This window comes from Onychomys torridus, unplaced genomic scaffold (genome assembly GCF_903995425.1).
Source record: "Onychomys torridus unplaced genomic scaffold, mOncTor1.1, whole genome shotgun sequence".
NCBI lineage: Eukaryota > Metazoa > Chordata > Mammalia > Rodentia > Cricetidae > Onychomys > Onychomys torridus.
In genome coordinates this window covers 208060-352238 of record NW_023411418.1, presented here as the reverse complement: position 1 = coordinate 352238, position 144179 = coordinate 208060, and the positions used below count along the sequence as shown (strand labels likewise).

General features: G+C 39.0%; 2 protein-coding genes and 2 pseudogenes across 2 annotated transcripts; 1 reads left to right on the top strand and 3 right to left on the bottom strand.

The window, feature by feature from the left end:
• Positions 1–29194: 29194 nt before the first annotated feature.
• On the bottom strand, positions 29195–125555 carry LOC118575139 (annotated as a pseudogene).
• Positions 65704–67567, bottom strand: LOC118575134 (annotated as a pseudogene).
• Positions 84787–91453, top strand: LOC118575141 (PRAME family member 8-like). The gene is made up of 3 exons (XM_036175798.1): positions 84787–85073; positions 88763–89353; positions 90886–91453. Exons 1-3 carry the CDS (start codon positions 84787–84789, stop codon positions 91451–91453), a joined length of 1446 nt encoding a protein of 481 aa, XP_036031691.1.
• A 4526-nt stretch (positions 125556–130081) lies between the features above and the next one.
• LOC118575137 (PRAME family member 12-like) lies at positions 130082–139431 on the bottom strand. Its single transcript, XM_036175796.1, has 5 exons — positions 139372–139431; positions 134984–135013; positions 133382–133656; positions 132206–132793; positions 130082–130649 (listed from the first exon to the last, which is right to left on the bottom strand). The coding sequence occupies exons 1-5, from the start codon at positions 139429–139431 to the stop codon at positions 130082–130084; spliced, it is 1521 nt and encodes a 506-aa protein (XP_036031689.1).
• Between the last annotated feature and the right edge of the window lie 4748 nt (positions 139432–144179).

Genomic DNA, 144179 nt, shown 5'->3' with positions numbered 1-144179 from the left:
CAAAGAAATAAATAGTACTGTGTGTTTTTATAACCTTCATACCCCATAAACTCTCATAAAGACAGAAGTAGATAAAGTTAATGCCTAACAGTTATTTTCTGCTGGACATAACTTTCTTTCTTTGGATCCAATCACTGATGTATTTGAAAATTCTCCTTTAATAATGAAATGCTTGAACTGCAGATATGAACATTACAGATGTGAATTTACTTGATATGTTTATAGTCTGAGAACTCAAACAGCATTCCAGTGTCAAAGAAGTACTTGTCACCAATATCTTTTGGCAGATGTAATGCAAAGGAATGGAGAGACACACACAGAAAGAAACAAAGAGAGAGCGTGAGAAAGACAGACAGAAAGATGAAAGAAGAAAGAGTAATATTGAGCATAGTGAAATGTTTGCATGTTATTTTCATACATTGGTATATTTTTGTAATGTAAAATATTTTAAATTCAAGAGTACTTCACTCATACTCTTCCCCTCTCACAAGTCCTTCCAGATTTTCTCCTTCTCCCTATGCTCCAAATTCACATTCAGTCTCAAAGAACAAACAAGCTCAGTAAAAGAAAACACCCAAAACTCAATATGTAGACACATTTCTAAATAGTCTTATAAAATAAACAACACAGAGCCAAATATATGGGGTAGGAAAGCCTTAGATTTCAGGAAAGTAGGAATAGCTACCAGCTACCTTACCAGATCAGCTCTGCAACTTCCAAAAGCGATCTACTAACTGTCTATGTATGCTTTTATTACCTTGCTGTTCTGCCCTCTAGTTGATTCTTAGCAGAGCTACTTCACTTCCTTGTCACTGCCTTTCTGTACACACCTCCAAGTCTCTCTGGTTGCTACGTGGATTAACGGCATGAGTCACCATGCTTGGGTGTTCCCTAGTCTGTCTTTGAATACACAGAGACATTGCCTGTCAATTGTTCAGATTATGGGGGTGTACTACCCCTGTCTGAATTGTGTTAATGGTTTGCTATTTATATCTACATTATTGGTCCAATATTTACCTTTACCACACCTGCATAATACAGAAGGCAGGGACATTGTGTTGTCATTGTTCCTTGAATAAAAATCCTTTCTAGGAATGCCCTGCTTATACTCTCCTTTCAAATGGCCTTGTGTACCATAACCAAAACATCTGACATCTTAACTCAAAGCTTTTTAAATTAACTCTCCTACCCCCCATATAATCATAGTCATGGGACTCAATATTAATTGTGTCCTTGATCCAATCCTCCAAGGGTCCTGACCTTGCCTTTAATGGCAAGATTATTCTTTTACATGCTGTAATCACATTCTCAAAAACCAAAGATTCAATTATTACCTGTCTAGCTTCTAAATTTGGTATCATTCCAATTACTGGTAAAGACAGATATGGTGGTATTGTGTTCCCTAAAAATATTGTGCAGGCTAATAAACTTATCTGGGGTCAGAGAACAGGACAGCCACAACATTAAACATGAGGATAAGCAGTGGTAGCACACGACTTTAATCCTAGCATTCCAGAGACAGAAATACCTCTGGATCTCTGAGTTCAAGACTACGTTATAAACAGCCAGGCATGGTGACACATACCTTTAATCCCAGAAATGCAGCCTTTAATCCCAGGGAGTGACAGCAGAAAGCAGAAAGATACATAAGGTGTGAAGACCAGAAACTAGAAGCATTTGGTTGGTTAAGCATTTAGGCTTTGGAGCAACAGTTCAGCTGAGAGCCATTGGGATGAGGACACAGAAGCTTGCAGTCTGAGGAAACAAGTCCAGCTGAGGAACTGGCGAGGTGAGTAAACTATGGCTTGTCCTGCTTCTCTGATCTTCCAGCATTCACTGCAATAACTGGCCTCAGGTTTCATTTTATTAATAAGACTCTTTGATATTCATGTTACAGACAGCCATTGTAAGAAATCCATGAGGGTTTCTCTGGGTTCCTGTATAACTACTGTGAATAATTCGATCTTTTTTCCTACTTCCTCATTTCTGTTCCATGCATTCATTGCTGTCATGGGGCATAGAATTAAGGTTTGGTTATCATATAAATATTGTCTTTGTATTCACCTTCTCCAAGAAACTGATATTGGGGAATTTCCACACCTCTAGTTCTCCCTTGGTGTTCTATTTTCTTAGCCTCCTACTTAAGCCATGTTTGCCACCGTAATTGTAGTCTAGACTCCAGGATGTTACCAAACTTTTCCAATCCTGAGGAAAAATTCTATTATAAGTTGACCACAAGTTTAACATTTGCTTTAAAAATAGAGAATGCATGCCACATGATACTCTAGGTTCCTTAAATCTCCTTAAATCTAACATTTCCACTGGAGTCCAATTTGCAAGTACATGCCGATGAGCAAGAGTTCCTGTAAGCTTATCAGATAAATTAAGTTTGGTTGTTTGAAAATAGACTGTCTGTATCCATATAATTCAACCCTGAAATAATTTCACCTCTAAATTCATTTGTTTGAGTCTAAATTTCTCTATAATTCATTTTAACAGGTGTTTCTAAAGTTTATATCTTGGCACTTACATTGACCAACATTTTTAATACTAAAAAAAGGATGATTTAACAAATACTATTCATAATTGATATTACATACAACCAATCAACATTATCCTCCCATTCAATTGTTCCATTTTCAAACTGCTTAATATGTTTTCACACAAAGACCAATTTTCTCCACTGTAAAAATATTTCTCATTTTTTAATGTTGGAAAAAATTCTCCTTTAACTAGCTTTTCCCTTTAAGTTTACTTAATTGAAGTCCAAGGGAATTTCAAAACAGCTATCCAGTGTGGTAGCAGTCTAAAATGTGGAGGGATAGAGAAAGAGATTGAGAGAGAGAGAGAGAGAGAGAGAGAGAGAGAGAGAGAGAGCCTACTATCCACCAGGAGAAAAAAAAGCTTAAGAAAGTCTAGTTACATGTTCTGTCCTGAGCTGTGGAGGGACTGAGCCAGAGGCTCTGTATTCCCATAAGTGTTTTGGCTGCTTGTAGCTAAGGCTGCTTGCTCCTACCGTTGAGTGCAGCTCTGGCTGCATGTAGCCTGGATTTATTGTAGCTCTGGCCAAGCCTGGGGGCTTGTAAGATCCAACCAAGCAGGGGTCTGTAACACCTGGCCTATAAGGCCACCAATGATTATTTAATGAATATTTGACAACTAAGCACCAATTTTAGACAAACTTCTAAACAGTCTTATAAAAAGTAAAACACAGAGCTGAATATAGGGGTAAAAGCCTCAGAGATCAGGGAAATAGTGATAGCCACCAGCTACCACACCTCACCATCTCTTAAACTTCCTAAAATGAGCTACTTCCTGTCTATCCATGCCTCTGTTGCCTTACTGTTCTGTCCTCTCATTGGCTCTTATCCCAGCTACCTCACTTGCTTGTCACTGCCTGTCTGTATAAACCTCCACATCTCAATGGTTGGTACTAGGATTAAAGGCATGTGTCACTATGTTTGGCTGTTCCCCATTGTAAGCAAATTGGTTGCAACAATTCTGGGTTTATTCCCAGATTTTGGCACCCAAACATGAGTTTTGCAACTTTGGGAAAGGTGTCATTTCTACCTGGGAATCAGGCAACACCTTGAGCTGCTTAAGACAGATCTGATGGCTGAACTGCAGAAACCTTGTGCTGCTCAGAAAAACAGCTCTTCCCTGAAAGTGTCCCAGACACATGGCACTGTTTAGCACAGCTCTGACTGTTGGAACTTCTAGGAGACAGTTTAGCTCTGGAGGGAAGTTTTTCTGACTTCTCAAGAAAGTCAGGTCTGGAACTGCTTCAGCATGGAAGGGTATCCTGACTGTTCAGGAAAGGCAATGCACCCCGACTGTTCAGGAAAGTCAGGCTATACCTGGTGTTATGGGGGATGGTCTCCCCATAGGATATAGCAATTCTGCTCCTCTTCTGAAGAGCCACTACAGCTGAGGTTTTCTCAGCCCCCACTTAAGGGGGCTTCCTAACAGAGCTCTGCTTCTCAGGCCTAAGAAATTGCAAAAATGTAGCTATCTCCTCTACCTCTGGAGAAAAGGATCACTTTTCATCTCTCACTTGCTCTGTCCACTGAGGGATGTGTCAGTACAGATCTTCTGTTCAGCTACCTCTTGCTCAATCCACTATGGGATGTCTCAGGGAGGTTCTTCTGTTCAGCTCTCCTTTGCTCAATCCACTATGGGACATCACAGAAAGGTTCTTCTGTGCACCAGTAAATGAAGATCTTCACACCCAAAACTCTTTTGAGAAAGACATTAATTAGTGAAGGAAGTCCAGGACAGTGACTACCTCTAGCAGTGTAGAGAGAACAGCTTGCAACTGACCAGGCAGGGTTGTTTATATAGGATGTCCTGGCAGCAGAGTCAACCTGTGATTGGTTAGTTATTTTCAACCCAGAGAATGACAAGTTTTGTGGGCTAGGGACAGAGATGGCCCTGATTTCAGGACTGAACTATGTTTCTTTACTGGCCATTCTTGGTTTTCCGACACCATCTCTAAGATCAGGACACATTTCTTTCACTGACTCTGATTCTAGGAACCAAGTGTTTTATTTTGTCACTAGTTTCAGAATCAGGACACATTTCCTTGGTTCTGGGTTTGGGGATAAAGTGTTCATTTCTCTGGCTCATGTCCCAAATGCAGACTATGTTTCTATCCCTGGTCCTGGGCCCTGGGGCCAGGATTCTACTATCCTGCTCTGTGATTGGTTGGTTTCAAAAGTCAGTTGGCAAGGGGCAGAAATGGATCTGATCTGAGCCAAACTGTGTTTCTTTCTCTGGCCTTATCAGAGCCATCTTTCCCTAATTCTTGGCTTCAGGATCAGGGTGGGTTTCTTTAGCCAGCCCCTTTTCCCTACAAGTAGTGTGTCTTTCAACACAGAGAGACCCTGTCTGCCAAGTTATCAGATTAAGGGCATGTGCTACCCCTGCCTGCCCTGTGTTAATGACTTGTTATTTTCTCTGATCTCCAGGCAAACTTTATTTATTAACATACAAATAAAATATCACCACATTTCAGCACAAATAAATTATCATCACACCAAGAGAAGAAAATAGAACACTAATAAAGAGTGAAGCCCCACCAAACTACAACCAAATAAATATCAAATACACAAAGAACTGTGGAGTCTATGATGTTGACCAACAACTCCTGAACATGAGGCCTACCCTACGGTGTTGATATATACACTCTCACTCCATAGAATAAAATTTCATTTCCCTATCACAACAGGTTAATAAAAGAGTTTGAAGTTTAATGTTTATGTTACTGGAAAGGTTTTCATTCATTCATTCATTCATTCATTCATTCATTCACTCATTCCCTCATCCATTCATTTACATAAAAAAGTATAAAATATAATGAGATTAAACAAAACTGTCACATCAAAGTTGAAGAAGACAAACTAAAAAAAAACGTAAAAGTGCCCCAGCGATGGCACAAAAATCAGAGACTCAATAGTTTTGAAACTTAGAAAACTAATAAAAAAACACTGAACTCTAAGATACAACACAAGCAAGGACACCTGGTGCCGACCTGTGCAATCCCTGTGTGTGCTGGTTTAGTAACTGTGCATTCATATGAGCTTTGATCATATATGTTTAGAGATTTAATATTTTCTCCTCAATTCTCGCTAGGTATTACATGCTTTCTTCCCTCTCAAACATGTGGTCACCTGAGCTCTGAGGGGCAGAATTTGATGGAGACAATCCATATAGGGCTGAGTGCTACAATGTATCTCATACTTTGCATAATATAAGGGGGTCATATCCATATTTGTTCCAGTCTGCTGCAGGAGGAATATTCTTTGAGGATAGCTGAATAAGTCCCTATCTATGAGTATAACAGAGTATCACTAAGAGCTATTTTATCACTACATATATATATATATATATATATATATATATATATATATATATATATGTGTGTGTGTGTGTGTGTATGTATACACATATATATTCTTCATATCTATAAATATCTATATATAGAGAGAATGTAAAATGAATTATAAGAGAAAATTTTATATGATTATTTTTATTTTATATAATATTATATACTGTATAATAAAAGACATAAAACATATTTTTTCTTTATTAGACCAATATTATTTGCTTTTACTATAGATCCCTAGGCAATCTAATCTCAGCTTCTTGGTCACCCAGTCAGTGTTGGGTATGGGTTTTATATTGGGGAGTGGGCCTTAAGTCAAATCTCTTAAAAGATGGTGACTCCCAAAAGCATTTTTCTTTCATTACCCTAGCATATCTTGCAGATAGTACACCATCACAGATATAGGGTATGTGGCTAACTTGTTAACATTTCTCTTTTGGCAGCATGCAGAAAAAGTTTCTGTACAAAACAAAGTAAGGGTGAATGTTCTTCATAGGCACCAGTTTGACATCTTAATGCTCCAGGAGTTGTATAGATATTGTCTTCAGCAATGAGACCTTGTTATCAGTGTAAGGAGAAGAAAATTGTCTTGGCCATTGTCTGGATTGTTTGGGGATTCCCAGGGCACCTCTTGAAGCAAGAATCCAATTAGATATAGCCCAATCCTATTATGCAATCTTCATTTGGGACAAGAGGTGGCCAGTTGGGACTCACTCCCCTTTATATGAAAACTTCTTTAGTATATATATATATGACTTTTAGTGTGTTGTTTCCCATACTGATGCTTTCCCTCAAATACCCCTTAATTTTAGTTGTCTCTCCATATATTCTTTCTCACAACTTCCTCTTCCTGCCCACCCTTTACATTGTCCTCCATTCCAGCTCCTATACCAAAAAATATGTACTGTAGAGAAAAAGAATGATAAATTTCATATCTGTTTATCTATGCCAGAAAAGTATAATGCATATCTCTTAAAGATTATATAGTTAAGTAATTAACCAATTATCTTTCTCAAATGATACTTAAGTTTTCATGCCTATTAGTAAGAAAAACTTAGGAATTTTGGTAAATATGAAAATTGGCATGCATTTCCAACTTTAATCTAAATATGTCAACAGTGAAAAGAAGAAACATCAAAAAGTAAAGTGTTTTGTAATCTCCTGTGTAGCATGATTCTTAAAAGGGCTAATTAATAAAATCAAACCTGAAGCCAGGTATTGGGGTGAACACTGGGAGATCAGAGAAGCCAAATAAGCCACAACAACCTCACCTCATCAATTCCTCAGCTGACCGTTTCCTCAGACTGGAAGCCTCTGAGTCCTCATCCACATGGATCTCAGCTGCACTGCTGCTCAAAAGCCTAAAAGCTTAACCAGGCTCTAGTTCCTGGTTTTCATACCTTTTATACCTTTCTGCTTCCTGCCATCACTTCCTGGGATTAAAAGCATGTGTCAATATGTCTGGCTGTTTCCAGTGTGACATTGAACTCATAGAGATCTAGATGGATCTCTGCCTCCAGAATGCTTAGATTAAAGGTGCATGTGCCACCATTCTTTGGCCTCTATGTCTCTCTAATGGCTGTTCTCTTCTCTGACCCAGATAGGTTTATTAGGGTTCAATATATTGGGAAACAGAATATCACCACACACCTGGAGCAAATATTTATGCTATTAATGCATAAAAATGCTTTCTGAAATGTTATATCTATGACATTGTTATAGATATATAGTGGACAAAATGCTACAATTCTAAGTTTCAAGTGTATATTTCTATGATATATGAGGATTTATGATGGTATAATCATAAGATATGGATGTGTATTTGCTGCAATCCACATTAACATAACAAGTAAATCATATTTTCAGTAGTTGTAAGAGAAAAGTACTCTGCTACATACCTACTAGAAGAGATATTTTGATACTTTGCAAAATAGCCACCAGCCATATATTTACCATGTGGGTCACGAAGATTGCAGTCAGTTGAAAATCCTTCTCATGATTTTCACAAACTGAGTTTGATCTCAGCATACAAATTAGGGTAGAAGACAATCTTTTCTTATTGTTATACACTGACCTACACTTGATAGACAGTATATGAATGTGTGGAGAAAATCAAACAAAAAAATGAATGGGATAGAAAAATACTGTACAATGTATCTGATCACAATCCAAACCACTATTACTGTGGAATAATGATTTTGTCACTGGTTTAAAAAAATTTTCATTGGCCAGTAGTCAGGCAGGAAGTACAGGTGGGTACGTAGACAAGGAGAATTCTGGGAAGAGGAAGGCTGAGTAGGGAGATGCCAGCCCACCCTCCAGGAAGAAGCATGTAACAGCACACAGGTAAAGCCACAGAACACGTGGTGACAGAGAGATTAACAGAAATGGTCTGAGTTTAAGAGTAAGAGCTACTCAGTAGTAAGCCTGAGCTAATGGCCAAGCAATATTAATTAATATAAGCCTCTGCATGTTTACTTGGATCTGAGTGGCTGGTGACTAGACAGGACACAGGAAAATTTTCAAATACACACTGTGTGCCTAGAAATTAGTTACCTTAATTAAAAGCCCTATGTTTATTCATGTCCTATATCTATCAAGTTATTATATGTATCATATAAAGAATTGTAACAGCATGAAAATAAGTCCAATTAGAAACTTAAATCATACAAAAGCTAACATAATAGCCCATGGCACTATTCCCCAACTTATGGAATGTGATAGTCATGATAATGATGGATATACTTATGGGTGTAAAAAGTTAACAAAAGCAACTGGAGAGAGAGAAAGGAAGAGAGAGAGGGGAGAAGAGAAAGAGACAGAGAGTGAGATGGGCAGATCCATATATTTGTAAGTGCAGAAGACAAGAAATATGCACAACACAAACATTCAGTACCACTGGAAAAATGCACATGCCATCTGAACAATATGTTGGACTTCTGTGTATTTCAATCAACATACCACAACACCTAGATACATATTTATTTTTGTTTCGGCACTGTTTAAGACACAAAGAATGTCTTAGGTGCCTAATGAGATATTACTGAATAAAGAAAATGCAACTTATAAACATGTATCTGGATACACAGACTAACATGAAGAAGATTTATTCACCTTCAAGGAAGTAAAAAATCATAATAACTGCAGGGAAAAATAGATAGAAAAGGGAACCACAATTTTAACCCAAATGTGTCATAATCTGAGAGTAAAATGCCATACATTTTTTCACATTTATTACCTAGCACATATATTGGGAAGGTACAGTGATAGATACTCCATAATTTAATGGTTAAACTCCATTGCTGAAGATACCACATTCTGAATCACATAATATAGAGAAACCAAGATACTCATCTGAAAGATGCATCTCCTCTGGTTTGATTTTATAGTTCTAGGAAACTATGAATCATCTCCTAGAAGAAATGCAATCCTCACATTCACCTAGCTGTGAAACATGATAGGTACAGTAACAACAGGCCTGTGTGGGGGTAAATGGACAGAAACTTGTGTTTATAACCAACCGTTTTCTGATTGGATCTAATATCCATACCAGGATATGAAACACATGACTAGAAATATAAACTTGACTAAATTTCTGTGGCTAGATAGTTCATCAACTCTAGGGGAGAAAGAAATCCTGGTATTCTGCCCAATGGAAAAATATTAAAACAAGTCCTAGTTAATTATTGATATATCATAGATTACTGAATCTCTTAATCTTCTCCAGAGAAAGTCCTTTTTGAAATAGATGTCAATTCAAATAGAAAACTACAAATGATCAAGTTGCAGACCATAAGAGACTGTGAAGGTCACAGCCATAAATGGGACAAACAATATATTCACCCCCACTAAACGTAGAGATCTTTGGTGAAGGTCTGTAGATAGATTGTAAAAGCCAGAGTGTGTGAACAGACTAAGGGAAACATTGCTTTCCAAACACCACAGGGCAAGTGAACATAGGATGTTACAGTGATTGTGACAGTATTCACAAGACCTGTGATTGCTTAAGTAAGAAAAAAAATCTAGCATGGCACTGAGCAGTAGACACAAAATCCCAAATTTCTTTTATTTTTCTTTTAAAGAAAATAGATTGATTTCTCAAACAATATATACTGCCTTTAATTTCCCCTCCCTCCACTCCCAGTTTCTTCTAACAATTCCTTCTCTCTGGATCCACTCCCTTTTTGTCTTTCATAAAATAAGAATGGGCTTCTAAGAAAAGACAACCAAACATGACAACCTAAAATATAGTTAGATGAAGCAAAAATATAATACCCAAGTTCAAAATAGAGTGAGTTGCCTTGATTTGTTCCTGATTTTCATGGAGTTGTTATGATTTTCTCTCTATTTAAGTTCATGTTGTTGATGAGCTCACTGTAAATTGTCTTTATTATGCTGAAGTATATCTCCTGTATCTCTAATTTCTCCAGTAATTCTATCTTAAAGAGGCAGAGGCATTGATTTTTGTCAAAGGCTATTTCTGCATTCAATAAGATGATCCTGTGGGTTTTTTCTTTCAGTTTGTTTGTACGGTAGATTATATTTACTGATTTTCATCTGTTGAAGCACCCCTACATTTCTAGGATGAAACATATTTAATAATAGTGAATGATCATTTTGATGTGTACTTGGATCCATCTGTAATATATTGAGAAAATATTCATCTATGTTCATGAGGGAAATTGACCTGTAATTCTTTTCATTTTTTATGTGCTTATTTGGTTTTGACAATGAACTAGACAATGTTCCTTTCTTTACGTTTGTGAAATAATTTTAGGAGTATTTATGTCTGGTCTTTTTCGAAATTCTGGTAAAATTCTGCACTGAAACCATCTGATCCTGAGGTGTCTTTTTTTTTCTTTTTGGTTGTGAGAGCTCAAATGATTGCTTCTATTACAGAAGGAGCTATTGGTTTCTTTCAGGTTTTTGTCAGATCTTGATTTAACTTGGTAAGTGGTATGCACTGAGAAAATTATGCATGTCTTTTATATGTCAAAGTTAAGTGGAGTCAAGGTATTTAAAACATGTCTATGAATCTCTGCATTTCCTTGGTGTCTGTTGTTATATCTTCCTTTTCATTTTTAAGTTTGCTAACTTGGGATATTTTTCTCACCAACTTTAATTAATTTTGACAAGGGTATTTCAATCTTATCATTTTTTTAAAAAGAACTAACTCTCGTTTCATTGATTCTAGGATTTATATTTGTTTTTTGTTTCTATTTTATTGATTTAAGCCTTGAGTTCACTTATTTCTTGCTGTCTAATTTTGGTGTGATTTCTTTTGTTTTCTACAGATTTCATGTGCACTGTTATGTTAGTAGTGTGAGATATCTCTTCTTTTTTCATGTAGACATTTAGTGCTATGAAATCTCCTCTCAAAACTGTATTCACCATTTCCTATACCCAATTATTGTATGCTTTGTAATAATTTTCAATCAGTTTTAGAAAGTCTTTACTAATATATACTAGTAAAGGCATGGTTGAAGGAAAAAAACACACTACTTATTTCATAGGATGACCTTAAATATCAATACATAACTGAACTAATCAAATTATTATCATTGACACAAATTTGCAGACTTATTTTTATAACACAGGCTGAGTACACAATCTGACACATTTGTGACATGAAGCTGCAGGCATCCCAAAACAGTTTGACCACACAGCTGCCAGGAAAGGCGTAGAGACCCAGACACAGCTTCTGTGACAGGTTTACTGGCAGGTAACACCCAGATTTAGGAAAAGCCATAAATGACCCCACCCAGGGAGGGCCGACATCTAAGGGGAACTACCTGACATCCCAAACATTCATAACATTAGATAAGGTTAGATAAGATGGCCAGATGTCCCTGAATCTAACATGTACCTCTTTGTGTTTTACTCATAGCTCTAGACAGATACCAGCCAATCAGGGTCCTGAACCCTGGAAACTCCCTCACCCCAACCTCTGCTATGATAAAAAGAACTCTACCCTGCCTGAGCTCTGGGCTCTGCTCTCACTGCTGCTTTGGACAGACAGAGAGACCAAGCTTGGAGCTTAAAAATAAAGGCTCTTTGATTTGAAATATGGGATTCTTTCTCTGTGGTGTTCTTTTGGTACTTCCACATTCCAAAACCTTATTCTGAAAGTGAAATTGATTACTGTATTATCTGTCAAACTTGCTCTTGGAAGACATGACATAATTATTTCTTATTTCTAATAGCTTCATTGAAGCACTGATATGTATCTTGAAAATGCTTTTGTCTACAATTCAGACATTCATTGCAGTGAATTTCTCATATTAAACAAATATCTGCAAGCAGATTCTACATGGAAAAATAATATCTTCAATTTCCCAGATGCCTATGATGCCTGTCCTGTAACTACCAAGTTAGTGGTGACATGTGACTTTTCATAGAACATACTACTGGGACCACTTCAAAATTAAAGTAGAATACATCTACATGAATTCTTTTGTACTTGGAACTTAAAATTCCATGTTACTTTCAGTTTTTCTGTTTTTTTTATGTTTCTTATGGGATTTAACAGGAACAGTCTCAAACAATTTATACATTGTTACACTGATGCACAAATCCAGTTGTTTGCACATGATTTCATGTTTTCTCCCAAGGGATATAGTGGGGGGTGCATGCAAACACCAGGGTTCTCCGAGATAGATGCTCTTGAGGCAAGAAGGAAACTGAGTTCAATGCAACTCAGTAATTGTTTATATTTCAGTCTTCTAGGGTGTGACACTGGGAAGTTTATTTTAGACATATATAAGCACAGCACAACTTTGGGAAAAAATTTCCACATGATAATTTTCTCATTTCTATTTCTACAACAAAGTTTAAGTCACATTAATAGTGAAACTCTTTGCAAAGGGCCTATGATATCTTCCACAATTATGAGTTCTAATAACTGAGAAACAATGTTCAATATAAGGTTTAAGGAGAGTGAATGAGATAAACAAAAAAGTGTATGGGAGTCAGGTGAGGCCTGGCCCTACAGATAGCACAGGGATCACCAAGGCTCGTGTAAAGTCCATGTAAACTTTCTCCAAGCATGGATTCTATTGACAGAGAAACAATGCTTAAAATCTAGGGAATAAATTGAGGTAAAGTGGAATAGCCTGGAGGATGCAGATGTCTCCTGGTCCTACAGATAGCACAGGTCACAGTGCTATTAATTACATCCATTCTCAACATTCCAGGTAGAAAATAAGTTACATATCTCTCCCACTGAAGAGTCAAGCCTGAATGTTTAGCCCTTCTGGCTTCCCATGTGCTTATCTGTGAGCACAAGGACCTGTACCCTCTAGAGTATAATGACCTGAATTTTGGCCTCTGTAATAAGAGCAAAGACTTCAGTAGAAGACATTCTTGGTTAAATTTTATATGTAATAAGGTGGAATGTGGTTCAGTGGGTCAAGAACCTACTGTACAAACATAAGGATTTGTGGTTAGATCCCTAGCATTCATGTGAAACCAAGAATGATGGTGAAGGTCTACAACCTTACCATTGAAGGCCAGAGGCAGGATGATGCTCTGCAATCACTGGAAAGCCTATGTGTAGTACAGCTACTTTTCATTAAGAATATGTTTAACATGTGGAGCACATGATCTGTTGAAGGTCAAATAATTAAACACACAGAAATACTGTGTGAAAAGTAAAGTGACAGACTAAAGAAATAAAGTCTTCAGTAGCCAGTTGTGGTTGCACACTCTGGTAGGATTTGGAGAAGGAGGCAGAGGCATGAGGATAAAAAAGGAAAAAAAGTCTTCAGAAAAGAAAGAAAAACCTTCAAGGAAAATATTAAGAAAACATGAGAAGATAACACAAAACAAAATAAGAAAACAAGATAAAACAAAAACCCAAAACCGACCACTCATTATATTTTCTTTTGTTTTATTAAGAAACAATTTTTATTTTACATACCAATAAAAAGTCCCCCTCTTACTTCCTCCAACCCCTCCTGCCTCCCTCCCAACCTGATCCCCATTCTCAGCTCCAAGAACGTAAGGCCTCCCATGGGGAATCAGCAGAGCCTGGTACATTTCATACAGGCATGTCCAAGCTCTTCCTCTGCATCAAGGCTGTGCAAGGTGTCCCATCCTAAGTAGTGGGCTCCAAAAGCCTGCTTATGTACCAGGGATGGATTCTGATCCTACTGCTAGGGGCCCCATTAAGCAGATCAAGCTATACAAGTGTCTGGATTATGCAGAGGGCCTTGTCAGTCCCACTCAGGCTCCACAGTTGTTGATCTAAATTTGGTGAGTTCCCACTAGTTTGGTTTGGTTGTCTCTGTAGGTTTCTCCATCATGATCTTCAAGCCCTTGCTCATAGAATCCCTCTTCTCTCTCTTCAACTGTGCTCGTGGAGCTCTGCCAGGTATATAACTGTGCATCTCTGTGTCTGCTTCCATCCCTTACAGGAGAAAGACTCTGTGATAACAGTTAGGGTATTCAGTGATCTGATTAATGGGGTAAGCCAGTTCAGGCACCCTTTATACTATTACTAGTAGTCTAAGCTGTGGTCATCCTTGTGGATTCCCAGGAACTTCCCTAGCAGATGGTTTCTCCCTATCACCATGATGTCTAGCTCTATCATGGTATCTCTATCATTGCTCTCCCCCTCCATCCCTGTTCCAGCTTGACCACCTCATTCCCTTATGTTCTCATCTACCATAACCTACATTTCATTGCCCACCCCTCATTCTCACTTAACTCATATTTTAAAGAAGCCTAAAAAAGCAAAGTATCCTACCCAAGGAGACACAACGCTTCTTTTTTTAAAAAAATTTTATAATTAAATTAAATTTTACTTATCAGCCACAGTTTCCCCTGTCTTCCCTCCTCCTGTCCCCCAACTCCCCATTCCCTGGAGGTCTGTATAGACAGGCAGTGATGATGAGGTCATGTGGCTAGGTTTACAACCAATGATAAGGCAGAAAAGAAAGTTTATATAAAAGTCAGGACACAGGAATTAGGCCTCTTGCAGAGAGGAAAGACAGCAGAATTAGTAAAGGGTAAGGTTTTCAGTTCTTAGCTATTGCTCTGACCTCTTGACTTTTAGTTCTGCAATTGGCTCTGGTTTTCTTATTTAACGGTTATATCTACATAAACTAAGAGCTAAAATTAGTAATATATCAGAAAAAGTGAATTAATTTTTCAAACTACAGTCTTAGAAGCAGTTAGATAAACATGTTAGGATCTATAATGTTAGTAAGACCGTATAAGAAAGGGGGGTCTCAGCTTAACTTTCATAAGATATAAAAATACCTGCCTGGCCATTGTTTCCAAAAAGGTGTTATCTTAGTTCAGGAGATCTTTTGGCCTTTAAGCTAAAGCGGGTTGTGAGCCTCCACCTGGGTTCAGGGAATTGAATCAAGATATTATAGAAGAGTAGTCAGTGCTGTTAATTACTGAGCCTTCTCTCCAGCCCTTTGGTTTAGTCCTTTAACTATAATTCTAAATAGTAGCTTTAGAACTGGAGATACAATTTCCTTTCTCCTTCCTTGGTGATTGGAACACTGATTTGGTGGTTTCCCTTTTAAGCATCAATTTACTTAAGTTCTGAGTTTTAATAGGTTTGAGTAACTAATAATTACAAGATTAAATTAAGAAATATTTAGTTTTACATGAAGCAGCAAGTACCTATCATCTTGATCAATACAAATAACCAAATAATCCCATGTATCTAACGACTCATATTATTTTATAATTTTTTTCATCAGAAAGAATATAGAGCACTATTATTCACTGTTTACCATAGTCTTTAGCTTTATAAATTAGAAATGGTTATTTTCTGCATATGTATAGAATGTGGTACTAAGGTGTTTGCTAAATGTGTTTCAGATGAGTAGTGAGACTATAAATAGAAAATTAGGACGTAGAAATATACTAATTTAATTGACTGGTAATTTCTGTGTATTATTCAGTATTATCTAGAGTCACAGCATTTAAGAGATGAATGTCATTTATCTCTTTCTATCTACATATATAATATCCATATCTATATATGGATGTATTTCTATGTGAATTAATAGACTATACTCCAAAAAATGGATAATGGAAAGTCTAAGACTCTAGTAGCTTCTCAGTCACAGGAGGTTGCTGAGTGTCTCACTTTGAATTCTTTTTTGTATATGCTGGAATCACACAGATGTAGGCTTCAATGCCAGTGAAGAAATGGATGTGCTGATAATGTGAGGGAAAGTGGACCAAGAATTAATAAACAACCTTCCTTGTTCTATTGTCCTCAACAGAAAATGTGACCCAAATTAAAGGTGTGCCTTCCAGCCTCAATGTCTAGATTAAAGGTGTGTGTAATCTAGCCTCAAGATCAAGATAAAAGGCATGTTGTCTTTTACCTCAAGGTCCAGATCACAACTCTACTCTCCATTTCTGAATTATAGCTCATTCAAACTGACAATCAAGAATAGCCATCACAATCCACCCCTTTTCAACTTGACACAAAATCATTTTCACCTTATGTCATGATTAATTTCTAAATGAAAAACAATAAACAGGTCATAATCATGTCTAACATGACTATCCCAACATAAAATTGTAAATGCATCATATATTTAGAATAGTGGTAATGTACCTTGGTGAGCATCATTTTTGTATCTCAAACTTACATCTGATAACCACTGATTATTCTCTTAATTAATATTGCAACATATGATAAGTAAATTGAAAGAACATACAAATATCTGTACAAATAGATTATTAACAAAAATCAACAGAAGCACTCATGCAACTTATAATCCTCATTTCTTCCAATGGTCACATGGCCTTAGATGGTGTTTAGAACTACCTTCCTTTATTAATCATTCTGTATTTCTTCCACCCTCTGCAATCACTTTAGCAGGTCTTGGGTCTTTTCTTGGACAAGTGATCCATACCTTCATTTATGATGGGTATGTGCCCTTTGTAATCCTTTCTGGTTAGATTATTGTAGTTTACAATTAACTTTAATCACAAGGCACAGTAGCACCAAGAGATACCTTAAAGATTCTCCTGCATTACAGACATAATCCTTATTACCTACCTTGTGCAGCAGCAATCCAATTTTCCCATGATTATCAAGATATATACCCCTCCTAATGTTGTTATTCCTTTCTTAGTCTGTTTAGTTTAAGAGCATTTAAAACACAAATTAGAAAAGGTGAAGTCTGAGTTTCCAGTTCAATGGAATGTTTGTTGTTGCTCCTGGAAAGAGCACTCCTTCCTCTGAACCACAACTTCTAGGCCCTCATAAAGTTAGAGTTGTAGAAACAGGAAGAAACACATTTCTAGTTGGTCACTAGAGGTGATAGTGAGTGGAACTATTCCTTTTTCCACCCCTTGATTTCTGGATGCATGTATTCTGGCAATTGAAGAAATAATATCAAAATATTGGATGCTAATTCAGCACACAAACACACACACACACACACACACACACACACACACACACACACACACACTGTCTTTTGGAGAATCTGCTGTCCACTTACACAGCCTATAGAATCAACTCATCCTATCCTTTCAGATAATCGAGTATTGGGGCCTCATGTGTACTACATGTCAAAATACTACAGCTTAAGAATTGGAGAGCTAGCTCTACAGTTGAGAGGACTTGTAATTACTTCACAGAAATCAGGATCACATTCCAGCACTCATTTGATGACTTCAAACACTTTTAACACTATTTCCAATGGATCATGCGCCCTCTGTTTTTCTCCTTGGACACCATGTGTATGTCTTGTGTATATGAATGAATGCAGACAAAATATAATCAACATTTGGATGCTTAAGAAATACATTGTATAGTAATGGACAACCAATTGATGTTTTCTTCTCAGTTAAAGCCACCTCCTTTTCCCAGCCTTTCTAAGTTGCCTATATATTTTGTGTTGGTTTGAGGCATCCTGGGGATTTTTTTCCAGGTTCCTATATTTGTTCTGATCATCCTTTTAAAGCTCATCTATTGACAATTACGTTGGTGAGAGTTAATGGATATAGCTTCTGATATTACTATGAGATACAGTCTCATAGCAAAATTCCTGATATTCTTGCTTTTCCAATCTTTCCACCCCTTCTTCAACCTTCCCTTAACACTAACTAAGGGATAGTTTTGTAGATGTATCTGTTTGTATGTGGATCCAGCACTGTAAATTTTGATTGTATGTTGTTTTCTGTAATTGTCTTTCTCTTTTGCAAAAAGAATTTTCATGGATGAGTGATGAAAGAAATGATTTCATATAAAGAAAATGTATATAAGGAAAATGTTTATTGATTATTAAGTATTACATTAGTCTAGCATTTGCTGTATAGATTCTCCTAAATGGTCAGTTCTGTATAAATTCATAAAGGTAGCATTGTATATTATCAACAGGGTACATTTAGGTATATGTACTCATATACATATATGCATTAAATAACAGGGAAAATGAGATAGTGGTTTTGAAAAAGACAAGGAGGTACATATTGCAACATTGAAAGGAAGAAATAGAAGGGTGAAATAATATAATAATTAAATTATAACCTGAAAAAGAAAAGAGATGAAATTTTCTGGACCTAGACAATTTTACCTTGTTAGTAAAAGCAAGAGGCCTTGAGGGTGAAGGCCTTCATATCAGAGTCAGATATACAAAGGAAGGCAGCCTTTCCACAAAAGTTAATATTATGTCTTGAGTTTTAGATCATTCAGTATGCATAACAAATTAAGCAACATGCATGACATGAACTGGCCATCAGTACAAACATTTCCATTTTTTAGAAACACTGGGAAATAATTTTGGGCTCTGATATGTGAAACAAAGATAAGATACTGTCACTGCTGTAATACAGCTTGCAAGCTTAAAGATTGAAGTCAATAGAGGACATAATTTTAGTCTTTATTAAACTAGTAGGTGACCTAGGAATAAATTGAGTCATGTAAATATTGTCAGTAGGCAGATTAAGAAGTTCAAGATTGTGATTTATGACTATAAGTGCAATTTTTAAAAGTAAATGTTGTGGGGAGTCTATTCCCAGAGTGGCCTTACAAAGTTTAAGCTCTCGGGGAATATTCTTAAGTATTACATAAGCCATTAACCCAGGGAAACTGACATCAGTGAATGCACTGTCCACTCCATGTACAAGGTTGAAAATTGACAGCAGAAAAGCTCTTTACAATGTTTTTTTTTGTTTGTTTGTTTGTTTGTTTTGTTTTTTTTTTTCAAAAAATACCTGGGCTTCCAGGAAGGATAAAGATTATTCAAACTTTCTGGGAAAGTGAAAGTATTAGCTTGAAACAAAGAATGATTCCAGTAAAAAAAATCAGTTATATGTTCATTGAAAAGCCAAATTATAATATCCAGCTCCACATCAGTCACGTAAATCACTCTGTGTTTCATTTGACTTATCAAAGTATGGAACATATCCAATTTATCATAATTTCTCAAGTGAAATTTGAAGACAGATGGAGCCATTCAATAGGGCAGTTATGGTTTTGACACAGTAGTCCACTGGGGATGGGATGGGTACCTATTAAACAGGCAATCAGCTCCTTTGTGGAATCCCAACATTATAGTTTTAGTGTATTTAGTGCCACATTAACCTTGTTTAGGGACAATAGAGCATTGTGATCTATGAATCTCATTGAAGATTTTTTGGGATCTCAGAAAGAAGGGGAGCAAATTAATTGTAATGACCTGTAGAGATAGCGTTATCCAGTAAGTATCTCCCAATAGCTCTTTAAGAGCATTTGGTCTAATTTGAATGATAATTTAAATTTGAGGAGTGTTTGCCAATACTATGCATAAATCCCTAAGAGACTCTAGAAAATTAAAAGGTGAAATTTCTTGAATTTTTCAGATTTCAACTTTGATCCCTATATTGTTTAAACTTGTCAGAGCCAGTTGGAAAACATCCTCTAATTTGTTAAAATTATATGAGAAAAATGTCATATATGTAATGTCTAAATATGATAGAGGAGTCATTTAACAAAGGATGAAAGGGATGACATACATACCATTAACACATAAAAGGAATATTTTTCATCCTATGAGGCAACATTTTCCATTGCCATTTTCGAGGATTTTGTTACAAGAACAGAAAGATCAACCATTTCTCTATTCTTTCAGTGTAGTAGGGTAGCTTAGGAACAATCTTTTATACCAAAGAATATATTACAATTATTAATAGGGATGGCAGTGCCTCATGGGAAACCATGCTGTAAGGGCAACATCTTTTTCATCTGTAAATTAATATCTCTTCAGTCATTTAATAATCTTGATTTTCCTTTAGCATTTTTTTCTTAATGACAAAGATAGGTATGTTCTAAACACTATGGCTTGGTTCAATATATCCCAGTTATATTTCTTCTGCAACTCCTTGACATGTCTTCCTCTTCCTTTCCTTAAAGTCCATTGTTCTGCCAATTCATGTTCATCCAATTTCCATGGAATGTTTATGGGCATAGGACATGAATTTATGGACCCTAGTATTGTGGATGAAATTGTAATTCCTCTCTAATTGGTTCAGGTTACAGGCGAAGGCTTTATCATTAGTGATAAGCATGGTTCTTGGCATTGCTAATATATGTCTTCCTCAAAGACTTTTAGATATGCCTTCAAGAATCAAAGACTCAGCTTTTCAAGTGTTCTTGTAAGAGTCCTATCTCTCAAGAAAGGTCACAGGTATTTCTGAATGGACTTGCCCACTGAATCCCTCCACAGTAGCACCTGCAGTTAAAATCCACTCAAATAGTTTACCTCCTTTTTCCTAATAATGGAAACATCTGTCCATGTTTCTATAATTTTGTGGTGATATTTTGTGTGTGCTCCAACAAATAAATGTACCTGAAGAACTGAGGAAAAGATATCCTCTAGACAGCCATAGAGGCCAGGAAGTCATGGCACACACCTTTAATCCCAGATCTTGGGATCTCATGCCTTTAATCCCAGCACTAGGAAGATGGAGGAGGGAAGTGATATGGCTGGGCAGAGAAAGGAATATAAGACAGGAGAAGACAGAAGCTCAGTCCCCTTTCAGGATGAGGATTTTGTAGAGGTAAGAACTAATGGCTGGCTATTCTACCTCTCTGATATTTCAGCTTTCACCCTCATTTCTGACTCTGGGGTTTTTTATATTAATAAGACCAAAAAGGGAGGATACAGAAATGATAAGATAAAAAGTAAAATATGAATCTACTTTTAAATAGCAACTTCTCATTTTAAATATTTTATATTGGATTGGGTTTTGTATATTCTATACAGATTTTGTGTTTTGATACAAATTTTACATTGATTTTGTTAGAACATACTGTATATACATTACTACTATTGTCAAAGTATTCTACCTGTACAACTCATTTCACAATGTAATGTAAATTTCTAGTCTTTGAAAGTTAATATTACCAAGTATTTTGGATAATAAAGAAATGTAAGTTAGATGTTAGCCATTACAATTAAACTTATATTCATATTAGGTATGTTTTCACAGTCAAGTTTAGATAGACAATTTGTGTTTAAACACTTCAGAGACCTACAAAATATGGTATTTAAGATGTTTTAATAACATAGGTCCTTGCTGGGCAGTGGTGGCACACACCTTTGATCCCATCACTTGGGATTTCATGCCTTTACTAACATCACTAGGAAGGAGAGACAGAAAGTGATATGTTTGGGTGGAGAGAGGACTATAAGGAGGTAATAGAAAGGATCTCAACCCCCTTTCAGGCTGATGATTTCTTAGATGTAAGAACTAGTGGCTGGCTTGTCTGCTTCTCTGATCTTTCAGCATTCACACTAATATCTGACTCTGGGTTTTTACTAATAAGGTCAATTAGAAGTCAAGTTACATAATTCCTTTAAGTATTTTTTCTTCCCAATAGATATTAATTTGAGACTCTACTGATTCAATTGATAGAATCCCATAAATTTTGGTTGTCATCTATTCATAGTCATCTTATTTCAGGTAGAACTTTTGATGAAAAACCTTTTGTTGATGGTGCTAAGTGCTACTCTGTGGAGAGATAAAAGAAACCAAGAGACAGTCCTACGCATTACATATAGATTTATCTACCTTTGTACAATGATTGTACTTGTAACATCTAGTATACTTAGTAGGCAATCTTTGTGTGTACTTTTATTCTGCATTGAGTAATCACTCTTAAAATGCCCCATTTGTTAACATGACCAAAGGGGACACTAAACTACAGAGCTGCTGCAAGAGCTCTGCAAAGACATTACCGTATATTCCTGAGTCACTATTTTGTGATATACCCAAATCAAATCATCCATTATTTATTAAACCTAGCACCATCTGCACCTCTACTGTGTTCTTGTCATGAGCAAGTTGGTGCACCAGCATGCCCGAAAACTCAGCATGCTGCACATTCCCTTAAATAAAAGGTTCAGCAAGGTCCCTCTCTTAAATCTTTGAAATGTATTGTGTCCACTCAACAGGGCATAGCCTTCCAGGTTCTGATGGCACACTAACAAACTTGATCATAATACCAAGGTAGTCTAAGAGCCTGCTCAGCAGGCTTTGAGAATGATCCTCCATCCCATGGCATATCCACATTCAATGATATTCCTGAGTTTCACTTGCTCTCACCCAGATATTCTGATGGACCACTGTGATTCCATCTTAGGGTAATAGGAATTTTGTCATAAGGTCAGAATAACTTGTTTCAATATACTACAAAATTAAAATTTGACTTACACATACTCCACTCTAAAAAGTTATGGTGTTCTGTCAAGTAATCTTGAGACACTCTGTTTTTGCAATGGAGCTTTACCCACATATACTCCATCATGATAAGATAAGGTACTCTGACATGAATTCTTGATATAGTCTTCCAAGATGATGTGTCAGTAAAATTTAAAAAGGTGCTCCCTTCTATGACATCTGATGTGTTCTTATCTGGGGCAGAGAGGTACCTGATAAAGTACATGAACCAGAGTGTAAGGTGAAATCAGAATTTCCTCTGTATATCTTTTTTTATATTATTTTAGCCTGGTTTTCTTGGACCATAGTGTCGTGTTCTCTCTCTCTCTCTCTCTCTCTCTCTCTCTCTCTCTCTCTCAACTAGGAAGCTTGAGACTCTTCTAAGCTATGTTTTAAGAAATTTTGACCATCTTTACCTGCCCCAAAGATCACTTCTAATATTTTATTAACTGAAATGGCCTTCATTCATGGTTGAACAGCTTTCAAAGAACAACTTTGTAACTCTGGTAGTCTGGGCCATTTCCAAAACAAACCTTAGTAATACTGGTCACCTGGACCAGATTTTGTATATTATACCCTGAGCAGAAGAAAGACCCAGTCATCTCCCATGAATGAATGATTATATGATCCATGATGGGACTATTCATATTTCTTTCACAATAGATAATGATTCAATTGATAGAATCCAATAAACTTTAATTTGTGATCTATTCATAGATATGTCATTTGTGATGGCTATATTGAGGAAAGACATGGCTTCCATGTGAGGAAATAAAACCAAGGGACAGCCATCTGCCTCACATTTAGATTTACATTCTTTTGCCCAATGATTGCCCTGAGAACATCTGGGATACTTGGTAGGTTTCTTTGTGGATGTCCACTTGTTCTGCATTGAGTAGTATCTTTCATATATAATGCACCATTTGTTGACATGACCAATAGGGGACACTATTATTATTATTACATGGTTTTCCAGAGAGTGTATATTCTACAATGGGCAGAAGAATGATCAAATCCATGCTCATGAATGAAGGTTTATAGGAATATAAATATATACATAATACCAATATATAATATATAATTTATATTGTATACATATAATCTATACATAGAATTTAAATTATGATGTGAAATTTATATTATTAATAAATATGAATATATATATATATATATATATATATGCACACATTCACTCACATGGAAATTCATGTGATAATAACATTGTATGTTGTTATGACCAACTCATGATTTTAAATGAAGAATACATACCAATTCAAGGAAAAGAAGTGAATTGGAAGAAGCATTCAGATGGAAGATGTGTGAATGTCTATGTTTAAAGAGAAGTGGTGGTTGTCAGCTAGACTTAAAATATGTTATCACAGTGTAAATAAGGGATCCATATAGTTAGCCCTAGTTACATGTTCTGATTGACTGACATTTGACATTGAGTAATAAAATAAAATTCTTAATGAGTCTACATTTTAACTTACCTGAATTATTTTATGCAATGATTGATATAATATTATGTTCATAAAAGATTACATTTAAATTTTGAAATCCCTGTGTTCTTCAGCATAATCACAAAAACCCAAAATGAAAGCATGATAATGTAATGAAGGGTCTCGTGGTCTTAAAAAAAACTTATGTTCTTCTACAAATATGGTATAATAAAAGTTCAATATAAAATTATGGTGGGTATTGTGTTCCCTGAAATATTGTGCGTTCCTCGAAATAAACATATCTGGGGTCAGAGAACAGACAGCCACTAGAACAGAGCCAGAAATGGTGGCTAGAAAATGGGAAGAGTAATCCATAACAAGTTGGGCAGTGGTGGTACACACCTTTAATCCCAGCACTTGGGAGGCAGAGCTAGCCAGATCTCTGAGTTCAAGGCCACTTTAGAAACAGCTAAACATGGTGACCACACCTTTAATCCCAGGGAGTGGGGGCAGAAAGAAAAAGAGATATAAGGCCTGAGGACCAGGAACTAAAGAGAAAAAAGCATGTAGTTAGTTAAGCTTTGGAGCACAGTTCAGCTGAAGGCCATTGGGATGAGGATTCAGAAGCTTGCAGTCTGAGGAAACAAGACCACCTGAGGAACTGGTGATGTGAGAAAACTGTGGCTTGTTCTGCTTCTCTGATCTTCCAGCAATCACCCCAATAACTGGCCTCGGGTTTGGTTTCATTAATAAGAACTTTTAAGATTCCTGTTACATAAAATAATTGTAAAATCTATATATTTTACCCCAGTGATTGAATGACCAGCTGAAATTTTACAAGGGTCCACTTTACAAATTCAAGACATGTAATTCATACAAGTGGAAAAGAGAATATACATGACGCATTTGAGAAATGTAAATCAGTAACATGAACATTAAATGTCTATGCTATGGAAGAGTAGAAATGTTCATTATGAACCAGGTATGGGGCTGGCCATCTTTAATCCCAGAAGAGTGGGGACAGATATAGGAAGATCTCAATTAATTCAAAATATTATGGTCTTTGCAGAAGGTCTCAGAGAAGACCCAATACATATTGGAGCCCTGCTCATATCAAAATATAACCTGGATTTTAAGCATGGAAAATTTCAATGGCTCCAGTAAAAGAAGCTCTAATACTATGGGATGAACAAAGAACAGCCTAAAGAATCAGACCCATGTAGCTGAAGTTTTCTCCAGTACTGCCTAGTCCCATAGAATCTACAACTGCTTATAAAATAATCACTCAGAAGCTTGTATTAATTAAACTTCTCAGCCATTAGCTCAGGCCTACACTAGCTCTTACACTTCAACTCAGCCCATTTCTGTTAATCTATATGTCACCACATGTTCCATGGCTTTTCTTGTTGCGTTTACATGCTGCTCCCTGGGTGGCAGGCTGGCATCTCCTCCTCAGCCTTCCTGTTCCCAGAATTCTCTCCTCTTCTTGTCCTGCTTATACTTCCTGCCTGGCTATTGACCAATCAGCATTTTATTTATACAAAGTGATATCCACAGAATTTCCCCTTTTCTTTTTTTTCAAAAAGGAAGTTTTAACTTTAACATAGTAAAATTACATGTAACAGAACAATTGTCAAGCAAGAATTACATTTACAATATCTAGTCTATTTTTAATATCTAGTCTATTTGAATTTGTCAAAATTAAAGAATACATTCGATCTGTCCTATATTTGTGAGTCTAAGGATTAATATTTATCTTATCTTTTATCATGACTAAGGAAATTATAACTATCTAGTCTTCAACTATATCAAAGACCTCAGAAGGATATAATATTACCTGAGAAATGGGAGAAAGATACAAGCAACTTTAGGGAGTCTGGTGAGAATAGACAGAGATAGCTGGCAGCCTGGAAAGTTCCTCTGTAAAGTTAGGGTATCTGTCTCTAGCTCACAGCTCTAGAGTCTCTTAGTCACCTCTCTCTGTGTCACATAAAATGTCTGGCAGTTTTCTCTGCAAAGCAGAAACCTGAAGACCGTTTTGCCAAGCATAGTTCAGTGGTCAACTTCCTATGGGTCCTGCATATCCAGTCAATACATTTTTGAAGCAGTCCAGACAAGAACAGTTTCTTGCCCAAATGGCTATTTTTGCCAAGAAGAAGATAAACTCCATATGGAGTGTCTTCAATGCCCATCCTCCTCTCTGAAGTGAATCAGTGCTGCCAGGAGCAGACATGTCTTACTTTCTAGAAGTCTAAATTTTTAAAACATTTTCAATGCCATATTCTGTAGGTCTTTGAAGAGTTTGAAGATTACTTATTTATCTGAATTATCCCTATATATACCTAGAAAACTTAACTAACATGGCTACAAGTTTGGCTATCAGAGAAGACTAATTATTAATCTTTATTATTAATTATCTGTTACAATCTAAATGAGTTACATAAACATAATACCTCAAATGAGAGTAGAAATATATATATGTATATTTATACAGTATAACAAAATTAAGTTTAAACTTGTATCAATAAACTAAAATCTATAGCAATGTAAAACATTTTAAATAAGTTGCTCTTTAAAAGTAGATTCAACAATATACCCTTTTATCATATCATATCTACATCCTATATTTCTATATCATATTTCCCTTTCTTCTTTTAGAAAGATATTGACTATGATCAATAACAATTTGTAACCAAAACCTAAACCAAGACAGACATCCATAATCTAATTTTGGGGAATGTGGGTGTAGTTTTCTAGGCTATTTCCTGCTGGATGAGGGCACAGTATTCTTTTTTTTAATGCCTACTGCTGTTTATTGAAGGAGGGAGGAAGTCTTGAATACAGGCTTACAGCACATTTGGAGAACCCCGGAGGGCAGAAGTTCGCTACTCATGTTTTAGAATCTTGTATCTAAGGTGTTAATGCCCAAAAGGCAGGATACACAGACAAGGATCTTCCCTTAAGCATTCAGGAGGATGGAACCCAGCAGGGAATTAGCATAGGGAGGATATCAAGGTCAAGATCAGCAAACAAGGCAACAGTTACCAAAAATGGGAGCCAAGGCCCTACAGGTTCCAACTTTTTCTAAAAAATGATCTTCTGACTTAGGTTGCATGGGACATTAGCAGGTCACCTTACCCATGATGAAGACTCATGCCCAGGCCACACAGGTGCTCTTTCTTAGGTTGGTGAGCACCTGTCTCTGAATTCTCATTGTCATACAGGATCAATCTTGTGTGAGCTGCAGATCTAACTGCTACCAAAGATCTCAAAATGGTGCTGGGCTTGCAATCTGTGTGTTTGACACAGGAAAGACCAACAGAAGTCCTAACCCACCCATAGCCAGTAGGCTAAAGGCAAATGAGACCTACCCTTCCTTAATTAGCTTTACTGAAAAATGGAGTGCTTGTAAGATGGTATCCCAAAAGCAAATGGAATTTGAATTTATAAATTTATAACTTTCAAAGCCAATTGAAATGTATATAACTATTGAATTAAAATTTATCATGCCCAATAGAATGAAAGATTAACTAAATATGTTAGCTACTTTTGCTTCCAGGGTCTCCACTGGAGGATACTGTTTCTTTTTGGGGCATAAAGAAAATTGTAGTATCATGGAGTAATCCATGTATCTGGGCCAGCTGCCTTGAAACCGTTTTGGATGTTGTTTCACCTGGGCCATGGTGTCATCAGAGACCTTTCAGGGGGTCAAACCTGGTGTATCTTAATCTGGAACAAATCCATAGCCTCTTGCTTTCTGTGGAAACAAAAGCAGAACCTCCTTTCCAAAGCAACATATCCTTAGATCCAAATCAAGGTACTTTTAAAATATACAAATTGTTTTAACTCCATTATCTTTCTAATCAAATGTCTCTCTGTACTTAGACATATCAAAGACAACACAGTCCAGATTCTCTGTGTAATATTCATCTTTATGTGGCTTATTTTTATATTATCTTTACAGTTTCTTTAAGGACTTTATTTTTATTTTTTATTTTTTGGGTTTTTGGAGACAGGGTTTCTCTGTAGCCTTGGAGTCTGTCCTGGACTAGCTCTGTAGACCAGACTGGCCTTGAACTCACAGAGATCCACCTGCCTCTGCCTCCCAAGTGCAGGGATTACAGGCATGCACCACCACCGCCCGGCCAAGACTTTACTTTCAAAAACTATCTATTTTTATATAACTGCATATATATATATATATATATATATATATATATATATATATATATATATATATATATATATATATAGTCTTTTAAGCCTACGTACGTTATTACACTGATGGCAAACTATTCCATCTGAATCTGACTCATTGTAAACCTATTGTTTTAAACTGCAGCAGCTAGTACTGAAGCAGAAGCCTTGGCTGCTAGTTCCACCCAATTTAGCTTTTTAACATGGTAGAGATAATTTACCACCAGCACTGGGAGCCATTGTGTCTGCTGACTCTGGGAGGCAGTGGGTCTATGTTTCTATCCAAGCAGTGTGTAACCCAGAATCCTGTCTCTTTTTTAAACTTGCAAAAACTGTATCCACCACACAGCATAGTCCACAGCTTGTAGATACCTCTGTGTAACTTGGCCTAGGTCAAGCCTGCATGCCACAAACCTGCCATAGAGGAGCTCAAACCCACAGGCTGTTACTAAGGTGAGAGAGACAAGTAGGAAGTTATTTTTAGCTCTGTTTTAGAATCTTTTTTCTCAGGTTTTAGGTGGAAACTTGAGCTGTTGGATGCCATTTGTAGTTGGAGTTACTCCAGTCCTGCCCAGCCCTATGAACCTCAAAACTGCTTATAAAATAATCACTCAAAAGCTTATATTAATTAAAACTGCTCAGCCGTTAGCCCAGGCCTACCACTGACTAGCTCTTACACTTAAACTCACCCCATTTCTGTTAATCTACATGTCACCATGTGTTCCATGGATTTATCTGTTGCCTTTACATGCTGCTTCCTGGATGGCAGGCTGCCTTCTCCCCTCAGCCTTCCTGTTCCCAGAATTCTGTTCTCTGCTCATCCCACCTATGCTTCGTGCCTGACTACTGGCCAATCAGAATTTTATTTATGTAGAGCTATATCCATAGCAACCCCTACTATTACTGCATAACACATTTGTCGTACAGTTCAACTAATCTTCATCTTTGCAATTCATCTCTTAAAATACGAAGTATGTTTAGTTTTGAACTAGGTTTTGAGAAAGGTATTCCTTCTAGAATGTGGCCTTTGCCTGATATGAAGAAGTGAATTTTTATCTGGCCTTATTAAGATAATATAGCATTTTGGGGCAAAAATGAAGCCAAATAAGGCTGCACTAGAAGCCAAGATAGAGAAGACTTCCATAGCCACCATGACCTTCTCCTTTGTGCTATGGTAGATAGGGAGGAATGTAACCCAGACACAGAAGAACACTAGCATGCTGAATGACAGGTACTTGGCTTCATTGAATGTATCCGGCAGATTCTGGGACTTGAATGCCATAGTAAAGCTCCCAAGTGCCAAGGTCCAGAGGTATCCCATGACACCATGGAAGACAAAAGATGAGCCCTTATTGCACATAATGATGATATTTTCATGTCTAGCATAATAATCTTGGTCAAGGAATAGAGGAAAAGTCCCTAGCCAGATTTCACAGAGGACAAGGTGGATCAGAGTACATATAGGGATAATAAAGTTTGGGGCCTTTGATATTATTAACCACCTCATCACTCTCCTTTGAAAACTGACTTTGAAGGCAATAAGCACATTGATAGATTTAGCCAACACAGTGGCAAGAGCCACAATGAAAGCACCTCCAAATGTCATCTGCTGCAGGACACAGGTGGAAATGTAGGGAAGACCAATGAAGAGTAAAGCACAGAGGAAACAGACAGTGAGTGTGATGAGCAACATGTAGCTGAGGGTCCTATTATTAGCCTTGACAATTGAAGTGTCTCTGTGCTTCACAAAGAGTCCAACAACCACAGTGTGAGTACAGAGAACAGAGCTATGGTTGTGAGAGACATCCCCCAGGGGTCCTTATGATCAAGAAAACTCACAGCTTTTTGGAGGCACTGATTCTTCTCTGTGTTTGCATAATGACTTTCTGGACACTTCATGCATTGATTCACATCTGATCAGAAATGAAAGTTATCTTTAGTCCAAGCTGAAGGCATTCATTTTTTTCCAAACCATTTCTCTGTGTGTGTTGACAGGACTATTACCTACATTACCTTATTTTTTCCTCAGGTACAAAGAAAACTAAACTCTGTGGTGAATAATTGCTTATTTATACCACCCATCTTCTTTATTAAATATTTTAATTAGATAGATAGATAGATAGATAGATAAGATATAACTTGTGTAAATCCAACTAAGTTCTCTTTCCTCCTCCTCCACTCATCACTTTCTCTCAATATTCCCTCACAACATAGTGTTCTCACTATTTCTCCTTTTTAGATATTAATATACAATGAGCCTATTCAGTGATCCTAATTTATACAGGATGTTGGGGCACTTACTTGAATATGAGTAACATTTCAGAGTCCATAATCTTAAAAAAAGTGATCTCCCTCTTTTGGTAGTATTCATCAATTTCCACTAGATTCTCATCTTCCTTATGGTGATATAAATCTAATACCCCTTAAACATTTTATCTCTTATGAACTTTCACTGCCTCTTGTGATATTGGTGCATCTCTTTTGTAAGTCATTAGAATACAGAGTTAAAATACATAAACTTACTTCATTTCTGATACCATATTATAAGTTATATCCACATTATGAATTGGACATATTGATACTGCAAAAGAAGGAGAAAACCCTTTGAAATTATTTTCATAAAATGATGTTCTTAAGCCTTAGTTCTTAATTTTCTTATCTTTATCAAATACTTGACTTGTCTCTGTTGAGGCTTTAGTGAATAGGCATTACTTCATTGTTAAATGCTTGAATAGTGCATAAAAACAGTTCTTATTCCTTTTGGGAAAAGGTCAGACATACTGAAAAAATTTTAAGGTGTGAAATAAAACACTCATTAATATTATGTTCTTGAAAATTTGTAAAGTTTCTCTTGAATTTGAAGTACATGAACACTGATTTGTGCATGTCAGGTTTTCACTTTCATTTTTCCTGTTTTTTTTTTTAACTTATCACCAGACTTTCAATTTTATTTTGTTGGTAAAATTCAACAGACAATCCAATTTGATTTAGTAGAATAAAACTTATTTGTACATATCTTGTTAATTTTGTTTCCTTGAGGTATTGTGACTCATTGATATACCTGTTCTCAGGACCTAATTTCACGGTATGGTGTCATGCTCTGTTACTTCCTGCCCTTTATGTGTAGGTATTTTTTTCTTTTCCTTTTCTACTTTGTAATGAATTATTGACATGTATAATGCCATCCTTTACTAAAGGCACACAATACACATAATAAATCTACTAAGTATTTACATATACACATACATATATATATATGTATACATACATAAATGATACCTATTTTAAGCTACTGTAAACTTTTTGTATAATATTAAATCAGTAATCTCAGCTTCAGGTGTCTAACATAATTGAGCTACATAATTTTGTCATGTACATTATTAATTAGGAACTATGATCGACTTTGGGTAAGTGAACCATTACTGATATATATATGTGTGTGTGTATGTATACATATGAGTTGTGTGTGCATAGATGTTCAGTAAAGAATGTTTCTTATGACTAACATTTTGAGGACATGGTCTATTATATCTCAATGTAAGAAATCCATGGAAAAAGATGCAGAAAGACTGTGAAGTCGTGAAATAATGCAAGGGAAGATAAAATCCAGAAGCAGGAGGCTAGTTGAATATATAAACTCTAGGCATGACATTATGCATACAATGTGTGAAAGCTCAGGCCAAACTAAATATCATCAGGCATGGAATGCTGGTATGAGATCCTACCCTTAACTAAGAAGCTTTTTGACTTTATAGCTGACATAACAGGAAAACTATATTTTTCATTTTTTTTGATTAATTTCTTTCTGTAGTGGGAGATTATCTAGATTAGTTTCCTTTATTTTATTTAAAAAATGTTTCGTTCATTTTACATACTAACCACAGATACCCTGTTCATCTATCCTTCTGTTCTCCCCAGCCCTCCCCTCCCAACCCACTCTCAATCCCTCCTCCAAAAGGGCAAAGGCTCCCATAGGGAATCAGCAAAAACTGGGACATTCAGTTGAGGAAAGACAAAGTCCCTCCCTCCTGCATCAAAGCTGAGCAAGGCATTTCCCCAGAGGCAATGGACTCTAGAAAGCCAGCTCACACATGAGGTATAGATCCAGATCCCACTGCCAGGGGCTCCTAAAACAGACCCAGTTGCACAACTGTCTCCCATATGCTGAGGACCCAGCCCAGTCCCATGAAGGCTCCACAGCTGTTGGTCTAAAGTTTATGAGTTCCTACCAACTTGGTTCAATTGTCTCTGCAGATTTCTCCATTATGATCTTGACCTCCCCTCCACATGCAACCCTTCTTGGAGAGCAGTGGATGAGATATCTTTTTAAATTTATTATTTTTATTATTATTATTATTATTATTATTATTAATAATTTATTATTATTATTATTATTATTATTATTATTATTATTATTTCTGCACTGGTGTTTTTGCCTGCAAGTGAGGATGCTGGATCTCCTAGAACTGGAGTTACAGACAGTTGTGAGCCAACATGTGGGTGCTGGGAATTTAACCCAGGTGCTCTGGAAGAGCAGCCAGTCCTCTTGCCCACTGAGCCATCTCTCCTGCCCCAGAGATATCTTGACAGAGGGAGATACTATGTGGTAGAAAACTCAGGTGCTAGGAAAATTCCCAGGAATCAATGAGGATGACCCAAAATTAGACTAAAACTAATAGTGGAGATGATGCCTGAAGTGGACTATCACAGTAATCAGATTTGTGAATACCCTAACTGTGATCATTGAGCCTTCATCCAGTAACTGATAGAAGCGGATCCAGAGATCAACAAGTAAGCACCAGGCTGAACTCTGGGAGTAATCAAAGAGAGAGAAGACTCAGTCTTTAAGAGTGTGATTAGTCCATACTCAACAAGGGGTCCTGAACCAAAAGGGTTGGGGTAGCAAAAACTGAATTCAATGAGTCTTCTTATTTTTTTAAAGAGAGAGAAGTTAGATAGGAAGAAAAGTGGGAGATTTCAGAGGGTATGAATATGATCAAAATACATAGTATGAAATTTTCAAATAATAAAAATTATTAAAAATTTCAAAATTGATATAACCTTGGTCACAAATTTATTATTACATATGGAAATACTAGCTTTTAAAGATTTTTCTTCCTAGTGTAATATGCTGAGAAGAGGTTCATGACCTCTTATTCAAATGGAGATTCTATATTCCATTGCAGCTCTTAGGTCTTGGTACAGCTCTCCATAACAGATTATTTAAACTGCCTTGAGGATATTGTTTCATATACCATTTCTCAAAGTTGGAACAGAAAAAAAAAAGACATAATCATATTCATTAGGGAAATTTGAAATTTTTGTTACACTTTACAGTCAAAAATTATATATTGGGGGTATAAAACACAGATTTCTAATCTACCGTTCTGTATGAAAAAGCTTGAATGGAAGAATCAGGTCAATAAACTATCCAACACTTAGTTGAGTCTGAATCATTACTGAAATATAGTTAGTAAAACATCCAAGTTTGTTACTTTATTACCATGTGTTAAATTACATGGAGAAATAAAGAATGTTGATCATTACAGAAGAAAGGTGTTTCCTGTAGCAAATAATACTTTAAGTTGATCATGAATATTAATCAATTATAAATTTCTATGCCTATCTGCACTATTTCAACACATGGTAATACACAATTCACATCCTAAATAATATAAATAAATATCTCTCCAGATATTTTTCAATTTTTAAGATAATGAAGTATCCAGTAGAAATGTGGAACCATTAACTATAAGATTTCTACTGGGGTTAGGGATTTAGCTCAGTGGTAGAGTGCTTACCTAGCAAGCACAAGGCCCTGGGTTTGATCTTCACCTTCCCCCCAAAAAAAAGATTTCTACTTAACCTGTCTCATTGGAAATCTCCTTGTCTGTACAAGGAGTGCAATCATAGCAGCAAACAGCCTTGCCCTCCAGGGAAACTTTCTTGAATCCAGGTCCACAGTTCTCACTACATACAGCCTGAGGAATCTGAGAATAATGGGAGAAAGTCAACAAATGCTAAGTGTTTATTTGAAAGCCACAATAAATATTGTTTTTCAATATCATGTAATTAACCCACAGATTTTATTTATATAAATGTGGAAAGTTATTTTGAACATCTGTGCCCTATGCAAAGTTGGTCTGAGAATTATCATAGTGTTAGACAGTTGTACCTTACTGAGTTAGGGACAAGTTTGATGCAGGTAGGTCAGTGAAGACAAGACCTAGAAGGTCAAATGGACTTTCCAGATGGATCCTGTCTATGCACTTAGTTTCTAATGTGCTGATAACTGCTATTTTCATCATGATTGTGAATCTTGCTTTCAACTTAAAAGGACTTATAATCACCATAGAAACACCTTGTTTAGCATTTCAGAGCATAATCTTAAAGGGGAGTTAAAATGGTTCACAATAAAACTAAATGTCACCATTAAATTGAGTGTCTCCATTCCGTTGGCGGTTGTCTCAGAATGAATGAGAATGAGATAAAGTGATTTATGGTATTTACTTTTTTTTACTTACTGAGGATATTCCTAAAGCAATAAATTTCAAAAGATAAAGGCTGATTCCTCATGCTGTCAGCCAAAGAAACACTTTCTTAAGTTATATTATATAAGCCTTTATTTGCAGTAGTAGAACAGAAGAGAAACACACACACATGCACACTATAATTATTTCCCTTTCAAGAGATAGAAGAAAGAAAACAACTATGTTCTGTAATTTTTAAACATGAAATAAAAATGACCTACTCAATTTTAGGTAGAGTGAAGGTCTTCTAATGGAGACATTGTGCATTGGTTTGAAGGAAAAGTAGTAATTACAGGGACAGATACGTGACTATACATTTCCTCAATGGTGGTGCTACCTGGGGAGTTATTAAAATTTTAAGATTTTCAGACATATTGGTAGAATTATTTCAGTGTTGGTTGATTTTGAACATGTATGAGCCTCACCCCAATTCCAGTTTTCACTTTCTGCTTATAATGTGTGGGCTGAGACACTTCGTTTCAGGTTCCTTCCCATCTCTCCGCGGATGCGACACACTGACATGCCTCCTGACCATAAAGGATCTCTTGTAACTTCAGAACTGTAAGTCAAATAAACTCTTTTTTCCAAAAGTCATTTTTGGTGATGGAGTTTGATCATAGCAAGAAAGCATAACTTGTTCAGTTTTCTGCTATAAATAGAGAAATGTTCTATATCTGAATGTCCTGTGAGACATTGTGAAGATTGTACATCCCACTTCTCAGGTGTACTTAATTTGTGTAACATTAACAAAAATTAACCCATGGATGACTGAATAATAACAGATATCTACAGCTAAAAACATATTTTAATTATCAGGGGATGATAGAACATTGTCTTGTAGTAGTTATTTTTTGTCTTTCTCTACTGGTAGTTACATAGTAATAGGTTGTAATATCAAATCAGGAGTTGTTATATTGGAGGCAATATTTGTTGTAATAATAAGTATAATTAGTTTAGATAATACATGACTCACCTTAGAATTGTTTCCTGGCCATCTTATCATCTGTTCAGACAGACAATTGTTGACCCTGGGGAGCATTGAGTGAAAAAATTCCTACTTTCACTTTTTGTCAAAGACCCTTTGGAAAATTCCGAAAGTTGAGAATATCATACTTATCATCTGACTTCTGTCCAAAGCCATGTTGGCTCCCACATGGATATTCCTCAAGAAAGTATGAAGCTGAAAGTGAAGCAAGGATATATTTTAAAGTAGGTAACAGATGTTGATAAAAATGGATTATAGAATTACTCTCATTGTTCATAATCTCTGGAGTAGGACATAACATTAATGTAGGTTTCATTATGGTTGAACAATGGTAACCTAAGTTAATTGGATACCATTGTACTTCTGAAGGACAGTCAGCCACAGGAAAATCTTCTAAACATACTCAGGAAAGGAATCAGTGTGTATCAGATAAAGTAAATTTCAACATTTTAAAACAAACATATTCATTTACACTCAGTGTGTCTCAGAATACAGCAAATAAAATGTAGGTTCTAATGATTAAATGGTAGTTAAAAGAAACCATTCATGTACTAATAGCTTGGGGTGAGCTGTCACTATTTAACTTATTAAGAGAAATCTTAGTTTTCTAATATAATCTATCAACATGAGAAGATTGTGCAGCTAATTGTGACACAGATTTTATATTCAGTAAAATCATTTCCACCTTGCCACTAGCACCCTATTCCTCAACAACACGCACACAAAGATCATCACTGACCAATAAGATAAAATAACAAATGATTTTCCTGTGGTGATCACACACACACACACACACACACACACACACACACACTGAATACATATATACAATGCTGAAATATGTAATACCTAATTTGGTGCCTCTGAAGATGATGAAAAATTACATTGTTGATTCTCTAATGCAATAGAATGGATATTACCTGCCAGGGGAAGAACAACATTCTTTCCCCATTTCCAAATGGTTGCATTTGTTCTCGCTGAAGAATCATCTCATGAAGACTGTAGGCCAGAATATAAACAGACTTGTATGTATGGCAATTGTCTTCATTCATTGTCATGTCAAAAATGTATCTAGGTAGGAGTTCCAATGAAGCATTGGGTTGGCAGTTCTCCAAAAGATGACAATCCAACTCTGAAAATGAAAACTTGAAGAACAAAAACCAGAATTTAAGAAGGTCTTCTGGGTATTTATAAGGATTAACTGTTTGGATAAAATTTTTAAATTCAATAATCTGCTCATGGTAGTGTGAAAAAATGAGACTACCATGGAGTGGATCATGCAAGAAATAATCAGCCATATTTGTAACACCCCACTGAGAGGTCATAACCCAGACTTTTGTCATCAAAATCTGTTGCCCTGGATTTCTCATTAAACCTTGTAGTGAATCACTGTCACCATAAATGATAATGATATTGGCCAATGATTCCTTAACCATGACAAAACTTTTCCAGTATTTGTTTGAAAATGAATTCCAGGTGCTTTGGATCATTTCAACAAAAGCTATGCAGACTTGATTATTCTCCATATTTTCTCTTATATGTGATAGAAACTGAGTTTCTCTGTGGTCATCTGATACAATAAGAGCCATCCAGGTCCAACCAAAATGAAGCATCAAAGAGACCATGGCAGGAGCCAGACGTGAGCCTTTGGGGGCCATCTGATAGAGAGAATGAAACTGTTTTTGATCACTCAAAAGAGCATCAAAAGGCCCAACAGTAAGATGAAGAGGAAACAAGAGGAAGAACAATGTCATAAATCACCATCTCTGTTTTGCAGGAACTGATGACAATGGTCAGCATGAAGATGGATTCATCCTGATGTTAAAGGCAAAGTTCTCTGACAGGATTTTTTCAGAAATTTACCGGCCTGACCTAAATTTTTATTAACCCCCTTGTCCTGCATCCTCCTTTTTCTTTCTTTCCCAAGGGACTGAAGCTAGAACTGCCTTCATTTGTACAGGCACTTGCCATCAATAGGTAAGTAATCCAAGAGTCTGTCTTACATTTACATGCCTCTGACATGGCAGCAAGAAGACCTGGCTCTTTTTTCCATACAACTTTGATAGGATCACATAAGATCATGTAAGTATGACCCTTATAGTTGGCTCACTGACAGCTCACTATACATTCTATTGTACTTGATACATTAAAATTTTGTCCATGAATGTAAAAAAAGATGACCTTACTAAGTATAATATTTCCTATTATATTGTTCTTTGTTGTATATCTTCTACAGTTAGAGGAGAATAAATATTCCTCCATTAAGACACATAGCTTTCCAAGAAAATATCTTCAACAAAGAATACCACATGGCAGATGGTGGTGGCCACACCTTTAATCCCAGCACTTGAGAGGCAGAGGCTTGCTGATCTCTATGAGTTAGAGGCCAACCTGGGCTACAGAGTAAGTTCCAGGAAAGGTGCAAAGCTACACAGAGAAACCCTGTCTCGAAAAACCAAAAGAAAAAGAAAAAAAGAAAACCACTGAATTATTATGACTCCTATTTCAAATAGTTGTAATTCTTCACAATATTATCTTTTGTGAGCTTATCTGGTTTGAGACCATTTCTGTATGTTGCGCGCGCGCGCGTGTGTGTATGTGTGTGTGTGTGTGAGTGTGTGTGTGTGTGTGTGTGTGTGTGTGTCACTGTGAAAATGATTGAGTTTTAAATGTTATGATCACAAGATAGAGGACAACCTCCACAAACAGTTCTGTACAGTAGGAGGTGTACTCATGAATTTTCTCTGGATCTGAACTCATCTAATCTCACTTGCACCTGAAACAGTTTTACCTTCTGAGATATTCCTTATTTTAGTGTCAATGTCTAAAATTTAGAAAAATAGGTTTCATAAGAATATCATAAAATAATAATAAAAATATAGTGCCAGGCATTGGAAACCTGTTTTTGAATTGTCTTTTTGGGGGAAATCTAAGAGACTTCCTCCAAAAATACAGGCTGTAGCCCATGCCCTTTGTGTATTCCAGAAAGAGAAGATAAGTTCCTGTTGCTGAAGACGGTCACACACTTCAGACAGTAGGTGAGAGTATCTATCTAGATTTACCTGGAATCCTCCCTACTGAGGATCAGCTCCCATAGTTACAGAAGTCATTCAAGCTCACAATGAAGAAAAGCCATCAGTAGTCCTCAGTAGTCCTGTCCATCTGTAAGGCCAGTGAGTGACTGCACTAGTCAGCAGAACAAAATGTTCTGACAGGTGGAATCATGACACTTGTAGACGTGGGTAACTGTCAGTTATGTAAATGGAGTGAAGGAATTATGGGATAGGAAGGGAGCTGTGTCTTTCACTGTACTTCTACATCTAGACAACCCCTCCCCCCGTATAATGATACTTCTTTATATGGTAGACACAGATCATTATAGGATACAATAACTTTTAAAAATATACTGTTTTACCAACAGCAGTGTGTCTATCCCCAATTAATACATTTACCACACAACCCCTACACTTAAAAATCAGGAACTTTTGTAGTAGAGGGGTTATATAAGCCAGAGGAGTGGGAGAACTTTTGCAAGATATTGTCTTCATATTAAGAGAGACACTATGAAGAAGGGTTAAGGGAGTAACTTTGAAGGATTTGGTTGGAAGTGTCAGGAATTAATGTGAGTGAGATAAATTACTTGAAAATCTCAATGTATTATTAAATATTTTTATTAAAAATAATTTATTTTGAAAATAACTTCCTGTTGTTTCTGAATTTGATGGAAAGACGGTATTGCTAAAAACAATATATAGGTGAGTCATAGAACACAGAGCTATCAAGCTGGTACTGGACTGCATTCTTCCATCCTAGTGGATAACTTTCACAGTTCAACTAGTATAATAGGAGGCTGTAGTGGGTAGCCATTCCAGACTTGGCCTGGAAGTTCCAACCCCCATTGAGGCTTTGGTAATGGTCATGCATACAAGGCAGGGCTGAGAGAGGACCCTGAAGACCCAAGATCGAGATGCGAGGGATCTTTTTGGTGCCTGGACCCTGGACTCTGGAGGTAGACCAAGCAGAGTTCTCCAAAGAACACCGCCGGACTATGCCACACCTTTGCCAGACCCTAAAACCTACCTATCCCTTCATTTGTACATTAGCCAACAAAATAAACCTCCCTTTTAACTATGTGGAGTGGCCTTAATAATTTCACCAGTATCTGGCACCCAACGTGAGAGCCATGTGATATGAGACAGAAGGAAACCAAAAAGAAGGGACCATTGTCTTCAAGACCCTAATTCTCTCCGTGCTTACTCTTGATTTCTCGGAATCCTTTCTTACATGTCATGTCATCTTTAAATCCAAACCTTCCATTCTGATTAAAAAAAAAAAAGTTTTTCCAATAGCAATCTCTGAAGTCTCCAGAAGGAAGATGGGGCCCCAACAACAATAATTCTACCCAACCCAGACTGATGTCATGGTAATCATCATCATACTACACTTCTTGCCAGAATTTCAGACAGTCTTACCCATTGCTCTGAGACTTGCTGCAGAATCTACAGTTAGTCTAACTGAGATTTAACTATCTGAGCTTTCTCACAGTACCCAACAGAAATACCTCCACACCCTAAACAGCAGGAAGCAATTCTAAAAAAATGATGCCCCTTCTCCCTAAGGTTTCATATTTCTCAGGGTTATGGATGATGGTTATAGGGTAAGGGGTGGAAGAAACTATTAAACTCAGTATTCTTCTTAAGGAAAGACAAAATGTCTGAAAAAAAGGGAAAAATGGAACGGATAGGTATAAGATATTATGGTAGATTATTGTATACACTAGTAAACAAATTTAGTAAAATAGCAAATTAGATAATTTTCAGTTATTAATTTTTATATGTTGATACAAATATAAACTATTTTTAAATTCCTGTTTAAGATTATCTATATATTGTATGAGCTGGCTGTTTGGAACCCTAGGCTTACACAGGGACACATGCTCAGCCTGGAAGGAGGGGACAGGACCTGCTTATACTGAATCCACCATGTTTAAAAGAATCCCCAGGGGTGTCTTTGTCCTGGAGGACATGGGAATGGAGGGGAGGGGGTGGGGGGAAGGTGGGGGTTGGAGCGGGAGGGTGTAGGACAGGGGAACCCATGGCTGATATATAAAATTGAAACACATAATAATAAAAAAAGAGTACAACCAAAAAAAAAGAAAGAAAATGGAAAAAAAAAGAACTTAAGAAATTAGACATCAAAATGCCAAACAGTCCAATTAAGAAATGAGTTATAGAACTAAACAGAGAATTCTCCACAGAGGAAGTTCAAATGTCTGAAAGACAGCTAAGGAATTGCTCCACATCCCTAATTATACTGGAAATGCAAATCAAAACGACTCTGAGATACCACCTTGCACCTGACAGAATGGCTAAGATCAAAAACACAGAAGACAGCTTATGCTGGAGAGGATGTGGAGCAAGGGGAACTCTCCTCCACTGCTGGTGGGAATGCAAGCTTGTACAGCCACTTTGGAAATCAATATGGCACTTCCTGAGAAAATTGGGAATCCATCTTCCCCAAGACCCAGCTGTAGCACTCAGGCATATACCCAAGGAATGCTCCATCATACCACAAGGGCATTTGCTCAGATATATTCATATCAGCATTGTTTGTAATAGCCAGAACCTGGAAACAACCTAGATGCCCTTCAACTGAAGAATGGATAAAGAGAATATGGTACATATACACAAAGTGTACTACTCAGCAGAGAAAATCAATGACATCATGAGGTTTGCAGGAAAATGGATGGATCTAGAAAAAATCATCTTGAGTGAGGTAACCCAGACTCAGAAGGACAAACATGGTATGTACTCACTCATAGGAGGATACTAGATGTAAAACAAAGATGACTAGACTGCTACACAACTCCAGGGAGGATATCTAGAAAATGGGACCCTAGGAAAGACCCAGGGATCACCCAATGACAGAGAAATGGATGAGATCTACATGAACAACCTGGACGAGAGCAGGAGAAATGAAGGGCAATGCTTGAGGGAAGGGAGGCTTGGGGGAGCAGGAGATCCCAGCTGGATCAGGAACAGAAAGGGAGAACAAGGAATGGTAGACCATGATGGATGAGGACCACATGAGAACAGGTGTGGGCAGAGTGCTGGAGAGGTCCCCTGATGTCCACAGTGATGCATCGTCTGTAGACTGCTGGCAGTGGTCGAGAGAAAGCCTGATCTGACCTAGTCTGGTGATCAGATGGCCAAACACCCTGACAGTCAGGCTGGAACTCTCATCCAGTAACTGATGGAAGTGGATGCAGAGATCCTCAGCAGGCCCTAGGTGGAGCTCCGTGTGTCCAGTTGTCAAGAAGGAGGAGGGACTGTGGGAGCGTGAATTGTTGAGCCCAGGATTGGAAAAATCACAGGGACGAAAGGCCAGACGAACGGAAGCACATGAATTGTGAACCAAAGGCTATGGAGCCCCCAGCTGGATCAGGCCCTCTGGATAAGTGAGACAGTTGAGTGGCTTGGACTGTTTGGGAGGCATCCAGGCTGTGGGACCTGGACCTGTCCTTAGTGCATGAGCTGGCTGTTTGGAACCTGGGGCTTACACAGGGACACTTTGCTCCGCCTGGAAGGAGGGGACTGGACCTGCCTGTACTGAATCAACCAAGTTTAAATGAATCCCCAGTGGAGTCTTGGCCCTGGCAGAGATGGGAATGGAGGGGAGAGGATGAGGGGAAGGTGGGGGTGGGGGCGGGAGGGGGAAGGACAGGGGTACCCATGGCTGATATGTAAAATTAAAACACAAATATAATAAAAATTTCATTAGTCATTCTAAATATATGTTTCTTCTGCTAACTATAAATATATAATACAAATGGTCTTTACATCTCCCTTTTCAATTAAAAATTAAAGCTGGCTTTGTAATTGGAGTGTGGCTCTCTTTTTCTATAAACACAAGCATGCCTATTGAAGGAAAATCCAAAATCTCTGTATCATGTCAGATGAATAGAGCAAGCAAAGTTCTCTTTTCTACCAGAATGCAGATTTAAATGTGTGTGTGAACACACACATATAATGCATGCATTTGGAGAATTTCTTACATGTATGTAGTCTTACGAGCACATTTTATTCATAATCCTGTTATATTTTCCTTGAAAAGACAGCAGAAGTGCTCAAAGCCTCCAACCACTAAGCAATGATAAGGGGATGAAAACTTTAAGCACAAAATCTGATCAAGGTATGTTGGATCTGTTTTTTCTATATAGAAAGGATCAAAAATTATGTTCAGTTTATATAAGTTCTAAAATGTGGGGATTTTTGCAGCTTGAATGCTTTATTATTAGATTTTTTTTTCAGAGCTGAGGACAGAACCCAGAGCCTTGCGCTTGCTAGGCAGCAAGCACTCTACCACTGAGCTAAATCCCCAATCTATTACTAGATTTTGAAAAATGAAAAAGCACCATGATAGGTCTGGAGTACATCATACAAGTTCCTTGTTAGGAGGAAAATGGGAGAGAGAAGAAAGACAGTCATGCTTAAGTACATGAGTTCAGCAAACAAGGAGGTTAGACACAGATGGGAAAGAAGCCACATTGCAGGGAAAATGGCTTCAGAGAAAGAGAAAGGAAGCACAAGATATCACAGAAGCATAGTTAGGATCTGTCCAGAACCCAAAAGAAAGAAATAGAAAGAAAAAAATGAAATTAGGATATTCTGAATCAGCACTCAGTTGTGTTCAAAATCAAGGAAAGTTGTGACATACTCAAGTACATAAATGTTCTGATCTGAATATTCACTATCTTTACACACAAGAAAGTTTAATCCTATATCCTATGTATTATTTAAAATTAATTTTGCATTCTAATATATTTCATGCACATTAATTTTTAACAACTTTGAGTAATGTGTGTGAAAAACTTAAGAAATTGGCAAAAATGGTGAGAATAAAAATACAAGATTCTGTCTCTTCCTAAATGTATTTTAGCAACCTATGATGTACAGTATTGTCACTGGATGATAGCTGTAGTAGACGGACAAACATATTGAAAGGTTTAGAAATCTCAGAATGTGCTGTAGGAACAATTGTCCCCACATTGCATAATTTCACTGGAAATCAGAGATGTTATTACATATTTACTCAATTACATTAGATTTGAGAGTGACATTGGATAATTTAATATTTTTAATCATGTTAGACAAAATCAGTCTGAAATGGTCCAAATTATTACTGAATGGGAATACATTGGTAGATACACATATATATTTCTGTAAGTGACACATTGAGGTAAATATTAAAAGAATTTCCATAGTGCTAACAATGACATCCATGAGTACTCACTTCTGCAAGAACACAAAAAACATTCTTACACCAGTTAGTCTTGTGTGTATCTGATTAGCTACCTGCGTGTGTGTTTCTGGATGTATTGTAAAATACCATGGCAGATTACACATTCTTTGTGAAATACCCTAAGAAAAGGGGAGCTAGCAAATAAGATCTGCACGCTAATGAAAAGTACAAAGTGAGGATAAAAATGTACAGTGGTGGACCTTGTTCTCCCTTTCTGTTCTTGATCCAGCTGGGATCTCCTGCTCCCCTAAGCTTTCTTTCCCTCAAACCTTGCCCTTCATTACTCCCACTGTCATCCAGGTTGTTCATGTAGATCTCATCCATTTCTCTGTTATTGGGGGATCCCTGTGTCTTTCCTAGGGTCCCGTTTTCTAGGTAGCCTCCCTGGAGTTGTGTAGCAGTCTAGTCATCTTTGTTTTACATCTATTATCCTCCTATGAGTGAGTACATACCATGTTTGTCCTTCTGAGTCTGGGTTACCTCACTCAGGATGATTTTTTCTAGATCCATCCATTTGCCTGCAAACCCCATGATGTCATTGTTTTTTCTCTGCTGAGTAGTACTCCATTGTGTATATGTACCATATTTTCTTTATCCATTCTTTAGAGGTCCCCAGAAATCCACAAAGATACATCCTCTGTAGACTGCTGGCAGTGGTCGAGAGAAAGCCTGATCTGACCTAGTCTGGTGATCAGATGGCCAAACACCCTAACAGTCATGCTGGAACTCTCATCCAATAACTGATGGAAGTGGATGCAGAGATGCTCGGCCAGGCCCCAGGTGGAGTTCCAGGAGTCCAATTGTCGACAAAGAGGAGTAAGAGCGTGAATTGTTGAGCCTAAGATTGGAAAAGCACAGGGACACATATCCAAATGAATGGAAGCACATGAATTATGAACCAAAGGCTGTGGAGCCCCCAGCTGGATCAGGCCCTCTGGATAAGTGAGACAATTGAATAGCTTGAACTGTTTGGGAGGCACCCAGGCTGTGGGACCGGGATCTGTCCTTAGTGCATGAGCTGGCTGTTTGGAACCTTGTTCTTACACAGGGACACTTTGCTCAGTCTGGAAGGAGGGGACTGGACCTGCCTATACTGAATCCACCAGGTTTAAATGAATCTCCAGGGGAGTCTTGGCCCTGGAGGAGATGGGAATGGAGGGGAAGCTTGTGTTGGGGGCGGGAGGAGGGAGGACAGGGTAACCCATGGCCGATGTGTAAAATTAAAACACAAATATAATAAATAACAAAAAAAATGACAAAAATAAAGGTAGCCATATAATTTGGATTTTAAAAAAATGTACAGTGGCTACAACAGAATGGACGCCAAATTATTTATGGCTTTCTAATAAATCAATGCAGGGCTGAGGATTTAGCTCAGTGGTAGAGCACTTGCCTAGCAAGTATAAGGCCCTGGGTTCAATCCTCAGCTCAAAAATAAAAAAGTTCAAAAAAAACAAAAAAAGTCTCATAAATCAATGTAGTCCACATAGGCCTTCATACAAGAATGTAGAGAACATTCAAAGATCATTGCTGATATTAATAGAAAAGGCAAGCCTGGTGGTGGTGGCACATGCCTTTAATCTTAGCACTCGGGAGGCAGAGGCAGGAGGATCTTTGTGAGTTAGAGGCCAGCTTGGTCTATAGAGTGAGATCCAGGAAAGGCTCCAAAGCTGCACAGAGAAACCCTGTCTCGAGAGAAAAAAAAAAAGTCCACAGAGCTTCAATTCATGGGGATAAAAAAGAATAATTATGAGGCCACAGGCAACAATGGATGGAAGAGGTCAGAATCATGATATAAATAGGCATAAAGACATTTTCACTGCTAATACACAAAAGGAAAACAGATTGGGGGAAACATGCAAGCTGACTTTGTCTGAGTTATGCTACAGAAAATTGATAGTTATATCTCTTTATTGGCTTTTTTCAATTGCTGAAAAATACTATGTACATATATTTATATGTGTATAGTGTCACTCTTAACTATTTGACTTCAAAAAGAGAATAAAAGCATTTATTGCTATTATTAAAAAGCAATGTTGATAAATCTTGGTCATTCCAAGTATGGATATTTGTTTGAAAATTTTGACATTTTATAATTAAAGTCTTATCCTGAAAGTTTTATTAACATGACTGCCTAATCATGATATGAATTAAGAAGACAATAAGAGACATAACAAAGTGTCTGGGAGAAAGATCATAGGATCTTATTTCTAGACAAAGAACTAGAGGCAACTAAGGAATGTCAAAAGTCAGAGAAATAGTCTCCTACAGGATAATGCAAAGCCATTGAATATCCAATAGCAGATGGTCATCCTCAAAACTATGCATAGGAGAACATTTGTGTAGACTGATATGCTTGTATTTAGGAGCGTGTGTGTGTATATACATATGTTTATGCATTAACCATTTTTAAACAGTCCATAAGATTGGAAGGGAGGAAGAATAGTTACGTGACAAAGTTTGGAAGTAAGGAAGGAAAAGAGAAATACTCTAATTATATTACAATTTCAAAAATAATTGAAGTAATAAAAATTTTTAGAACAAGCATCGCACTGCAGTATTTTAGAATGAACTACAAGGAAATGCTTTTCGATTTTGATGTGTGAAACTGCTCACAAAAGGGCATATATTTATAGTAGAGGAGAAAAACTCCTAAAATCCCAATTGTAAAAGATAGTATTCCTATGATACATTGTTTTTTTTTTATTTTTTTATTTTGAGCTGAGGATCGTACCCAGGGCCTTGTGCTTGCTAGGGAAGGGCTCTACCACTGAGATCCCCAATCAAAAACAAGATTTTTTAAGATTTATCTATTCATTATGTATACAGAAGAGGGCACCAGATCTCATTACAGATGGTTGTGAGCCACCATGTCGGGAACTCAGGACCTCTTGAAGAGCAGTCGGTGCTTTTAACCTCTGAGCCATCTCTCCAGCCCAATACATTGATTTTTGTCAAATTATTAACAGAAGAAATGTTTGGAGATTTACTATAATCTATTTTGACATATCTAGTCAACCACAATTTAAAGTCGATAGGGTTGGACATGTTCTTTATCTCACATATTTCTAAAGACAATGTCAATTTTAATTTGGAAAGATAACAGGCACCATCAATAACAGGATTTGTCATATGGAAAAAATATATGGTTCACCTAGGGCAAAAACCTAGCACTGAGTATGGGATGAGTTTGATATCAATGCACACATGGTGGGAGGTTAAGTTGCCCTTCCACAGAGGTTCTCTCATTGGCAGGTGAGACTGGAGGTGTAAGTGTGCATGGACACACACAAAAATTTTGGTAAAAATGCCTTGTAAAGTCTGTATCATGTGCAGTCCAATATACTAAGTCATGTTGCCCCAAAAGATAACTTACATTAATCTGGAAATTGATATATAGTTTAATGTTCATATATCATTTCATCTGAATAGCTATAATAGCCCTAAAGTAAAATCTGTTTATACATACACTTTTTATAAAGTGGTTGGGGATTTAGCTCAGTGGTAGAGTTCTTGCCTAGCAAGCACAAGGTCCTGGGTTCAATCCTCAGCTCAAAAAAAAATTTAGAACACACAAAAACCAATGTAGTGAAGGAAAATTCCTGCCCACAGCTTATAAGTTTTGTAATCTTGATAATTAAGATGATGATTTCTAGGTATGTAAAAATTCTATACATGAAAAGAGACAAAGAGACTTAGAAAGCAGTCATATTCCCTCTTTTTAAACATATATGCACTCCCACAGTGTAATAAAGAATGTAATCAGAAGCCTTACAAGATAATTTTAGCTTTGAGATAAATACACCTCTTGTTCCCCAACTTGTATGAAAAATTAGGAAAGGTATTATACAATGGAAGATTTTGAGGGAGGAATGGAAAGGGAGAAAGACATGCATATTACTCTTTTGTAGTAACAAAAATATTTCCCTACCACAAACTTAATTTACTTTTGTTTCTGACTTAATAAGAAACAACTCTAAGTGGCCACAATCCTGTCATTGTGACTTATGACCACATCCATGGAAATGGGATTTAAAACTTATTAGAAATGCATGGGAAGACATGTAAAAGAGAAAATATGACTGGTACTAAAATATTAGTAAATAATTAATATAACTAAAAAATTTTGAGGACAGGCAGAGCTGCTGAAATAAAGACAATGTACTTCTATACATGTATCTGGATGCATAGACTAACATGTTGAAGATTTATTCACCTGCAAGGAAGTAAAAAAAATTACAACTGTAGGAAAAAAAATAGCTAGAAATGGGGACCAGAATTTTAAGCCAAATGGGTCATAATCTGAAAGTAAAATATCATATATTTTTCACATTTATATCTAGCATGTATATTGTGAAGCTACAGTATTATATCCTCTATAATTTAATGGTAAAACCCCATTGCTGAAGACACCACATGCTGAATCACATAATATAGAGAAACCATGTTACTCATCTGAAAGATGCAGTGTAGTATGAATCTTAAAGGGTCTTGTTAATAAAATCAAACCTGAAGCGAGTTATTGGCATGAATGCTGGAAGATCAGAGAAGCAGAACAAGCCACAGCTACCTCACCTCACCAGTTCCTCAGCTGGTCTTTTTTCCTCAGACTGGAAGCTTCTGAGTCCTCATCCAAAATGAGTCTCAGCTGAACTGTGCTGCTCCACAACCTAAAAGCTTCACCAGCCATATGCTGAATCAGCCAAATGCTTCTAGTTTCTGGTCTTCACGCCTTATATAATCTTTCTCTTTCTGCCCCACTCGCTGGGATTAAAAACTCACTTTCTGGGATTAAAGGTGTGTGTCATCATGCCTGGCTGTTTCCAGTGTAGCCTTGAACTCACAGAGATCTGTCTGGCTCTGCCTCCCAAGTGCTGGGATTAAAGGTGTGCGCCACCACTGCCCAGCTTCTGCTATGGCTTGCTCTGACCCATTTTCTAGCCACAATTTTTAGCTCTGTATCTAGTGGCTGTCTGTTCTCTGACCCCAGATAAATTTATAAGGGTGCACAATATTTTGGAGAACACAATACCATCACAATGCAGCTCCTCTGGTTTGATTTTATAGTGCTGGGAAACTGTGAATCATCTCATAGAAGATATACAATCATCATATTCACCCAACTGTGAAAGATAATAGGTATATTTTGGGATTTTTTTTCTCACCCACATTTCAATTCCACAATAAAATTACACTCACTGATAGAATGGATGTGAATTAATTTGTACAAGGGTATTTCAATCTTATCTTCCATCCCCCAACCAACTATTGTTTCATTGATTCTAGGCTTTATATTTGTTTTTGTTTCTATTTTATTGATCTAAGCCTTGAGTTCAATTATTTCTTGCTTTCTAATTTGGGGTGTGATATCTTTCTTTCTACAAATTTCATGTGTGCTATTACATTAGTAGTGTAAGTTATCTCTGCTTTTTTCATGTAGACATTTAGTGCTGTGGAATCTCCTCTCAGAACTGTCCTCACTGTTTCCTCTACCCAACTATGGTATGCTGTGTAATCATCTTCAATCAATTTTAGAAAGTCTTTAATTTCTGTCTTAACCTCCTTTTGATTCAGTAGTTAGTCCTGTATTTTCCATGAGTTTGTAAACTTTCTCCTCTTTCTCTTGTTGTTGATTCCAGACATAACCATGGTGCTCAGATAGGATGCAAAGTGCTATTTCAATTTCTCTTGTGTCTGTTGATACTTGCTTTGTATCTGAGTATGTGGTTAATTTTGGAGAAAATAACTCTTAGAACCATTTGTCTTCTTAATGTCAGCAAGCTTCAGCATTTTTTTGCTTAATTTTTGTCTGCATGCTTGGTCCAGTGATGAGAGTGGGGCATTGTAGTCTTCCACTATTAGTGTTTGAGAGTCAATATGTCACTTAAGACATAGTAGTGTTTTATTTACATACTAGTGTATCCTTAATTTTAGTGCATAGATGTTCATAACTGCAATGTCCTCTAGGTGGAGTATTTCTTTGCTGAATATGTAATGTCCTTCCCTATTTCTTCTTATTAATTTTGTTTTGAAGCATATTTTATCAGATAGGATGGCTATATCTGTGTGCTTGTTGGGTCCTTTGCTTGGAATATACAGTTCTGATCTTTTTTACCTGAGGTGATATCTATGTGTTACCTTGATGTAAAGGTGTGTCTCCTAAGCAGATGAATGTATTCTGTTTTCATATCCACTCTACCAGTGTGTATAATTTTATGGTGGAATTGAAATCATTGAGATAGACAGATAGTAATGATGAATGATTGTTGATTTCTGTTATTTTGTTGTTGTTTTGGTGGTGGTAGTAGTGCTTGTGTCGTGTGTGTGTCTGTGTCTGTGTCTATGTGTGTATGTCTTTACTTTTATGATTTGTTTTTTCTGGAATCATTAATTCCCTGTGTTTCCTAGGGTGTGATTAACCTCTTAGGTTATATTATTTCTCTAGTGCCTTTGTAGGACAATATTTATAGACAGTTATTGCTAAAATTTGTTTTATCGTCAAATACCATAATTTGTCTATCGATGATGACTGTAAATTTTATTGGGTATAGTAGTCTGGGTTGGCATCAAAGGTCTCTTAGAGTCTGTATAATATTTGCCCATGATATTCTGAATTTTAAAGACTTCACAGAGCAACAACAACAAAAAAAAATGCTGTGTGGTGGTAGTGCATGCCTTTAATCCCAGCACCCAGGAGGCAGAGTCCAACAGATCTCTGTGAGTTCAAGGCCAGCCTGGGCTACAGAGTGAGTTCCAAGAAAGGTGCCAAAGAAACTCTGTCTTGAAAAACCAAGCTGGGCAGTGGTGGTGCACCTATAATCCCAGCACTTGGGAGGCAGAGGAAGGTGGATCTCTGTGAGTTCGAGGCCAGCCTGGTCTACAGAGCTAGTTCCAGGACAGCCTCCAAAGCTACAGAGAAACCCTGTCTCAATAAAAAAAAAAAAAAGACTTCACAGAGAACTCAGGTGATAGGCTCCGACTTTATGTGTTAACTGGTTAATTGATCATTTTCCATTTCGTATTTTTTATACATTCAGTATTTTTACTGCTATGTGCCAAGGGAAACTGTCCTTCTGGTCCAGTCTACTTGTTGTTCTGCTTGCTTCCTCTAACTTTTTAGGAACTTCCTTCTTTATGTTAGGAAAAACTCCTGGTATGATTTTGTTTAAATGTTTTCTGTGCCTTTGATCTGAGTTTCTCCTTCTAGTCCAAGAAGAAACTTGGACATATTCTTAGATTTAGTATTTCCATAATATTCCACACTTCCTGGATGCTTTGTGCTAGGAGTTTTTAAGATTTTATATTTTCATTACTAAGGTATCTGTTTCTTCGATCATGGTCAGTACCTAAGATTCTCTTTTCCATGTTTTATATTTTGTTGGAGAGGTTTGTATCTGAGGCGTTTGAGTTCCCACATTTTTAATTCCAGATTTTCCTCAATTAGGGATTTATTGATTCTATTTCCTGTCTTGAACTGTTCTATTGATTTCCTTTCATTGTTTAGTTGCATTTTCATAGATGTTTTTAAGAGATTTATTCTTTTCATCTTTAAAAAGCTCTATTATATGCATAAGTGGTATTTTACATCTTCGTCATGTGTTCCAGCTGTGTTACCCTACTCAGTGGATACACTAGAAGTGTTGGGGGGCTCTAGTGGAGACATAGTGTTATGATTATTATTGATTACATTTTTGCATTGATGTTTAGGCATCTAGGTTTAGTATGATCATATTTCTAGGTGTTGATATCTGGACTAGTCTTTATTTTCTGGACACTGTGTCTTTTAATTTCTTTTGCCTTTTCCCATTGTTAGGAGAGTATTGTGTCTGATGTTACCTGGTAGGAACTTTGTCTATGATAGTTATAACTTTAGTCACTGAGCCTTCAGGGAAAATATGTTTCCAGTTATTGTGAGATGACACTTATAAATGGAAATGAGGGCTGGAGAGATGGCTCATGTTTAAGAGCACCGACTGCTCTTCCAGAGGTCCTGAGTTAAATTTCAGCAAGCACATGATGCTCACAACCACTTATAATGAGATCTGGTGCCGTCTGGGACACAATGCAGGCATAATACTGTATACATAATAAATAAATAAATAAATAGATCTGATAGATAGCCTATTTCTTTAATATTGTAACTGTAATTCTTGCTTGATAATTGTTTTGTTATATGTAATTTTACTATGTAAAAGTTAAAACTTTCCTTTTAAAAAAAGAAAAGGGGAAGTGCTGTGGATATTGCTCTGTGTAAATAAAATTCCAGATACATGTATAGAAGTACATTGTCTTTATTCAGTGATATTTCACTTCTCTTTGTGTCCTGTAGAACATCTGGCAATTTTCTCTGCAAGCAGGAACCTGAAGGACCATTTTGCCAAGCAAAGTTCAGTGGTCACCTTCCTATGGGTCCTGCATGTCCAGTTGATCAAGCAGTCCAGGCAAGGAAAGTTTCTTGCCCAAATAGCTATTTTGCCAAGGTGAAGATAAACTCCATAAGGAGTGTCTTCAATGCCCATCCTCCTCTCTGAAGTAAATTGGTGCTGCCAGGAGCAGACATGTCTCATTGTCCAGAAACTCTAAATTTTTTAAAACCTTTTAAATGCCATATTCAGTAGGTCTTTGAAGTGTTCAAAGATTGCCTACCTAATTGAATTTTTTACACCCATAAGAATATTCTTCATTATTATGACTATAAATTGCCCTAATTTGTGGACTAGTGTCATGGGCTTTTATGTTAACTTTTGTATGGTTTAATTTTCTAATTTGACTTATTTTCATGCTGTTACAATTCTTTAGATGGTACATAAAATTAGAACAACACATCTACACAATTATTACTGAGGATTAACTAGGACAGCAGAGGTGCAGTAGCTCAAAGCATAGAATCAAAACAGGAAACATGATTTCTCAGTTAGTTGGCCTATTTGGAACTGAATGATTTAGCAGAACCATTAAAATGAGAAATAAATGGATTGTACTGGATGTGGACATTATATTAATATGCATACATAGATGTATCACAGAAGGAAAGAATCTCAGAGACACAGATACCAATCAAGGTAGAATACCTAATTGAATTATATCTATGTATACTTAGAAAACTTAACTAACATGGCTACAAGTTTAACATGGTGTGAAGAGGCAATGGAGGGCAAGGGATGGAGGAATGGGAGCCTAGGGAAGCAGGAGGTTTAAGCTGTTAAGCTGGAAAGAGAACAGAGTGGGAGAACATGGAAAGAGATACCATGATAAATAAAGGCACTATGGGGATAGGGAGAAACATAGTGTTAGGGAGCTTCCCAGGCATCTACAAAGATGACTCCACCATAGGCTACTGACAATGGTCTAGAGGGTGCCTGAGCTCACTTACTCTGTTGATTGGATGGCTGAATAAGCTAACTGTCATCATAGAACTCTCATCCAGTGACTGATGGAAGCAGATGCAGAGATCCACAGCTGGGTGCAAGGTGGAGCTCCAGGAGCCCAATCAATGAGAGAGAGGAGGAATTCTGTGAGCAACAGATATTGTGACCATGATTGGAAAAACTACAGAGACAACTAGCCAAACTAGTGGAAACACATGAACTGTGGTCCAATAGCTAAGGAGCCCCCATGCTACTGAACTAGGCCCTCTGTATAAGTGAGACAGTTGATTAGCTTGAACTGTTTAGGAGGCACCCCAGGCAGTGGGAATGGGACCCATCCCTAGTGCATGAGTCAGGTTTTTGGAGCCTAATGCCTATGGTGGGACACTTTGTATTTTGGGCAGCCTTGGTACAGGAAGGAGGGGCTTAGAACTGCCTCAAGTGAGTGTACCAGGTTCTGCTGACTCTCCATGGGTGACCTTGCCTGGAAGGAGGTGGGAACGAGGGGTAGGCTGGGGAGGAAGGAGGGAGGACAGGAGAATCTGTGCTTGGTATGTAAAATGAATAGAAAGTCTCTTAATAAAAAAAAAGGAAAAATGAAATAAAATCACTGCTAAAGGAACATTACACTAGTAAAGAAAAGTGAGAGAAGTTTTGCTCAATGAAGAATTTGTATTTTCATATTTGATTAATGTGATCAGATAGGATTTAAACTGACAACAGAGATACAGAAAAACAGGACATGTAAATCTCTCAATAAAACATTTGTTGATTATAGAAATTAAGAGCAACACAGACTTATTTTAATACAATTACATCATTTTTATCTAGCATTGTATACTTTTGTACTAAAACACTCCAAATTTATAATTTACTACTAGGCAAAATTAAGGTATCTCCATACATGAAGGAAAATAAAAATGGAATCTGTCTCATGACAGGTGTGTATTGTTTGAAAATGGTCCAAATCCCACATTGGTACATACATAATCACTTATTCATAACGATGTTAAAATCACAAATAAAGTATAATTAACAACAGCTTAAGTCAAATGCAATAGCTTAATAGTTAGAAAGAAGTAGTAACACAGGATGAAACTTGGCAAGTTTGCCCAGAGGACGCATTGAATGGCTAATTGATAACTGAGCATGTATTTTTCTTTCTAAGAATTTATTTATTTATTTTACTTAATTAATTTATTAATTTTACATCATGATGGCAGTCTTCCCTCCCTCCTCTCATGCCACTCCCTTTCCCCCTTCCCCTGAACCCTTCCTCCATATTAACTCAGAAAAATGTAGGCCTCCCATGAGCACAACAAAATCATGGTATATCAAGTTACCATAAGACCAAGCACCTTCCCCTGCATTCATTACTTGTGGCAGTCTAGCCTAAGGAATAGGTTATTAACAGCCACACAAAGCACAGGGACAGCCCACACTCCCATTGCCGGGAGTCTAAGAAACAGACCAAGCTACACACTTGTCACATATGCACAGAGTCCCAAAATCAGTTCCATACAGCTGAGCATATAATTTTCTCAGGAATGGAGGAAGACTGATAAGTAACACTGCTCTCATGGCCATGTATACATACTGCCCTGTGTTGGCCTGAAAGTTCTTATAATTGTATAATTGAAATAATTGATTTCTATACATCAAATTATATTGATATTTACATAAGCTATACAGTGCAACATGAAAAGAGTCTACAATGCACCCCCGAAACTTTTTGCAACATTCTCTGATTGAATAAGTATGTTAGATGGGTGTATTGTGATAAAAAGGGAGACAATTCTTTATACAAAATAAAAGATAATACATATATAACAGGAGGTGTTGAGAGTGGATAATACTAATGCTAATGTTAACCTTAAGGTGTATTAGGTGACTTTAAGAAGGAATCCAACTCAACATAAGCTCAGAGAGATGGCCTTGCAGGGAGGATGTAATTCCTGTTCCCTAATGTGCTGAGTTAAAGAAAAATTGGCCTCCAAGCACTAGATCTAGTTTCTGCCCAGGATGACTGGATCCTCTTCACTGTGTATATGGGGACACTGCAGGAGGAGCTCTTAGGAACCTGACAATTCAGAGGAGCAACATATGGGTTTTAAAACAACTTTCAGCTCTTTGAAAACCAGGTGTCATTATCACTTATATTAAATCAGAGCAGTGTGATTGTGGAATCCTATCCATGTAGGTGAATTAGGGTTTTGGAGTCTATAACCTCAGTTATCTGTTGGTGGGTCATGTTTCTCTGGATTTATTCTGATTGATGAGAGGTTGTCTTTATGTCATTTACAAACTCACTTGGGTTTCTGGTGAGGTCATTTACCTGTATTCTTATGATTGTCTTTGACTTCTGGACTCTGACTAGAGAAAGGTAACTGGAGACTTATACCTGTAATATTCCTTTTGAAAACATGCTCTTCTCAGTTCCATGATCTCTGTGACCAGCAGGTGAGCTTCAGGGAGGAATCCTGTGCCTGAGACATGGGTCTTAAATCTCTGACCTCCCTTCCCGCTAGTCCTGCAATTTTCTCCTTCAGAAGTAATAGGTTCACCGACAAACAACAAAGACATAGAAATTTTGTGGATGTCATAATGCAGACATTACATGTTTAATGCTCAAGAAATATTCACCCTATTTACTGAAACACACAAACAAATTGTGTGTGTGTGTGTGTGTCATCTGGTTCAAAACCTCTACATGAGCTTCAGGAACGGTGCATGGGGAGAGAGTCATAGGTTACTTGTTACATTTGTGACATGAAGCTGTGGGGATCCCAAAACCGCTTGACCACACAGCTGTCTTGAAAAGCTTAGAGGCCCAGACACAGCCGCTGTGACAAACTTACTGGCAGGTAACACCCAGACCTAGGAAAAGGCATGAACTGACCCCACCCAGGGAGGGCCTACATCTAAGGGGAAGTAGCTGACATCCCAAACATTCCTAACATTAGATGAGGTTAGATAAGATGGCCAGATGTCCCTGAATCTAACACATACCTGTTCGTTTTTTACTGCTAGATCTAGACAAATATCAGCCAATCAGGGTCCTGAACCCTGGAAATTTCCTTACCCTAACCTCTGTTGTGATAAATAAATAGATAGATAGATAGATAGATAGATAGATAGGTAGATAATAAAAATAAAAATCCCCTACCCTGCTTGAGCTCAGGGCTCTGCTCTCACTGCTGCATTAGACTGACAGAGATGCCAAGCTCAGAGCTTAAAATTAAAGTCTCTTTGCTTTTACATATGAGATTCTGACTCTGTGGTGGTCTTTTGGGTGTTCCTGAAACCTGGGCATAACAGAAGCCATGGATGTAACATTTGATAAAGTTTTTCAGATCTCATTTCATTCACATAATTGCCAGAATTTAGTGCTGAGGTCAGTATTATTAAGTTACAAGCAATACAGAACAGAAGGTAGAATCCTTTTGTGCCTTCACTCATTCACATAGTCTTTTAAGTAAACAAAGAACATATAAAACCAGTGAAAACAGGATGTAGCTCCCTTAACAAACATGACTACAAGCTAATTTTCTGTGTTAGCTGTCCCTAAAGTTCCTCACCAGGCTCACAGAGGGAGATGGGCTTATGATTCAATATTAACAACTCATTCATCTGCCTCCTATGCACTGTTAGAGAAATTCCTCCCAGATAGATTCCAGAAACTTACACTTGTCCACAGACTGAGATGCTTCCTTTATATGCATCACACACTCGAATACAGACATCACCAGGATATAGGCACAGTGAAGAAAACTGTCAGTCCTGTGTAGGATTCTAGAAGTAGGTTGTCAGTAACAGACTGATAAATTAAAAAGGTACAATTGTTATGCCCAGATTACAGAGACCCCCAAAAGACCACCACAGAGACTGAATCCTATATGTAAGAGCAAAGGGCCTTCATTCAAGCCCCTGGGCTCGGTCTGTAGCCATAGCGGTGAGAACAGAGAACCCTGAGTCTAGGCAGGGTGGTATTTTCATGACAGCAGAGATTGGGGTGAGGGGATTTCCAGGGTTTAGGACCCTGAGTGGCTGACAATTGTCTAAGAGTACCTGTAAAACAAAAATAGGTGTGTGATAGACTCAAGGACATCTGGCCACTTTATCTAATGCTTGGAATGTTTGACATGTCAGGTACTTCCTCACCCCTGGGTAGACCCCTGGGTGGTATTAGCTTGAGGCTTTTACTGGATCTGGGTGTTGCCTGCCAGTAAACCTGTCTCAGAAGCCAGGTCTAGGTCCTGTGTGGTCAAGCTACTTTGGGACCCCTTCACTGAAACCCTAAAAGTTAAGTTTCATTGTCACTTGGATTAAGTCCCAGCTGTGACTCGTTAAATTTTCCATGCATTCAGGAGAATTGGGGTTAGGGGTAGGTGTAGGGACTCATATTCTTTGCTGCCTGAACCCTTTTGTCAGGAGTTTCTCTGCTAAATCTGTAGTGCTGTCATTAACCAACTTCAGTCTCAAGTCTGATTTTCCTCATGTGATCACTTACCAGATGTTGGCATCACCTTTTATCCATAAACTCTCATTTGCAGACAGCTGTTAGAAAACTTCACTCACTGGGCGCTGGGGGTGCACGCCTTTGACCCCAGCACTCAGGGACCAGAGGCAGGTGGATTTCTGTGTGTTCCAGCCTGGGCTACAGAGTGAGTTCCAGGAAAGGTTCCAAACATACACAGAGAAACCCTGCCTCGAAAAACCAAAAAGAAAGAAAGAAAGAGAGAGAGAGAGAGAGAGAGAGAGAGAGAGAGAGAGAGAGAGAGAGAGAGAAAGATAGAAAGAAAGAAAGAAAGAAAGAAAGAAAGAAAGAAAGAAAGAAAGAAAGAAAGAAAGAAAGAAAGAAAGAAACCCCACTCATTTCTCTCCCAGAATTATTTTCTCATTGCTGTCAACTCAGTGACTAAGTCTGGTTCAGACATGGATCTGTGATTCTATACACTCACCTTCCATCAAAACTGTATAATATTTTTTTAAAAAAGATTTATTTATTTATCATGTATACAGTGTTCTGCCAGCTTGTATTCCAGAAGAGGGCACTAGATCCCATTACAGATGGTTGTGAGCCACCATGTGGTTGCTGGGAATTGAACTCAGGACCTGTGCATGAGCAGTCAGTGCTCTTAACCTCTGAGCCATCTCTCCAGCCCCAAACTGCATAATCTTTCTCCTACAGTAACAACAGACAGTAAAGGACTTTGTTGACTTATGTTTGCCACAAGTAGCAGTGATCAAGAGTAATTATAAACTTACTGCTAAAATCTCTTAATCCAACACTGTAAATGATGATAGGATAGTTCTTCATCATGGGAGGAAGACAAGATCTCAGAGAGCTAGCAAGAAATGCTGAGTTGTGATATGCACAGGCTGGAAGTGAGCTGTGTGTGGAAGTCCCATTTCATTCTTTGATCCACCAAGGAAATAGATTTAGTTATTTCCTCTTTGTTATCCTCAAGCATCTATATCACTTAAGTTAATAAAGAGAAATGAAATGAGAAAAAATGGATGAGAAAGATTTTCGTAGATCTTAGGAAAGTGGCAATAATCCATACTGAATATCATTGTGTCCTCTGTTCAATCACATTCTGACACTGTATACATGCTCATGTCTCATTGCCAATGGGTAGTCATATTTTGTAGTAGAGTGTGGTTCATTTGGATTGTGGTTCACCACAGGAAAGAAACCTAAAGAGTAAGTAAAAAAGAAACACTGTGTTCTCACAGCTCCTGACAAATGACAGCCTCAGGAGCAGGTGCTGTGACAAGCCAACTCTACCATATCTGTAGATGTCAGATACACTACTGCTGCCCAAATCTGCTAAAAACTAGCGATGATGACCACATCGGGGTTCTCTCCATTTCTTCCCACATTTCCAAATCCACAAAATCCTCAAGGACAGTATTTGGTTTGAAATAAAATGAGAAATAGCATGCAGAGGCAGGGATATTTGTCTTCCTGATGACAGCTATCTGACTGGGGGATGAGGAAGCTTAAACATTGTTACCTTGCATTCAGCTGCTACCGAAGGAAATAAACACTGCATTTCTTTTTTTTCTTTTTCTTTTGGTAATTTGTATTTCTTTTAAGATCTCTCTGTGCTGTTCATTAATGTACAAAGTAATTCCGTGATTCCTAGGAGTCAGCATATTTCATTTTTCATGTTTTGTACATTAATATGTACTCAAATATTTTCTTGACAAGAGTTTCATTCTCTTTTTGATGTTTATATTCTTATAATATTTATTTTTTTATTTGGGGGAGATGCTTTCTTTTATGAATTTGGTGGTTACAGGACAATAACAATTATTCTCTCCATTCCATATAAGCATCACTTTAATTTGACACATGATCAGTATTATGATGATTCAATGAGCCATTTTTGCTGTATTCCTTTCTTCCTGTTTTTTAGAACACTGAAAATATCAGTGTTAGTTCTTTCACTGTTTGGCAGAAGTAAGGAGAGGACCCATCCACTCCTTGGCTTCTTTTGTAAGGACTGTTTTCATGATGCTTCCTCAGTCTTCTGTAATTGCTTATACCTTTTGGAGTCATTGTATCAGGTCATATGTGTCTAGGAATTTGTCTATTTCCAGATTTTGTACTCTTATTTTTGGTTTTTCGAGATAGGGTTTCTCTGTAGCTTTGGAGGCTGTCCTAGAACTCCCTCTGTAGACCAGGCTGGCCTCAAACTCACAGAGATCCACCTGCCTCTGCCTCCCGAGTGCTGGGATTACAGGTGTGCACAACCACCGCCTGGCCGATTTTGCACTCTTTTTAGTATAGAAATATTTCAAGGTGTTTCCTAAATATTCACTGGATTATATTGGGATCTGCAAAGTCACTTCTCATTGCAATTTTTTTGTCAAGACAGGGTTTCTTTGCAGCTTTGGAGCCTGTCCTGGATTAGCTTTGTAGACCAGGCTGGCCTCAAAATCACAGAGATCCACCTGCCTCTGCCTCCAGAGTGCTGGCTGGGATTACAGGCATGTGCCACCACCACCAGGCTCATTGCAGTTTTTATAATACCTACCCTTAGTTCCCTTTCCCCTTTCCAATGACTTTTTCCATGCAGCAATCTTGGTTCAAAGTTGTCAACTTTTTTTTTTTTACTTAATTACTTAATTATTTTCAGACAAGTCTCTCTCTGTGTAGCCCTATCTGTCCTTGACTTGTACTTATAAAACAGGCTGTCCTTGAACTCCTAGAGATCCACCTGCCCTTGCTCTCCCAGTGCTTAGGTTAAAGCAGTGCCTTCTGTTGTGTTGAACTACATCTTTCCATGCCTTGCTGATCAACAGATGTCATTGAGAGGCCTGCTATCACTCTGTTGTGTTTACACTTGCAGACTGATAGCATTTTCCTTTACAGCATGTGATTTGTTTTATTAGTTATGTATTCCTCAACATCTAACTACAATATGAAAAATAGGGGTTTTCTCTGCTATAACTATCAGGTCTCTAAATAACTTTCCTGTTTGAATGGCTATTTCTTTCTCTGCATTTGAGAAATTCCTATCCCTTCACTAAATACAGTCTCTATGCTAACTTTTAACTTAGGTTTGTTCTTGATTATATCCCAGAGATCTCGTATATTTTATTCTTTTTTCTTTTCACTATTGGTGTTTGAATGTGGTATTTTATGGCCTTTTCCTCCATCCTTCATACTTCTATACTGTCAAGTCTGCCTACTTTGAGCTGTGTTTTTTATTTGATTCCTTGAATCTTTCAATCCTACTATTCATCTTATGAAATTAACTTTACCTATTTCAATATATGTTCATGGGTTTAATGCACGAGGGGGTGATTAGCTGGGAAGACTTTTCTTTTGTGTTGTGGTTCCTTCTTAGGCTGTTGACTGTTTTGTTTGAGAAGCAAAAGAGCTTTCTCTTTCTTTCGCTACTTCCTGATGGGTTTACATAACAACTCAGGAAGTCATTGCCTTATATCAATGTTGAAAAGAATTTCTGTTCCTAGAGTAGTTTTAAGTTCTTGAATTTTGTTAAGTATTTCATCATCTTAAGTTATTTACAAGGTAATTGGTGAAGACCAGGTTAATCACAGTGAGGGTGGACACTGATTTCATAGCTTCTATAATTTTAAAGGTTCTCTTTTCTGAAAAACAGTGTTTAGTTTCCTTATCAGGAATTATATGGCTGAGGTTGGTGAGTCCAGACAAGGAGAGAGATGAGGAATTCCATCAGCAAAGGGCCTAAGGTTATGATGGGGAAACCTATGAGACAACCAGACCAAACTAGTGGGAACTCATGAACTTTGAACAACAGCTGTGGAAAATCCATGGGACTGGACTAGGCCCTCTGCATAAGCAAGACTGTTGTAGAGCTTGATCTGCTTGAGAGGTAACCTGGCAGTGGGATCAGGGTCTATCCCTGGTGTATGAGCTGGCTTTTTGGAGCCCAATGCCTATGGTGGGACACCTTGCACAGCCCTGACAGGGAGAGGGGCTTGGACTTGCCTCTGCTGAATGTACCAGGGTCTGCTGACTCCCCATGGGAGGCCTTACTTTGATGGAAGGGGTATGGTAGGTGGGTTGGTGGGGGAAGGCTGGAGAAGCAAAAGGTGGGAGGAGAGGGAGATCTGTGTTTGGGATGTAAAATGAGTAAAATTTCCTTCATATAAAAAAAAAGAATCATAAGCCTACACATAACTCAAACTTTGCTTTGTAAACTTCTACAATGCATCAATACTTTCTTTATCTGTCCTTATTGCACTTTCAAGTATTATTTTTGGTAAATAATTTTCCTATGGCAGTAAACATAGTATACTGTGATTTTAGGTAATATAGTAAACTTGCTACTACCTTTTCTGCTCAAGATTGATTTGATGCTTGGAGGTTTGGAGAATTACCTTACAAATTTTAGAACTATTTTTCTCTACTTCTGTGAAGGCTATTACAGAGATTTCTGTAAAGAGATGATTTAACTCATTCTGGAGTAGCCATGTGGATTGTATGATCTAATGAACCATAGAAAAGGTCATTCTTGGATTACACTAGTGCCATCTTTAATTGTTTTATTCAATGTTCATAGTTCCCATAAGAAGAACAGTATCTCATTGGGTAGGCTATTTAGCTTTTTTAGGCTTCTTGAAAATATGAGTAAAGAGGGAATGAGGGGTAGGCAATCAAGAGTAGGGGATGGGGGATAAGAACATAAGGGAATGGGATGGTCAAGCTGGAACAAGAATGGAGGGGGAGAGCAATGAAAGAGATACCATGATAGAGGGAGATATCAAGGGGATAACAAGAAACCATGTGCTAGGGAAGTTCCTGGGAATCCACAAGGATGACCTCAGTTTATACTACTAGCAATAGTGGAGAGGAAGCCTGAACTGGCTTACCCCATTAGTCAGATCAGTGAATATGCTATCGTCATAGAGTCTTTCTCCACTAACTGATGAAAGCAGCTGCAGAGATTCACAGCCAAACACCAGGCTGAGCTCCAGGAGTCCAGTTGAAGAGAGGGAAGAGGGATTCTATGAGCAAGGGCTTGAAGATCATGATGGGGAAACCTACAGAGACAACCAAACCAAACTAGTGAGAACTCACCAAATTTAGATCATTAGCTGTGAAGCCTGCATGGGACTGACAAGGCCCTCTGCATAATCCAGACAGTTGTATAGCTTGATCTGCTTAATGGGCCCCCTAGCAGTAGCATAACTTTGATGCAGAAGAAGAGCTTGGACATGCCTGTATGAAATGTACTAGGCTCTGCTGACTCCCCATGGGACACCTTACCTTCTTGGAGGAGGGATTGGGGATTGGGGGGAGGCTGGAGGGGCTAGAGGAAGTAAGACTGGGAATTTTGATTAATATGTAAAATAAATAAAAATTTTTCTTAATAAAAAGAAAGAAAATATCACGAATGGTGGGTTTGGGCTTTTCTCTTGTTTTCTTATTTTGTTTTGTGTTATCTTCTCATGTTTTCTTAATATTTTCCTTGCAGATTTTTTCTTTCTTTTCTAAATACTTTTTTTTCCTCCTGCCTCTGCCTCCTAATTCTAATGGAGTGCGCCACCACAACCGGCTTTGAAGATTTTTTTTCTTTAGTCTGTCACTTGACTTTTCAAACAGTATTTCTGTGTGTTTAATTATTTATTTGACCTTCAATAGTTCACATGCTCCACATGTTAAACATATTCTTAATGAAAAGTAGCTGTACTGCACATAGACTTTCCAGGGATTTCAGTGTATCATCCTGCCTCTGACCTTCAGTGATAAGGTTGCAGACCTCTACCATCATTCTTGGTTTCACATCAATAATACTGGGGATCTAACCCAAATCCTTATGTCTGTGCAGTAGGTACTTGACCCACTGAACTACCTTCCAGTCCACCTTGTTTCATATACAATTTTACCAAGAATATCTTCTACTGAACTCTTTGCTCTTATTACAGGGGCCAAAATTCATGTTACTATATGGTAGAGGGCACAGGTCCTTGTACTCACAGATAGACACTTGGAAAGCCAGAAGTGCTAAACATTCAGGGTTGACTCTTCAGTGGGAGAGATAAGTAACTTGTTTTCCACCTGGAATGTTGGGAATGGATATAATTAATAGCATGGTGACCTGTGCTATCTGTAGGGAGAGGAAATACCTGCATCCTCCAGACTATTACACTTTATCTCAATTATTCCCTAGATTTTAAGCATTGTTTCTCTGTCAATAGAATCCATCCTTGTAGGGATTTCAAATGTACTTTACAAGAGCCAAGGTGATCGCTGTGCTATCTGTAGGGCCAGGCCTCACCTGACTCCCATAGACTTTTATGTTTATCTCAATCACTCTCCTTAAAGCTTACATTGAACATTGTATCTCACTTATTAGAACTTACATTTGTGGAAGAGATCATATGCCCTTTGCAAAGAGTTTCAACATTAATGTGACTTAAACTTTGTTGTACAAATGGAAATGAGTAAATTATCATGTAGAAATTTTTTTTCCAAAATTATGCTGTGCTTATATATGCCTAAAATAAACTGCCCAATGTCATACCCTAGAAGATTGAAATATATACAGTTACTGAGTTGGATTGAACTAGGTATATTTCTTGCCTCAAATGCATCTTTCTCTGAGGACCCTGGTGTTTGCATGCACCCCCACTATATCCCTTGGGGAAAAACCTGAAATCATGTATAAACAATGGGGTTTTTGCATCAGTGTATAAATTGATTAATACTGTTCCTGTTAAATCCCATAAGCAACATATGAATAAACAGAAAAACTGAAAGTACATGGAATTCTAAGTGTCAAGTCCAAAAGAATTCATGTATATGTATTCTACTTTAATTATGAAGTGGTTCCAGTAGTCTGTTCTGTGAAAAGTCACATGTCACCACTCACTGGGTAATTACATCATAGGCATGTTTGAGATTGAGGATATTATTCTTGCATGTAGAATCTGCATGAAGATAGTTGTTTAATATGACAAATTCACTGCAATGAATGTCTGAATTGTTGATAAAAGCATTTTCAAGATACATATCAGTGCTTAAATAAGCTGTTAGAAATAAGAAGTAATTATGTCATGACTACTAACATCAAGTTTGACAGATAGTGCAGTATACAATTTGACTTTCAGAATAAGGTTTTGGAATCATAGAATGTGGAAGTACCAAAAGCTATTGAAATAATAAAAATAAGAAGAAGTAATTTGAAGAAGTGTCAAAAACAGACATCAGACGATAAGTTTTCTACCTTCTTCCATGGCTTTATAAAACATGAACATTTCCAGTTGCTCCTGTCAAGTGATTTTGATAACATTCAGTTCTATATGGCCTTGAAGAAATGCAGATACTGACATAAGAACAGAAATAGAGCAAGGAGAAGTAAGTTAGATTTAACAAGGAAATAATCAAACATACCCAGAAAACATGAATATTGGTGGTTTTGTTAGTTTATTATGGTCACAGTGAGATTTTTTTTTAGAAATCTAAAATCTGAATTTACATATTTTATTACACAAAATAGAGTAAATACAGCATGAGAGAGTTTTTACACACTTGCCTAACACAGGTACATTAAAGCACTTACACAAATTAAAACATAAAAATTTAGGCATGCACACCAGTGTTCTTGTGTGATTACCTTCCACAATGTGCATAACATTCTGAGGCATGAGGGATGGATCAAGAACCATGCATAGGCTTTCGGTTCATTTTATTTTTTTACCAGTGTTCTTGTGTGATGACTGTCCACAATGTGCATAACATTCTGAATTACGAGAGATTATTCAAGAACCATGCAGAGGTTCAGTTCGTGCCTTTAATCATATTAGGGTCTTATACATTTCTCATCCAGAGAGCACAGTGGCTGGATGCTATAGAATAGTAAGTCATGAGCAGAAAGGGACTCACAGCTGGGAAACACACAGAGATGACAATGGATATGTATACTAGGAACCAGCTAGGATTATGCAAGAAGACCAGGAGAAAATGAAAGAGGCAGGTGATTATATAAAAGAAAATAAATGTACTCACCTGAAGAAGAATAGTTTTAATAGCCCTGGACTCAGTGGAAGATCTTGGGGAAGTTTTGGTCCCGGGTATGTATTGCATCCTCTGCTTGTGCCTATATATGATGAGAAGAGTTGATATGCTGACCCAGACCATGAGGCCCACACACACAGCATCAGGGCGAGGCAGGAACAGAGTGTGCAGGATTTGGCCAGTTTTGTCAAGACAAACAGAGCAGTTGCCAAAGTCTTCTATACTTGTCACATTTCTATCTCCCAATTTTCTAGTCTTGTAGAGGAGATTATAAATATTCGTGAGGATGTCCAGAATGCAACAAAATCATGGGAAGAAGCCACTGTTCTTAAATGTTTTGTCTTTAAACTCTGCCCACCTGGAGTCCCTGTGGCTGATGGTGATGGCCTGGAAGACATTCATGAAGTTGCTTCTGCAAACACATGTACCCCTGCACAATTTGTGAAGGTAGAAAAGGAGCTTGCATCATCCAAAATCAGTTATGAAAACATTCCACCCAAAAGCTGCCATGGTGTGGGGCACTCCTTTACACAGCAGAGTTAAGAAATTGGCTACAAACAAATAGTTCAGAATTCAGTATGTGGAGTTCAGCTTGTACCATTTGAAGTAAAGCAGTAAGTAATTGTAGAGGACAGAAGAGTTGTCCAGAGGTCCAAATGTAGTCCATGACAAGAAGACCACTCCTAGAACCAGATTCCTCCCAGTCATCCTGTCATTTCCTGATTTCTGAGCCTGAGGATCATACAGGTGAAGATGAGCCATAGACTAAATATCTGTCCCAACAAAATTCCAAATTCTCTATCCATAAAACCTCCACTAGAAACAATGATTATTTGTAACATTGGGAAGATTTGAAGATGTTTATTTCGGTTTTAAAGCATGCTCCCTTCACACAGAGCTGCCTCAGAGACAGGAGACTTGATAATTCTTGCACTCTTCAGTCTGTGAGCAGAGCATAAAAGTGACTTTACCAAGCACAGAGAAAGTTACAGTGCAGTTACGTGATTGCTGCTAGTGGCTTCATCAAACACAGCAGTGCAGTGTTTTCTTTGTGCTTACACATAGCTGCTAACCCTACAATGCTGCTGCTTTGATCTCTTTTTGTGTCATGTGTACACATGAATGTAAAGGACTATTTTACAGGTCAATATAAATTATGTGTAAATGTTTCCATCAACTAAGAGACACTATAATGTGACAATAACTTGCCCCCATGGTGCATTATGTCCAACTTTGATACAATGCCTCTATATCTGATGATTTCAGAGAGACTCTTCTGGCTCTGTGTGAGAGAGCCATTTCTATCACCATCTCACAGTTACTACTTTGAATATGAGGACTCAGGACAACAAAATACGTACTTTATCATGGTTCAGTAAAGAATACAGATTATTAATCACATTCACCCTCCTCTCTTCTGCTAATTCAGGCTCTTTATAATTGAAATATTAAATGCTTTTAGGAGATCGGGAGGTCACTTTACACCACAGTTTTCTTTACTACATGAGTCTTTTTGCTAAGGGCCATGGGGATGTTCAGCAGCTGACAACTAGTGTTGGACAAGTCAACCACCAGATGTGTAACTACCTGGCGAAGCCATGGGGTCACTGGCTGTGGATACCAATTGTTTTCCACCTGTAACTGTCTCAGACGCCATTGCTGTCTCCCTAATAAGAACAGCTGTGGGGTTCCTTCCACAGCCCATTTGTAGTATATTTTACATCTTTAGGAATACTACAGTTGTGGATGGTCAGGTTATGATTTATGTTTAAGCTGTATAATTCTGATGAACAGAATTATTACCAGAATATTCTTCTTTACTGAAACAGAGAATTAACATTATTCTCAGTCTCAAAAACAGCATTTTACACATTTTTCAAAGACCTTAGAACAAGTCCAAAACAGACAAAGCTGCCCCTACAGAATAAAACACAAAGACTAATTCCCAGTTGTTGTTTGTTGCTAAATCAAGGCCAGGCTGTTTACATCAAGACATAGTCCTTGCAGTGGCTCTCTTTCTACATGTGCTCTGTCTGATTGCTGAAGGTTCAACCAATTTTTTTTTTCTGTCTGGAATCCCTCACCAACTTAGAGCTATGTGCATGGTTCAAAGTACCATTACTAGTCTAAGAGAAACTACATGACTTACCTTGTGTTTTGAGAGTGGGTAAGACCCTGAAAATGTAACTTATAATTGTCCAGAGTTCAGCAGTAGTATGGAGAGAGATAGCTGTGTAGAGCTATAAGAGAGCTGAGGCACAATGTGAGGGAAGTGTGTTTGTGTGTGTGTGTGTGTGTGTGTGTGTGTGTGTGTGTGTGTGTGTGTGTCCTGAGAGATAAAGAAGGAACATGTGAGAAGTGTGAGGGAGTGAGTGGATGAAAGAGTGAGTGAGTAAAGAGCAAGTGAATAAACTAGGAAAAGTATGTATGTCAGTGAGTGTGAGAGAGCTGTGTGAAAGCTGCTGCTACAAAGAGGAGCTAATGCCTGGAACTGTGTAAAGCACTGTGTGGTGAGAGAGCTATGTAAATGAGATGTTTAGCTGTGGCTGGGTGTATGTTTGTAACTGTGTGGAGGCAAGGAAGATGAAGCTGAATAGAAAAGATATGTAGAAGAGACATGTATGTAAAAGAAAGACACAGTGTAGTCATGTGAAAAGATGTATGTATGTAAAGATCTGTAGCTGTATGCAGCAGTGTGGAGATATGGAACTGTATGGAGACAGAAAGAGTCAGAGACCATTCTTAAGATGAAGTAAAAGAGAAAGTTAACATCAGAAAACATATGTCTTTCTTTATTTTACCAGTCAGACAGACAGAAACTTATTCCTAAAAAGTTACCTATCCCTTGCTACTTTGCGGCATTCCTTTTATTACCCTGAACTGATTGTGGGAGCTGATCTCTCATGGTCCATGATATCCTGGCATTGTTGAATACAGTAATTGTTGCAGAATTCTTCATTGCAGAGTGTCTAGAACTCAGGTCTCTTTGCTAGAAAATACTATACCTTACGAGGATTTTTCCTTCCTTGATAGTTTCTACATACACACAGGTCGAATCCCCACTCCCCTTTCAATATAGTCATTTACCCACAATGTTGACATAGGATTTGCCTTATGAAATCTACATGCATGTTGCAATGTGAAGTACACAACACTAGATCTTCTCTGAGTTACTGATCCCACTTCCATAGTCTTTCTGCCCAAGACATGTGCTAAAGGGAGGCAGCCAATACCTGAAATATGGCTGTATGATTCCATGACCTCCCCTCCCATCAGACCTTCAATTATCATCTCACCTGTGAGGATAGGTAGTATACAGCTGTGTGGAGACAAGAATTTTTCTAGGTTGTCTTTACAGTGTATTATTAAAAAAAAAATAAGAATTCTTGCTAGAGTCCATTGAGAGGATATTGAAGAGACTATGAGTCTGGCCTGTCCAATAATACCAGGAACTTGTATTGTCTTCCAGGAGTTATAAGGAAATGCCTAGTTTCAACAAATCAATAACTATCATGTAACTGTGTATGTCTCACTGTTCCTTGACTCTATGTTTTGTTATATGTCCCATAATTTAGTAATTTCCTATCTCCTCCTCAGTTAGGGTCACTATCACTTTAGTCATAGAGAAAAATTAATGAGAAATGTCTCAGAGAAAGTGTTATATTTACTTGTTAGAAATTATTTTAAATGGACATCCCTTTATAGGGTTTCTTATAAGACAGAGAAATGATCCACACTTGATACTTATTGACTACCACACTGACTAAGCCAATTAAAATTCCTTTTTATTGATGGCCAGACCAAGAAGTGGCTTACACCAATTTAAAAAAGTCACTTGGTGTCCAAACTTATGAAACACAGAGTTCAAAGGCAAAACCCAGAAGGACCATTATTTATTTCAAAGTAATGTTAGTGTCAGAGTAACCTTGAAATGTTCATTTGTGGCAAAGCATAGTAATTATTTTTTATATAACATGCTGACTATTTAAATATTGTACATAGTTACAACCTGTCTGAAGTATAATAGGTAAACATTTTCTGTTGTTGTTGATACTGTATTTTCTCTCTGCTTATAGTTTCATTTAATTTGTAGAAACTTTATAAAATCATGAAGTTCCATGTATCTATCTCTTTTTGACATGCTAACTGAGCATGAAAATGTTAAGCCTCTGAGTTCTGACAAGTTTGGACATATGCAGGGTACTGTGGCCATAAACTTCTTTTGTTGATCATTGGTTTTATTTTATGTGGTATGGAAGTTCCTTTTAGATATTTCTGGTCTGTGCTTACTGACATTAGGCTTTCCATTTAGGTACAATATGATCATCCCATAGCATCAGGGAATGGAGTAAAAGTAACCACAGCCTGGAAATTATAGGCCTTTAAGAATGTGCTGATTGAGAACAATGATTTGCTTATTCCACTGCTTAACACAAGATTATGGCCACAATACAAAGGACACTAAGTCCACTGGAAAAGTAGTAGAGCTATGAATGTTCCTTGATGGAAGACAATCTGGACTTTTTCTTCTGATTTCAGATAATTTCTCTTCTTACTCCCCCAAAGCTGCAAGGAATCTTGGGTGATGCTAGAGGATATAAGATGTAGGTGAGATGGAATTTGGAAATACATGAGAAATCCCTCAAGTATGCATACATGAGGTAATGGCAGATGACAGTGATGTTGCTCTTTGTGCTCACCCAACCTTTACCCATGTTTTTTTAAGTGAGACTTTTAAACTCACAGTATTATAAATTTCTACTTATATTTAACTACTACATTGATCTGTATTCAGTACAATGACCAAATGTGTGGCATGATAGAGCCAATGGTAGTTTTGGGTAGAGTAGTTGCATACCCATTACTATAGTAAGCAAAGGATGCAACCAAAGATGTATCATCCAAGAATGTAGCATCCATAGGAATATACAAATTGGCCATTCTCTTCTATATAATTTGTGGCTGTGTGCCTTCTTCCTAAGACAGTGATTACTTGAGAGTTTCTCTCAGCAGAAACGAATGAAATTTAAAAACTTGGATATTGAATGTTTGTGAAGGGATATGTGGAGTGGCCATCTTTTTGTATTATGAAATGGATTTCCTCCATGATGAATAGGGATTTTTGATGTGAAGGTTGGGATATCATGACACTGCAAGACTGCGTGATTCATTGCTGACAATATGTGTTTGTGTGTATGTGTGTGTGTGTGTGTGTGTGTGTGTGTATGTGTGTGTGTGTGTCTGAAAGGGGGAGAGAAAGAAAGAAAGAAAGAAAGAAAGAAAGAAAGAAAGAAAGGAAGGAAGGAAGGAAGGAAGGAAGGAAGAAAGAAAGAAAGAAAGAAAGAAAGAAAGAAAGAAAGAAAGAAATAGAGGGGCTGGAGAGATGGCTCAGACATTAAGAGCACTGGCTGCTCTTCCAAAGGTTCTGAGTTCAATTCCCAGCAACCACATGGTGGCTCACAACCGTCTATAATGAGATCTGGTACCCTCTTCTGGCCTGCAGGCACACATGCAGGCAGAACACTGTATACATTATAAATAAATCTTAAAAAAAAAAAAAAAAGATGGGGTTGGGGATTTAGCTCAGTGGTAGAGCACTTGCCTAGAAAGCACAAGGCCCTGGGTTGGATCCTCAGCTCCACATAAAAAAAGTATGAAAGAAATAGAGAGAGAGAAAGTGGGAAGGAGGAAGGAATGGAGGGAGGGAGAGAGAGAGAGAACATGCAGGTGTATGTTACATTGTGTGTATGTGTTTATGTCAGAGGTCTTTTGGGACTCAGATCCTCTCCTCACACTGTGGGCTCTGAGGATTAAACTCAAGACATCAGGTTTTTGGAACAAGAACTTTTACCAAATGACCAAACACCTTCCTTTTTCTACCCTTACTTATCTTCTAAATTCAATGTAGCAATCAAGACCATTTCCCCTATGTTAGTGTTCTTTCTCTTTTACATGGTTTTACCAAGGGAAAGGCTCAGGTAATGACTGTCTTAGCAAGAAGGCATGTGGCCATCAAAAATAGATCCCTCCCCTGTAACTCAAACTTTAATGAAGCTGGACATTGCCATGCCTTAGCTTTACTGACATAGAAGTTGTTTTAGGTTTTACAGCTACATTTGTTAACTCTTCCCATTCTGCTTTGGCCCAGGGCTGTCTTCTGTTCCCATATGTCACTATTGCTGTCCCTTCTCTATCTTTCCTCTGCTAACTTTTATCTCTTACACTTATTCTAACTACTTTTTATTCTGCTAATTTCCTTTCCTTTCACACCCTCAGTAAATAATTCCTCAATAAGTAGATCAGTCTTAATTTTCCTTCCCTTCCTAAAACTAATGGACTATGAAGGGTGAATGCACTGTAAGGGATTTTATATTAGTCTAATGTGACCTCACCTTTGGTAGTGCCTGGTTCTGTAGACAGTTATCTACTCTGAGGGCAGTACTTGGGATGGACCAATCCCATTGGCAAACCTTATTATTGAACTAGACAGCAAATCAAGCAGAGAGGAAGGACACCTGACTCTTTCTACAACTTAGTCCTGCTAAATGTCACAAACACATGTAAAGAATGAGTATGATAATGGGGGACTTGTTAGTCTATAGTTCTTATAGGGAACATTGTCAGCCAAAGTGGTATAACCTCTATGAAGACAATCAAATGAAATTCACCCTTTCTGTTACACTCTGAATATCATGAATCCTTTGACAAAAGAAGTCTAATGATGATTAGAAAACAATATGGACTTTTAGTAGAGGGTGCTAATTTACTGCTACCTACAAAGGCTGCAGGTCAGGTGAAGACAATTACTTCAGCTGATGCAGCCAAGTCAGCTGAGAGAGGTAGGCTGACTCAGTGTGGCTGGATGGGACAGAAGTTGCTTGAGGAAAGGTATAGAAAGTTCATTATCACAGAAACTTAACCTGATGAGCTAATACCCTTGGGTCAGGGAAGGTAGGAGGGCAGTAAACTGAAAATTGCCATCCAACACCACTCCAATTTCACTGTTTTCAAGGTACACTGACTCTGTTAAGTAGAAATGCAAGGGGCTTAGATTATAAATCACATTTTAAAAAAAACCACTCAGGTTTGGTTCAGATGTTTGAGTTCACAAATCTTCAGGCAATGGGGCAGGTAATGCATGTCTGACTGTGAGATCTGGAAGTAAGTGATCTACATGGTCTCCAAGAGTGACTTTAGGCACATTTCTTCCAAATTTAGTCTGTCAGTAGGATTAGGGTCAACCACCAGGACACTGACTTATGTTTTCTGCTCACACAATTCAGAGCATTTGAGATCTGTTAGTATCATGTGTGCTTGGCTCAGTACCCAGTAGAGAACCACAGAGGTGGAAGTAACAGGCCAACGTGGGTAATTTAGGAAGGATTACAGACACCAAATAACATCCAGCAATATTCTCAGGCTGTCCCTCAAGAACCCTCTCAGTTCTGTTTGTCAGTCTTTTCCCACACAATTTGAAGTGCTGCTTGAAAACAAAAAATAAAATCATTAATAAAAAAAAACATACAATTTTAAGAACATTGTAGAGTTTCATTCCCTGTGAGATCGTTTGCCTTCAACGTTTATAAAAATGCATTTCTAATAATTTTTACATTTTCTGGAATTTTGGATCTAGGCTTTCATATACACCAGCAAGGAAGCTGGAATGGATGACCTTGAGTCTCTTTTCTGGTCTTTCTCTCAGGAGTGTGAGGAGAAGTTTTGCATCCTCATGCCTCATTTATTCAGCAGTGAGCTTGAACTCAGGTTTCAAGCATGCTAAAAATCACTACTCTAGAGGGCCTGATCCAGTTGGGGGCTCCACAGCTTTTGGTTCATAATTCATGTGTTTCCATTTGTTTGGCTACTTGTCCCTATGCTTTTCCAATCTTGGTCTCAACAATTCACACTCTTACAGTCTCTCCTCTTTCTCGACAATTGGACTCCTGGAGCTCCCAGAACTATCCTTAGTGCAGGAGCTGACTGTTTGGAACCTTGGGCTTACACAGGGACACTTTGCTCAGCCTGGAAGGAGGAGACTGGACCTGCCTGTACTGAACCCACCAGGTTGAAGTGAATCCCCAGGGGAGTCTTGGCCCTGGAGGAGATGGGAATGGAGGGGAGGGACTGTGGGGGAAGGCGGGGGCAGGGGCAGGAGAGGGGAGGACAGGGGAACCCATGGCTGATGTGTAAAATTAAAACACAAATATAATAAATAATAAAAGGAGAAAAAAATCACTATTCTATCTGAGACTTAGCCTAGTATGTTTTGGAGGGGGCTGAGGTTCTGGTACTGATATGTTGGAATTCTATACTGATATTTCTCCTTTAAATGCAGAAACCATGGATCTTTGTCTCCAAATCATTTTAAGTAATTAATCAGCTAATTGGTTCATTTACATTTGTAATTTGGTTTTCTGCAGCTGACCTGTAAGTCAGGATGTGGTCCCTCCTGGATGAATATTTATCTACCTGCCTCAGACATTGGGATGTTGAGATAGAGCCTTGCACCACACAATGTTTTCTCACTCTTTTTATGAGATACATCATGTTATGTAGCACAAACTGAGCCTCTAACTCATTCTGGAGACCAATTCTCCTAATGCCTGAAACTACTGGTGTGAGCCACAGGGACATTTTTTTTAAAGCTGAGGATTGAACCCAGGGCCTTGTGCTTGCTAGACAAGCACTCTACCACTCAGCTAAATCACCAGCCCTCAGGGACATCTTTGATAACATATGTTTACTTCCATTTAACAGTCTTTGTTTTTCTTTTTGTTTGTTTGTTTTTGTTTTGTTTTTTCGAGACAGGGTTTCTCTGTGTAGCTTTGTGCCTTTCCTAGAACTCACTTGGTAGCCCAGGCTGGCCTCGAACTCATAGAGATCTGCCTGCCTCTGCCTCATGAGTGCTGGGATTAAAGGCGTGCACCACCACTGCCTGGCAACAGTCTTTGTTTTTCTAAGCCATGTTCTCCTCTAGTTAAAGATGTATAGGACTCACTAATTAAACTGTGTAGTCAACATTCTTTCTTGAACATGAGCTTTAAAATTGCAGTTATGAGCACTTATGGGAGGGGATATGAGGGTCTTGGTATGTAGCCTAGTATACTCCACCAATGAAAAGTAGTTGAAATATGCTTAGCACACCACAATGAGAATGTTTGTTTCTTTGTTTTTTTTGGGTTTTTTTTTGGTTGTTTTGTTGTTGTTGTTGTTGTTGTTTTTCAAAACAGGGTTTCTCTGTGTAGCTTTGTGCCTTTCCTGGAACTCACTTGGTAGTCCAGGCTGGCCTCGAACTCACAGAGATCCGCCTAGCTCTGCCTCCCAAGTGCTGGTTTTAAACGCGTGCACCACCACTGCCCGGCCCACATTGAGAATGTAAGAGGAATAATTTTGGTAGTGATTCACATCCAGGGAGTTGGAGGAGGCACAATCATGGTTTTGAGGTTTGCATGTGTGTAAGTGGGAAAGCCACTGGAGTGCAAAATGAAGTACCCAGCATTTTAGATTTTAGGAGAGCAGGAAACAAAGAGAGGAAGGAAGTCAAGGGTGGCTAATGAATACAAAAACAGTAATTGATGTGTGTGTGTGTGTGTGTGTGTGTGTGTGTGTGTGTTTGTATGTGTGTGTGTGTGTGTGTGTGTGTGTGTGTGTGTGTTTGTATGTGTGTGTGTGTTTGTATGTGTGTGTGTATGTGTGTGTGTGTTTGTATGTGTGTGTGTGTGTGTGTTTGTATGTGTATGTGTGTGTGTTTGTATGTGTATGTGTGTGTGTTTGTATGTGTATGTGTGTGTGTGTGTGTGTGTGTGTGTGTGTGTGTGTGTGTGTGTGTGTGTGTGTGTGTGTAAATGCCATAATGAAACCCAGCAGTTTGTATGTCATCTTCAAAGGTTAAGGGTGGTTACCTTGTGTGTAGATTGTTTTTAAATATCCATTTATGTTTATTTTATGTGTATACATATTTGTTTGTGAGTTTGTGTGTATTTCATGCCTGTGCATACCATGGGGCTTTATGCTCATGGATGCAGAAAAAATTCAAAGGATTCCCTAAAACTAAAGGTTGACATATTTGAGAGATAGAATTCAATTTGGTGCTCGGCAAGAACAGTAAGTGCTCTTAACCATTGAGCCATTTTTTCATTTGCTGAATCATGATTCTTTTTGTTAAAGATAAATTATGTTTCAATTAATAATTTTTTTGTGCATGCAAACACTCAGAAGTATGATGACAGTGCTCTCTTTCCACATACTGAAGTCAAGTAATAACTAAGATGCATCCAGAAAATAAGTGTTTTGTTTAATTCACTCTTCAAATCCAGGTATGGGGCACACATTTGGTCTTTTTTGTTATTTTGTCTTTTTTTTTCCAGAGCTGAGGACCGAACCCAGGGCCTTGTGCTTGCTAGGCAAGCGCTCTACCACTGAGCTATATCCCCAACCCTGGGACACACATTTGTAGTGCAAGGAAAAAGGGATGAAAACATCAAGTGTTTGATGTCAGCAGAGCCCACCACGTACACACCTATCTGGACAGTGTCATGAGAACAATTGTCAGAACAATAAGAAAGGAATGGGATGAGGCTTCTTTGACACAGTTCTTGCGCATCATCCACCTGGATTTAGATTAATCTCCAGCAAGCCGTACAAATGGTTGTCCTGCAAGCCTGTATCCCACCATTGTGAGCCCTGGAGAGAAATGCTGAGAGAGATTCCTGTGATATTGTATTTCAGGCCACAGGAGAACCTGGGACACAGACAAATAAAAGAGAGAAGACAGAAGATGAATGGGGAGGAAGGAAGAAGGGAGCAAGACAAAGGTCTGCCAGCCCAGCACTCTGGAGGTTGAAGAAGGAGAATCTTCTTTCAAGTAAAGCATGATTAGAGGTCACCATCTCTTAAGGACCTATTGAAAGGTCCGAGGTATAATTCCCTTATAGAACACTTACATACCATGTACAAAAACCTGAGTTCTATTCCAAAACCACATACTGTGGTGGGTATTGTATTCCCTGAAATATTGTGTGTTCCCCAAAATAAACATATCTGGGGTCAGAGAACAGACAGCCACTAGAACAAAGCCAAAAATGGTGGCTAGAAAGTGGGAAGAGTAAGCCATAGCAGAAGTTGGGCGGTGGTGCATGCCTTTAATCCCAGCACTTGGGAGGCAGAGCTAGCCAGATCACTGAGTTCAAGGCCACTTTAGAATCAGCTAAGCATCGTGACCCATGCCTTTAATCCCAGAAACCCAACCTTTAGTCCCAGGGAGTGGGGGGCAGAAAGAGAAAGGTATATAAGGCATGAGGACCAGGAACTAAAGGAGTAAAACATGTAGTTAGTTAAGCATTTGGTTGGTTAAGCGTTCAGGCTTTGAAGCAACACAGTTAAACTGAGATTAGTGTGGAGGAGGACTCAGAAGCTTCCAGCCTGAGGAAACAGGATCACCTGAGGAACTAGCAAGGTGAGATAGCCGTGGCTTGTTCTGCTTCTCTGATCTTCCATCATTCACCCCAATAACTGGCCTCAGGTTTGATTTTATTAATAAGAACTTTTAAGTTTCCTACTACAACATACATTCACTAAATTAAGAGAGATATTCTTATAAGAAAATGCACTGACAAAGAATGTAAAAAGAGAAATGTAATGAAGAAGTCTCTTACACCTTTGTGTTGACAATGCATCCTGAATACCTTAGTGTGAAATAGGAATTTGTTTGTGTTTTATTGAGATAAGTTCTCCTATAGTTCAGAATGTCTATGCCATACCCATCCACAAAGGTGAGTATGGCCTTCCACATCACATCTCCAACATCTAATTGTGAAGCAGTGAAAAGACAGGTGTATATCTCCCAGGTTGGTTCACACAGTTTTCCAACCAAGGCCTCCTACATGCTAGGGTGGCACTCACCCTAATCAGCTCCATTCCCCACCCTCACCCATGGATTACTCTGTTCACTTCTTCTCATCCTATGCTACATAACATAAATTTGAAATAATGTGTAGAATATGTGCCTTCCTTGGGAATTTTAGAATTTACCAGAAACTGGGTTTTCTTTACTTCTGTTTTGATTTTTAATACCTGGTCTCTCTGCTTATCCCAGGTCCCTTTTGATCTCACAATCATTTGCCTCAGCCTCCATATCATTAGAATTCTCATAATCCCATGAAAACCAAATATTTTGATGTACTTTACATCAATCTGCTCCTGGCATTTCCAAACATAATACAATCTCAGATTTAGAGGATCCCCAAACATACAGACTGTTCTTATTCCATGACCCATATATCAGCGTTACATTTTCCTTGGGATATTCTTTCCATACTTTCCTTGCACAATTGTTCCCAGGTTCTGAGGACAGCAAGTAGTGCATCCAATGTGGTAGGGTAAGGTGGTGCACACATAACTTGTGCTCAAATTGTCTTTAACCCACAGGAATCAGAGACATTGATCCTGTTCAAACTGATCTGAAGACAGAGCTGACATAAGGCAATCTGTGATATAAGTACACACACCTTTTGTGTGTCAGTTTCCCTTCATATGGATTGCAAGGGGAGGCATTTCCCATAGCATGGACACATATATGATAGTCTGAATTTACTGAATTCAGGATGCTAGAGTAGCAGCAAGATTACTAGATCAATTATTGGAATTTCACATCAGTATGAACTCCACAGTGCCTTGGAAGCCACAGGTATACAGAAATATTTAATGCATCCCAGAAAGTTTTTGTTCTGGCTGGTAGAGAGAGCTCCTTATCCTACTCACTTGAGCACTACTTCCAAGTGTACATTCAGGAAGTACACTTCAATTCAAATAGAAATGCTGGGCTTGTTGAGTTTTGAGAACAAGGGAATGATCTCTTTAAAAAAAAAAAAAACAACCAGTGTTCCATCCATTATTATCCAAGCAACTCTAAAGGTATGCATTTTTCATTTAGAAGTGATTCCTGAAATTTTGTCTCAATGCCCAGACCAGGGCTATCAATGCAATGGTGACCATAATTCTGCATGTATTCCTATCCAGTTTCTGTATAGAGCCTGTCTCATCCATGTCTGGCAGCACTATAGTGTTATGGAAAAGATGACCCGAAGTTCCGTCTTTTGAAAGACCATATGTAGTGCATATTTTCTCTGCTAGGAATTATAAAAAATATTCTATTTATGTACAGGATTGGCTGGACTAGACAGAAATATTTGTCTGTATAGTCAGAACATCTTCCTCTCTTAATCTGGGATGATACACCACTGGTTGAGTCTTCCTATGACACCTAATGAGAAGATACCATCCTCCATTCCAAACCACACATTCCAGAAATTGTGATGGGCAAACTACAAATTGAACACTTCCGGTTTCCATTTCCTCTGAGTCAAAGAGGAAGATTTAGATAACAGGATACCCATTTTTTGTTTGTTTGTTTGTTTTTTGTTTTTCGAGAAAGGGTTTCTCTGTAGCTTTGGAGCCTGTCCTGGACTAGCTCTGTAGACCAGGCTGGCCTCCAACTCACAGAGATCTGCCTGTCTCTGCCTCCCAAGTGCTGGGATTACAGGTGTGCGCCACCACCATCCGGCAAAACCCAGTTTTTTAATCAATATTAGCCACGTATCTCAATGTCCCTTTATTCCATTCCTTGAATCAGTCTGTTTCCCCTTCTTGTATCTAGGTGAAGAGGCAAGCACAGAATCTGTTGTGCACTGTGCTCCACAAACCAATAGCCTTTTCTCTTACCTCAATTCTCCAAGCTAATTGCATCAGAAGACTCTTAATTTATTCTGAACTCTGTATACCCTTCCATCCCTCCATATACTTCCCCTGCATGCTACTTTTGTCTCAATTACCCAGGTTGAACCTTTTGTGCAATCACCAAATCCAGTCCACCCAGTATAGCCTTCAATGTCTCAAAATGGGGAGCCTTCATTAGGGATCCCAAAGGAAGACTTTGAAGTCCCACATTACAATCATCACTATAAAATTGTTAGCTTTCCTTTTTTGCCATTAATTTAATCATGGATAGTGTTGTGAAAGCCTCCATGGGCAGGTCCTGCAGAACAGAGATGGCCAAGGCTTCATCTTTCAGCAGGCAACTTCCTGACACTTCCCAGAAAGAGGTTAGCATTTGGAAGCTCCTTCTGACCTTCAAGAAGGCAGAAACTATGGAAGCATCCAGTGGAAGAAATGCTTTCAGGCAAAATACTTTTAAGAAGCTGCTTTTGGGATCTCATAAAAAAACAAAAACAAACAAATAAAAAAAAACAAGCACTCAGTCATGACAACAACTCAGTCACCTCTCTGGCAGTGGTGGTAAAGTTGTGTTTCCCATTCCTTAGTGACTGTCATTATCAAATCTACAGTTCTCTCACAGGCATCCTGTAGGATTCATAAACTGCTCTGTGAAGAGATCTTCCCTGTTTTTCTGCCTACTTTCAACCACTGCTACTCTGGATTCTACTCTACTGAGAAGTAGGAAAGAGGAGACTCAAAACTTATGAGAGGCAATTATCTCTAAATTTCTCTGATGACCCTCAATGGGAAAGTGCATAGTCCCATGCACAAGCTATACTTTGAGTTCAAAACTGGCAGCTAATGTGTGAGGATAATCTGTGACATTGATGATGCAGTTAGTTTTACTCCCAAAAGCTTTAGAATCAGGAGCTATGCTGAGATCCAGCTTGCTCTTTGGGAGATTGAGGGCTGGGAATTCTGAAATTGATGCTGTTCTGGAATTCACAGACTAGTGTCTTATGTCATAACATTTTCTTCATTTTTACTTAATAAATCTATAATCATTTTGACTTGAGAAAATTTAAGCTATATCTAGAGATGTTGTTCTGTAAATAGGGTATTCCCAGTTTTCCTGAGTCTTTCAATGATGCATCCTCAGCACTCTCTAAACAGGGCAATTCAGCTTAAAGTCTCAAAATTCTGGAGGTGGAGGTAGAAGTGTCAGGATTTTCATGACCTTTATGGAGTTTTAAGCTAACTGGGCTACATGAGGTTTGTTGCTTTCCTATAGTGACACAAAATAAATACAGAAAACAGCAATAACAACAAAAGATAAATGTTAGGATGGAATGAGAGAATGTCTGGGTTGGTGAGATGGTATTATGTCTGTTCCTGGTTGAGAACTTGAATTGAACTGTAACCCAGATATGGAGAGCACACTTGTTATCTGGAGCTTGAGGCAGGAAAAAAAAAAACAAACAAACAGAAACATGCCTTTCTTTGATCAGGATCTTGAGGGTGGATGACACATGCCTTTAATTGCCTTTAATTCAGACCTTGAACCTGGCTTACCCACACCTTTATTCCAGACCTTGAGGCTAGGAGACACACCTTTAGTCTGGGCCACACCGTCTTTTGGAATACACTTAAGGACAATGGAAGAAAGAAGGAGGTTCTTTGCCTGCTTGCCCTCACCTCAGACATTGCATCCATTCCTTCTTCATGATCCCAGCAGACCAGCTAAGACACCCAGCCTCAAGGGACTGAGCAGCTCCTAGATTCTTGGACTTCCATCCATAATTAGCCACTGTTGGACTGCAGCCTGTAAGTCATTCCAATAAATTCATATATGTCTTTTCATATTATATATATAAATATATTTCAAAACACTGAGCTATGACTCAGTCAATATAGACTAAGTAAAAATAAGAGATGGTTAAGTTTGCCCATCACAATTTCTGGAATGTGTGGTTTGGAACAGAGGATGGTATCTTCTCATCAGATATATATAGGCAAACTTACCTAGAAGCCACTAGATAGCCCAGGCTGGCTTTAAATATCTGGTCTTCCTGCCTCTGCATATCTCAAATTTACAGCACATCTTGTCTGTCCGGAAGTCAAGGAAAGTTGTAGATGACCAGGATTCACCCACTGACTCATTCAAACCCAATTTTTATTAACAGTTTCCTTCAGGGTTCTGAGAGAAATAACAGAGTATTTTACCTGTTTCTCATATTAGAACGAATCATAGGTCTGGGCAGTGGTGGTGCATGGTAGTACATGCCTTTCGTTCCAGCACTCAGGAGGCAGAGGCAGGCAGATTTGTAGATCTGAGAGGCCAGCCTGGTCTTCAGAGGAGTTCCAGGAGAGGCTCCAAAGCCACACAGAGAATCCTTGTCTCAAAAAAAAACTTATTATAAGTGGATCCTTGGTCAGTTGAAAATCATGAATAGTCTGAGTTCAAGTTCCCAGGCTGGGTTTGGTGATGGGAGCCTGTATTGGCAATTATTCAGGATGATGCATATGAAATTAAAATGTGAAGCCCTATCTTGGATTAAGAGTAAGTTCAAAGCCAGCCTGAGGAATTCATATGAAAGCTTGTGACCCAATAAAAGGAAAAGTAAAATAAGCTGTGTTGCCTGCATGAGGTTGCTGGCCTGAAATGTGGATAGCCTGTGATACAGATGTTACTGTCTCAGAAAAGGGTAAAGGATGGGATGGGGATAGAGCAAGTGAATGCATATATATACTACACACATATGCATATATATGCATATATACATACATGTATAATGTATGTATGTATGTATATATATAAATATGTGTAGTTTGATTCAATCAAACTACACCAGGAAAAATAATCATGTTTTGGGGAGGTAAGCTACAAAGTAAGGATGTGAGGTGAAAATTGAATAAAAAAAGAGTCATCAGTTTCCAGAGCAGGTAAATCACTCACCTCCATCAGAAGGCCTTATCAGCAATGCAGCTACATTTCAAGGTTCTATAGTTAAAAAGAAAAAAACTAGGGCTGGAGAGGTGGCTCAGAGGTTAAGAACACTGGCTGTTCTTGTAGATGTCCTGAGTTCAATTCCCAGCAACCACATGGTGGCTCACAACCATCTGTAATAAGATCTGGCGCCCTCTTCTGGCTTACAGGGATACATGCAAACAGAACACTGTATACAGGCTAAATAAACACATCTTTAAAAAAAAAGAAAAGAAAGAAAGAAAAAACTGCCAGGAGGTGGTAGCACACACCTTTATAATCCCAGCACTCGGGAGGCAGAGGCAGGCAGATCTCTGTGAGATGGAGGCCAGCCTGGAACAGAGTGAGTTCCAGGAAAAACCCAAAGCTACACAGCAAAACCCTGTCTTGAAAAACCAATAATAACAATAATAATAATAATTTTAAAATATTAAAAAAATAATAATTTGAGGGTTGTTTTGCCTTTGGATTTGGTGATCTTTTGTTTTCTGAGGTGTTGCTTTAGTGTGGTTTGGTTTTAATGGAAATGCCTATTGGACTGAAATTTACATATTAGTCTTTTTGTTCATTTGAGATATTTTGGAGGCAGGATCTCAGGTAGTCAAGGGTAACCTTGAATTCCAGCTCCTTGGTCTGAATATCCTCCTAGGCTCATTCTAGAGTTCAAGTTAGGATCTGTCTTGAAGTTTGATCCTCTGTAGTTCCTTAATTTATGTTTCACAGATTAAGGTTTTACAGTTGGTTAAGTTGAAATTTTCTCTTAACTGTGATTATAAAATAGTCCTGGGAACTACTAATAGTTTCATGAATACAAGATGCAAGTCTCAGCTGATCCGGGAACTGAGACTTCAGGAATGTGCATGCTTTAGCCTTGACAATTTGATATAATATTTTGTGAAAGAAAAATTCAAAATAAAGTTAAAACAAAAGAGTTCCTGGTAGCAAACTCCAGCCCAACTTTGTGAGTAGAATAAAGGTCCTGAGCAGAGAAGATCCCAGATCCAGAGATCCCTTAAGCTGGATTAGCCTGAAGTTCACTATATAAAAGAGAATTCTCTGGAATGCACCTGATTCTTCCTTGAAAGTGCTGTCATTGAAGGCAACTGCTACCATGCCTGCCATCTCCTCTGTTTTAAAGGGAGAGAGCACACCCCAGACCTGGGGAGCTTTAAGGAGAACACAGCCAGTGACAGGCAGGCTTATGGTCAGGGACACATGCCTGGGCTGCATAATGATTTCCTCTCAACTTCGGAAGCATAGACAATTCCACTCAAGCCTCCACTGTGTGCAAAACCATACTTCAAAAAGTAAAATAAACTACATTTTCCACACTGTCTTTTCTTAGCCAGCCTTTGTGAATAGGGTTGATTAGGAGCTACTCTCAGTTTATTTACTTGAGGTAAAGCTTCTATGTCAACATGTTTATACCATGCAGCACAGCTTTCAATATCACCATATCAGTTGATATATTTAATGTATATAATGTACATATATAAGTACATGCAAATACACATACAAAATAAATCAAGGAATTAATTATTCAAATTCTTGTTGTATTTTTGTTTTCACACACTGAGCTATGGCTCAGTCAATATAGTCTAAAAATAAACGATGGTTAAGTGTATGAACAATCTAATCCCAGCTACAAAAAAAATATTTCCTTGGGATGTGGGGCTCACGAGGGAAGGTATGACAAGAAAGAAACATAAAACAATAGAGGAGGTCAAAATGTGAGGCACTTGTGAGATCTCTCAGTGCTTCCCATGTAGACGGAACACATGCAATGGAGAATATAGGTGGGCTGTACATATGACTTTAACACTCTCTTTTGTAAGGAACTTGAACCAGTCTCAATTTGTCACAAGAGGATTGTGTGATTGTCTTTCCAAAGGAGGTTTAGATTCAGAGGAGCAGAACTTGGTATCTGGTGGGACAATGGTTAATTTGTGCCTGTGCCAGTTCTTCTGTGATGATTCACATGCTGAGGGTGATGGGAATTTGAGATTACCAGATATTATAAGAAGTCACACTGAGTTCTTCACTGTTGCCAGAGCAGTAACTCTGGCCCTGGGGAGAGGGTTCCTATGATGAGTGAGACATACAAATTTCTAAGACATAGCATGGAAATATGTCTCTTGAATGTTTAACCAGGTCCTTCTGTCTGAAGATTCATCAGAATGATCCATCAGGACCCATCCACACTCCTGGGACTGGCAGTGAGGAGTCTGCTGAGACATGAGGCCTTGGCAATCTCAGCACTGCAGAAGCTGCCCATGGTGCTCTTCCCATCCCTGTTCAAGGAGGCCTTCAACAGCAGATATATGAAGATAATAACAGCGATGGTGGCAGAATGGCCCTTCTCCTGCCTCCCTGTGGGGGCACTGATGCAGGACACTGATGTGGTGATATTACAAGCTGTGCTGGATGGTGTAGAAATGCTGTTGAAACAGAAGGTTCACCCGAGGTAAGGCGAAAGGAGAATAGAATAGGAGTCACCAGGTTAGTGGTAAGGGAAATGTGTTGTCAAGTAGAATGGGGTCAGTGGTAGATTGCAGGCATTTGACCTTCTCAACTTGCACATCTGTAGCAGCCTCTATTTATAATTAAACTAATAATGTAACCTTCTTTCAGAAGTGCAGGGCACCTCTGTGTAGATGTAATCATGGGAGGATTAGTCTTCTCTATCCTACGCACTAAATAATTAGAAAAGAATTCAACAGTAACTGAATGAAGGGAAACAGGACAAGTATTCAGATGTAGCTCATGCAGGGAGCCCCTGCCTGGTAAGTGTTGCTGACATTAGACAAGTAGAATGACAGCTGATTCTCTTTTTGTCCTGTTCTTTCATTGTGACAGTTTTATTTTAAAAACACCAGAAAGAGGGTTGGGGATTTAGTTCAGTGGTAGAGCACTTGCCTAGCAAGTGCAAGGCCCTGTGTTCAATCCTCAGCTCCAAAAAAAACACCAGAAAGGAGTCACACAATACAATGGGTTTATTTGGGGGAAGGGCAGAGAAGGGTGCAGAAAAGGGTCCCTGGAAATGAGAGCAAAGAAAAAGAAAGAGACAGGAAGCAGACAAGGCTCACCTTCTATTAGGAAACACAGAGAATGCACATAGGAAGTGCTCTTAGTGGCTGCAGATGAGGATATACCCTTTCAGGACTCTAAGGGCAGGCCAGCACAGATGCCTAAATGCTAACATTCCTCCATTTTGCTTATTTAAAAAAAATGAGGAGGAGCTAGAAAGGAGTAGCAGGTAAGGCAAGGATGTGGATGTTGTGTTTTTGAGACTGCTTCCTGCTGACCTAGGGAGCACTGAGCATTTTGGGGGGACCTGAGAAAGTAAGATTGCTGGCCACATCGTGGGATATCTGGCTGTCTCACTTCACTCTCCAGGCTCTGTTCTACTTGGACCTAGAAAGATGCTGTTCAGGTGGATCTAATTGACTCCTTGGAGCTCACAAGAAATCATGATGAGTTTACCAGCCAAGATGGAGGAGAGCCAAATGGTGGCTGTTAATATTACATGCACATTCACACAGAATTAAACAGAAGCTTAGTAAATAGAAAGGGAGAACGAAGCCAGGCAGTGGTGGTGCACTATTTAATCCCAGCACTCAGGAAGCAGAGTCAGGTGGATCTCTGTGATTTCAAGGGCAGCCTGTGCTACCAAGTGAGTTCCAGGAAGACACAAAGCTACACAGAGAAACCCTGTCCCCCCCCCAAAAAAAGGAGAACCAGTGTGTGCTGAGCAAGATGAAGCGGGCTTCTACATCTCTTACTTGTGTGTCGCAGCAAAAAGACAGATCATTTGGAGAGGTAGTGCAGACATACACAAGCAGGTCTTGGAGCAAGGAAAAAGAAAGAAAATGGAGAATTCTTTCTTGGTTCCTTAACAGCCTGATCCAAACAATGATCAGTGGGTCTCCAAATACATCCCAGGCTAGAGAGATGGCTCAGAGATTAAGAGCAGTGGCTGTTCTTCCAGAGATCCTGAGTTCATTTCCTAGTAACTACATGGTGGCTCACAAGCATCTGTAATGAGATCTGGCGCCCTCTTCTGTCATGCAGGTGCACATGAGGCAGAACACTGTATACATGATAAATAAGTAAATCTTTAAAAAAAAAGACATCCCAGAGGGGCAAGGAGATATATGACATAGTTTCCAAGGATGAAGCAGAAAGCATATCCAAAAGCCTGAATGTTCTGGCATCCAGGCATCCAGGGAGAATCAAATTATGTGGGTACAAGCCATCCCACAAAAACAGGGGCTGAAGGCTAAGAGATATAAGACAATTTGCTAAAAGGTCTTATTAATAAAAAAAAAATGCCAGAACCAGATACTGGGCTGAAAACTGAGAGATCAGAAAAGCAAAAATAAGCCAGCCACATTGTTAACAGTTGGAAATCCTCCAAGAGACCTATTTCCTGCATACCCATGCCTATATGCCTTTCTGTTCTGCAACTCACTTCCTCTTTCCACCTACCTACATCACTTCCTGTCTGTATAGACCTCCAGACCAACATTGCTAGTGCTGGCATTAAAGGTGTGTGCCACCATGCCTGGTTGTTTTCCCACTGTGGCCTTGAAGTCACAGAGATCCAGATGGATCTTTGCCTCCCAAATGATAGGATTAAAGGCATGTGCTACCATTGCCTGACTCCTATGTTTATTATAGTGGCTGGCTTTTTCCTCTGATCCTCAGATAAGCTTTATTTGGGTACACAGATAAAGTATCACATTTCCCCCTTTTTTTGCCTCAGGCAAAAAAGTTATATCTAATATAATAAAAACTATATACAACAAGTACAATAACTATATACAATATATACAGGTAATAAATACATCAACAACATCTAATCCATTTGCATTTGACAAATTCAGCAAAAATATTCCACTATCTATCCTATTTTATATCACCACAAAGAGCCTATGAGAGATATAGTCACCTGGGACCAGGAATTTGAGAAAAGCCAGAAGGTGAGGAGAGGACTGTGCTCAAGAAATGAAGTGTCACATCTAGAGAAGTGATCAAAGGCAAGTAGTACCACTAGAGAGCCAATTGTTGGTATGGAATGGAAGGCAAAGCTGTTAATGAATGAGAAAGGATTATTTGCAGGTGAAAGAGAACAGATCAGCTGTGGGTGAAGCAGGTGGGTTGGGTTAGGCCTGAACTGAGTACCTTTGATGGACCCTGTCAAGCATTTCCACTAAAGAAACATGTCACGTGCAACAGAGTTAATGCAAGAGGTTTGAGGGATGGGGAGAGCTGAAAATGAAAGAATGAAGGAGTTAAAGAACATGTTGGAGCAGGCACTTGGAAAAGGCAGGCAGATGAGAGGAAAAAGAAGTGAGAGAGAAAAAGGAGGCATAGTGTAGGGAAAGGGGAATCTCTTTCCATTTCCTTGATCACTCACAGGAATCATAAAAGTCCCAAAAATTATAGCATGGTTTCCTTGGATAAGAGGGGGAAAGGAGTCACTACAGCCTGTATTTGTGGGCATCCTCTGGACTAAATGGAGGACCAAATGAGAATCAAGCCCTTAAAGAGGGTCATCCCATGCTCAATGGTGGTCCAGCTTACCCTGGCTAAGCCAGAGGAGTCTTGGCACGTGGTACCAGGATTTTCAAAGAGGCCAGGAGGCACCAATGAAAATTGAGCTCTGAGAGAAATCTCATCCATAGGAGAAGGCTGGAGATGGTGTTGGAAAAGCCAGAAGGGCCCAAAGCAGTTGTGGGATTGCGCACTACTCTGGAAGGGGCAAACAACCCAACTGAAATTTACATGATTGACGCTGGTGGATGTGAGTCTAAACAATTGGGTGAGCCAGAAGGAGAACTCTTTGCTGCAGCCATGCTCTCGCCAGGACTTTGGTGGCTGATGGCTGGTAATGACTGGCCCTTCTGCATCTCTGTCCTCCCCTCTCACCCTTTTAGCTGCACCCTCCTAGGGAATGGGAAGATGTTGCTGGGGTTTCCATGTGTATCTTCTGAGGTCTGCTGCTGAGTCTATAGTCAGGGCCCGATGAGGACGGGCACTGTCTCAGGCTCCTTGCCTGACAGGGTTGCTGTCATTAGATAAGTGAAATGAAAGCTGACTCCATTTTTGTCCTGTTCTTTCATTGTGACACTTCAACTTTTTCTCCCAAAGAAGGTCAAAGCTTCAAGTCCTGGACCTGAGGGATGTGAGCCATGGCTTCTGGGATGTATGTCCTAGAACAGAACATGGAGAGAGCTCAAAAGGGACATTGAATAAAGAACAAACAGGGAATGGTCTTCCTAGATATGTCCTGAGACGGGTTTTGAAGGTGATCACTGATTTTGACTTAAGAACTCACCTGGATGAACAGCAAGCATACTTATTGCAGTGGTCCCAGCAGCAAAAACGTTTTGTGCAACTGTGCTGTATGAAGATGACAATTTTTGAGACACCTATGGAGATTATCAAGATGGTTTTGAACTCTTTCCAGCCATACTACATTGAGGAACTGGAACTATGCACAGGCTGGACTCCTGCAGCATTGAGACATTTTGCACATTGCTTTGGCCAGATGAGAAATTTGCACAAACTCCATCTATCATGCATTTACATTTATACCAACAAAGTTGTAAATACCTCAGAAGATGTAGAGGACAAGTGTATTTCGAGGTTCATCTCTCAAATCTCCAAATTCAAATGTCTCCAACATCTCTCCATGAATGGTACCTACTTTTCGAGTGAGCACATGAAACAGTTGTTCAGGTAAGGAAGGATGGAGAGCTGTTTTTGCTACCACAGGAAAACTTGCTCTTTTACATTAGAGATTAGTGAGCACCTGTGATCAGCCAGCCACTGTGACTTTCACAGCTATTGGCCCATCACAATATCTGAGAATAGTCTCAATTCCATCTCAACTGGGTCAGAAGCACAATTGCTTCGCAGACCACTCATCAATAAATTGCTAAGATGTGGTTAGTGACTTGAAGAGAGCTTTCCTTGTAGTAGACACACTGTGTGGCTCACAGAGAGTCTCACTGTGTGTTTTGTATTCTTCATAGGAGTCCTGTCAACCCTAATGAGAGGTAACAGGACAGAACAGAGGGCCCTAAAGTAGGGAGAAGCTATACCTGCAGTTTTGCTTGGGATCTCTGTCGTCATATGTTTGTTTTTTGTTTTGTTTTTGTTTTTGTTTTTCAAGACAGGGTTTCTCTGTAGCTTTGGAGTCTACCCTGGAACTTGCTTTGTAGACCAGGCTGGCCTCGAACTCACAGATATCCACCTGCCTCTGCTTCCTTAGTGCTGGGATTACAGGCATGCACCACCACCACCTGGCCTGTCGTCATTTTTTTATGAACAGGAACTACCTTGTTCCCATGTGGAACCTCTGTCAGCTTTTAACTCCCAGTGGACAGACAGATGTTTTGAGCACATTTTGCACTTAGTAGATACAAAATTTTCAGAAATGGGCTGAGGGACAATTTCAGGGATTGATGCAGAGAAGAGGACACAGGCTTTGTTGTGAAGGTGGAACTGTAATGAGTTCCGCATGACAGAAGCCAAGACATTGTCAGAACCATTCAGGACTAGACCACTTTTGGCAAACCCTTCTAGGGTATAATGGCCACCTCTGTTACTCTGACATATTGGGAATGAGAAGCTTCAGCAATGGATTCTGAGACTATCAAATATGATGGTGATAGGCCTGGAAAGCAATGGTGTGACTCTAGTGAGGAAACACCAACAGGATGTACTTTGGATATTCAAATCCCACATAAAGACACATTGACTTTGCTCTTCTGGTACCCTGTGCTGGCTAATTTCATATCAAATTTGCACAGGCTAGAGACACCCAACAGGCAGGTACTCAAAATCAGAAATACCTCCAAAATATTGGCCTGTAGGAAAGCCTGTAGAGATTTTTTTTATTAGTGATCGACGTGGGAGGGCCCAGCCTACTGTGAGTGGGGCCATTCCTGGGCTGGTTGTCTTTGGTTCTTCAGAGTGTAGGCTCAGCAAGACATGGAAGAACAAGCCAATTAAGCAGCATTTCTGCATGGCCTCTCGGTATAGCTTTTGCTTCCAGGTTGTTGCCGGGTTTGAATTTCTGCCCTGTCCTCCTTCAGTGATGGATTACGGATTTCTAATCAAGTCCAGTAAATCCTTTACTCTCCCAATTGCTTTGGGTCATGGTGTTTTATCATAGAAATAGTAACCTAAACTAAGGCATTATCTCTGTAGTAGTGTCAAAACTGAAATGCTCAGGAGACAGACCTCATCTCTTATTCTTTCCTTAGATGCCTGAAGAGCCCCTTGGAGTCTCTGTCCATCGATTTCTGTGAGTTCTCACAGTCAGACCTGGAACACCTACGTCAGTGTCAGAGGCTTTTTCAGCTGAAGCACCTGAACCTCTTTGGTATAGAGTTATTCAATGCAAGTCCTATAACTTTCCAATTTCTCCTTGAGAATGTAGCAACCACTCTGCAGACTCTGGAATTAGAGGACTGTGGTATTGGAGACTCTCAGCTCAGTGCCCTCCTGCCTGCTTTGAGCCAGTGCATCCACCTAACCAGGATAAATATCTATGACAATGTCATTTCCATGTCTGTCCTGAAGGACCTTCTGAAAAGCTTGGCTGATATGAGCAAGGTAACTGAGGAGTTCTACCCTGCCCCACTGGAGTGCTATGATGACCTGGGCTATGTCTTAGTCAACAAATTTGCAAAAGTATGTCCTGATCTCCTGAATACACTCAGAGTCAAAAGACAGCCTAAAGCTATCTACTTTGCCACAAACATTTGCCACAAATGTCTCCAGCGCTGTGTCTTTGATGGGAAGACCAGACTTTGTCATTGTTGGCCATAAACAGAAATTGATTGGACCAAGAAACTTGAGAAATGAAAGTCTGGGGATAGAACTTTCAGTGTCTGAAACCACAGATTCTTGAACACCTTACTGACATCAGGAATTAATCTATTTTTATTAAGAAAACTTTTTATTCATTTTACACATCAATCAAAGATTCCCCTCTTCCCTCCTCCTGTTCCCCTAGCCTCCCTCTCCCATCTTACCCCTTATTCCCCCTCACAAGAATGCAAGACCTCTCATGGGGAGGCATATCCAGTAGAGGCATGTCCAAGCCCTTCCCCCTCCCTCAAGGCTGCACAAGGTGTCCTATCTTAGGTAGTGGGCTCCAAAAACTCATGCACCAGGGATGGATTCTGATCCTATCACCAGGGGCACCCCAAGCAGATCAAGCTTCACAAATATCTGGATTATGCAGAGGGCCTAGTCCAGTATTGTGATTGTAGCAATTTTCTACATCAGAATGTACTGTGAGATATTATGAGGAATGCCCACACCACTTCCCAGGTGTACTTAATTTGTTTCAAGTTGACAAAACTAACCCACGTAAGACTGAATACTAATAGACATTTAAAGCTAAAATACTTCATTTTTAAGAATCAGGGGGTGATAAAACACTGTCTTCTAGTTAATTTTTTGGTCCCATTCTACTGGTAGTTTTATAGTAGTGAGATTTAATTCCCATATCAGAAGTTATTATACTGCAGCATATATGGATATTTCTCAAGGAAGGATGCAGCTGAAAATGATGCAAGAATATGTTAAAGTAGGTCCGAGAGGTTGACCAGAAATGGATTATAGAGTGCCTCTCATTGTTCATAATCTCTGGTGTAGAACACAACATTAATGTAGTATCACTGAGGCTGAACAATGGTTACCTAAGTTAATGGGATGCAATTCTTCCTTGGAAGGACAGTCAACCCCAAGAAAATCTTCTAACTAAAAATAAACTGAGGAAAGGAAACACTGATTGAAACAAATCTCAGTTTCTTCAAAAGAATGCTATACCCATTTATGTTCAGGGTGTATCACAAAGTTCATTGAGTGAATGCAAGTACTGATGATTAAATGGTAGTTAAAATAAATCAGTTATGTACTAATACCTTGTGGTATTGAGATGCTATTGTTTTACTTACTGCGAGAATTTTTAGTTTTCTTATGTAATCATTACCATGAGAAGATTCTGAGGCAATTTTTGACACAATTTTTATATTCACTTATAGCAGGAATCTTTTTTATTTTAATTTCCTGAGCTGAGAACTGAACCCAGGGCCTTGTGCTTGCTAGGCAAGCACTCTACCAGTGAGCTAAATCCCCAACCCCTTAAAGATTCATTTATTTATTGTGTATATAGTGTTCTGCCTGCCAGAAGATGGCGCCAGATCTCATTACAAATGGTTGTGAGTCACCATGTGGTTGCTGGGAATTGAACTCAGGACCATCTGGAAGAAGAGCCAGTGCTTTTAACCACTGAGCCATCTCTCCAGCCCTGTAGCAGTAATCTTAAAGAGTCTTATTAATAAAAGCAAACCTAAGGCAAGTTATTGGGGTGAATGCTGAAAGATCAGAAGCAGAGTTTCTGGTCTTCATGCCTTATATACCTTTCTACTTTCTACCATTACTCCCTGGGATTAAAGGCATGAGTCACCATGCTTGGCTGTATCCTTGAACAGATGGATCTCTGCCTCTGAAATGCTAGAATCAAAGGTATGTGCTACCACTGCCTATCATCTATGTTTAATATTGTGGCTGTTCTGTCTCTGACCCCAGATAAGTTTATTAGGGTGCACAATATTTCAGGGAACACAATACCACCACATTCACTAAAATAATTTCCTCCTTGTCAGTAGCCCCATATTTCTCAGGAACATGCACACAAAAATCTGCACTTACTTGAAGGTAAGATAACAGATGAAGATTCACCTGTGGCCATATATATAATGCTGATACTGTAATATCTAATTTTGTACATAGGAGGACTCTGAAAATATCACATTGTTGGTGCTCTAATACAGTGAAAATGATATTACCTGCCAGGGGAAGAACACTATTTTTTTCTAATTTGAAATGGTTGCATTTGTACTTTCTGAAGACTCATCTCATGGAGACTGTGGGCCACAGTATATACAGCGTTGTATATATTGTAGCTGTCTTCATTCATTGACATATCAAAAATGTGTCTAGGCAGGAATTCCAAGGAAGCATTGGGTTGGCAGTTCTCTAAAAGTTGACAATCAAGCTCTGAAAATGGGAACTTGAAGAACAAAAGCTATAATTTAAGAAGGTAATTGTCTTCTGGATATTTATAAGGATGAACTGTTTGGATAAAGGTTCTTTGGTTTTGTTTTTTTTTAATTTTTTGAAAATATTTATTTATTAATTTTTTTCATACCAACCCCAGTTACCCCTCCCTCCCCTTCTCCCCCCTCCTCACCTCCCTCCTACTCTACCCCAATCCACTCCTCAGAGTGGGTAAGGCCTCCCATGGTAGTCAACAAAGTCTGGCATACCAAGTTGAAGGAGAGCCTAGCCCCTCCCCATCTCCCCATTGTATCAAGGCTGAGCAAGGTATCCCACCACAGGGAATGGGCTCCAAAAAGCCAGTTCATGCACCTGGGATAAGTCCTGGTCCTGCTGCCAGGGACCCTACAAACAGATCAAGCCACACAACTGTCACCCACATTCAGCGGGCCTAGTTTGGTCCCATATAGGTTCCCAAGCTGTCAGTCCAGAGTCAGTGAGCTCCAACTAGCACTGGTCAGCTGTCTCTGTGGGTTTCTCCATCATGATCTTGACCCCCTCTTCTTCTTCTTCTTCTTCTTCTTCTTCTTCTTCTTCTTCTTCTTCTTCTTCTTCTTCTTCTCCTTCTTCTACTTTTTGAATGCCAAATGCCATTTATTGAAGGAGGTAGGAGGTCTTAAATACAGGCTTACAGCACAATGGGGGAACCCCAGAGGGCAGAAGTTCACTTCTGATGTTTTTGTTGTTGTTGTTAATTTCGAGACAGGGTTTCTCTGTGTAGATTTTTTTGTGCCTTTTTGGAACTTGCTTTGTAGAACAGGCTGGCCTCAAACTCAGAGATCCATCTGCCTCTCAACTGCTGGGATTAAAGGCGTGCCCCACCATCACCCCGGGTGGATAAAGTTTTTAAATTCAACCATCTGCTCATGGTGGTGTGAAAAAAATGAGATTTATATGAAATGAATCTATCAAGAAATAATTGGTGATATTATTAACATCACACTGAGAGGTTATGACCCAGACTTTCCTTTTCAAAATCTATTGCCCTAGATTTCTCATTAAACCATGCAGTTAATCATTGTCACCATAAATGACAATGATATTGGCCAATAATTTCTGGACTTTTCTTAAGACTTTTCCAGTATTTGTAAGGAAATGAAGCCCAGGTGCTTAGGATCATTTCAAAATAAGCTATGCAGACTTGATTAGTCTGCATCTTTTCTCTTATATCTGACAGAAACTGAGTCTCTCTGTAGTTAGTCATCTGGAAGAAGCAGACCAAACCAGTTCCAGCCAAAATGAAGCATCAGAGAGACCACTGCAAGAGACAGAGATGTGTCTTTGGTTGCCATCTAGTGGAGACAATAAAACATGTTGGTCACTCAAGGTAGGATCAAACAGTAAGCTGAAGAGAATACAATTGGAAGCAAGAGGAACAATGGAATCAGAAACAATCTCCATTCTGGAGGAACAGATAGAAATGGTCAGCATGAGCATGGATTCATCCTGATTTTAAAGAGAATTTTTCAGAAAATTTCTGTCCCATCCTCCATTTTTATTAATGTTCCTTATCTCCTCTATCTTCCCCTTTCTTTTCCAAAAGACTGAAATAGAGGTCCATCTCCAACTGCCTGGATACTTGTTCTTGATAGTTATCTAACCCAAGTGTCCCTCTTCTTTACCTTTGCATACCCCTGAAATGTCAGCAAAGGAGACCTGGCTCTTTTTCCCATATAATTCCTCACTTGTGGAAATTTGTAGAGCTGAAGCAGTGTTCCAATATGGGCAGATCTTGCCCATGATGGTCCTGTTAGTGCAGCAGCTGACTTTCTCTCCTTTACACATTTACAATTAGAGAGAGGAATACTCAGGCCTATGAGCAAAATAAGGAGAAGTCCAAGAATGTTTTTCTCACTGTATGGGACATTATTAAAATCAAGTCCCAGAGATATGTTGGGTGAAAGATGAGGGTTCCTGTAGATCTCCACAATGGCAAGTACTAGGGCCAGAACCAATTGGTATATTTTAAAATTGTACCTGCATAAACTGAATAAAAATATACCTGAAGAAATTATAGACCACACAGAGCTTCAGATTTAGTGCAATGGTTTTCTAGTTCAAATATAAGTGTTTATATAAAACATCCAGCCGGGTGTTGGTGGTGGCCGCGGCGGCAGCACACACCTGTAATCCCAGCAACTGGGAGGCAGAGACAGGCAGATCTCTGTGAGTTCAAGGCCAGCATGGTCTACAGAGCTAGTCCAGGATAGGCTCCAAAGCTACAGGAAAACCCTGTCTCGAGAAGAAAGGGAGAAAGAAAAAAAATCCACATTTATAATTCTCCACTAAATGATGACTGGAACTCAATTGATTATATTACCTTTTTTATGGTGATATAATTTGGCATTCCCATGGCTGCTCACTTTATTTTTTTATACTTGATATACAAAAAATTTTATCCAATAATGTAAAAAAAATCTTACAAAATACCATATCTGCTGCTGCAATGTTCTTTGCTGTTTGGCCTCTACAGTTAGAAAGAAAACAAATATTCCTCCATTAAGACACTCATGTTTCCACGATAATATTATTTTTTTTTTTGGAGCTGAGGATTGAGCCCAGGGCTTTGTGCTTGCTAGGCAAGCATTCTACCACTGAGCTAAATCCCCAACTCCCCCAAGATAATATCTTAATCAAAGTATACAACTGAGTCAGTGTGACTCGTCTTTATAAACAGTTGTGATAATTTGACAATATTATCTTTGTGTATGTGTGTGTGAAAATGTTTGAATTTTATCTATTTTGTGTTCAAGACAGAGGACAACCTCAATAGGAAGTTCTGGCTTTACTTTTTCTTTTCACAGAGACTCTCTTGTTTTTAATGCATATGCCTAGATATGCCTTCTAGGGCTTCTTGAGTATAAGTCTCCTCTCCTCCACATGATCTCTACATTACAGAGATTCACTCATAACATTTCTTTGAATCTGAACTCAGGTAGTCTCATTTGTAAATGAAGCATTTTTACCATCTGATATAATCCTTATTTTATTGTCAATGTCTGAGTATTAGAAAATTAGGTCTCATTAATATACCATAAAATAATAATTAAAAAGATTTCTAGGCATTGGAAACCTGCTTTTGAATTGGTGTTTTTAGGGGTGTCCAAGAGATTTCCTCCAAAAATGGGGACTGCTGCCCATGCCATTCATGCCTTTTAGCAAAGGAAGGTAAGATGCTATTGCTGAATATATCACACACTTCAGACAGTAGGTTACATGATCAACCTGGATGTACCTGGAAGCATCCCTACAGAGGACTGACACCCAATGTTACAGAATGAGTCATACAAACTCACATTATAGAAAAGCTGCCAGTAGTACTATCTATCTGTAAGGCCAATGAGCAACAACACTAATAAGCAGAGTCAGATATTCTGATAGGTGTAATCATGACACTTATAGCCTTGGATAACTCACAGTCACCAAATTGGACTTAAGGCATGATGGGATAGGAAGGTAGCCATGTCTCTTTGTCCTTGTACATTTAGAGAACTACCTGTAGATGAAAGCATGGATTCTACAGGAGAAACTACTACTGTCAGATTTCTAAACTAGTATAATCTTTAACTATAATATCAACTTAACCTTATATCCACAGATAAGTATAGCTCTCCCACCTGTATAAAGATGCTTCTATATAGGGTAGACACAGGTCATTATAGAGTGCCATAACATGCAATAATATACTGTTTAACCACCTAAAGGGTGTCTACATCCCCCATTAATACATTTACAATGTAATGCCTGCACTTCAAAATCAGGAAACTTTGTAGAAGAGAAGTCATAAGACTGTTATGAGCCAGAGGACCAGGACAAATGTGCAAGATATTCTCTTCAAATTAAGAGAGATAACATGAAGAAGGGTTGAGAGAGTGAATTTGAAGGATTTGCTTGGAATAGTCAGGGATTAAGGTGGCTGAGAGTAATTATTTGACATTTTCCAAGGATTAATAAAGTATTTTACTTAAGTATGGTATTTGTGATCAATTGAGAGTCTGAGCACCCAGTGTAATCATAAGCCATGTAGTAACAACTTTCCATTGCCTTAAACTCATGCCCAACCAGTGTTCTATAGTAAATACCCACAATATTTACACAGCTTCCACCAAGACATCAGAGCAAGACCTTGAGACATATGGTGTCTCAAGAGCCCACCAGAGCAAGGAGGAGTGCAGTGGTCAAGGAACTCACAGGGCGGTTGCACACAGAGGTCCATGTTCCCAAGATGTCTTTTGAGCAATTTCTGCCTAAGGTATCTGAATAATCTGACAACTTCATCCCAAAGTGAAAAAAATTAGAAAGTCTTTTGGTCTGCCACCTTTGCAAGTAAGTCTGATTAAGATACCTTCCCTTTGGTCACATGGAGAGAGGTCAGAGATGGCTGCTGAGTCAGTGTCCAGGAACCATGAGACATGACACTGGTTCCCTCTGTGTTCAGGTGTATAAATGTGTGATGGCCTACCCAAGTTGTTTTTAATCATGTCTGTCTGTGTGTGTGTGTGTGTGTGTGTGTGTGTCCCTTTCTATGTTATTGTGTTAGTTTTGTTTCCTTCTGTTCACCTAAGGCTTTCTCTGGTGTGACACACTTCACCAATCTGGCTTAAGAAATGTGCTTCCTCGATCTTTTGGTGGTGGTGGTGGTGGTGGTTGTGGTGCACAACTTTAATCCCAGTACTCAGGAGGCAGAATCAGGCAGATTTCTGTGAGTTCATGGCCAGCCTTGTTTACAGAGCAAGATCTAGGACAGGCACCAAAACTACACAGAGAAACCCTTTCACGAAAAAAAAACAAAAATAAAAAATAAAAAGATTCTTGTCTTTTGGAAAAAGGAATAACCTAAGCATTCAGACTCTATCCTGCAGAAAGAGAACCTTTGGATAGACTTAATCATTCCCAGACAAAAATAAGCCAAATACCTGGCCCCCAAACTACATAGGAATATGTACTAAACAGACTGTCAGACTATTTACCTACTCACTTTCCCTTATTTTGATAACTGCTACTCAGTCTAATCAATTAATTTATATGTGTAAAAGCAATTTTACCAGTCTCTTGAGATCACTTGATGGACATGTACTAATACTTTGACTAAATGGCTCTTCTAATGCTTTCCAAACTAAGTGTAGAGCTGGATCAGGACTTAGAGGCATTAAAACCTCTGTTTCTGAATTAAAAACCATTGGATTCCTTTGCAGAAAGGGTCCTACAAAATTAGAGAGGCTTAGAGTTTTCATGAAATAAAGGAAATAATGTATGGATTTGGGAAAAACCCAAACTCTCTTTGCTAATTAATCATGTGTGATTAGAGAAAATCTTGACATGGTTGGGAAAATGATTGATCCCCCTGGATAACTACTCTGCTATCAGAACTGGCTGGGCATCTTACTCTCATTATTATTAGATTAAGAGTGGAGCCTGCATCATAAAATAAAATGAAAATTCATGATTTGGCTCAATCACTAAGCCCAAAGGTGAATGTGGCAGTGCCTCAGAACTTAGTAAGCCTCCAGACCTTAGCACCACTGACTGCATGGTGGGAGTGGCATCCAGCTTGTAAAGTACAGCAAATAGATAACACCATGGGACAAAAATGAAAACAAAGACATAATCCATCAATGTACAGAGTTCTCAGAAAGAATAAATGTATTAGATTCATTTTTGGCTTCTCTAGTTCCAGTTGCAGCTAACTGTTTTGTTAACTGATGTGTGTTAACACAGAACATTTTTTTTTTTGGATTTGAAAGCTCATCCTGAGAAAGTCTCCATGCTATGCTAGGATCCTGATTATCCAGTATACATGGAGGCTGGCTAAGAAAGGCTTTCTATTGGCTTAAACCATGTTCTTGCATTCTACTCGGGTGAATACCCTACAATACTAAGTATTATGCATGAAAGCATGTAGTTCGAATTTTCCTGACTGGCCCACAGTCAGGACAAATCTCTCTCACCCACCAGGCCCATAGATGCTCAGAACCAACCAAGTAAACACACAGAAACTTACATTGTTTACGAACTGTATGGCCGTGGCAGGCTTCTTGTTATCTGCGTCTTCTATCTTAAATTAACTCATTTCTGTTAGTCTATACTTTGCCACGTGGCTTGTGGCTTACCGGTGTCTGTACATGTTGCTTCTCATGGCAGCGGCTTGCAGTGTCTCCTTCAGCCTTCCACCTCCCAGAATTCTCTTCTCCCTTGTCCCGCCTATACTTCCTGCCTGGCCACTGGCCAATCAGAATTTTATTTATACAGAGCAATATCCACAGCACTTCCCCTTTTCTTTCTTTTTTTTTAATAGGAAGGTTTTAACTTTTACATAATAAAATTACATATAACAAAACAATTATCAAGCAAGAATTACAGTTACAATATTAAAGAAGATATCCTATCTATTTTATATTTGTGAGTCTAAGGTTTTATATCTAATTTATCTTTTACCATAACTGAGAAAATTATAACTATCTAGTCTTCAACCACATCAAAGACCTCAGAAGGATATAATATTATCTGAGAACCAGGAGAAGGATGCAAGCAACTTTTGGGAGTCTTGCAGGGTAGACAGAGACAGCTGGCAGCCTGGACAGTCACCTAATGTTCCTTTGTAAAGTTTGGGCATTTATCTTCAGCCCATAGGTCTAGAGTCTCTCGGTCACTTCTCTCAGTGTCCTGTAGAATTTCTGGCAGTTTCCTCTGCGAAGCAGGTACCCGAAGGACCATTTTTTCAAACAAAGTTTAGTGGCACCTTTCTATGGGTCCTGCATGTCCAGTCAATCAAGCAGTCCAGACAAGAACAGTTTCTTGCCCAAATGGCTATTTTTGCCAAGGTGAAGATAAACTCCATATGAAGTATCTTCAGTGCCCATCCTCCTCTCTGAAGTAAATAGGTGTTGTCAGGAGTAGACATGTCTCATTGTCCAGAAAGTCTAAATTTTAAAAATATTTTAAATGCCATATTCAGTAGGTTTTTGAAGTATTTGAAGATTACCTATCTATCTGAAATATCTCTGTGTATACCTAGAAGACTTAACTAACATGGCTACGAGTATGATTATCATAGATGACTAATTATTAATCTATTTTAATTATCCATTACAATTTTAAATGAGCTGTACAAACATAATACCTTAAACAAGAGTAGAAATATACACACAGTATAACAAAATTAACTTTAAGTTTGTATCAATAGACTAAAATCTATACCAATGTAAAACATTTTAAATGAGTTGTTACTTTTTAGAAGTAAGTTCATTAATCTACCCTTGCATCCTATCATATCTATATCATATCCCCTTTTTATCTTTAGAAAGAGATTGCATTTATAATCAACCTGTTTTAAATAAAATATTGGTTTTCCTCTGTCCCACACCAGAGGGCTCTTCTGATTTGGGACACAAGAATCTCTTAATCTTTTCTTTTAATAATGTGCTTGGGTTTAGAGAAGGAGTGAGCCAATTCCATCTCCAAGGCCAGCTGGGAATTTGGGCATAGTTTTTCTTACTAATTCCTGCTGGAGGGGAGTGCTGTATCTTATGCGGACATGAAGAAAATTTTAGGATTATGGAGTAGTCCATGAGGGTAAACCTCTGAGCCAGTTGCCTTGAAACCATTCTGGATGTTGGATCATCTGGGCCATTGTGTCATCGGAGACCTTTCAGGTGGTCTTGGCTGATCAAACCTGATGCATCTTAATCTGGAACAAATCCACAGCCTCTGGCTTTCTGTGGAAACAAAAGCAGAGACTCTTTTCCAAAGTGAGTGACCTTTGCAATCTGTAAAAGGTACCGTGCCCTTTTCTCCAAAGGCAGCTGAACAGGGAGTGGGCCAATGGCTTCTAATGTGCAATGGAACAGCAGATGAAACAGTTATTCTTGAAGAATAACTAAGCTCACCCCTCTCAATAGTAGACTGGCGTTTAATAGAGGCATGTGGAGAAGAACAGGATGCCAAGATGAAGCCACATATACACAGCCAAGAAAAATGGACAGCTGAATTGAAAAGACATCAATAATTTCCAGAATTTAAAATCCTGAATCATGACATGACACTAATGGAATTCAGGTGTTTTTGGTACATGTACTGCTCTCACCAAATGTGAGGTCAAACTGTTGACTTTGTATACATCCTAGTTCACAAAAGAGTATGCTAAGCCTATAGGCTGAAGATGATGCCCCAACACTGTGGAGATACCTCAGGTGACTGTCCAGGCAGCTGGCTGTTTCTGTCAACTCACATTTTTTTTGGAAGCTGCTTGCATGCACTTCCTGTTTTTATTTTTTATTAGGTAGTATTATTTCCTTCTTGGGTCTCTAAGGGAGTTGAAGATCAGTTAGTTATAGTTATAGTTTTTCTTGTTAGGAATTTCAAAAAAGAAACTCACTAAGAGGTGTAAGTGTATAAATTTGAAAGACATTATAAGATAGTTCTGTTAGCAATATAAGTTAGGATAGAAAGTGATTCAGGCACATTTTGGACTTTCCAAAAAAGGATAGATAATGGAATTATTTTCTCTGAATTTGTCAAATGCAAATGGACTAGACATTGTTTAGGTATTTATTGTTTGTATATATGGTATATATAGTTATTGTACTTTTGTATATAGTTTTTCTTATATTAGTTATAACTTTTTCCTTCTTTTTATTAAAATAGAAAAAGGGAAATATAGTGATATTTTATTTGTATTGAAATGTGATTTTATTTGTATGTTGCTATCAGAGGCCGTTGGCCTTAGAGCCTGCATGTCTTACCCTAATGCTATGCTCTTAGCACAATCTTCCTTTATTAATATTACCCAGGATGGTAATTCTTTTCAGATAATATGTAATTCTTGTAAATTGACTAATTGTATCACTTCCGCGGAGCCAAAAGATCTAGGGACGGTTCTCATAGTCCGGCGACCTCCATTTGTCATGTTGCCTGTAGAGTTGGGCCCTGAACCTTGGTATGACAATTCGGCCTTGCAAGTTTTAAATACTTTAAAAGATTTAATTCGTCCAAAACGGTTTGTTGCTGCTTTGATTCTAGGTATTACTGCTCTAATTTCAATTATTACTACCTTTGCTGTTGCAACAACCACATTAGTTCAGGAAATTCATACAGCTCATTATGTCAATACTCTTAATAAGAATATTACTATGGCTTTACTTGAGCAAGAAGCTATAGATAAAAAATTAGAGTCTAAGATCAATGTTTTGGAAGAAGTGGTTTTGGCCCTAGGACAGGACATTTCCAACCTCAAAACCACGATGTCTGCTCGCTGCCATGGTAACTTCAAATCCATCTGTGTTACCCCATTGCCTTATAATGCTTCCCAGCCTTGGGAGAAGGTTAAGGCTCATTTACAGGGAATCTGGCATGATACAGATATTACCCATGATCTGGCCTCTTTACAGAAAGATATTTCGGCTATGAGTCAGGCTCATTTGCAAATAGGCGGACTACAAGATCTAGCTACAGAAATAAAAAGAGGAATTAAGGATATGAACCCCATAGATTGGCTACAATATTTCATTTTTATTGGAGTGCTCATTTTACTAGTAGTGCTTGTTGTTTTTCTTTTTCCTTGTCTTATTAAATGTCTCTATACTTCTGTGAAGACAGTGCAGCAGGACGTGTTTGAGCTTCATTTTAAAAACAGAAAAGGAGGAACTGCTACGCCCACAGCTGTGACACCTGTGTAGCTGTAGCAAGTATGCCGCTGCGCTGGGGCCCAGCAGCTGAAGGGTTGAGGTTGGAGCTTCCCGTGGCCTCAGGCGGTTCCCCCACAATCAGCAATCGTCATGCAGCCTGAGGATCCCAGGAAGCCCTGGAGAACGAAATGGCCTTGACGACAGTCCTTGTTGGCACTAATCACGATCTTTCTCTGTATGTCTTATCTGTGTCTTCTCCAGTTAACAGCACGACCAGTACAGGTCGGCACCAACATGACTGACCCAGGTCACCTGTACCCGGAGCACCTCCATTTATCAGACCAGTGTATAAGGAACCTCAAAAGACTTCCTCAAATACATCTCTGGGGTCATTCCTGTTTAGAATAGAGCAGTGCGAGCTCTTGTCAGAAACAGCCAGAGAGCCCAAAAATGAAAGTAAAAAATAAAAATGTTACGAGGGAATAAACATAGCATGCCAGACCCTTCTAGAGAGAAAGAGTTAGAGAAAATTCCCCAACACACACTTCCCGGGGGGTATACACAGTACTTCTTAGGAGGGAGCTGGTGGACAGCCCCTAGGTGGACCCCCGAAGGTGGAAGTTACCTAGAGCCGCTCCCATATACAGGAAGTTATGATAAAGTTGGGAACAGATGGGTAAATTATGAAGCACGGCTTGGAAAGCAAATGGGCATATGATAGTAAAATATAACCCAGGCTGGCAAGAGTTTGACTCCCCACAGATGTGGTCACTGGCGCGAGACAGATTTCACAAAATTCTGAGATCACGCCCTCAGACAATAGCCACGGTGAACTCCCGCTGAGGAAGTGATACACAAAAATAGATATGGATGTCTCTTGTTATTGTTTCTTGCTGACTCTGAGTAATTGTAAAAAATAATGGCCTGATGTAACCTCCTGCCAAGTTCCTCGATTGTAAAAGTATATAAGCATTGCCTATACAGAAGTAAAATTGCAGCAGCACATCAACACATGTGTCTGTCTGTCATTCTCCTCGCCCATTCCTGACTTCTCCTTGAGCCTTCTCCCTGGTTCTCCCGCAGTGGTGGTCTCCCTCTGGGTGGTCTGCGGCAGTATGTTAATAAAGTTGCCTTGAGGTCAGAGCAAGCCAGAGCAGAAACTAGGTGGTAGTGATGCACGTCTTTAATCCCAGCACTTGGGAGGTAGAGCTAGGTAGATCTCTGTGTGTTCAGGGACACAGCCAGCTTGGCAGACACACGCCTTTAATCTCAATAGCAACCATAGAAGACCTGGAGGTCTGTACAAACAGGCAGTGATGAGGAGGTCATGTGGCTGGGTTTACAACCAATGAGAAAATAGAACAGAAAATGTACAAAAAAGATAGGACAGAGAGGTAGCTAGCTTGTGGAGAGGAAGAACAGCAGAAGCAGTGAAGGGAAAGGTTTTCTGCTCTTGCTCTGACCTCGTGGTTTTTAACTCTGCAATTGGTTCTGTGTTTCTTATTTAACAAGCCAGTTACATCTACAAAAGCACAAATAAAAATTAGTCAGTATAGCCAGGAGTGGTGGTGAATGACTTTAATCCTAGCACTCAGGAGGCAGAGCCAGGTGGATCTCTGTGAGTTCGAGGCCAGCCTGGGCTACCAAGTGAGTTCCAGGAAAGGCACAAAGCTACACACAGAAACCCTGTATCAAAAAACAAAACAAAACAAAAACAAAAAACAAACAAAAAAATTAGTCATTTTCATCCATCTATGAGCCATGAAAGATGCAAAAACAACCTACCTAAGAAGACATGCCTTCTGGTGCAATAGCAAAAGAAATGCTACACTGAATATTCAAGCAATTTTCTGTTTGGAACTAGGGCCCATTCCATGAGAAGAAATTCATTCCTAGCATTTTTTTTTGGAACACAAAAGTATGACTAGTGAGACCAGAAGCACAAGGAGTGAATATAATAGTATTATTCTACTAAATGGACATAGAATTAACATGATTTCCAATAATTTGTCAAACCATAGATCAGAACATGTATCCACCCTTGTCAGGGAACCTTCTCCTGGTAGATGTAAATTAACAGAGGCTTTCAGCTGGTCATTTTGGAGAGAATGAGGGACTGGATAATGCTCAGCTACAGATGGAAAATGCAAATCATATTCAGCCATAGAAATCTCTGTGATCTTCCAGAAGTTGTAGATAATTACAAGAAAAAATATTTTCCAGGAAGAACAGAACAATTGTGCATATAAATGCATAATTTTTGTAACACCAGACAAGCAAAAGTTCATGCTTGAAAAAAAATATGGAGAAAAAAGTCAAGTGTAAAATCTCACCACTAGCCAAGAAATTTTGTATTTGATATTTTTTGTGACAGTCAGTTATCAAAGTTTTGATCTTTAGAAGGTTTTCCAGTCTAGAAAGGGCTCCATTCCTATGAGTAAGTCAACAACATAAACAGGACTCTGGAAAAAAAGAAGAAATTTCAAAGTTGGGCAAATAGGAAGGTTAGTATGGAGGATTACATATGGAAGGAGTTAGGGGAGGAGTGAATATAATCAAAACACACTGTATTTAAGTTCTAAATTAATTGATAAAAAATTTTTAAAAACCAACAAGAAAGCAGCCAGACATACCAAATAATAAATAAAATAATTGCAAATACTGGAAGGTAATTAGGCACAAAAATACTTAATAGAGAGGGCATTCAAGAAAAATAGTGGAAACCAAGTTTTCTGCACTATCAGAATGTAGATTTAAATGTATGTGTAAATATGTATACATGTATATATTGACATATGAAAATACATACACACATATATAAGGCATCCTTTTTGAAAATTTCATACATGTATGTAGCCTCATACACACTATATAGTTCATAATCTGTGCTATCTTTTCCATGAAAAAATAACAGAGGTGCTCAAAGCCTCCAAACACTAAGCAATCCCAAGAGGATGGAAACTTTAATCACCAAATTACATCAGTGTATGTTGGATCTCTGTTTTTTACAATATATTATATACCAAAAATTTTATACAGTTCACATATGGCACTCAAAATGTTTTTTGCAGCATAAATGCTATATTGTTAAAGTTTAAAAAAAGAAAAATACCACAATAGCTATGGTTGAAACCATCCCAGTTGCCTGGAAGAGGACAACGGGGAAAAGGAAAAGCCACTCTTAAGCTTCTTGAGGTAGGCAAACATGGAGGTCAGACACAGAGGGAGAAGAAGCCGCATGGCAGGGAAGATGGCTTCAGAAAAAGAGAAAGAGAGCCCAAGATATCACAGAAGCCTAGTTAGGGTCAGGCCAGAATCCAAAAGAGAGAAACAGAAAGGAAAAAAAGTCAAATTAGGATTTTCTGAATCAGTACTCAGTTGTGTTCAAAATCAAGGAAACTTATGACACACTCAATAACAGAAATGTTGTGATCTGAATGTTTTAATGTTTATATACAAGAAAGTTTAACCCTATCTTCTATATATTAGTTAAAAATTGATTTTGGCCGGGCGGTGGTGGCACATGCCTTTAATCCCAGGACTCACGAGGTAGAGGCTGGTAGAACTCTGTGAGTTCAAGGTCAGCCTGGACTACAGAGTGAGTTCCAAGAAGGGCTTGAAAGCTACACACAGAAACCCTGTCTCAAAACACCAAAAATAATTAAATTTAGTAACTCATGATGTACAGTATTGTCAGATAACTGTGGATGATTGACAGATATATTGGAAGACTTAGAAATCCCAGAATGTGCTATAGGAATTACTGTCCCTATATTGCATAATTTTAGTGGAGATCAGAGATGTCATTATTTACTTATTCAATTACATTAGATAAAAGAGTAACATTGGATAACTTACTATTTTTTAATCTCATCTGACAAAATCAATGTAAAATGATATAAATTATTACTGAATACAAATGCAGTGGGAGATAGACATATGCATTTCTGGAAAAGACACACTGAGATAATTTTTAAAAGAATCCCCACAATGCTAACAATGATAGTCAACAGCACACACATCCGTGAGATGTCCCCACAAAAACATTCTTACACCAGGTAGGTTGGTATGTGTCTGAATAGCTGTCTGTATGTGTATTTCTGGCTGTGTTGTAAAATACCATAGCAGGTAAAACACTCTTTATGAAACACCCCTCAAAAAAGGGGGCCAGCACATAAAATCTCAGTGCTAATGAAAAGTACATGCTGAGGATGAACAAAGCACAGTGGCTACACCAGAACAACACCAAAGAAGGGCTTTGAAAAATAAATTAATGGATCAGATGGCCAAACACCTTAACTGTCAAGCTAGAAATCTCATCCAATGACTGAGGAAAGCAGATGCAGAGATCCATGGCCAGGCCCCAGGTGGATCTCCAGGAGGAGGGACTGTATGAGCAAGAATTGTTGAGACCAAGATCAGAAAAAGCACAGGGACAAATAGCAAACTAATGGAAACACATGACCTATGAACCAATAGCTGAGGAGCCCCCAACTGGATCATGCCCTCTGGATAAGTGAGACAGTTAATTAGCTTGAACTGTTTGGGAGGCATCCAGGCAGTGGGAGCTGGACCTGTCCTTAGTGCATGAGCTGGCTGTTTGGAACCTGGGGCTTATGAAGGGACACTTTGCTCAGCCTGGGAGGAGGGGACTGGACCTGCCTGGACTGAATCTACCAGGTTGAGCTGAATCCCCAGGGGACTCTTTGCGCGAAAGGATATGGGAATGGTAGGAGGGGCTGAGGGTAAGCAGGGGCTGGGGCAGGAGGGGGAAGGACAGGGGAACCCATGGCTTATATGTAAAATTACAACACTAATATCTGTATTGAAAAAAATAAATATATTTTTTAAAAATGACAAAGGAGATTGTGGTCCTTCCCTTGGGTAACATCCTCATTTCTTCAACAAGTTGAGATTCTTCTCATTATAAAAAAGAAGCTCCACTGTACAGGAAGTTTGGGAGCCCTCCATGAGAATGTTTCTGGAAAGGGCAGATGACAGTGGCTCCTCTTCCCTGTAGGAGAATTGAATCATGTTAGAAGGTCTTCTACCACTTTAGAAGTTGAGCTATGGGAAGTGTACTATTAGTCAACATGTAAAATATTCTGGAGGCATGAAAATACAGTGTGTGGTCCAACTGTGCCTTTCCTGCTGTGACATTCAATCTGTGTGTCATAGAATATTGCAAGTAATGCCAACTTTAACTTTCAGCAACTGATAAATATAGGAGCATTGTGTCTGGAAAGTCCCTACCATGATAGATGTACCCACTGTGCACCTAGCCTGAACATCCTGGAGTGTAATTGTGTGTTAACCATAAAATCCTGAGTCTGATATTGCTAACATTTACCATCAGGTCCAGAATGCAGGCCACCTCACTGCAGGGACTTGTTACTCAAAGCTCCCAACTTCTGCACGGCTGTCATAAAAGAGAAACTCACAATAGGTAAATGTCACATTTTTGGCTTCATGGTCCTATTCATGAACTTGATCTTCATGCTATGATTGTAATTTCTGTCTGTTTTATGCTCTGGCCTTCTGTGAAGCTACTCCTTATGTTTCCTTTTACCGGCACAATGCCAGAGCAATAAAAGATTTTGTATCACACTATTTTTTTCATCAGTATGTTTATTATAAACAGAGACTACCAGTCATACATTTTCATCACCACAGTTCTGTACTGAGTGCCAAAAGTTTTATAACTGATTGTGAAGGATCCTTCAACAATTATACTTCACTTACAAGGAAAATTTTTGGGAACAAGAAAAATGGGCCTTGGTGGTTCGTGTTCCTGGAGTTGTGTCCATGCCAGTGGATGCCCACATGCTCCAGAAGAGAATTTGACATCACTGCTGCTGTTGTTGCTGTTATAACAGTGATGACCACTACCACTGTTTCTGGAATTGCCATTTCATAATTGGTTACTACACCTAGCACAGTGGAGACTCTGGCAGCAAAAGTAGCTACCACAGTTAGTTAATCTTTCATTCTATTGGGCATGAAAAATTTAAATCAATAGTTATGTACATTTCGATTGGCTTTGAAAGTTATAAATTTACAAACTCAAGTTCCATTTTGAAATACCATCTTACAAGGACTGCAATTTGCAGTTAGGCTCGTTAAGGAAGGGAATGGCTCAGTTGCCTTTAGCCTACCGTCTATGGATAGGTTAAGACTTCTGTTGGTTTTTTCTGTGTTGAACACACAGAATGAAAGACATGTGCCACTTAGAGATCTTTGGCAACAGTTAACTGTGCGGCTCTCATATGATTGAGCCTGTATGATAATGAGTATTCAGAGATGGGTAATGCCTTGGGGGCACTCACCAACCTAAGACAGAGCACCTGTGTGGCTTGGACAGGTGTCTCCATGACGGGTAGGGTGACCTGCTGATGTCCCATGCAACCTAGACAGAAGCTCATTTTTTATTAAAAGGGGGAGGATCTGTAGGGCCCTGGCCCCCGTTTTGGGTAACTGTTGCCTTGCTTGCTGACCTTGACCTTGCTATCTTTTCTATGCTAATTCTCTGTGAAATTCCATCCTCCTGAATGCTTAAGGGGAGCTCCTTGTCTGTGCATCTTTCATATTGGGCATTAACTGCTTAGATGCAAGATTGTAAAACATCAAAAGCCTACTTCTACCCTCGGGGATTCCCCTATTGTGCTGTAAGCCTATATTTAAGGCCTCCTCTCCCCTTCAATAAACAGCATTTGGCATTCTGCTTTCAAAAAAAAAAGGAAAGAGCAAAATTGAAGACAGCCATGACCTAAAACAGGAAGTGGTAATGATGTCATGGGCCAATAAGGATGTGAATTATGTGTCAATAAATATCTTTTCAAAAATGTAGTTTACTTTTTTTGAGGTATGGTTTTACACACAGTGGAGACTTCATTGGAATTGCCTAGGTTTCTAAAGTTGAATGTAAGCCATTTTGCAGCCCAGGTATGTGACTCTGACCATATTCTTGCTGGTCACTGACAGTGTTCTTTATTAAATGTCCTATGTCTGGCTAATACACTCTCCCCTTAAAACACTGAGTAGAAGACTGGCATGAGAACAATTTCCTGTAATGACAGAACTTTTAGGAAGGAAATTCGTAGGTTACAGGAAAATCTAATCTATATAGTATTATGTAGTGGGTAGCTGTTAGAGTTTTTACCTGGATGTGTACTATTGAATAACTAAAAAAATTTACTGCTCACATACCTGGGATAATGTTTTAGCCACTTGCTGATTACTGAGTAAAGGTAGTTAGTTCACCGTGACCTAAGGAGATTTCTAACAAGGCCAGGCTGATGATAGGTTGCAAGCTTCGTTTCTTGTGCAAAAAAGTTTTACTTTTCTAGTGACTTATACTGACATACACAGACTCCTAACATTTTACCTAACCACTCTTAGATTATAACTTTTGAGCAAATAAGTTACTTTTTAGAATTCCTTAAATGATTTTGTCCTTTAGTTGACCTTACCAGAGAACTGACCTTTAGTCACCTCCCCCCACCCCCTGTTATGGTTGGAATTTGACAAGCTGACAACTGTTGCTTTATGTGTGGATACTTATCACCTCTCTCCTTGACCCTGGAAACTAAAAGCCTTGAATTGCTTTGCCAAAGAATTACTGCTTGTGTACATGTACTGGTTCACTCAGAGCCTTGGAGAATTGGTTTAGAAGGAAAAAGATGAGGACACAGATGGAAAGAACTAGATAAGAGATGAGAGAACAGCAGAAAGGACTGAGAGCAGAAGGGACTGTGAAGAGCTAAGTATGAGAACAGAAAAGAAGCTGTGTTAATAGAATTGACTTCGAAGAATAAAGTGAATGGACTAAAGAACTCACAGTGCTTAGGTTCCTCCTATATCCCGCAGATTAGAAGCCTCAGCTGGTTGTTAGACTATTCCATGGACCCTGTGAGAAAACAATAAAGGCTGTACCTTTTATTGTCTTCAGTAATATAGTGTATTTCAGGCCAATCCAGGTTAAAGGATTTCAAATAAAATTTAATATAAAATATCTTGATGTAGAAAAACTGGTTGTGTGATTTTATCCCAATACACAATTTTTCTAACAATGAGAAACATTTCCAAGTGTCTTTTCAATTTTGTCTCTCCAGGCAGCCATGTCTAACATGGATCTGGGATCTTCCATACTCAGGACCTTAACTCTACTCACAAGGTATGGCTGGTCTCTGCTACCTGGATCCCTTTTATTTTAACTTTATTTTCAATTTTTCTTTCAGAAAATGTCATATGAAATAATCATGGCTAAACAACCACATTCCTGGAGTCTCAGGTCCCCAATCAGCTAAGATTTGAATACCGAGTTTCAAAATTGTTAGTAGTTCACAGCAAAATTTGTAATCTACAATTAAGAAGAACTTTCAATTCAAACAACTGCAAACATTACTCTGAAACATTATTTAAGGGACTACAGAGAATTAAACTTCAAGACAGAACCTAACTTGAACTCCAAAATTACCCTAGGAAGCTATACAAACCAAGAAGGACCTGGAATTCGAGGCCAGCCTTTCCTACTTGATAATCAGCCTCCCCTCAAAAAAATGAAAAGACTAACATGTAAATTCCAGTCCAATAGACAATTCTATTAAAACCAAACCACACCAAAACAATACCTCAAAAAACAAAATCAAATCCAAAAAAAATCAAACAACCCTCAAATTCTTTGTTTTTCCTTTTAAAATACAGAATCTTGATGTGTAGTTGAATTGCTGATAAGTCCTTCCAAGAATGCAAGTGGCCTCCTAATCGAGGTGAGTGACTTGCCTGCTCTGGAAAATTGTAACAGAGATCCTGGTTCTAGCAGGTCCAGGCAGTGCGTGACTCCAGACTCCAGGACTCTGAGGGCTCCTCTGATAACTTTATACTCCTTTTTGGATGCCTTTTACCACAAACTCTATCTATGTACCCCCAACTCCGAAGAACATGTTTCCATATGACTTGAATCTCTATTAACTTAATTCTTTTTATGTTTAATTTTTCTAGTGTAGTTTGATTGAATCAAAGCATCATGTATAAAATCAAAACTATAAAATTAAGGAGAAAGTGAAAAGATTATGCATTGATGGGTTAAATATTTGGTGTATGTGAGGATATGTTCATATATATATATATATATATATATATATATATATATATATATATATATATGTGTGTGTGTGTGTGTGTGTGTGTGTGTGTGTGTGTCTGTGTGTGTGTCTGTGTTTTGTTTATATTGCTTTAGTTTATATATTTAGTAAATTTCAGATGAAGAGGATCAGCAGCCTGCTTTGGATCAATTACTTTTAAGTAGCCAATTTCCAGCAACACTAGAATACAGCCATGCCCATTTAGGAAGATGGAATTTTCCTTTTGAAAAAGTTCCTTGAGAATTGTTTTACTACATGCTATACCTGTGCTATGGAAGGGGCAGAATCCTCAGCTACACATGAGCACTGCAAGGGGTCCAGTAGAGAGGGACACTAACAGATTTGATGAAAATTCAGGAGATCTGGGGCTTTGTAATGCAAAAAGACATTATTGGTAACTGCAGGATGTAGAAATAGTAAGGACCAGGCAGTGGGATTAGCTCTCCCCAGGAGCCAAGGGGAGCTAGTCCACAGAGGGACATGGAACCAGACCAGACTGAGAACATGTCCGATAGGCAGTCACCTGAACCAGTTACGGAAATTGCTTTGACACTCCCCCTACAACTACAGATCTATTCAGAAGGCAGGGTAAGATTACACAACAGTTCTTCCATCATTCACTAGTGATTGCTTCTCACTGTTCCCTCTGCTGAAAGATCACAAGGTATGCTTGAAGTCAGTTATATTTCTCCAAAGTCCCTCTGCTTCACTAGAGATCCCTTTCTGATTAGCAAAGTCAGTCCGTTTTCCATGTTACAATTTGCAAAAGACAACAAAATAAAAGCCAGGATTTATAAAACCCTAATGACCATTAGGACCATAATTTGTAAAGCTGACTCAGGAGTTTTACAATGAGTTACAAACAACCTAATCTTCACAGGGAGTCCCAGAGAAGTCTGGATATATCTAGTGAAGTCATGCAGATCAGGTGTTCAGGATCATCTTTAGCAACTTAACAAGTATTTTGCCAGCCTGGGCACATGAGCTCATGTGTAAGTTAAAGAGAAGAGCTGTCAACAAACCAAACAATTTTGCAAGATTGATTTGGGTGTCAGGCAGCTGTGCAGTCACTCCATTTTCTTTTCTTTCTTTGTAGCCCTGGGGGTTTAAGCCTGTGTTGTAAATAAGATAGATTTTTCTAGGTTCCATAAAGAGATTTAGCCTGAGAGGGATTTCCTAGGACCAGGTCCCTTAATATTGCAGGATACTTGAAGTAGGGGGAGCTCGCATGGCAGTCCAAGAGCAGCCAGTGCAGCCAAGGAGCATCCTTCCATTTGTGGGCTTCAGAGGACAGGGGATTTCTGTAGCATGAATCCTAATCTTACTAAAAGTAAAATATAAATATATAAAATATGGAATCTTAAGAAATGAAAAAATAATCTTATAAAATCTGTGTCTTAATTAAAAACCCAGAGCCAGATATCAGGGTAAATGCTGAAAGATCAAAGAAACCAACCACAGCCACTTCTTACCTCACCAACTCCTCAGCAGATTTGGGAAGAGTCTGTCTCCAGGAATCCTCAGACTGAATGTCTCTGAGTCCTCAGCTCAAAGGACTAAGTTCCTGTCTCCTCCCTCCTTTTATGCCTTTCTCCACCCAGACACATCACTTCCTGTCTCAAATTTTTCAAAATTGCTGGAATTAAAGGTGTGTGGCTCCCAAATACTGAGATTAGTGGTGTGAGCCATCACTGCCTGGCTCCATTTCTTTTTTAGACTGGGTTAATGTCTATGGTATCCTTGAACTCACAGAGATCCAGACAGACCTCTGCCACCCAGTGCTAGGATTAAGGGTGTGAGCCACCACTGCCTGGCCTCTATGTTTAATTTAGGGACTGGCTCTGTCCTCTGATCTTCAGGCAAATTTTATTTGTTAGAGTGTGAACAAGTTATCACCACAGCTCTTGCCTTGGAGAAGAGGGCCCTGTATGTTCAATAGATTACTCAAGGTACTAGAAGAGCAATGTGTTAATTTAAGAAGTTAGTTCTATTGTCTGGCAGTGATGGTGCACACCTTTACTCCCAGCACTCAGGAGGCAAAGTCAGGAAGATCTCTGTGAGTTCAAGGCCAGTGTGGTTTAGACAGTGATTTACAGGATGTCTTGGACTGTTCCACAGAGAAACCAAACATAAATAAATCTGTTTTATTTTTGCTACTGTACCCAGGTTCTGCTACATAACTCGCAACTTCAGGTTAATGAAAGCTACCAGATGAAACATCCAGCTTTTCTCCCCTTTCCCCTGTCCTCCACATAGTGTCAGAGCTGTCTCTGCCCTTTAATACTTCAGCATTCTCATCAAGACTTCTCTTGCTGATCAATTACCCAAATCCCCCCTCTGCACATGTATTCATCTGTATGCATTCATTTGCTCTATCCCCCATCTCATCTCTTACCCTTTTCTGAGACAGTGACTTCTATTTCCACATGTCAGGCCAACTGCACCATGCAGACATAACAGCTTATTGTACTTTTCTTCCACTGGGTCACAAGCTTTCATGTAAACTCCCCAGGCTGGCTTTTGAACTCACTCTTAATCCCAGACAGGCCTGCACTTTGCCCTTTCATATTCATCCTTCTGAATAATTGCCTGTACAGCCTCCCATCAGCAAACCCAGCTTATCCACTTGAACTCAGACTACTCATAATTTTGACTTGACCCAAGATTACTTTATAATTTTTTTTATTTTGCTTTTTTGTTTGTTTGGTTGGTTGTTTTTTCTTTATTTTCTTTCTTTCTTTATATATTTGTTTATTTTGTGTGGATGTATATGTTTCAAGACATGGTTTCTCTGTGTAGGTTTGGAGTCTGACCTGGAACTGAATCTATAAACCAGGCTGGCCTCAAACTCACACAGATCTGCCTGGCTCTGCCTCCCAATGCTGGGATTAAGGTATGAGCCACCACTGCCTGGCCTTAGTATTCTTTCTAAAATCAGAAACAAGTAAAACACTCTTCTGTGTCACTTGTAAACCTGAAGGCAACTGTTAAGAAAAATTGGAATTAATTGTGTTAGTGAGTGAATCTTGGTCATCTACAACATTTCCAAGCTACCAGAGAGAAATCATGTGCCATGCTGAGGCAGGAAGATCAAACATCAAGGCCACCCTGGGCTACCTGGTGGCTTTTAGGTAAGTTTGCCTAAATGAGGCTCTGTTTCAACATATATATTGGAATGACTTACAGGCTGCAGTCCAACAGTGGCTAGTTCTGAAGGAAAGTCCAAGAATCTATAAGCTGATCTGTCCCACAAGGCTGGGTGTCTTAGCTGGTCTGCTGGGATATTGAAGAAGAAATGAATGAGATCAGGGAGGTGGGGACAAGCAGGCAAAGAATCCACTTCTTTCTTCCCTTGTCCTTATGTAGTATTCCAACACAATGTGTGGCCCAGATCGATAAACCAAATTCCCCCTCTGAATATGTATGTATCTATATGCATTCATCTATCTATCTATCTATCTATCAATCTATCTATCTATCTATCTATCGATCTATCTATCTATCGATCTATCGATCAATCTACCCCACATCTCATCCCTTACCCCTTTCTAAGAGAGTGACTTCTATGTTCCAGGCTTTTCACATGTCAGGCCAAGTGCACCATGCAGACATAACAGCTTATTGTACTTTTCTTTCCATTGGGTCACAAGCTTTCATGTAAACTCCTCAGGCTGTCTTTGAACTCACTCTTAATCCCAGACAGGCCTACACTTTGCACTTCCATATTCATCCTTCTGAATAATTGCCTCTACAGCCTCTAATCAGCAAACCCAGCTTATCCACTTGAACTCAGACTACTCAAAATTTTGACTTAACCAAAGATCACTTTATAGTTCTGTTAGTTGTGTGTGTGTGTGTGTGTGTGTGTGTGTGTGTGTGTGTGTGTGTGTGTGTGGTTTTTTTCAAGACAAGTTTTCTGTGTGTACATTTGAAGCCTAACCTGGAAATGAATCTACTAACCAGGCTGGCCTCAAAATCACAGAGTTCTGCCTGCCTCTGCCACTCAAATGCTGGGATTAAAGGTGTGAGCCACCACTGTCTGGCCTTAGTATTCTTTCTAACATCAAAAACAGGTAAAGGGCTGGAGAGTTGGCTGAGAGGTTAAGAGCACCGGCTGTTCTTCCAGAGGTCCTGGCTTCAATTCCCAGCAAACACATGGTGGCTCACAACCATCTGTAATTAGATCTGGTGTCCTCTTCTGGCTTGCAGGCATACATGCTGTATACATAGTAAATAAATAAACAAATAAACAAACAAACAAACAAATAAATAAATAGATCTTTAAAAAAAGAACAAAACAGGTAAAACACTCTGCTGTGTCACTCAACAACCTGAAGGTAACTGTTAATAGAAATTGGATTTGATTGTGACAGTGAGTGAATCTTGGTCATCTACAACTTTTCCAGGCTACCAGAGAGAGATGACATACAATGCAGAGGCAGGAAGATCAAACATTTAAGGCTACCCTGCCCTACCTACTGGCTTTTAGGTAAGTTTTCCTATCTGAGGATCTGTTTAAAAATATATATTGGAATGACTTACAGGCTGCAGTCCAACAGTGACTAGTTCTGAAGGAAAGTCCAAGACTCTAGGAGCTGATCAGTCCCATGAGGCTGGGTGTCTCAGCTTGTCTGCTGGGATAATGAAGAAGGAATGGATGAGATAATGGAGGTGAGGACAAGCAGGCAAAGAATCCCATTCTTTCTTCCATTGTCCTTAGGTATAAGCTATGTGACATCCATTCTCATGATCCAGATCAATGGCATGTTGTCTTTCTCCCTCAAGATCCGAATCACAAGTGTCCCTTCCATATCTAGGTTATAGTTCATTCCAGACAAAATCAAACTGACAAGCAGGATTATCTATCACACCATATCACCAGCCCAGGCAGTTTCTCATTTCATTTCAATATTTGTTTTGTTGTTGCTAATTTCTTTGTTTGGTGTGGCTATAGTGAAACAGAAAACCTCATGTAGCCCAGGCTAGCTTAGAACTCCATAGGATCATAAAAAAGTGACACTTCTATTTCTACTTCCTGAATTCTGAGTCCTTTAATCTGTCTTGCCCTCTTTATAGAGTGCTGGGATGCAACATTCAAGAACTCAGGAAAATTGGGCAGGCACCCTATTTATTGACCAGCATCTCTAGATACAGTTTAAAGTTCTTTTGATTAAGAATGATTATAGAATTATTAAGTAAAAATGAAGAAAACAGTATAACAGAAGACAATAGAGTGTGAATTCCAGCATAACATCAAATTTACAATTCCCAATCCTCAATCTTCTAAAGAACAGGCTGGAGCTCAGCATGGTCCTGATTCTAAAGCTTTGGGGATTAAAAGGAACTATATTCATCTCACAGATTATCCCACAGGTTCCCAGCTAGTTTCCTTAATAGAACTCAAAGCACAGTTTGTGCATGGGACCATTCACTTTCCCATTGACGGCCATCAGAGATATTTCGGAGATAATTGCCCAGAAAAGTTTGAGCTTCCTTTTACCCAGATCTCATTGGATTAGGATTCAGGGTAGTAGTGGCTTCAAATGCACATAATAAGATGGAAGAACTCTTTAAATTGTTGCTGATGAATCTTTCAGGAGGCCTGCAAGGGCCTCTCTAATCCCACCAATCATGTACACAAATAAAATATTTCTTTTAATGATACTTTTACATAAAATATGCAATATATGTGATGTGTCAAAAGCTGAAGCTTTGGATTATCCCAGTCTACAATCCCCTAGAGGTGCCAGAAATACATGAGACAGGCCTTATACAGGAATTGTATATGAATACATGCAGAAAAGTAGTCACCATTGGATTGATAGCCCTGGCCTGGAACATGAGGGAATTTTTTAGGGATCACTTCTAAATCTAATACATATACCTTTGGACTAGCTTGCATACCAATGGGTAGAACACACTAGTTGTTTACAGAAATCATTCCCAGTTCTTGAAACTCAACACGCTCCAGCACCACTATTTGAATATACTTCCTGAATGTACACCTGGAACTTGTGCTCAAGTGAGGAAGGATTGGGAGCTCCCTCTATCAGCCAGAGCAAAGGTATTCTGCATTATATTAACCATTATTGCACACCTGAGGCTTTCAAGGCACTGTGTAGTTCACATTGATGTAAAATTAGAATTGATGTATTAATCATGCTGCTACTCTAGCATCCTGACTTGTCATCTCAGTAAACTCAGACTGTCACATATGTGTCCATGCTCTGTGCAGTGTATGCACTCGGGACCCATATAAAGGGAAAACTGATGCACAAAAGGTATGTTACTAATATCACAGTTTGCTCTATGTCAGCTGTCCTCAGATCTGTTAGAACAGGATCTGTATCTCTGATTCCTGTGGGTTAAAGGCTATTTGAGCATAAGTAGGGGCTTTGTATAAGAGAAATTACTTACAGTGGTAAAGGACTCAGGGAAGCCTTTTGAACAGGACAGGAAGTGGAGCTCACAGTGTCAAAGCTTGGAACCCCAAGGATGATTATAGGTATCTTATTGTTGGTCCTTCTGTGTTCTCCTGCTTTCCAGTTACATGGCTTTTTGCTTGATTATGAAGAGGTAACTTTTGAGCTTAGGGTAGAAGCAGTCACAGTTATGTCTTATAAGGTGAAGGGAATGGCATCAGGAATTGAAGGCCAGGTGTGGGAGAATTGTGATGCCCAGGCAAATGTCCATATTATGACCTCCTACTTTAGTGAGAGTTGGATGAATAGGCAGGATAGCAACACTAGGAAGACTACTAGTGACTTTGGAGATTTGTTAAATCCTTCTGGGAGTAGGTTCTAGTTATGCAGGTTGCTAAGAGGGACACAGCAATACTTGACGGAATCCTGTATCTCTTCCCCCAGGCATCGGGAGAAAGTCCAATTTGTATTGGAGGATGAAGGGTGCTAAGAAGTAAGAGTGATTTCGGGCTGCCTCTCTGTGGATGTAGAGTTCTGTTTTGGTTTTTTGTTTGTTTGTTTGTTTGTTTGTTTGTTTGTTACATTTTTATTTGAGAAATAGAGAAGGTATACCGAGCCATGGCTTTTCAGGCATTCATTACATAGAACAGGATAGTTTCAAAAACATAGTGATCTAGCTAATGCGCCTCCTGGGTGCTAGGATTACATTTGTGCATTACCGTACGTGTCAGAAGTGCCTCAATCTACCACATTGTATGCCCTACTTGCTCTCCTTAGCACCTTTAAAGAATGACCCAAGGAAATTATGGAAATAATATCCCAAGAAGAAAGTGATGGCTACTGTATAGGTTATGGAATAAGAACAATTTGCATGCTTGGGGACCATCTAAATTATGAGAGAGCATTACGTGTGGAAACTTCAGGAGCTGATTAGTGGAAAGTGCATCAGAATGTCTAGTTTTCCTGGGATTAGAATACTAATGCCATGAAGGCCGATGGAGATGGAGAAGTCAAATAGGACTTAGGCATGAAGCCTTGGTAGGATCCACAGAAATGTATGAACCTGCTTGGGAGATATACATCTGTCTTTTGACTGCTTCACAATTACATGTTGGATATCTAACATTTAAGTCCATCCTCAGCTTAATGGATGGGCACTCTATGGACATTCTGGACTATAGGAGACATTATCTCAATAAAATACAAGCATACAAACTCATAATTCACACTATGATATTCAGGATTTACTCTCAGGGTGTTTCATTACGCTTTTCCTTTTTGCACTATTTTTCAGTCCTTTTTTTTGTAATCAGATCTCTATTTATTAAGTGAATGTATGTGTTTTGGGAATGAAACTCTGGTCCTTGTACATGATAGGTAAGTGTTCTACCACAGAAATATACCGGAGCCTCTTCAACTTTTGTTTCGTTTTGTTTTTTTGTTTTTGTTTTTTGTTTTGTTTGTTTGTTTTTTGTTTTTTGAGACAGGGTTTCTCTGTGTAGCTTTGCACCTTTCATGGAACTCACTTTGTAGACCAGGCTAGCCTCGAAATCACAGAGATCTGCCTGCCTCTGCCTCCTGAGTGCTGGGATTAAAGTCGTGCACCACCAGTGCCCGGCCTTCAAATGCTATTGTAAGACATGGTGGCCAAGTTACCTCTATCTCTGTGGTTTTCCCCTGGGTACTTAGCCAGTCACACAGTGACACCCACAGATATCAGACCAAATAGCTTTCAATGTGTGAATGGACCTCAAAAGTCAGTGTCTTGGTGGTTGACCCCAATCATATTGACCGATTGAATTTGGGAGAACTGTCTTCTGCCTTTCTATCATTCTGACCAACCTTCTTCAACATCATTTGCAAGAATTAATCTCATTGTCTCTACATAGGTTGATAAAGACACTCTTGGAGACTATGTAGATCACTTTAAGATCTCAGTCAGACTTGGATTACCTGCTCCATTGACTGAATACTTGTGAGCTCAATAATCTGAATCTGAACGTTTTTTTAATGTGATACATAACCTCAGCCTCTTGGATTTCTACTTGAGGAAGTGAAAAGAACCCTAAAAACAGTGAAACGGGAGTGGTGTTGGATGGGAATTATCAGTTCACTGACGTCTTACCTACCCTGAACCAATGGTGTGAGGACATCCTATTAAAATTCTAGCATAATGACCTTTCTATACTTGATCTGAAGCAACTTCTTCCCCACCCAGCCAAGCTGAGTCAGCCTACCAGGGAGGTATACCTTGCCTCTCTAGAGTGCTATAATGACATGGCAAAAGCACTCATAGACATGGTTAACCAATTTTGTCCTGAGTTACTGGATACGCTTATAGACAAAAGTCACCTCTGCTACAACTATCAGTTATGGAATTTGTCCAGCCTATGAATATGAACTAGACTTTGTCTTTGCTGGTAATAAATTAGGGAAAGTTGCTTCTTGATACTGATAAATAGAAGACTAGTGTGAGGAGAGTATGACATCCCAGTGAAGGGGCATTGCTTACATAAGCAATGAGTATTACATAAGCAGGACCAAAATGCCTCAGACACACAGGAAAGGAAAGCATTTCCCTATTATTAGACTGAACATTGAATCTTTCTAGAAATTATCAATCTCCAGTTTCCTCACTAGGACAATTGTAGCTTAAGACTGTTTCACATAGAGGTTCCTTATGACTAGAAGGTAAAGTTTTAATCTTAATAATATATAATGTGCTGAGTATTTAGGGTGCTGCCTTGTGGCCTTCAGAGCAAAGGACCCACCTTCTCTCAGCATTTTTATACCTGTATTCATGGTTTCTTCATTTACCAACACAGCAGTGAGGTTAATTTCAAAGCTACACAGGTTGTGGCATTCTAGGGACTGGTCTGTCATCCATGGAACCCAGAGCATATAGCTTTACACAATGTTCAATATCATGTAAAGGAAGTGGTGTGCAGTTTGTTCAGATTGCAGGGACTGAGGTTGACATGAAGAATGGCTTGAGGACACAGATATCTTTTGCAGTCAGAAAGACTATTGCACATTTCTAAATGATTTGCTGTCAGAGAGACAATTATAAATTTGTAAATCCTGATCTTGAAGTGCTGTTTAAATAGTGTTTCAATAATCAAACAGAGCACACCTGATTGAGAACTGTTGAGTGTCTACCCACTCATTGAACTGTTTAGCTAGTTCCCAGATTCAAGGTCAGGAAATTCTTGTGGCTTTAGGAGTTGAAAGATACCGAATTAGTTCATTAATGCGGCTCAAGCCCAGAGAACTTTTGCATTAAAACTTGCTGAAGTTTTACTGGTATTCCCTGCCTTTTTCCCTAGCCTAGGTAAGGTTGCTTCTTGCTTGTATGGGAGTTCAGTGAATTATGTGCAAAGAACTTTCAATCCAATGAGGGAAAGAGAGGACTGTTCTTCTAAGAAGGAGGGGTTTGGATTTGGCATAAAATTGCAATCCAGGAAATACAGGGTAGATGCTCTGTAGTCCTACTGAGGATGACTGAAAAATAAAGAAAACATAGGGGGAAGGGGATACACTTGAACAGAATCTGCCTGGATTTAATTCTTACTGCTGGTAGATAAATGCAAATGTAAACTATTGTTCTGGGATGGTAGTATGTATAGCAGGGCATCAAGGGTATTTCCGGGCGGTTCTATCAAATCACCTCAAAAGGAGTTTTTTAGTTGTTTGTTTGTTTGTTTTGCACTGAAAAATCAAACACTAAACAGTATAGAAAGACAACTTTTAGTTACAAACATATGTCAGGAAAGTTTTTTTCAGGCTGACTGTACAACTATGAATTATGTCCACAATTTATAAGATACTCAAAAGACACAGATTACAAAAGGCTAAAATCATCCACTTTTAAAATGAGCTAATCCTATCAATGCACATTTGCCAGCGTGAGGAGGTAAATGGTAAATGTACTCATTAATGAAATATTTACTCCCACTCACAGTCAAGGAAATGAAAAATCATAGCCTGAATGTGATTCTACCACACTTGCGTGATAAAGTTCACCTGCACAAAAGGCAAAAACCATCACAGGCTAGGGAAGGGGAGAAAAGAGAACTCATTTGAGAAGATGAATATGTCACAAAATATGTTTCTAAAATACACTGTCTAAAATCATAGGATTTTGTTACTTGCATAAACAGTATCACAAAATGGTAAACCTGTGGATTCATTATGAGATAAGTATACAGGGTCTCTACCCAGCTCTTCAAACATCCATGTATAGTAAGCACATTTCTGTTCTGATATCACTGGAGCTTGTTATTTATGGTGAAGATTGGAGTATTTCTCTCAACATCCCTTTGATTACAAATATGTATGGTTAGAGATACACCCCCCAATAATTCTGAGCATGAAGCATGACTGTTGTTAGGAAGATAATATCATCAAACTCAGAGAGAATTGGTAGTCTTTAAGCATGTTAAATCTTACCTTTGGTGATCAACACTAGGAATGATTCTCTCCAGCTGCCCTAAATGGCACTCATGGCTTCTGGGTATAGATATACCATACTTGTCCCCACATCTCTTCAGGACCTCAGGTCAGGTATTGAAAGTTATTTCTCCTGTATTTTTCCATTTCATTCTAGGTCAAATTCAACTCCCTCCTTCAGGTACTTTACTGATACTATTTATTTCCCAGATTCCAAACAGGGTTCCTTTATTGCAGAATGTGGTTCTCTAACTAAAAGAATACTAGCCCAATTCCTTCACGACTCTGAAAATGTGTGCTCCATGTGCCCCCTGTAGTGGGTAGCCATTCCAGCCTTGGCCTGGAAGTTCCAACCCCCATTGAGGCTTTGGTAATGGTCATACCTACAAGGCTGGGCTGAGAGAATACTCTGAATACCCAGGATCCAAATGAGAGGAATCTCTGGGTGCCAGGACCATGGATGCTGGACGCAGATTGAGCAGAGTTCTCCAGAGAACACCGCTGGACTGTGCCATACCTTTGACAGACCCTACAATCTATCTATCCCTTCATTTGTAAGTTACCCCACAAAATAAACCTCCCTTTTAACTATGTGGAGTGGCCTTAATAATTTCACCAATAGCCCCCCCCCCACAGCTCCAAGGACTTGAGAGGTAAGTGGAGGCAGTTTTTCTCCTGTATGAGGGTTGTTGATGTAAAGGAAGCCTTTCTTCCATCACTATGCAGTTATACATTACTTTTATATTTCATGGAGGGAAAGTGGGAAAGTGCATGTGTAAAAATGTTTATGAGTTTCTAACTATCCAAAGAACCACCAGATTACAGATGTGGTCTTCAAAGAGGTCACCAAAGTGCTTGGGAGGTCACTGATTTCTCCCAATGCTGGAAGCAGGCAGGTTCTCATGGTGGGGCATGAGTTTCTCAGGACTGACACAGGATGGGAAGCAGTGATACACAGGATTCTCATGTATGTGCTCTGAGTAACTTTTCCAACAATGCTCTTGCCCTCATCTCTGCTGAGGTGTGACATCACTTCATAAATGAGCAGAGAAGTAGGCCTCCACAAGAAAGCCTCTCATCCTCTGGGCCTGACAGCCAAGAATGATGTCCTGATAACTCCGTCCTCATTGCCATAGAGTTCATAAAAGCTTGGGATATCTATCTAGTTAAAGACTATAAACTTTCCTCTGCCATTTTGACCCTTCACAGGTCTCTGACATTGATGACTAAGCTAACAGTAGCTTTGCAGTTAGACAACAGCAGGCAATCAGCTCCTTCCCTCAAGGCTGCAGCTATCTTGTTTGTTCACTAATCAGTTCATTAATTAGGAAAAGCTACTAGGTCTCTTTTTAAAAAAGGCAAACTGGTTCGTCTTTCTCACAAGCTTCATATATTGAAGAAAACACAGGTTTCAGATGTGAATCTGTTTCAGATGTTTTATGGACACTAGTTGCAAGGACTCAAAAAGGTTACAAGGCTTAGGTCCACTTGTTACAGGTAAAACAGACTCTAGATAAGTAAAATATCTAAATATAAGGTTTCTTTTAAGCTCCTAAATTTTAACTTTTGTCCTTAGAAGATTTAACAGACACTATCTAGGGAACAACAATGGACTGCAAACTGTTGATCTCTGGACTTGCTAAAAGTTGATGTAAACCAGTCCAGCCAATGGGACTGCTTCCAGTCCCTTCACCGGGAACAGCTAATCCCCATTGCCCAGCCTTTGACTAGCCTTTCAGTATTCTTGTGCCCTGACAGTCGACACCCCAATTTCAGCTGGAAGCAGCTATACAAGAGTACATTGTCCCTCTCCTCTTAAAAGGTTGAAAATGCAAAGGAAAATTCCCTTTGTGGGAAACCTGTTGCTTACATCTCAATCATTCTGGGCTAGTCCAGCAAAAGTAAAACCTTGGCCATGCAGAATGAGAATTTTACTGCCCCATCTGAATGATGGGCCTGAAACACTGGGTTGACCCCATGCATTCATGGTATTGTCCTAAATTCAAGAACAGGGTACTATGTAATCTTCTAGCACTTTACCAAAATAAAATACTATAAAGAACTTAGATGGATTTAGCCCAGTCCCTTTACACTCTAAGTGGGCCATGGGCACAGCTGCAGTAATGGTCTGCAGTTCAGCTGGACTTGCATCAGCAGGAGACATAGATATAGGGACCTCAGCATTGATATTACAAGACACAAACTAGAAGACTTTCCAATCAGTCATAAATTCAGACTTAGCTCACACTGCGGACTCGTTTGGCAAACTAAAAACATCTCTAGACTTCCTAGCTGAAACAGGCTTGTGGAAGAGATGAAGTCTTGATCACTGGGGGTCATTTAAGATTCAAGGAGTATACTAAGAAAAAAGGCCAGAGAATGGGAGACCCAGGAAGGGTCTGGATGGTATGAGGGTTTATTTAATTGGTCTTCATGGCTTAGCACTATACTCTCAGCACTAGGTGGACCATTTTTCTTTTTTCTTTTTTGGGGGGTGGGGGGTGGGGGTTAAGACAAGGTTTCTCTGTGTAGTTTTGGTGCCTGTCCTGGATCTCACTCTGTAGACCTGGCTGGCATCAAACTCTCGGAGATCCACCTGGCTCTGCCTCCTGAGTGCTGGGATTAAAGGCGTGTGCCATCACCGCTTGGCCTAGTTGGGCTACTTCTAATCCCTATTCTACTCATCTTGGGACCCTGCTTGATTAATAGGCTGATCACCTTTTTGTGTGGAAGATTCAATATAGTCCAGCTCATGGTCCTCTGGTTTCAATATCATTCCCTAGAACCCAGAGATGTATGGGACCCATGATTCTATCCTCTCTGCTTACCTGTAGAGGTGAGGATAAAGAGGCCTTATTTAACATTAGTGCAGCCATGATAATCTGAAGACTAACAATACTAACACTAGTCATCACCATTACAATAACCAGGAAAAGCCACAAACTCTATCCTATGGGAGGCCAATCAGAATTGAAACAAAGAAGTACTAAATGGTCTATCTAGAACATTAAGGCTAGCTTACACATCCTGTATATAGTTTGTCAATTTCCTTGCAGTAACACCAGCAAATTACTATTTTACAAAACTTCTATCATCTCACTCCTGCCCAATCCTGTGTTCAACCCCCAGGTGAATCTGGATTTTGCCTAAGCCCCATCCTTTATTATTTTAAAACCATGCCTCAACTGAGCTTGATGCTCTCCCTGATCCAACCACTGTGTCAGAAAGGAAAGAGAGCTCAAGCATAAGCTTACAATAAAGGCTCTTTGTTTTTGCACAAGAAATTGGTCTCCTGGTGGTCTCTGGGGGGCTCATGATGTGCACATAACAAGCTAACCTGAATGAGAAGAATCTTATCAAATAAAAGAAGCACACAGAATAACAAGTGAATTGGACCAAAGGAAAAAAGTCCACTTAGCACATAATAATCTAAAGATTAAAAATGCATACCAAAGAAAGCATATTAAAAGCTACAAGGGAAAAATACCAAGTAATACATAATGGCAGACCTATTAGAGTTATACTTAATTTCTCAATGGAAACTCTAAAAGCCAGAAGGGCCTGAACACAGGTGCTAAAGATTCTAAGAGACCATAGATGCCAACCCAGACAACTATACCCAGCAAAACTTTCAATTATCAAAGGTGGAAAATATAAGATATTCCATGATAAATCAAACTTAAACAATATCTATCTACAAATCCAACCCTACAGAAGGTACTTCATGGAAGGAAAAATTGAACCCATGGAGAGTACTTACATGAATGTAAGCAAAGAAAATGATCTGACAAAAGCAAAGTCAAAAGATGGGAAACTAGGAAACTAAACCTCTCAGTGTCACTCTGACTTTGTCTGTCTGTCTCTCTCCCAAACACATACACATACACACACACACACACACACACACACACACACACACACACACACACGAACAAAAATAACAAAAACAATATAACGGGAATCAACAACAATTGGTCATTGGTATCTCTTAATACAAATGCTCTTAATTTCCCAAAAAGAAGATGCAGACTAACAGAATGCATATAATATTGGGTTCATCCTTCTGCTTTATATAAGAAACACACCTCAACATCAAAGATAAATATTACCTCCTGGTAAAGTGTTGGAAAAAGATATTCCAAGCAAATGTACTGATGAAGCAAGTTTATGTAGCCATTTTATTACCTATCAAATTATCCTGCCACCAAAGTACCCTATACACCTTCAAAGCAGAATAAAACCCAGAATTATATTATTCTTAGTTCTAGGAGTGTTTCCACAATGATGATCAAGGAATATATGTTGCTATAAATGTATAAATAAGTATAAAGGTATATACTTTTATATAAATATTACTGCATTATCACTACTTGTAGCCAATTTTCTAAACTGTCTTATTAAATAAAAAACTGGAGCCAAATATAGGGGTAAAAGTCTTAGAGATCAGGGAAATAGTGAGAGCCACCAACCAACATTACCCAGAGTAGATTTAATACTCTACCTCTTATCTAACTACTTTTTATAGTTTTCTTACATTTTATCATAAAATATAGAGTAGTAAAAATTTACCTCTGGCCGGGCTGTGGTAGCACATGCCTTTAATGCCAGCACTCGGGAGGTAGAGCCAGGCAGATCTTTGTGAGTTCAAGACCAGCCTGGTCTCCAAAGCGAGTTCCAGGAAAGGCACAAAGCTACACAGAGAAACCCTGTCTCAAAAAAACAAAACAAAACAAAAAATTACCTCTGAAAATAATAGTTCAAGAGCCTATTAGGTTAAAAAATAAAAACTGATATTATTATATACACATGTACTGAAATTGCTCTAAGTATGTAGTGACCAAACATTAAAATACACAATATCCAAGGAGATCTTAGATTTTATGAGCAAAGTGAGATACAAATGTGGTACACTTAGTGTTACTGCACACCAGAAAGAAATATTGCTGTTTTTATTTAAAACACATAAATTGAATTCATTCTCCAAAAACAGTTTTAAGTATCTACACAATGACCTATATAACTATGAGATAAGAGTACAGTAAGAATAAAATTACGTTATACATATTTGTAGAACAGCTTGATTCTCATAACATTAAAGATATTTGTATTTACACTTGATCACCAGAACACCTGTACAGGAGTTCAGAAATAATAAAACTCAGAATCAATATACACAGTTGTAAATTGTAGAACTGAATGAAAGTTATGCTTGACAGGATGGCAGGCAAAGATGCATTTTTTTAAATTAAATTTAATTTAATTTTTTCAGAGACAGGGTTTCTCTGTGTAGCTTTCTGCCTTTCCTGGAACTCACTTGGTAGCCCAGGCTGGCCTCAAAAATCACAGAGACCTGCCTGCCTCTGCCTCCCGAGTGCTGGGATTAAAGGGGTGTGCTACCACCACCTGGCCCAGTATAATCCACATGTAGGGTTTTTTTTTTCTTTTTCAGAGCTGAGGACCAAACCGAGGGCCTCTAAATCCCCAACCCCATCATATAATTAAGGATAGACAGGCAAGGCCATCTGAATCAGATCCCCATACACACATGGAAATTATCCCTGAAAAATAAATAAATGTAATAAAAAAATGAGTGCTAAGTAGTTGCTCTTAAGTGGTTCTTCTGAATCTTATTCCCTATCTAAGACTTCAATCAGCCAACCTACATTCAAAAACTGAACTTTTCTTTTAGCAACAAAAAGCAAATCACATTAGTGAACTCCTACACATTTTCACTTCTCATTATTCTTAATCTGTAATTTTTCTTTCTATCGTGCATCTGTGCTCTTATGAAGGTGTACATGTGTGTATGGGGTGCAATGTTCATGAGGAGGCAAGAGGAAAACTTTGGGTGTCATTCTCCAGCTGTCATCCTCAGATTTGATTTAGCAGTAAGGATCAAAGTATATGATACTTAGAGCAGATCCTACCCACATAAAAAGCATCTTTCTCTGTTTTATACCTCTGAACTATTGAAAGCTATTCTGGGGTCCAGCCTCTAATAGCCTTGTGCTCAGAGGTCCAGGAGAGATGCTACCAACAGCAAGAATAATCTGAGGGAAAGAATCTAAGTGCACCAAGTTCTTCAATGCATTCATTTTATTCCTCTGAGACAAAATTCTGTCTACAAAGCTTCAACTCTGTACTTATACTTAGCTCCTCTCTGTCCCTCTTCTCATAGTTCTAACTTCTTTCTGTCTCATCCTCATCTTCATCTTTGTTCCTTTCCATCTCCTTTCCTTCCCTGTTCTCTCTGAAACTGGTCTAAAACCTTACAAACAATTTGGCTGTTACAGCCCAAAGTAAGGCTTTCAAGGTCCCCACAATAGCAGTGATAGTCAGCTTCATTTACAACCCAAAAGGGGAATGAATAAAGGAGGTGGGGTGAAAGAGTACTGGAATAGGTCAGAAAGGGAATTTATGTACTCAAAACATATTCTTATAAGTGGTTTGGTGAAACATTACTAGTTTATCATCAATGGGGATGCAGATGTGTTTTAATGATTCTACAAGACACCTCTCCCCACAGACCTATTATTCTTCATCAAGTAATCCAATATAATTGATTCCAATGAATAACATTTTTTTCTGATATATCAAACAGTATCTGAAACCACAGGTTCTGAACATTTTCCTGAAAGTTCTATCTCTTAGGCTTTGATTTCTCGGCTTCTTGGTTCAACCAATTCCTGTTTATGACAAACAACGACAAAGACTGGTCTTCCCATTAAAGACACAGCGCTGGAGACATTTGCGGCAAACGTCTGTGGCAAAGCTGATAACTTTGGGCTCTCTTTTGACTCTGAGTGTATTCAGAACATCAAGACACAGATTTGCAAATTTGTTGACTAAGACATGACCCTGGTCATTATAGCACTCCTGTGGGGCAGGGTAATGTTCATCAGTTAACTTGCTTAGATTGGCCATGCTTTGCAGAAGGTCCTTCAGGGCAGACATGGAGATGACAGTGTCATAGAAATTGACACTCCTTAGCTGGAGGCACTGGCTCAGAGCAGGCAGCAGGGCACTGTGCTGAGAGTCTCTGATACAGCACTGCCTTATTTCCAGAGTTTGCAGAGTGTCTGCTACACTCTTGAGGAGAACTTGCAGAGCTGTGGGACATAAGTTGAATAATGAAGCACTAAAAAGGGTCAGATATTTTAGCTGAAAAATCCCCCGACACTGAGACAGGTGCTTCAAGGTGGAAGGTGGGATATGGCTCAGTTTGATGGACAGAGACTCCAAGGGGGTCTTCAGGCATCTAAGGAAAGAACAAAAGTTTAGTTCTGTCTCATGGTCTGGGAGGGCATTTTAGTTTTGACACTACTACATAGCCAGTATCTTAATATTGTTTACTATTGCTATGATAAAGCACCATGATCCAAAGCAATTGGGAGAGGAAAGGATTTATTGGCCTTGTGATTATAAATCCATAATACATCATTGAAGGAACACAGAGCAGGAATTCAAACAGGGCAACAACCTGGAACCCGGAAATATTCAGAGAGGCCATGCAGAAATGCTGCTTATGGGCTTGTTCTCCATGTCTTACTGAGCCTACATTGTGGACAATAAAAGACAACCAGCCCAGGAATGGCCCCACTCACAATAGTTAGGGCCCTCTTGCATCAATCAATAATAACAAAAATGCTCTACAGGCTTGCCTATAGGCCAATATCTTAAGACATTCCTGATTTTGAGTATCTACCTCTCAAGTGACCTTAACCTGTGTCAATTTCATGTACAGTTACCTAGCACAGGGTTGCACAAAGAAAGGTCAGTGTGTTCTTATATGGAGCACAACACCCAAGGTACAGCCTGTTAGTGTCTGCTCATTAGAGTCACAACGTTGCCTTCAAGAGTCTATCACCATCGCAAGTGCTAGGCTCAGAACTGAGTGATACAGCTTCTCAACCCAATGCCAGAGAACCAGAGATGGCCACTATAACCTAGAAGGAAAGGCTAAATGAGGACTAATCCTGAATAGTTCTAACAATGTCTTGGCCTGTGCCTTCCAGAAACCACTACAATTCTACCTTCCCAATATAGCCTATGCCCCCCTTTCTCTGAATCATTGCCTGAAATTGACACTCTGCCCTTTCCCACCATTTTTGTTTCTACTAATCCAAAATATGATCACAACATCTGTCCCACAATTGCAAGATAAAAGCTGACAGAGGATCCACATGGGAACAAGATAACTCTTGTTCATAAAGATATAAGGACAGAGCTGGAGAGATGGCTCAGAGGTTAAGAGCACTGGCTGCTCTTCCAGAGGTCCTGAGTTCAATTCCCAGCAACCACGTGGTGGCTCACAACCATCTGTAATGAGATCTGGTGCCATCTTCTGGGCTGCAGACATACATGCAGGCAGAACACTGTATACATAATAAATAAATAAATCTTTGAAAACAAAAGATATAAGGACAGAGATCACAAGGGAAACTGTGCATGTATGGCACCGCACCACCCAACAGCCCACTACTCTGTCCTGTTCCCTCCCATCAGGGTAGACTGGACCCCAAGGAAGAATACATAAAACACATTAAGACCCTATGTGAGCCATACCGTGTGCCTATTACTAAGAAAGCTCTCTTCAACGTCTCTAAAAACATATTAGAAATTAATTGGTGAGCAGTCAGTGAAGCAATTGTGCTTCTGACCCTGTTAAGATGGTATCCAGACCATTCTCAGTATTATGACAAACCAATAGCTGTGACAGTCACAGTGACTAGCTGATCTCAGGTCTCACTAATCTCTAATGTAGCAGAGGAAAGTTTGCTGAAGTAGCCAAAACAGCTCTCTCTCCTTTCTTACCTGAACAAATGCTTTATGTGCTTATTGGAAAAGTAGGAATCATTGACGATGAGATCCTGGAGGCATTTGAGTTTGGAGATTTGAGCAAGGAACCTAGTAGTACACTTCTCTCTATCTTCTAAGGTATATACAGCACAGTTGATGTAAACAGAAACACGTGCTAGATGGAGTTTGCGCAAATTTCTCATCTGGACAAAGCAATGTTCAAAATGACCCAGCTCTCTTGGAGTCCAGTATGTGGATAGATACAACTCCTCAATGTAGTGTGGCTTGAAAATATTCAAAACCTTCATGAAAACCTGCTCAGGAGCATCACAGATTATCATCTTGGAACAGCACAGTTGCACAGGCCCTTGTTGCTGCTGGGCCCACTGCAGCAAGTATGCTTGCTCTTTATCCAGGGCAAGTTTTAAGAAAAAATCAGTGACAACCTTCAAATGCTGCCTCAGGGCATATCTAGGTAGGTCATTCTCTGTTTTCGCCTTACTCAATGTCCCTGTTGAGCTCTCTCCACATTCTAGGCCAGGCCATACGTCCCAGAAGACATGGCACACTTTCCTCAGGTCCAGGACTCGCAGCTTTGACCTTCTGTGAGAGAAAAAGTTGTGATATGACAATGAAAGATCAGAAGTACAATAGAGTCAGTTGTCATTCCACTACTCTAATGTCAGCAACACTTGTCAGGCAAGGGCCCCCTTCATGAGCTATATCCAAATACATGTCCTGCATCTCTTTTAAGTTACTGTTGAATTCTGTTTTTATTACCTGGGGGAGAGGACAGAGAAGACTAATCCTATGACTACATCTACACTGAGGTGCCCAGCACTTGTGAAATATGATTACATTTTTTTTTTTTTTTTTTTTTGGTTTTTCAAGACAGGGTTTCTCTGTGTAGCTTTGCACCTTTTCTGGAGCTCAAGTGGTAGCCCAGGTTGGCCTAACTCACGGAGATCCACCTGGCTCTGCCTCCCGAGTGCTGGGATTAAAGGCATGCGCCGCCACCACCACCCAGCCATGATTACATTATTAATTAGTTAAATTATAAATAGAGGCTTCACGGACTTGAAAGCTGAGAACATCAGATGACTGCAATCGGCCACTGACCCCACATACTTAACTCCACAATTCCCTTATCAATTACCAGGTAACTTCTATTCTATTCTCCTTTGGCCTTACCTCAGGTGAACCTTCTGTTTCAATAACATGTCTACACCATCCAGCACAGCTTGTAATATCACCACATCATTGTCCTGCATCAGTGCCCCCACAGGGAGGCAGGAGAAGGGCCATTCTGCCACCATCGCTGTTATTATCTTCATATGTCTGCTGTTGAAGGCCTCCTTGAACAGGGATGGGAAGAGCTCCATGGGCAGCTTCTGCAGTGCTGAGATTGCCAAGGCCTCATGTCTCAGCAGACTCCTCACTGCCAGTCCCAGGAGTGTAGATGGAGCCTCAAGGTTCATTCTGAAGGCTCTTCAGACAGAAGGACCTGGTAAAACATTCAGGAGTCATATATTTACACTGTATCTTATGAATTTATTTATATGTCTCACCCATCACAGGAACTCCCTCCCCAGGGCCATATTTCCTGCTCTGGCATCAGTGAAGAACTCAGTGTATCTACTTATAACATCTGGTAATCTCAAATCCTCATTCCCCTTCAGCATGTGAATTATCACGGAACTGGCACAGGCACAAATGAGGCATTGTCCTACCAGGTATCATGCTCTGATGCTCTAATCTCTTTACCCTTGGCAAAGTTTATTCAAAAAAAGCAAGCAATCACACAAGGCTTCTGTGGCAAATTGAGACTGATTACCTTTCAAATTCTTTTTGAAAGAGTGTCAAGGTCACTTGTAGAACTCACACATCTACTCCATCCCATGTGTTCAGTGTACATGGTAGGACTGAGGAGATCCCAAAAGTGACTCATATTGACCTCCTATATCCTTTTATGTTCCTTTCTTTTCATACCTTCCCTCTTTGGCACCACTTCCCAAGGAAATACAGCTTTCTGATTGGGGAGTGAATTTTTCATACACTTAATCTTCTTTTGATTATTTTTACTGAGTCCCTATTGTGTCATAACATCCTGTGTAGATGTAACCATCTTGTTAAATCTAGCTCTGCCTCCCAAGTGCTTGGATTAAACGCGTGCACCACCACCGTCCAGGTTCTGCTATGGCTTGCTCTAACCCCAAGGCAACTTTATTAACATACAAATAAAGGCACATTTCAGTACAAATAAAATATCACCATAACCCTGTGTGAAAACAAAAATACTTTGAGAATTTGAATAGCTCATTGATTTATTTTCTTTGTTTACATGCACATATGAGTTTAAATAACAACTGATTTGGTGACATTTCAAGCTGTGCTGGATGGTGTTGACAAGCTGTTGACACAGAAGCTTTACCTCAGGTAAACTGAGAGTAGATGCTAACAAACCCTATTCATAAGAATGGTCAAGAACTTGGCTAAGAAAGACAGTATGGAAAATGTAGTTTACTTTTTTAAGGTACAGTTTTGCACACAGTGGAGGCTTCAGGGGAATTGCCTGTGTTTCCAAAGTTGAATGTAAGCCATTATGCAGCCCAGGTATGTGACTCTGACCATAATCCTGCCTGTCACTGACTGTGTTCTTATTAAATCTCCCGTGTCTGGCTAGTACACTCTTCTCCTTAAAACACTGAGCAGAAGACTGGCATGAGATCAGTTTCCTATAATGACAGCACTTTTAAGAAGGAATCATGGGGGTTCCAGGAAGATCGAATCTACATAATATTGTTTAGTGGGTAGCTGTTCCAGCTTTGACCTGGATGTTCTACCCCCATTGAGGCTTCTGGTAGCTGTCAGGCCTACCAATGGTCTGCCCCTGAGCCAGGGCTGAGATGGGAGCCCTTAAGACCCAAGGTCCAGATGTGCCAGCCCTCTTGGTTCCTGGTAATCCTGGATGTTAGATGTTAGACTGAGAAGAGTTCTTCCAAGAACACAGCTGGACTGTACCTCACCTCTCCTGGATCCTGTAACCTATCTCTTTACTTGTAATTTACCACCTCAAATAAACCTCTTGTTAATCTATGTGAAGTTGCTTTATCAAAAACCCCAATAATATTGAGAGTCACTGATAGCAAAATTCCACGGGAGTATACAGCAGTGACAACTAGAGTTCAGAAGGTCAACCAATCCGAAATAAGGGTTCTGTTAGAGAAAATCATCACATCAGAAATTATGGAATTACTGTCTTTGGAATGAAATGGCTCTTTCTTTTTAACTTCTTATGCAATGATAATATCTATGATTCTCACCTTTTACCATGCATCTCCTTTTTATATGCATCTCATTTTGGGCACAACTGGCCCTATACATTTGAGGTAGTTGAATAACTGTCCACAGCGGTGTTTCCTTTTCACTAACAAAAATCTGGCTAGGGTCATTCTCCAGACAAAAGGATTTCAGCAAAGATACCTACTTTTTTCCAAGGACAAAACTGCACACAGATAAACATTAGCTAATCTCACTTACAGACAAAAGAAAACAGCCACCAGCAATTAAATCCTCAACTCCTTACTGTCACCCCATTTTATTTATGCAAGACCCTAACTAAAGAAATTTACTGCTCACATTCCTGGGATAATGTTTTAGCCACTTGCTGGTTACTAAGTAAAGGTAGTTATTTCACCCTGACCTAAGGAGATTTCTAACAAGGCCAGGCTGATGATAGGTTGCAAGCTTCGTTTCTTGTGCAAAAAAGTTTACTTTTCTAGGGACTTATACTGATATACACAGACTCCTAACATTTTACCTAACCACTCCTAGAACACATAAATTACTTTTTAGAATTCCTGAAATGATCTTATCCTTTAGTTGTCCTTACCTGAGATCTCCCCTATAGTCAGCCCCCCCAACCCCTCCCCCCTGCTGTTATGGTTGGAATTTGACAAGCTGACAACTGTTGCTTTATGTGTGGATACTTATCACCTCTCTCCTTGACCCTGGAAACTAAAAGCCTTGAATTGCTTTGCCAAAGAATTACTGCTTGTGTACATGTACTGGTTCACTCAGAGCCTTGGAGAATTGGTTTAGAAGGAAAAAGATGAGGACACAGATGGAAAGAACTAGATAAGAGATGAGAGAACAGCAGAAAGGACTGAGAGCAGAAGGGACTGTGAAGAGCTAAGTATGAGAACAGAAAAGAAGCTGTGTTAATAGAATTGACTTCGAGAATAAAGTGAATGGACTAAAGAACTCACAGTGCTTAGGTTCCTTCTATATCCCGCAGATTAGAAGCCTCAGCTGGTTGTTAGACTATTCCATGGACCCTGTGAGAAAACAATAAAGGCTGTACCTTTTATTGTTTTCAGTAATAGTGTATTTCAGGCCAATCCAGTTTAAAGGACTTCAAATAAAATTTAATATAAAATATCTTGATGTAGAAAAACTGGTTGTGTGATTTTTATCCCAATACACAATTTTTCTAACAATGAGAAGCATTCCCAAGTGTCTTTTCAATTTTGTCTCTCCAGGCAGCCATGTCTAACATGGATCTGGGATCTTCCATACTCAGGACCTTAACTCTACTCACAAGGTATGGCTGGTGTCTGCTACCTGGATCCCTTTTATTTTAACTTTATTTTCAATTTTTCTTTCAGAAAATGTCATATGAAATAATCATGGCTAAACAACCACATTCCTGGAGTCTCAGGTCCCCAATCAGCTAAGATTTGATTCCCGAGTTTCAAAATTGTTAGTAGTTCACTGCAAAATTTGTAATCTACAATTAAGAAGAACTTTCAATTCAAACAACTGCAAACCTTACTCTGAAACATTATTTAAGGGACTACAGAGAATAAAACTTCAAGACAGAACCTAACTTGAACTCCAAAATTACCCTAGGAAGCTATACAAACCAAGAAGGACCTGGAATTCAAGGCTAGCCTTTCCTGCCTGAAACTCGGCCTCCCCTCAAAAAAAGGAATGACTAACATGTAAATTCCAGTATAATAAATAGACAATTCTATTAAAATCAAAACACACCAAAACAATACCTCAAAAAACAAAATCAAATAAAAAAAAAATCAAACAACCCTCAAATTCTTTGTTTTTCCTTTTTAAATATAGAATCTTGATGTGTAGTTGAATTGCTGATAAGTCCTTCCAAGAATGCAAGTGGCCTCCTAATCCTGGTGAGTGACTTGCCTGCTCTGGAAAATTGTAACAGAGCTCCTGGTTCTAGTAGGTCCAGGCAGTGACTCCAGACTCCAGGACTCTGAGGGCTCCTCTGATCACTTTATACTCCTTTTTGGATGCCTTTTACCTCAAACTCTCTATGTAACCCCAACTCCCAAGAACATGTTTCCATATGATTTGAATCTCTATTAACTTAATCCTTTTTATGTTTAATTTTCCTAGTGTAGTTTGATTGAATCAAAGCACCTTGTGTATAATCAAAACTATAAAATTGAGGAGAAATTGAAGAGATTATGCATTGATGGGTTAAATATTTGGTGCATGTGAGGATATGTTCATATACATGTGTATGTGTGTTTATGTTATTTATATTGCTTTAGTGAATATATGCTAAATTTCAGATTAAGAGGATCAGCAATCTGACTTGGATCAATTACATTTACAGAGCCAATTTCAAACAACACTAGAATACAGCCTTTAGGAAGATGGAATTTTCCTTTTTTTTTTACATGAGAGGTTCCTTTTCTTTCTTTCTTTTTTTTTATTATTATTACTATTATGTGTTTTAATTTAATTCATCAGCCATGGGTTCTCCCCCCTCCCACCCCCACCCCCATCTTCCTGAGCATGTGTCCCTGTGTAAGCTCAAGTTTCCAAACAGCCAGCTCATGCACTAAGGACAGGTCCTGGTTCCACAGCCTGGGTGCCTCCCAAAGAGATCAAGCTATTCAATTGTCTCACTTATCCATAATTCATGTGCTTTCTTTTGATTGGCTTTTTGTCTCCGTGCTTTTTGCAATCTTGGATTCAACAATTCACGCTCTTGCAGTCCCTCCTCTTTCTCAACAGTTGGACACCTGGAGTTCCACCTGCGGCCTGGCTAAGGATCTCTGCATTACTTCCATCAGTTATTGGATGAGAGTTCCAAGACCACTGTTTGGGTGTTTAGTCATCTGATCACCAGACTAGGTCAGATCAGGCTTTCTCTCAACCATTGCCAGCAGTCTACAGAGGATATATCATTGTGGATTTCTAGATACCTCTCAAGCACTCTGCCTATTTCTCTTCTCATGTGGTCTTCATTTATCAAGGTCTGTTATTCCTCATTCTCCCTTTCTGTTCTTGATCCAGCTGAGATCTCCTGCTCCCCTAAGCTTTCTTTCCCTCAAATCTTGCCCTTCATTACTCCCATTGTCGTCCAGGTTGTTCATGTAGATCTCATCCATTTCTCTGTCACTGGGTGATACCTGTGTCTTTCCTAGGGTCCCATTTTCTAGATATCCTCCCTGGAGTTGTGTAGCAGTGTAGTCACCTTTGTTTTACATCTAGTATCCTCCTTTGAGTGAGTACATACCATGGTTGTCCTTATGCAAGCTTGTACAGCCACTTTGGAAATCAATATGGCACTTCCTTAGAAAATTGGGAATCCATCTCCCCCAAGACCCAGCTATAGCACTCTTGGGCATATACCCAAGGAATGCTCAATCATACCACAAGGGCATTTGCTCAGCTATGTTCATAACAGCATTGTTTGTAATAGCCAGAACCTGGAAACAACCTAGATGCCCTTCAACTGAAGAATGGATAAAGGACATATGGTACATATACACAATGGAGTACTACTCAGCAGAGAAAAACAATGACATCATGAGGTTTGCAGGCAAATGGATGGATCTAGAAGAAATCATCCTGAGTGAGGTGATCCAGACTCAGAAGACAAACATGGTATGTACTCACTCATAGGAATTTTCCTTTTGAAAAAGTTCCTTGAAAATTGTTTTATTACATGCTATACTTGTGCTGTGGAAGGGGCAGAATCCTCAGCTACACATGAGCACTGCAAGGGTTCAAGCACAGAGGGACACTAACAGATTTGATGCAAATTCAGGAGATCTGGGGCTTTGTAATGCAAAAAGACATTATTGGTAACTGTAGGATGTAGAAGTAGTAAGGACCAGGCAGTGGGATTAGCTCACCCAGGAGCCAAGAGGAGCTAGTCGGCAGTGGGACATGGAACCAGACCAGACTGAGAACATGTCCTATAGGCTGTCAACTGAACCAATTACGGCAATTGCTTTGACACCCCCCCTACAACCACAGATCTATTCAGAAGACACCAGTTCTTCGATCATTCACTAGTGATTGCTTCTCACTGTTCCCTCTGCTGAAAGATCACAAGGTATGCTTGAAGTCAGTTATATTTCTCCAAAGTCCCTCTGCTTCACTAGAGATCCCTTTCTGATTAGCAAAGTCAGTCCGTTTTCCATGTTACAATTTGCAAAAGACAACAAAATAAAAGCCAGGATTTATAAAAACCCTAATGACCATTAGGACCATAATTTGTAAAGCTGACTCAGGAGTTTTACAATGAGTTACAAACAACCTAATCTTCACAGGGAGTCCCAGAGAAGTCTGGATATATCTAGTGAAGTCATGCAGATCAGGTGTTCAGGATCATCTTTAGCAACTTAACAACTATTTTGCCAGCCTGGGCACATGAGCTCATGTGTAAGTTAAAGAGAAGAGCTGTCAACAAACCAAGCAATTTTGCAAGATTGATTTGGGTGTCAGGCAGCTGTGTAGTCACTCCATTTTCTTTTCTTTCTTTGTAGCCCTGGGGGTTTAAGCCTGTGTTGTAAATAAGATAGATTTTTCTAGGTTCCATAAAGAGATTTAGCCTGAGAGGGATTTCCTAGGACCAGGTCCCTTAATATTGCAAGATACTTGAAGTAGGGGGAGCTGTCATGGCAGTCCAAGAGCAGCCAGTGCAGCCAAGGAGCATCCTTCCATTTGTGGGCTTCAGAGGACAGGGGTTTTCTATAGCATGAATCCTAATCTTACTAAAAGTAAAATATAATTATATAAAATATGGAATCTTAAGAAATGAAAAAATAATCTTATAAAATCTGTGTCTTAATTAAAAACCCAGAGCCAGATATCAGGGTAAATGCTGAAAGATCAAAGAAACCAACCACAGCCACTTCTTACCTCACCAACTCCTCAGCAGATTTGGGAAGAGTCTGTCTCCAGGAATCCTCAGACTGAATGTCTCTGAGTCCTCAGCTCAAAGGACTGAGTTCCTGTCTCCTCCCTCCTTTTATGCCTTTCTCCACCCAGAAACATCACTTCCTGTCTCAAATTTTTCAAAATTGCTGGAATTAAAGGTGTGTGGCTCCCAAATACTGAGATTAGTGGTGTGAGCCATCACTGCCTGGCTCCATTTCTTTTTTAGACTGGGTTAGTGTCATAGAGTCTATGGTATCCTTGAACTCACAGAGATCCAGACAGACCTCTGCCACCCAGTGCTAGGATTAAGGGTGTGAGCCACCACTGCCTGGCCTCTATGTTTAATTTAGGGACTGGCTCTGTCCTCTGATCTTCAGGCAAATTTTATTTGTTAGAGTGTGAACAAGTTATCACCACAGCTCTTGCCTTGGAGAAGAGGGCCCTGTATGTTCAATAGATTACTCAAGGTACTAGAAGAGCAATGTGTTAATTTAAGAAGTTAGTTCTATTGTCTGGCAGTGATGGTGCACACCTTTACTCCCAGCACTCAGGAGGCAAAGTCAGGAAGATCTCTGTGAGTTCAAGGCCAGTGTGGTTTAGACAGTGATTTACAGGATGTCTTGGACTGTTCCACAGAGAAACCAAACATAAATAAATCTGTTTTATTTTTGCCACTGTTCCCACGTTCTGCTACATAACTTGCAACTTCAGGTAAATGAAAGTTACTAGATGAAACATACAGCTTGTCTCCCCCTTTCCCCTGTCCTCCACATAGTGTGCAGAGCTGTCTCTGCCCTTTAATACTTTAGCATTCTCATCAAGACTTCTCTTGCTGATCAATTACCCAAATCCCCCCTCTGCATATGTATTTATCTGTATGCATTCATTTGCTCTATCCCCCATCTCATCTCTTACCCTTTTCTGAGACAGTGACTTCTATTTCCACATGTTGGGCCAACTGCACCATGCAGACATAACATCTTATTGTACTTTTCTTCCATTGGGTCACAAGCTTTCATGTAAACTCCTCAGGGTGGCTTTTAAACTCACTCTTAATCTGAGACAGGCCTACACTTTGCCCTTTCATATTCATCCTTCTGAATAATTGCCTGTACAGCCTCCTATGGTGGGTATTGTGTTCCCTGAAATATTGGGTGTTCCCCGAAATAAACATATCTGGGGTCAGAGAACAGACAGCCACTAGAACAAAGCCAAAAATGGTGGCTAGAAAATGGGTCAGAGCAAGCCATAACAGCAGTTGGGCGGTGTTAGCACACACCTTTAATCCCAGCACTTGGGAGGCAGAGCCAGGTGGATCTGTGAGTTCAAGACCACTTTAGAAACAGCTAAGCATGGTGACCCACACCTTTAATCCCAGAAACCCAACCTTTAATCCCAGGGAGTGGGGGCAGAAAGAGAAAGGTGTATAAGGCGTGAGGGCCAGGAACCAAGGAGTTAAGCATTTAGTTAGTTAAGCATTTCGCTGGATAAGAGTTCAGGCTTTGGAACAACACAGTTCATCTGAGATTCATGTGGAGGAGGACTCAGAAGCTTCCAGTCTGAGGAAAAAGGATCACCTGAGGAACTAGCAAGGTGAGATACCTGTGGCTTGTTCTGTGTCTCTGATCTTCCAGCAATCACCCCAATAATTGGCCTCTGGTTTGAATTTTATTAACAAGTACCTTTAAGATTCCTGCCACAGCCTCCCATCAGCAAACCCAGCTTGACAACTTGAACTCAGACTACTCATAATTTTGACTTGATCCAAGATCACTTTATAGTTCTGTGTGTGTGTGTGTGTGTGTGTGTGTGTGTGTGTGTGTGTGTGTGTGGTTTTTTTCAAGACAAGGTTTCTCTGTGTAGGTTTGGACCCTGACCTGGAACTGAATCTATAAACCAGGTGGCCTCAAACTCACTGAGATCTGCCTCGCTCTGCCTCCTAAGTGCTGGGGTTGATGTGTGATCCACCACTACCTGGCCTTAGTATTCTTTCTAATATCAGAAACAAGTAAAATACTCTACACTGTCACTCGTAAACTTGAAGGCAACTGTTAATAAAAATTGGAATTAACTGTGTCAGTGAGTGAATCTTGGTCATCTACAACTTTTCCATGCTACCAGAGAGAGATGATGTGCCATGCTGAGGCAGGAAGATCAAACATCAAGGCCACCCTGGGCTACCTAGTGGCTTTTAGGTAAGTTTGCCCTAATGAGGCTCTGTTTCAAAATATATATTGGAATGACTTACAGGCTGCAGTCCAACAGTGGCTAGTTCTGAAGGAAAGTCCAAGAATCTAGAAGCTGATCAGTCCCACAAGGCTGGGTGTCTCAGCTGGTCTGCTGGGATATTGAAGAAGAAATGAATGAGATAATGGAGGTGGGGACAAGCAGGCAAAGAATCCCCTTCTTTCTTCCCTTGTCCTTATGTAGTATTCCAACACAATGTGTGGCCCAGATTAAAGGTGTGCCTTCCAACAAAGTTAGTTTTTATCCACTCCTACAAGTCTACCTACTATGTACAGAAAGTAGGCTAGCCTCAAACTTACTGTTACGATTAAAGATGGGTGCCGTGTGGTGGTGGCTGCCCCCGCCTATAATCCCAGCACTCGGGAGGCAGAGGCAGGCGGATCTCTAGTCCAGGACAGTCCCAAAAGCTACAGAGAAACCTTGTGAAAAACAAAAAAAACAAAAAACAAACAAACAAAAAAGATGAGTGTCACCAGTCTCAGAAAGTGAGAGGAAGAGAAGATTAGGAAAACACAATTCCATTTGACCAGAAAGAGTGCTGTTTCATTAGTTTATACAAAGGCACATATTACTTTGCAACACAGGTTAAAACCAATACATGACCTCGCTTAAAACAGAAAATGTAGATGAGATGGTTTATCCAGTAAAGGCTCTTCTCACCAAGTCCAGTAACTTGAGTTTGACACCTGGGACTCACTATCAGGAGGTAGAAGGAGAATCAGCTCCCAAATGTTTCTTTTTGTTATTGTTGTTTTTGTGTTTATTTTTACTTTCACATGGGTACTATGATATGTGTGCATACAAACAAAGCTATTTTTAAATATAAAAATTAAATAGAGCCAGGCAGTGGTGATGCATGACTTTAATCCCAGCACTTGGGAGGCAGAGACAGGCAGATCTTTATGAGTTTGAGGCCAACCTGGTCTACAGAATGAGACCCAGTACAGGCATCAAAACTAAAGAGAAACCATGTCTCAAAAAACCAAAACAAAACAAAAAACTAAATGGAAAATGTTATTAAATGTATGAAACTATCAAAGAGTACAAAATCTCATTCAGTGGCTAGGAGCTTGGTTAAGTTGGCCAGTTGTCTGCTTTACAAGCATCATGGCCTGAGTACAGATCCCAAGTATCCTTTTGAAAATCTGATTATGACAATGTGCCCTGTAACTCCAGCCCCCAGGGCTGGAGATATAAGAAATAAATCATTGATTTGCATCTTCATGATGGCTAAAGATGTTGAGCATTTCTTAGTGTTTCTCAGCCATTTTTGTCAATCTTTTGAGAACTCTCTGCTTAGTTCTGTATCCATTTTTGTTTGTTTGTTTCTTCTTTTTTGTTTTGTTTTGTTTTGGTTTTTTGTTTTAAAGATTTATTTATTTATTACATATACAGTGTAATGTCTGCATGTATCCTTACAGCCTGGAAGAGCCTCATTGCAGGCCAGATCTCATTACAGATGGTTGCGAGCTACCACATGGGTGCTGGGAATTGAACTCAGGACCTCTGGAAGAACAGCCAGTGTTCTTAA

Excerpts from the sequence above, each read along its gene's own strand:
- LOC118575141 (XM_036175798.1), top strand. The coding sequence starts at position 84,787 with ATGATCCATCAGGACCCATCCACACTCCTGGGACTGGCAGTGAGGAGT. Across the intron at positions 85,074-88,762 it reads AAACAGAAGGTTCACCCGAG|AAGGTCAAAGCTTCAAGTCC; the intron begins GTAAGGCGAAAG and ends TTTCTCCCAAAG. Across the intron at positions 89,354-90,885 it reads CACATGAAACAGTTGTTCAG|ATGCCTGAAGAGCCCCTTGG; the intron begins GTAAGGAAGGAT and ends TTCTTTCCTTAG.
- LOC118575137 (XM_036175796.1), bottom strand. The coding sequence starts at position 139,431 with ATGTTCTCAGTCTGGTCTGGTTCCATGTCCCACTGCCGACTAGCTCCT. Across the intron at positions 133,657-134,983 it reads TACCCACTAAACAATATTAT|GCTCCATCTACACTCCTGGG; the intron begins GTAGATTCGATC and ends ATGAACCTTGAG. Across the intron at positions 130,650-132,205 it reads CACATAAAGCATTTGTTCAG|ATGCCTGAAGACCCCCTTGG; the intron begins GTAAGAAAGGAG and ends TTCTTTCCTTAG.